This window comes from Amblyraja radiata, chromosome 6 (assembly GCF_010909765.2).
Source record: "Amblyraja radiata isolate CabotCenter1 chromosome 6, sAmbRad1.1.pri, whole genome shotgun sequence".
NCBI classification, from domain to species: Eukaryota; Metazoa; Chordata; class Chondrichthyes; order Rajiformes; family Rajidae; genus Amblyraja; species Amblyraja radiata.
Genome location: NC_045961.1, coordinates 53540187 through 53656394, shown reverse-complemented (window position 1 = coordinate 53656394; position 116208 = coordinate 53540187). Strand labels below are relative to the sequence as shown.

Here is a 116208-nt window from a genome sequence, read left to right as displayed (position 1 = left end):
GGAGTGGATGAGAAAGTGGGATAACATACAGTAGACCTGCATCTCTATTTCTACTGGGATTTCCTGTACATTTTGCCCTGTGGATATGATATAAATTTGACATTGAGTGTAAGATGGTGTTAAGTACATGATCCTCTGAGCAATAATTTACCATTGATCAATTTTATTTATCATATTAGAATCTAACACACTTCTCCAGATGCACTGTAGAAAGCATACTGTCGGGTTGCATCACAGCTTGGTTTGGGAACAGTTCTGCACGAGACCACAATAATTTTTTTTAAATTTTAATTTATTAGAAGTAGTGTACATTACAGTGATATAAGCCAAAAATAACATAATGCATTCCCTGTACCACGTCATATTTTAAACTTTAAAAAGAAGAAAAGTAAAGAGAGTTAGATAGAATAGTGAGTGCGTGAAAGAGTGATCGAGAGAGACCCTTAGAAACGTAAAACTCGAAAAAGGTAAGGAGAAAGCCAAAGAAAAAGAAAGGGAGAAAAAAAGAACTGAAGATATATAAAAGTGAAAAAAAGAAAAAAAAAAGATAGAGATAAAAGGGATGTACCTACTTCTTATTTTTACTCCCCCCTCACCAGGTCCTGAAACCATTTATTTTCAAAGACCACAAGAAATTGAAGAGAGTTGTGGATGTACCCAGTCCATCACAAATACAGACTCCCCACCATCGACTCCATCTATACTTCACGCTGCCTCGGGAAAGCAGCCAATATAATCAAATACTTGTCCCACCCCGGTCATTCATTATTCTCCCCGCTCCCATACAGTAGAAGGTACAGAAGTGCGCACCACCAGACTCAGGAACAACTTCTTCCCCTCTGTTATCAGGCTTCTGAACGGTCCTTCCCTAAGCTAGGGTACTGTTCGATTCACCTGTCTATGGAACTGATGCGCTAGTCAAGTCAAGAGAGTTTATTGTCATGTGTCCCAGATAGGACAATTAAATTCTTGCTTACTGCAGCACAACAGAATATTGTAGGCATAAATACAGAACAGATCAGTGTGTCCATCTACCATAGACCATATATACACATAAATAAACAGATAAAGTGCAATAGTCTGTTATAGTTCAGAGTTTGTTTGAAGTTGTGTTTAATAGTCTGATGGCTGTGGGTGAGAAGCTGTTCCTGAACCTGGATGTTGCAGATTTCAGGGTCCTGTACCTTCTACCTGATGGCAGAGGAGAGATGAGTGTGTGGCCAGGATGGTGTGGGTCCTTAATGATGCTGGCAGCCTTTTTGAGGCAGCGACTGCGATAGATCCCCTCGATGGTAGGGAGGTCAGAGCTGATGATGGACTGGGCAGTGCTTACAACCTTTTCTGCTCCTGGACACTCGGTTTGTCGAACCAAGCCACGATGCAACCGGTCAGCATGCTCTCTACTGTGCACCTGTAGAAGTTCGAGAGAGTCCTCCTTGACAAACCGACTCTCCGTAATATTCTCACGAAGTAGAGGCACTGATGTGCTTTCTTTATAATTGCATCAGTGTGCTGGGACCAGGAGAGATCTTCGGAAATATGCGTGCCCAGGAATTCGGAGTTCTTGACCCTTTCCACCGTCGACCCGTTGATATAAACGGGATTGCGGTTCCTATCCTACTCCTTCCAAAGTCCACAATCAGTTCCTTGGTTTTGCTGGTGTTGAGAGCCAGGTTATTGTGCTGGCACCATTTGGTCAATTGGTCGATCTCACTTCTATACTCTGACTCGTCACCATCAGTGATACGTCCTACAACAGTGGTGTCGTCAGCGAACTTGATGATGGAGTTCGTACTATGTCCGGCTACACAGTCATGAGTATAGAGTGAGTAAAGCAGGGGGCTGAGCACGCAGCCTTGAGGTGCTCCTGTGCTGATTGTTATCGAGGATGACACATTTCTACCAATACGGACAGAATGTGGTCTGTGAATGAGGAAGTCGAGGATTCAATTGCAGAGGGATGCGCAGAGACCCAGTTCTGCGAGTTTGGTAACCAGCTTGGAGGAGATGATGGTATTAAATGCCGAGCTGTAGTCAATGAATAACAGCCTGACATATGAGTTTTTGTTGTCCAAGTGGTCCAGAGCAGAGTGGAGAGCCAGTTAGATCGCATCCACCGTTGATCTGTTGTGGCGGTAAGCGAACTGCAGTGGGTCCAGGTTCTTGGCGAGGTATGAGTTGATTTATGCCATGATCAACCTCTCAAAGCACTTCATCACCATTGACATTAGAGCCACTGGTCGATAGTTATTGAGGCACGTCACCTTGCTCTTCTTGGGCACCGGTATTATTGATGCCCTTTTAAAGCAGGTAGGAACCTCAGACCTCAGAAGTGAGAGGTTGAAAATATCCGAAACGACTCCAGCCAGTTGGTCCGCACAGGTTTTTAGAACACGACCGGGTATACCATCAGGTCCACGCGCTTTCCGAGGGTTCACCCCTCTGAAGGATCTTCTGACGTCGGCCTCTGTGACTGTGACCGAAATACCATCACGGCAAGTGGGGGCTCGGGAAGGCACATCAGTGTTCTCCCTATTACAACGTGCGTAAAACGCATTGAGCTCGTCAGGGAGTGATGCTTCGCTGACATTTGAACTGCCTCCTGATTTCGTCTTGTAGGAGGTGATGGCATTCAAGCCCTGCCACAGTTGCCGAACATCCGTCTCATCCTCCAGCTTACAACAGGTCCCTTTTGGCCTTTTTGATGGCCTTATCAAGGTCGTATCAAGGTCGTATCTTATAGACCTCTGCATCGCCAGACCTGAATGCCTGGGATCTGGTCTTCAGAAGAATGCGGATCAGATAGTTCATCCAAGGCTTCTGGTAAGGAAACACTCGGAAGGTTTTTGTTGGGATGCAGTCCCCCACACATTTCTTTGTGAAGTCTGTAACGACTGTAGCATATTCATTCAGGTCTGTTGCTGAGTCCCCGAACATTGCCCAGTCGACAGACTCCAAACAGTCCTGGAGTTGTTCCTCTGCCCCCACCCTGACCAGCTCTGTACAGTCCTCAATACTGAAAACTATATTCTGCACTCTGTATCTTCCCCTTTGCTCTACTTGTTTTACTTGAGTTTGGTTTGATTATATTTATGTAGAGTATTATCTAATCTGTTTGTGCAGCACACAAAACAAAGCTTTTTACTGTACTTCGTTACACATGGCAATAATAAACCTGAACCTGAACATTAATATTTTCTTGTGTATCGGGGCTTTTGGATGGAAGAAATGTAAGAGAATGTCAGTACAATTTAAACTATTTAAAATACCCAGGCAAAGCAGACCAATTCCAAAAGACGTGGTCTACGTTTTTGGAACTATTACAAGCATGAGGTGCAATAGTAATTTTTAAAACAAATAAATAAATAAATAAATAAATGGTACCAGGATCTGGCAACAAAAACAACAACAAAAACAGACTTGGTTGGGAGTTCCCTTTCTGCGGAGTTTAATGTTATAATAGAGCGATTGTTTCTCCTTTCTTTTTCCTTCTTTTCTAGGGTCTACTTTCTTTCTTTCTTTACTTCCTTCTCTAACTTCTTTTCTAAGGGGCTTTCTTTTCTCAACACTCTCTTGCACCTTCACGACTCTTGCGCACTTTCCTTACTTTCTTTACTTCTATCTTTTTCTTAAAGCTTAAAAAATGAAGCGGTACAAAAAAATGTATTAAGACATATGTGTTGTGTATTATTGTAACTTACCGTACTTCTAATAAAAAAAATATTTAAAATAAATAAATAAATAAATAAAATACCCAGCTAATTCCCTCACTCTCCATAATCCTGTTGTTAATCAAAAATGTCACTCTAGCTATTGTACGCGTTTGGCTTGATTGTAATTTATATATGGGATATCCGTATTAGCCGGGACATCCCGTTTTTTGGGCTAAATTGGTTTGTCCCGTATTTGACTGCAACTACTCGGGTCGAGGGGACTGTCGGGTCGGAGCGCCGTGTCCGGCCCCGCCTCACCCGTCCCGACGTAGTGCAGCCCGTGGAGTGCAGCACCTCGCCCATGATCCCGTCAGTCGGCAGCCCAGTCAGCTGTCCGGCCTTCGGACCGTCGCTTACCGCCGACATCACCAGCCCTCCTTCTCATGGCAGATCATCGGTTCATGAGTTGGATGGGGTGCCGGACTTTGCGCGCCACGTCGCGCCTGCCTAAACTCCTCAGCTGGCCCACCGGCTGGGCTTTGTGTGCGGTCCAGCACCCGGGCCAACTCATCATCATGGGATGCTGAGTTGGATGATCAGCCACGATCATATTGAATGGCGGTGCAGGCTCAAAGGGCCGAATGGCCTACTCCTGCACCTATTTTCTATGTTTTTATGTTTCTATCATTCACCCACGGCCGAGCCGGTACGAATTGCCGTCGGGAAATTGTCCCGTATTTTGACCTTTTGTCTCTTATTTGGGAGTGAGAAAGTTGGCAACCCTAGATATATCTGATCCGTTTGGATAGCATGCAGAACTAAGATTTTCACTGTACCTTGGCATAGATCATAATGATAAACCCAAGCCTACGAAATAAAGCCCCAAAAAATCGTACAATTAATGTTTTAATCACAAAGGCACAGATAGATTCTGATTAAACACAGCAGGTCGGATTCATTGTTCAAAAGGGAACTGCAGATGCTGGAATATCGAAGGTACACAAAATTGCTGGGGAAACTCAGCGGGTGCAGCAGCATCTATGGAGCGAAGGAAATAGGCGACGTTTCGGGCCGAAACCCTTCTTCAGACAGGTCTATCATTCACCCAGCCACGGCCGGATTCATTGACGGATGCCGCAGACAGTGCCCCCTGCTGGACTACGGAATGAGGAGCAGGGCAGCAGAAGCCTTTGTGAGCGTTTGAATGTAAAACAGGAAGTTAATCCCAAAGAGGTAGTTTGTTGCGTAGTTGACAATTCCAGCAGTTGACATGATGAAGAGAAAGCCTATTAGACGTTTGCCAAAGAAAAACCCATGGAGGCTGTCAAAATAAGTGAAATGTACAAGAATTAAAAATGTATTTTCAAAAGACAAAATATTGAAAATATGTTTGCATAAATCACAACCTACAAATGAAAGTGCAGGGCCATTTAGGGTGGCACGGCAATGCAGTGGTAGAGTTGCTGCCTCACAGCTCCAGAGACCCGGGTTCGATCCTGACTATGGGTAATGTCTGTATGGAGATTGGACGTTCTCCCCGTGACCGCGTGGGTTTTCTCTGGGTGTTGCCGTTTCCTCCCACACTTGAAAGACTTCCAGGTTTGCAGATTAATTATCCAGTAAAAATTGTCAATTGCCCCTAGTGTGCAGGATAGTGCTAGTGAATGGGGTGATCGCTGGTCGGCGTGGACTCGGTGGGCCAAAGCACCTCCTTCCATATAACCATATAACCATATAACAATTACAGCACAGAAACAGGCCATCTCTACCCTTCTAGTCCGTGCCGAACACGTATTCTCCCCTAGTCCCATCTACCTGCGCTCAGACCATAACCCTCCATTCCTTTCCCGTCCATATAACTATCCAATTTATTTTTAAATGATAAAAACGAACCTGCCTCCACCACCTTCACTGGAAGCTCAGTCCACACAGCCACCACTCTCTGAGTAAAGAAGTTCCCCCTCATGTTACCCCTAAACTTCTGTCCCTTAATTCTCAAGTCATGTCCCCTTGTTTGAATCTTCCCTACTCTCAGTGGGAAAAGCTTATCCACGTCAACTCTGTCTATCCCTCTCATCATTTTAAAGACCTCTATCAAGTACCCCCTTAACCTTCTGCGCTCCAAAGAATAAAGCCCTAACTTGTTCAACCTTTCTCTGTAACTTAGTTGCTGAAACCCAGGCAACATTCTAGTAAATCTCCTCTGTACTCTCTCTATTTTGTTGACATCCTTCCTATAATTAGGCAACCAAAATTGTACACCATACTCCAGAATTGGCCTCACCAATGCCTTGTACAATTTTAACATTACATCCCAACTTCTAAACTCAATGCTCTGATTTATAAAGGCCAGCACACCAAAAGCTTTCTTTACCACCCTATCTACATGAGATTCCACTTTCAGGGAACTGTGCACAGTTATTCCCAGATCCCTCTGTTCACCTGCATTCTTCAATTCCCTACCATTTACCATGTACGTCCTATTTTGATTTGTCCTGCCAAGATGTAGCACCTCACACTTATCAGCATTAAACTCCATCTGCCATCTTTCAGCCCACTCTTCCAACTGGCATAAATCTCTCTGTAGACTTTGAAAATCTACTTCATTATCCACAACCCCACCTATCTTAGTATCATCTGCATACTTACTAATCCAATTTACCACACCATCATCCAGATCATTGATGTACATGACAAACAACAGTGGACCCAACACAGATCCCTGTGGCACCCCACTAATCACTGGCCTCCAACCTGACAAACAACCATCCACCATTACTGTCTGGCATCTCCCATTCAGCCACTGTTGAATCCATCTTGCTACTCCACCATTAATACCCAACAATTGAACCTTCTTAACCAACCTTCCGTGAGGAACCTTGTCAAAGGCCTTACTGAAGTCCATATATACAACATCCACTGCTTTACCCTCATCAATTCCCCGAGTAACCTCTTCAAAAAATTCAAGAAGATTAGTCAAACATGACCTTCCAGGCACAAATCCATGTTGACTGTTCCTAATCAGACCCTGTTTATCCAGATGCTTATATATATTATCTCTAAGTATCCTTTCCATTAATTTGCCCACCACTGACGTCAAACTAACAGGTCTATAATTGCTAGGTTTACTCTTAGACCCCTTTTTAAACAATGGAACAACATGCGCAGTACGCCAATCCTCCTTCCACTCTGTATCTCTAAACTAAACTAAATTTGTATTAAGGATCTTAATACCTCATTGTACCCAAAGATTCCTCAATGGGACCCGAGGCTCCAACTCCATAGCTCCTTGAAAGTGTCAACACAAGTAGATAGAGTGGAAAAGTGGGCGTATAATATGCTTGCCTTCATTGGTCGGGGAATTAAGAGTCAGGTAATGAAGACGCTATTTTTTACCCAAAAATAAGGCATGAAAATGTATCTGCGTCTTGGAGATTCTATTTGCTCATTATTCTATGTTCGCTCTTCTGGGGAGATGCTAACTGCATTCCGCTGTCTCTGTACTGTACACTTCACAATGGCAATAAAATTTGAATCTGAATTTGAATCTGAGACCGAAGGTTAGGTTGTTAGCCAAGAAAGATAGACTTGGCTATCCCTCAGTACAGCAACATCAAGATCAATGTTGCTGTACTGAGGGAAAGCCAAGTCTATCCGTCATTGCTGGCAGCTGATGGGAAGCGGCTGTAAAGTGGGAACCGGCTGTAAAAGGACAGCGTCGCTGGGGGGGGGGGTGAGTTCCATTCACAGCGTGTGGGGAGTCTGGCCCGGGGAGGGAAGTAGCTTAGGTGGCTGCAAGCGGCCGCCGGGACCGGATAGTGGAACCGGCTGCCACCTCAGTGCCTTCTGCTGACCGGCCCGCCCGCCAGCCATGATGTCCTTTGGCACAAGCGCAACCGGTGGAGGTGGTGGTTGGTGGGTAGCTACTGGGCGGAAGGCTGACTGCTCCGTCCCAGGCTCGCTCTCTCTCTCTCTCTCTCTCTCTCTCTCTCTCTCTCTCCCTCTCTCTCTCTCTCTTTCTCTCTGTTTCTCTACTAGTCCCGGGGCAAGTGACCTGGGCGCTACAGCCAGACCCGGGGCAGGCGAACTGGGAACTGCAGCTAGCCCCGGGGACGCGAGGGATCTGGGAACTGAAGCCAGTCCTGGGGCATGCAGGTGATGTTGCCGGCCGCTGGACTAAACCAAACCCTTGATCCTGTCCCGCCATCCTTTTTTCAAAATTTAGCAACTTAAATCGGGGGTGCGTCTTCGACGCAGGTGCGTCTTCATTGCCGGGAAATACGGTAGTCATAATGCAGCTTCATAGAACTTTGGTTAGGCCGCATTTGGAGTAATGCGGCAGGACTGATCACACCAATAAAGGAAGGATGTGGAAGCTTTGAAGAAGGTGCAGGAGTGGTTTACCAGAAAGCTGCCAGGTTTAGTGGGTATTAGTTGTAAGGAGAGCTTGGACAAACTTGGATTGCTTCCTCTGGAGCATCAGAGGCTGAAGGGAGACCTGATAGAAATATATAAAATTATGAGAGGCATAGATAGGGTAGACAGTCAGAACAAATTTTCCCTGGGTAAAAATGTTAAATCCCAGAGGGCATAGCTCTAAGGTGAGAGGAGCTGTTTAAAGGAAATGTGCAGGGCAAGCTTTTTACACTGGGGTGGGGTCCTGGAACGCACTGCCAGGGGTGGTGGTGGAGGAAGATAGAATAGTGGTGTTTAAGAGGCTTTTAGATAGGCACATGGATAGGCAGGGAATGGAGGGATATGGATCACGTGCAGGACGATGAGATTAGTTTAACTTGGCCAGGCCAACCCTGCAACGTCGCCAGGACAACAGGCCTTCATGGTCAGGCCACAAATCTTGCACTGACAACATCTGGGATTTGAAAATGGTGCCAAAAGCTGGTGACTTTGTATACTGTCCCAGTGTACTACCGCTATACACTTGTACTGCATCTGAGATGCTTATCTAAGATGTATCTAGGTACTTGTGTATAGTAACACTTGTACTGTGAAATGTCACCTAGTCATGTTCTCTTGAGATGCTGCCTGACCCACTGAGTTACTCCAGCACTTTGTGTCTATCTGCAGTTCACCTGTTTCTTTGAAATGTGTGTTGGTTCGAATAATATGAGGCCTTGACCATCACCTGGTGATCAAGCAGTGAAGAGGTACAGCAGGCAATGAAGAAAGCCAATGGCCTTCATTGTGAGAGGATTTGAGTTTAGGAGCAAGGAAGTCCGACTGCAGTTTGACAGGGTCCTGGTGAGACTGCACCTGGAGTATTGTGTGCAATTTTGGTCCTAATTTGAGGAAGGACATTATTGATATTGAGGGAGTGCAGCGTAGGTTCACCAAGTTAGCTTCCGGGAATACTAGACTGACGCATGATGAAAGAATAGGTCATTGTGTTAATTGGAATTTAGAAGGATGAGAGGATATCTTGTAGAAACATATACAATTCCTAGAGGATTGGACAGGGTAGATACAGGAAAAATGTTCCCAATGTTGGGGGAGACCAGAACCAGGGGGTCACAGTTTAAGAATAAGGAGTAGGTCATTTAGGACTGAGATGAGGAAAAACCTTTTCACCCAGAGAGTTGTGAATCTGTGGAATTCCTTGCCACAGAAGGCAGTGGAAGCCAATTCACTGGATGTTTTCAATAGAGATTTAGATAGAAATCTTAAAGGGAATCAAGGGATACGGGGAAGAACGAGGTACTGATTTTGGACGATCAGCCATGATCATATTGAATGGCGGTGCTGGCTCAAAGGGCCAAATGGCCTACTCCTGCACCTATTTTTTATGTTTCTATGTTTCTAAGAAATTAATAGGGATGTGTTTGTAATACAGATTTTTTTCCCCAAAAAGCAGAAGTACTGAAGAGATGCTGTCATGACAACGGATTTCCATAGAATTCACTGTTGGGATCATGCACAATAACCTCCCTCAATTGAACAGGAACCGAAAGAATCTTTGTGGTGTCTTTCTAAAGGCAACTTTAACATAAGATTCAACCTCTCCTGTCCACTCCAAATATGAGTAGATAAAATAAGATCACACACTTCTTTTGTAGAAACAAGCAACTGCAGACGCTGGTTTACAAGACTCAAAGTGCTGGAGTAACTCAGCAGATCAGGCAGCATCTCTGGAGAACATGGATAGGTGATGTTTTGGGTCGGGACCCGTGTTCAGACTGATGAGAGACTAAATTGATAAACTCTCAGTCCGAAGGAAGGTCTCGACCCAAAACGTCACTTATTCCTTTTCTCCAGAGATGCTGCATGACTCGCTGAGTTATCCCAGCACTTTATGACTTATTTTACCAGCTTTGTCCAGATTCACTGACTTGAATTTGTGGGATAATTGTGAAATATAATCATAACAGTGATCGGAACGTGATAACAAAGATGTCAAAATCTAGCTGCAAAACAGAGACACTGAAATCAACAGATTGTACAAGAAATGCAGATTGTACTGAAGCCAATTAACCTACAAAACTGGATGTCTTTGGAGTGCGTGGAAAACCAATGTGGTCACAGGGAGAAATCATGTACAAAATCCATTGATACAAAATCAGGATCGAACCCTGAACGCCGGCATTGTAAGGCAGCGATTGGCTCCACCACTGTGCCACCTTGCTGCCACTAGCGTTCATTTGTGAAACAAAGAGACAATTACCTTTGACTGCTTTCTCCCAGATATCCAACAAAGTACTTGTGCCGCACTATCAAGTACAACATTCCAGCAAAGGCAGCAGGAGCTGGCAGGATAAAAACCACAATAATGTTGATCATAGCAAGGTACAAGCCGTACAATTATGAGCAAAATATTATCGTGCCTACACCAAGTATTTAATTCCACAAAATATGAGGATTTTAACTGGCTAGTCCTCAAGATTTTCCTCAACCACTGTTAGTATAACTAGTCCTAGGGTCATAGAGTCAGGGCCGGCCTTAAGCCGATTGGACCGATAGCTCCCAATTGGGCCCCGTGCCTAAGGGGGACCCCGCACTAATGTTCCGTATTTCGTACGGAAACACAAATTTGCTTTGATAAATAAAGATTTTTTTTAAAACATTCGCCATCCGGATTTTTTTTTTAAACGAACATGGATAACAACCACTGCACGGCCATCAGACGCAAACGATTTGTTAACTACTACTGTTAGCACTTGTTAACAGCCAGTAAATAACAAATAGTCATACAATGTATCATCAATACATCGATCCACATTCCTCAATAAATGTAATTGTGTTTTGAACAAGTATTAATGACGCCGCATTCCTTTGAATAAAATTCACGCTGCGTCATTAATACTTGTTCAAAACACAATTACATTTACTGAGGCATGTAGATCGATGCATTGATGACACATTGAGAATTTCTTAAAACTCACCATCATGATTGAGGGCTCCGGACCGCGAGAAGGTGCTTCTTCTTGGTGTGCAGGTTAGTCATTTATCTTTTTGTTTCACCCCCTGTCCATCCACATTCATCTCCCTCTCCCCCACCTTCCTCCCACGGTGCCTGCTGCTTTGGTGGCAGGCAGACCATCACGTTTACATTGCCAGTTCACCACTGATTTATTTTCAAGTGGTCAGTGCAAAGTCTGCCTTCTTAAAAACTGGTATTGTTGCCAAAAGTGACTTGCTTCGTGAAAATGGGGCATTTGTAAAATTAAACCCCAGTGTCCTCTAAGCTACGTGTTACTGTATTGTTCAATATTCTTGCTAATTGTCGTATTAGCATTTCAATGCTGCGTGTGCTTCAGCATGGGTCATCCATCGGTTAGATCGCAGCGGAACATAGTATTAAATCGCAAGCGACTGCAGATGCTGCAGATCTTGAGCAAAAAAAAAAAACTGCTGGAGGAATATTGAGTCCACACCATCTAGTGAAGCCACCTAACAAAGGGTTGCTCTTTGGAGGCGAATAGTCACTTCCTGACTAACTGCTGACTCTTTTTAACTTGGCGCAAAGTGCAATGGGTACCTGTTTTTTATTGCACAAATGCATGAGTGAAGAATGTATAATTGTCATGTACACCAACAACAGAAGAATGAAATTCTTATTTGCAGCAGCATAACAGGTGTGTAAACACAATACTCATAGATTGTATGAGAACGTGTGAGAAACGACTAAATTCAAAAACTTAACCCTAATACTAGTGCAAAAAAAGCTCAGGGTGCCCCATCAAATCTTATCAATCGCTTGCTACTCGCATGACTGTGTCCAACTGCTGTCTGGTTCGTTGATCATATTGCTAGATATGAACTGTTTTGGGAGAGAAAAATGCTCACGGCAGACCAAACGTGTTAAACAGAAATTGGTCAGATACTGAGCTTTACACAGTGAGAAATCATGTGAAATAATCACTAAATTTTATTTTAAATAAATGTACCTGCATGTTATACTGTTTAGTTTGGAGATACAGCCAGATAGTCCACTGAGTCCGCACCGACCAGCGATTTTTGTTTTCCTATTTGTCAATTTTTTTGTGCCTGATTATTTGGTGGCCAATCAATCGCTGTCTCTATCCAATCACCAACCAGCTTGCCTTAAAATTCCTGTCCAATCAACAAATAGGTCTCCTCCCGTCCAATCAGCCGCTGTCTCCATGGGCATTGTGTCCAATCACCTAATGCCGTTTAATGGTAATCAGCTGCTACGGTAAAGGTTGGAAGCCAGTGGAGGTACTGACAGTCAAACGGGAGCAGGAGAGATTCAGATAGTGTATAATCCATAGCACCTTAGTGTACAATTTCATAATATATACTAAATAACTAGGCTGACAGACCTTGGCTGGGAACCTTGGGCTCACCAAAGTTGTTCCTAATTGTCCCCGCACCCCCTAAGGCCGGCCCTGCATAGAGCCATGCAGTTCCACGGTGTGGGAAAAGGCCCTTCAGCCCAACTTGCCCACACCAAACTACATGTCCCATCTACACCAGTACCACTTGCCTGCTTTTGGCCCATATCCCTCTAAACCTCTTCCTATCCATCTACCGTCTAATTCTTAAATGTTGAGATAGTCCCTGCCTCAACTACCTCCTCCAGCAGCTCGTTCCATTCACGCACCACCCATTGTGTGAAAAAGTTACCCCTCCTATTCCTATTAAATCTTTCCCCCTTCACCTTAAACTATGCACCCTGGTTCTCGATTCCCCCCCAATTCACACTACTTCTATTTAATCCCAATTTCTCATCCACTCCCTCCACACTAGGGGCAATTTGCAGAGGGCCAATTAACCTGCAAACCCACAGGTTTTTGTGATGTGTGAGGAAACCGGAGCACCCAGAGAAAACCCACGTGGTCACAGAGAGAACGTGCAAATTCCACAGTCAGTACCCAAGGTCAAGAATACATTCCAATAATTAGTGATTTGTATCTAGTGGGCAATAATTGATTATGTTACTTTAACTCGATACAAGTTTAACTTTAACTTGATATAAACTGGCAACCAAACTCAAATTTCCCCCGTAAAACATGCAGGGTCATGAGTGAATATTAATACAGAAGAAATAATATGCAAATATCCAAGGCTTTTCAATGCAAAAATTACAAGTGGATTCTAAAGAGTTAAATTTTATATGTTATACTTTACCTTGACTACAGAAAAGTCCAGCGGTCCACAGTAGAGCCAGGAACGTAGGGTAAACTTCAATGCAGTTGTGGCTAAAATCAAAAAAGAAAATGAAATCAAAGGACAGATGAATTTATTCCCAATTCCCAGTGAAATAGTCATAGAGTCATACAGAATGGAAAAGGCCCTCCGGCCCAACTTGCCCACGCCGATAAACATGCCCCATTTCCACTAGTCCAAGGGTTCCCAACCTGGGGTAAATTTACCCCCAAGGGGTAAATTTGTTGATTCTGGATTTGTACATATTTTTTCTCATTGACTGACTGTGTTTGGTTCTGGTATATCATCTGTTCATCATTAGTTGTTCATAAATAAGTTAAATAACATTATCACGTGCTATTAAAGTTGCCAGGGGTAAACGGGACAAAAAAGGTTGGGAACCCCTGCACTAGTCCGACCAGCCTGCATTTGGCCCCTATCTCTCTAAACCTATCCTATCCATGTACCTATCCAAATGTTTTTCAAATGTTGCGATAGTACCTGCCTCAACCACCTCCTATGGCAGTTCGTTCCATACAGTCATCATGCATTGTGTGAAAAGGTTACCCCTCAGGGTCCTAATAAATCTTTCCCCCTTCACCTTAAAAGGAAGGCGGATTCTCGCATTCAATGTAAAACCAAGGCCAAAGAAACCATGGCTTGAAGGATCAGATCACCGGCGCTCCTCAAAAGTGTGGGAATAAGAGAGACATAGATGGGTAGACAGGCAGAACCTTTGTCCCTTGAGTTACACCAATACTTTGTGTCTCTCTTAGGCAGAACCTTTTTCCCAGGGTGGAAATGTCAAAGACTCGAGGGCCTAGCTTAGTGAGAGGGGCAAATTTTAAAGGAGATGAATGGGGCAAGTTTTTTTCACACAGAGTGTGATGAGTGTCTGGAATGTGCTGAAGGTGGTGGTGGTAGTGGAGGCAAATATGATAGTGGCATTTAAGAGGCTTTTAGATGAGCACATGGATATGCGAGGTATGGTGGAATATGGATCATGTGCAGGCAGAGGAGATCAGTTTAATTTGACATCATGTTTGGCACAGAATTTGTGGGCTGAATGGCCTATTCCTGTGCTGTACTGTCCTATGTGCTGCATTCCTCATCATATCACCCGCATGATCTATTTTTGAGCAAACCCACACCTTGCGTATGCAATCACCGCGTAATTTAACCTTTAAAAAACGGTAACTTTTCCAAGGGCCAATACCAATATGACTCGCCTGTCCTTATTAACAGAGAGTACTTGAGTCAAAATCACAAGATAACTGCAAAAGCGCTGGAGGAATTCAGCGGGTCAGGCAGCATCTGGGGAGCGAATGTACAGGCAACGTTTCGAGTCAAGTTTGATTCAAATAGTTCACATGTTTATGACCTTAAAAGAAATTATTAAATATTTCAGATTATGTTTTTTACTTTTGCTACAACAAGAAGTAAACTGAATTCTGCAACTTAGTTGTCCAGTGTTTACAAGAAGGCGTGTAGCCTGTTAAAAAGAGGCTTTTTAAAATTTTGAAATTTTCACCAAATTATTTAAAATAAAATTGATACCAAATGCAGAATTGATTATTTTTGGAACAATGGAAGGCAGCCCTGAACTAACTGCGTTTCAAAAGAGCCTATTTAATTACGGTTTCATAACGGGAAAAAAACCTATGCTTAAATTCTGGAAAAACACCCCAATACCAACTATAAATATGTGGATTTCAAATATGTTCGAAACATTACACCTGGAAGATATGAGACTCCTTCTAGCAGGCAAATCAGACCAATTCCAAAAGATTTGGTCTGCATTTATCGACTTACTACAAGTATAAAGTGCAACAGAACTCTGAAAAGAAACGGTTTCAGGACCTGGTGAGGGGGGAGGAAAAATACGAAGTTGGTATATCCCTTTCAGCTCTGTTTTCTACTTTTAACATAGCTTCTGTTTCTTTTTCTCTTTTTTCTTTTCTATGGCTTACTTCTTAACTTTTGTTTCTAACTTCGTGCCTATGGGTCTTTTTTCTGATCACTTTTTCACACACTCACTATCCTATCTCACTCTCCTTTTTTTCTTTTTAAAGCTTAAAAAATGAAGTGGTACAAGAAATGTAATATATTATCTTTGGCTTATATTATTGTAATGTACACTTCTTCTAATAAATAAAATAAAAAAATAAAAAAATAAAAAGAGGCTTTTATATGAACACTTGGATATGCAGGGAATGGTGGGATATGGATCATGTGCAGGCTGAGGAGATCATTTTAACTTGGCATCTTATTTGACACGCATTTTGTGGGCTGAAGGTCCAAGTGCTGGAGTAACTCAGCAGGTCAGGTAGCATCTCTGGAGAACATGTGTGGGAAGGAACTGCAGTTGCACCAAAGATAAACACTAAGTGCTGGAGTAACACAGCGGGTCAGGCAGCATCTCTGGAGAACGTGGATAGGTAACATTTCGAGTCAGGCTCCTTCTTCAGGCTGACTCAATGAGTTACTCCAGCACTTTGGTTTTTTTTTTTATAAACAGGCATCTGCAGTGCCTGGTTTCTATGTGCAACCTGATGTAATCCTCCATGTTGCTCAAGAGGAAATCCCTTTTCGTAAATTTCCAGGCCATGTTCTGCTTCTGGGCAGCTTAATTCTCACATAGGCTTCCGAAAACTATGATGTCAACCACTTGTGTAAAAATTTAGAACATGAAAAAAACCGCAGCGGTATGAATATTGACTTCTCTAACTTCGTAACCCTTGCTTTCCCTCTCTCTCCATCCCTCCCACTTCCCAGTTTTCCGACCAGTCTGATTGTCCCCCTGATTGCATTTTATCTCTGTTTGCTTAGTTGTCACCTTCTGCTAGCTAACAATGATCTATTCTATTTCCTTGATGCACATCTCTTTTGATGTATTTTTTTCACACCTTACACTTCTTTATCTCTGTGTCTCCCTCTCCCCTGACTCTCAGTCTGAAGAAGGGTCTCGACCCGAAACGTCAACCGTTCCTTCTATCCAGAGATGCTACCTGTCCCGCTGAGTTACTCCAGCATTTTGTGTCTATCTTTGGTGTAAATCAGCATCTGCAGTTCCTTCCTACACATTTCTCTGCAATTCTTGGAGGCACAAAGTGCTGGAATAACTCAGCGGATCAGGCAGCATCTCTGGAGAAATGGAATAGGCGATGTTTTGGATCGAGACCCTTCTTCAGACTGAGAGTCAGGGGAAAGGGAAACTAGAGGTATGAAAATGTACAAAGGACAAAGGAATAAAGGGTATGAAAAGAACCAGCAATGATGAACAAGGAAAGGTGGAGCCCACAATGGTCCATTGTTGGCTGTGGATAAGGTAATAACGAGTGGATACAAACAGTGAAACTACAGTGAAACTAGTTAGACGACTCGGGTGGTGGAGGAAGAGAGAGGGAATGCAAGGGTTACTTGAAGTTGGAGAAATTAATATTCATACCGCTGAATAAGCTGTAAGATGCCCAAGCAAAATATGAGGTGTCCCGCTGAGTTACTCCAGCATTTAGTGTCTACCTTCGGTTTAAACCAGCATCTGCAGTTCCTTCCTACATGTTAAATTGCATTTGTTCTGTTTCGCGTGCTCTTGAGAATATTTAACTCATTTTCATCAACCTAGCCAGTTCCTTTTTAATTAAAGAGTTCCTCTTGTTTGTCACGATATTATGCTGTTGATTTTAAGCACGTACAATAAATGTCAGCGAACTCGCCTTCTTCACACACGCACTGCAGGAAAAGGTGGATTCCGTTATAGATACTTACTTGGCCACACTGACCCGCCCGAAAGCTGTGTTCGCTGGGCGTTGATTAACAGATTCGTTCTGCACCGTGTAGGCAAAGAATACTGAAACAGAGGAATGCAAAGGTTTCTCACCGAAGCACAGGCGACCACCGTAACATCGGTCTCGGTCAGTCCACAAGACATCTTTGCTTACCGTTCTGCAGGGCGCTGAGGACGGTCACGGCGCCCAGAAAGACCACTTTGTCCATAACATCCATATCCATGCTGATGGCTCTACCTGTATGCTGCCTGTATCCCTCCCCAAACACCAACCTTGTTAGGATGGACCTGCTCAGGGGCAGTAACTATCTCTCAACTTCCGCGTCTTTTCGTCGCTGCTTGCAGGCGGAAGAACGCAGATCCGTTGTACTCGGGGGAAGGGTGATGGTTGGTGGTTTGGCTAATCATAGAGCACGGAAACAGCCCCTTCGGCCCAACTCGTCCATGCCCACCAAGATGCCACACCCAAACCTACCTGCGTATCATCCACATCCTTCTAAACCTTTCCCAACCAAGCTCACCTGTCCAGATATATTTTAAATGCTGTTATAGTACCTGCCTCAACTACCTTCTCTGGCAGCTTGTTCCATATACCCATCACCCTCTGAGTCTAAAGTTGCCCCTCAGGTTCCTATTAAATCTTGCCCCTCTCACCTTAAGCCTATGTCCTCTGGTTTTTGATTTCCTTTCCCTGGGTAAAGTGAATATAGAGTCCTAGAATTGGAATACAGCATGGAAAAAGGCCCTTCAACCAAACTTGCCCATGCTGACCAAGATGCCCCATCTACACTAGTCCCACCTGCCCACGTTTGGCCCATATCCCTCCAAACCTCTCCTATCCATGTAACTGTCAAAATGTTTTTTTAAATGTGATTGATCCTGATTGCATTCTGAGGCAGAGAATTCCACAGATTCACAACTCTCTGGGTGAAAAAGCTTTTCCTCATCTCTGTTCTAAATGTCCTACCCCTTATTCTTAAACTGTGGCCCCTGGTTCTGCACTCCCCCAACACCGGGAACATGTTTCCTGCCTCTAGAGTGTCCAATCCCTTATATGTCTCATCCTTCTAAATTCCAGTGTGTACAAGCCCAGTCGCTCCATTCTTTCAACATATGATAGTCCAGCATTCCTGGGAATTAACCTTGTGAACCTACACTGCATTCCCTCAATAGCAAGAATGTCCTTCCTCAAATTTGGAGACCAAAACTACACACAATACTCCAGGTGTGGTCTCAATAGGGCCCTGTACAACTGCAGAAGAACCTCTTTGCTCCTGTACTCAACTCTTTTTATTCCATCATCATCATCGGCGGTCACTCGAAACGAGTATGACTGTCCTCTCCTCTCCATAGGGTCATCCACTTGTGGGTCTGCAGATGTCTGTAGAGGCCGATCCGCGATCCACACACCTTGGTGCAACGTGGGCAGTGGAGACTGGCGGTGATTGGTAGTCATCGAACCCCCTTCTCTCTCTCCTTACGGTGCTGTCGCTTTGTCTCTGTGACACGGCGTAGTTCCATTACGGGACTCGATTTCCTCCAGGAGCGCCTGTCCAGTGCAATTTGCTCCCAGTTGCTTGATGTGATGTGGAATTTCTTCAGACTGTTCTTGATGTTGTCCTTAAAGCGTTTCTTTGGCCTGCTGGGGGCTCGCCGACCTTCCTTCAGTTGAGAGTACAGAATCTGTTTAGGGAGACATGTGTTGGACATGCGGATGACATGGACAGTCCATCGAAGTTGGTGCTGCATTATAGTGGTGGTGATGCTGGTCATGTTGGCTTCCTCCAAAACGTTGATAGAAACATAGAAACATAGAAATTAGGTGCAGGAGTAGGCCATTCGGCCCTTTGAGCCTGCACCGCCATTCAATATGATCATGGCTGATCATCCAACTCAGTATCCCGTACCTGCCTTCTCTCCATACCCTCTGATCCCCTTAGCCACAAGGGCCACATCTAACTCCCTCTTAAATATAGCCAATGAACTGGACTCGACTACCCTCTGTGGCAGTGAGTTCCAGAGATTCACCACTCTCTGTGTGAAAAAAGTTCTTCTCATCTCGGTTTTAAAGGATTTCCCCCTTATCCTTAAGCTGTGACCCCTTGTCCTGGACTTCCCCAACATCGGGAGCAATCTTCCTGCATCTAGCCTGTCCAACCCCTTAAGAATTTTGTAAGTTTCTATAAGATCCCCTCTCAATCTCCTAAATTCTAGAGAGTATAAACCAAGTCTATCCAGTCTTTCTTCATAAGACAGTCCTGACATCCCAGGAATCAGTCTGGTGAACCTTCTCTGCACTCCCTCTATGGCAATAATGTCCTTCCTCAGATTTGGAGACCAAAACTGTACGCAATACTCCAGGTGTGGTCTCACCAAGACCCTGTACAACTGCAGTAGAACCTCCCTGCTCCTATACTCAAATCCTTTTGCTATGAAAGCTAACATACCATTCGCTTTCTTCACTGCCTGCTGCACCTGCATGCCCACTTTCAATGGCTGGTGTACCATGACACCCAGGTCTCGCTGCATCTCCCCTTTTCCTAGTCGGCCACCATTTAGATAATAGTCTGCTTTCCTGTTTTTGCCACCAAAATGGATAACCTCACATTTATCCACATTATACTGCATCTGCCAAACATTTGCCCACTCACCCAGCCTATCCAAGTCACCTTGCAGTCTCCTAGCATCCTCCTCACAGCTAACACTGCCCCCCAGCTTAGTGTCATCCGCAAACTTGGAGATATTGCCTTCAATTCCCTCATCCAGATCATTAATATATATTGTAAATAGCTGGGGTCCCAGCACTGAGCCTTGCGGTACCCCACTAGTCACTGCCTGCCATTGTGAAAAGGACCCGTTTACTCCTACTCTTTGCTTCCTGTTTGCCAGCCAGTTCTCTATCCACATCAATACTGAACCCCCAATGCCGTGTGCTTTAAGTTTGTAAACTAATCTCTTATGTGGGACCTTGTCGAAAGCCTTCTGGAAGTCCAGATACACCACATCCACTGGTTCTCCCCTATCTACGCTACTAGTTACATCCTCAAAAAATTCTATAAGATTCGTCAGACATGATTTACCTTTTGTAAATCCATGCTGACTTTGTCCAATGATTTCACCACTTTCCAAATGTGCTGCTGTCCCATCTTTAATAACTGACTCTAGCAGTTTCCCCACTACCGATGTTAGACTAACTGGTCTGTAATTCCCCGTTTTCTCTCTCCCTCCCTTCTTAAAAAGTGGGGTTACGTTTGCTACCCGCCAATCCTCAGGAACTACTCCAGAATCTAAAGAGTTTTGAAAGATTATTACTAATGCATCCACTATTTCTGGAGCTACTTCCTTAAGTACTCTGGGATGCAGTCTATCTGGCCCTGGGGATTTATCGGCCTTTAATCCATTTAATTTACCCAACACCACTTCCCGGCTAACCTGGATTTCACTCAATTCCTCCAACTCCTTTGACCCGCGGACCCCTGCTATTGTTGGGGAGTTTGTCCTCCCAGCTGATCCTCAGCATCTTTCGTAAGGATCTTTGATGGTATTGTTCCAGGGCTCCCAGGTGCCTGCTGTAGGTGGTCCATGAGTCGGCTCCATGCAATAGGGTGGAGAGGACAATGGCTCTGTAGACCAGCAGTTTTGTTTGGGCCTTTAGGTCTCTGTCTTCAAAGACTCTTTTCCTGAGTCTGGCATAGGCTCCGCGGGCACAACTCAGACGATGGTTGACCTCAGAGTCAATGTCAGCTTTTGAGGAAAGAATGCTGCCAAGGTAGGGGAAGTGGTCAACGTTTTCGAGAGTGGTGTCGTCCACTTTTATAGTGGGCTGGGTAGATGGTTGGTTGGGAGGAGGTTTATGTAGGACCTGGGTCTTTTGATATATAAGGGTAGGCCCATGGCTCTGTATGCCTTGGCAAAGGCATTCAGGATGCCCTGGACGTCTTCTGCAGCATGTGCTGCAATGGCCCAGTCGTCTGCGTACTGAAGCTTCATGATGGCGGTGTTACTGACTTTGCTCTTGGCCTTCAACCTATTAAGGTTGAAGAGCCCACCGTCAGTTCTGTAGAGGATTGGGATCCCCTGTGGCAGCTCTTCACCAATGAGGTGAAGTATGGCAGCAATGAAGATGACAAACAGGGTGGGTGCGATGATGCATCCCTGTTTGACCCCCGTTTCCACAGTGAAGGGCTCGGATTCTGAGCCGCAGTCGCTGAGCACTGTGACCGACATGCCATCATGTAGAAGCCTCAATATTCTGATGTACCTGTCATGACAACCTTGATAGTATGCTCCAAAGAGCCTGGCGGTCTACCGAGTCAAAAGCCTTTGTCAGGTCTATGAAGGCCATGTACAAAGGCTGCTTTTGTTCGGCATCTTTCCTGGAGTTGGAATGCTGTGAATATCATGTCTGCTGTACCTCTGGATAGGCGGAAGCCACACTGTGATTCTGGAAGTACCTCCACAGAACTCCTCTCGTTATGAAGGCCAACATGCCATTAGCTTTCTTCACTGCCTGCTGTAACTGCATGCTTATTTTCAGTGACTGATGTACAAGGACACCCAGATCTCATTGTACTTCCCCTTTTCCTAACCTGACAACATTCAGATAATAATCTGCCTTCCTGTTCTTGCCACCAAAGTGGATAACCTCACATTTATCCATATTAAACTGCATCTGCCATGCATCTGCCCACTCACCCAACCTGTCCAAGTCACCCTGCATCCTCATAGCATTCTCCTCACAGTTCACACTGCCACTCAATTTTGTGTCATCTGCAAATTTTCTAATGTTACTTTTAAACCCTTCATCTAAATCATTAATGTATATTGTAAATAGCTGCGGTCCTAGCACCGAGCCTTGCCGTACCCCACTAGTCACTGCCTGCCATTCTGAAAGGAACCCTTTAATCCCTGCTCTTTGTTTCCTGTCTGCCAACCAATTTTCTATCCATGTCAGTACCCTACCCCCAATACCATGTGCCTAATTATCCCACTAATCTCCTGTGTAAGACCTTATCAAAGGCTTTCTGAAAGGCCAGGTACATTACATCCATTGGCTGTCCCTTGTCCATTTTCCTAGTTCCATCCTCAAAAAATTCCAGAAGATTAGTTAAGCATGATTCAAATCAATGCTGACTCAGACCGATCCTGTTACTGCTATCCAAATGTGCCTCTATTTAATCTTTTATAATTTACTCCAGCATTTTCCCCACCACCGATGACAGGCTAACTGGTCTATAATTCCCTGTTTTCTCTCTCCCTCCTTTCTTAAAAAGTGGGATAACATTAGCTTCCCTCCAATCCACAGGAACTGATCCTGAACCTATAGAACATTGGAAAATGATCACCAATGTGTCCACGATTTCTAGAGCCATTTCCTTAAGTACCCTGGTATGCAGCCCATCAGACCCTGTGGATTTATCAGCCTTCAGTCCCATTAGTCTACCCAACACAATTTCCTGCCTAATGTGAATTTCCTTCAGTTCCTCCGGCACCCTAGGTCCACTGGCCACTAGTATATCTGGGAGTTTGTTTGTGTCCCTCTTAGTGAAGACAGATTCAAAGTACCTGTTCAACTCATCTGCCATTTTGTCCGTCCCAACCCGAAACAAAGCATAAGGTTGGGGCCTCCAGAGATTCTGCCTAACCCGCTGATTTACTCCAGCAGTTTGTGTCTTTCTTTGTAAACCAGCACTTGCAGTTCCTTGTTTCTACATTTGACTGCTCCACTGTGAAATCTCCTCAAGGTATGCTGACTTTAAAGAAGTTCTCCTCCTCTCTCAATCTGAAGAAGGGTGCAGACCAGTAACGTCACCTTTCCATGTTCTCCATAGATCCTGCCTGACCCGCTGAGTTACTCCAGCATTTTTGTGGCTTTTTTATTGTTAATGAGCTTCTAAATTAAGCCACCACTCTCTCCCCAGACTGGAGGGGTTTTTTTTAATTGCAGTGATCACTTATTTACATTTAGAAGAACATTCAACCTTTAAATAAGACAAATTCTCTTCAGCTTCATCAGTGACTACATCTTTCATCAGGTTGTAAGTTCATAAGTTCATAAGTTCATAAGCAGAATTAAGCTTTTTGACCCATTGTCTACTCCGCCATTCAATTATGACTGATCTATCTTTCTTTCTCAACCCCATTCTCCTGGCCTCTCCCCATAACCCCTGACACCCTTACTAATCAAGAATCTGTCAATCTCCGCCTTAAAACATCAATTGACGGCCTCCACAGCTATCCGTGGCAATGAATTCACAGAATCACCACCATCTGATGAAATAATTCCCCCTCATCTCCTTTCTAAAGCTTCTGTTGCGTGCTAACCAGTCAGCGGAAAGACTATACATGGTTGCAATTGAGCCGTCCACAGTGTACAGATACGGGATAAAGAGAATAACATTTACTGCAAGATAGTCCAGTAAAGTCCGATTAAAGATAGTCCAAGGATCCTTCAATGAGGCAGAAAGTAGCTCAGGACTGCTCTTTAGACGTTGGTAGGATGGTTCAGTCAGTTGATAACAGCTGGGAAGAAACCATCTCTGAATCTGGAGGTGTGTGTCTTCACACTTCTGGATCTCTTCGTCAGGGGAGGTTCTGATCAATTCAAGTGCTGTTCAAGATTTTAAAATCTAACTTACTCACAAAAAATTCTAACGTATCAAAAATGGTTATTGAAAGTTACAGCAGGATGGACAAGTGGTCTGAGGAATGGTTAATGGTGTTTAATGCTGATAAGTGTGAGGTGTCGCGTTTTGGAAAGTAGACCAGGGCAGGACCTTCACAGTGAACGGCAGGGCTCGGGGGAGTGTTGTACGGCAGAGGGATATAGGTGTTAAGGTACATAGTTCCTTGAAAATGGCATCACAGATAGATAGAGTGGTCAAGAAGGCTCTCAGTACATTGGCCTTCATCAGCTAGGCAGTGACGGGTTTAGATGAAGAGAGGCCCTAGGATATTCCACTTGTGAGGCCCCTCCCAATCCCCTATCCCCATGACTAGAGGAAAATGGAAGAGTGTTTTAAATAATTTGAGTAAAGCCAAGAATGATAACGGGTGTTTAAAATTCCGCAATTCCTTCTCTAAAGGACATAAAATGTTATTATTATTTGTCTGTATAATATTTGGGAAATATTTCTTAAAGAATTGTTCCTTATTGACAATTATATTGCAAAATCTGAATCAAATCTGAATCAAATCTGCTTCCAAAAACTGTTTACAAAACGAGTATGCTTTTTCCTATTGTTAACAAATATGCTACAAATAAGCTTAGTTTTATTATGAACCTGATAGTGGCAGCCACAGCACTACACAGTGGGTTTCTAGCAACGACTATCAGCTCTACCCCTAGCATTGCTCCTTGCCAACTTCCTAGTTCAAATATCTTTGCACTTTCCTACTTACCCCTGAGTTTTGACTTTTGAAGCCTGCAAGTATTCAGAGATATTTCCTGCACCCGCCATCGCTGCTTACTGGAGCACATGTGAAAGTTTGCCGGACCCCGGTGCCACCAGATTGACACCGATGTGCAACCGAGCGTGGCCAATGAGATAAGGGGCTGGAAAGCTGCGCTTTTAAAAAATGTATTTATTGCCAGTGCTAGTGTCGAGTTATCGGCTTAAAACAGTATTATTCTGAAACGGAGGGCAAGGAAAATTACTGAAGGGTTGTTCAGAGACTGCAGTGCGTTGTGACAGCATATGTACGAAAGGCCTATGACAGTGTCAAAAATATTATACACCTTGGCCGGAGGCCCCCTAGATTTTGAGGCCCTAGGCCAAGCCTATAGGTACAGTGGCTTGCAAAAGTATTCATACCCCTTGAACTTTTCCACATTTTGTCACGTTACAACCACAAACGTAAATGTATTTTATTGGGATTTTATGTGATAGACCAACACAAAGTGGTGCATAATTGTAAAGTGGAAGGAAAATGATACATGGTTTTCAAATTATTTTACAAATAAAAAAAATAAAAGTGTGGCGTGCAAAAGTATTCAGCCCCCTTTGTCACTCTGATACCCCTAAAATCCAGTGCAACCAATTGCCTTCAGAAGTCACCTAATTAGTAAATAGAGTCCACTTGTGTGTAATCTAATCTCAGTATAAATACAGCTGTTCTGTGAAGGCCTCAGAGGTTTGTTAGAGAACATTAGTGAACAAACAGCATCATGAAGCCCAAGGAACACACCAGACAGGTCAGGGATAAAGTTGTGGAGAAGTTTAAAGCAGGGTTAGGTTATAAAAAAATATCCCAAGCTTTGAACATCTCACGGAGCACTGTTCAATCCGTCATCCGAAAATGGAAAGAGTATGGCACAACTGCAAACCTACCAAGACATGGCCGTCCGCCTAAACTGACAGGCCGGGCAAGGAGAGCATTAATCAGAGAAGCAGCCAAGAGGCCCATGGTAACTCTGGAGGAGCTGCAGAGATCCACAGCTCAGGTGGGAGAATCTGTCCACAGGACAACTATTAGTCGTGCACTCCACAAATCGGGCCTTTACGGAAGAGTGGCAAGAAGAAAGCCATTGTCGAAAAAAAGCCATAAGAAGTCCCGTTTGCAGTTTGCCACAAGCCATGTGGGGGACACAGCAAACATGTGGAGGAAGGTGCTCTGGTCAGATGAGACCAAAATTGAAGTTTTTGGCCTAAATGCAAAACGCTATGTGTGGCGGAAAACTAACACTGCACATCACCCTGAACACACCATCCCCACTGTGAAACATGGTGGTGGCACCATCATGCTGTGGGGATGCTTTTCTTCAGCAGGGACAGGGAAGCTGGTCAGAGTTGATGGGAAGATGGATGGAGCCAAATACAGGGCATTCTTGGAAGAAAACCTGTTAGAATCTGCAAAAGACTTGAGACTGGGGCGGAGGTTCACCTTCCAGCAGGACAACGACCCTAAACATACAGCCAGAGCTACAATGGAATGGTTTAGATCAAAGCACATTCATGTGTTAGAATGGCCCAGTCAAAGTCCAGACCTAAATCCAATTGAGAATCTCTGGCAAGACTTGAAAATTGCTGTTCACAGATGCTCTCCATCCAATCTGACTGAGCTTGAGCTATTTTGCAAAGAAGAATGGGCTAAAATTTCAGTCTCTAGATGTGCAAAGCTGGCAGGGACATACCCCAAAAGACTTGCAGCTGTAATTGCAGCGAAAGGTGGTTCTACAAAGTATTGACTCAGGGGGGCTGAATACTTTTGCATGCCACACTTTTCAGTTTTTTATTTGTAAAAAGATTTGAAAACAATGTTTCATTTTCCTTCCACTTCACAATTATGCACCACTTTGTGTTGGTCTATCACATAAAATCCCAATAAAATACATTTACGTTTGTGGTTGTAACCTGACAAAATGTGGAAAAGTTCAAGGGGTATGAAAACTTTTGCAAGCCACTGTAAATCCGGCTCTGCAGCTAAGGTATTGAATATAGATGTTGGGACATTATGTTAGAGTTGCACAACATGTTGATGAGGCCACATTTGGATTATTATATTCTGTTTTGGTCACTCTGCCAAAGGAAGGATGTCGTTAAGTTTGCGAGTGTAATGAAATTTTACAAGGATGGTGCCTTATGCTGTGAGGCAGCAGCTTTATCAATCTCCCATATGGTCTAGTGGTTAGGATTCCTGGTTTTCACCCAGGTGGCCCGGTTTTGACTCCCGGTATGGGAATTGAACATTTGTAGGACTTTATTCTCTGGAGTGCAGAGGGCTGAGGGGTGGTTTTGTAGATTAGATTAGATTAGATTAGATAGCCTTTATTGTCATTCAGACCGAAGTCTGAACGAAATTGAAGCAGTCATACATACAATACAATACAATAAAAAACAACAATAAACACATATTAACATCCACCACAGTGAGTCCACCCAACATCTCCTCACTGTGATGGAGGCAAAAGTCTTAGGTCTCCAGTCTCTTCCCTCCTCTTCTCCTTCTGCGCTGAGGCGATCCCCCCACCCGGGCGATGTTACAACAGTCCCGCAGCTCAAACACCGCGGCCCGGGGTGGTAGGAGCTGCTGCTCACCAGTCCTGCTGATGCAGCCGCTGGCCCGCGGCCGAACCCCGGACTCAGGCCACCGCCGCCAGAACACCGTCCCAGCCACCGGAGCACCGTTCCAGCCCCGAGCCGGATCGCCCTCACGTGAGTGCCGTTACCGTCTCAGCCTCGGGCTGGGCCGCCCCGCAGATGTGCATAAAATCATGAGAGGAATTGATAGGGTAATGTGCAGAGTCTTTTACCCAGGGTAGGGGAATCAAGAATCCTCCCACTTCCCAAAAGGTTTGTAGGATGATTGGCCTCTATAAATTACCCCTAGTGTGTGGGGAGTGGATGAGAAAGTGGGATAACACAGAGCTAGTATGAACAGGTCGACGTGGACTCGATGGGCCGAACAGCCTGTTTCAAAGCTGTAGCTCTGTACGAAACTAAATGTCTAGTTTCTACCACATGGGAAATGCATACAGGTCAGTTACAAAGTTTCTATCAAGTAATAGAAGTGGAAGATGAAAAGATATCTTATCTCAACCATAGATTAGTCTGAATTTCAAAGCAAACGGAAATGCTTTCTTTGCATGAAGAAATTGATTATGTTTAGATATCACTCTCACACTGTTTGCACTGAAATATGTGCAGAATTGTAATCATGACTGAAATGCCTTTCCTTGTACAATTGGCACATTGGCCTACATCAGTCAGAGTATGGAGTATAGAAGTTGGGAGGTCATGTTGCAGTTGTATAAGACGTTGGTGAGACCACATTTAGATTATTGTGTTCAGTTCTGGGCACCGTTATAGAAAAGATATCGTCAAACTTGAAAGGGTTCAGAGAAGATTTACAAGGGTGTTGGCAGGACTAGAGGGTGTGAGCTACAGGGAGAGGTTGAGTAGGCTGGGTCTATTCCTTGAAGCGCAGGAGGATGAGGGGTGATCTTATAGAGGTGTACAAAATCATGATAGGAATAGATTGGGTAGCTGCACAGAGTCTCTTGCAGTTACCCGATCTATTCAAGGTGAAGGGGACAAGATTTAATAGGAATCTGAGGGGTAGCTTTTTCATATAAAGGGTGGTGGGTGTATGGAACAAACTGCCAGATTAGGTAGTTGAGGCTGGGACTATCCCAACATATAAGAAACAGTTAGACAGGTACATGGATAGGATAGGTTTGGTGGGATATGGACCAAGTGCAGGCAGGTGGGACTAGGGTAGCTGGGATATGTTGACCAGTGTGGGCAAGTTGAGCCAAATGGCCTGTTTTCACATTGTATCACTCTAATACTTTGTGCAATGACTCATTGCGAGGGAGTGAGACTAGGGCAGATAGGGACAATCGTCAGGGCCTGAACCGTGCATCTTAAGCCTGTTTTATGCTGCATATCTCAAGGCTCAAGAGAGTCAAGAGTGTTTTACTGTCATGTGTCCCAGATAGCAGAATTAAATTCTTACTTGCTGCAGCACAACAGAATATGTAAACATAGTACACTGTAAACTCGTGCCTACTATGTTCTGGTGTGCTAAAGCAAACCAAGAATTTCATTGTCCTATCAGGGACACATGACAATAAAACTCTCTTGAACTCTTGAAACAATATGATAAACGAGGAATGCAGAGCCATGTACATATATATTCAGTATATACACACACACATATATATATATCTATATGTACACACACACAGTTACAGTTTTCAGGCTCCTGTACCTTCTTCCCGATGGCAGGGGTGAGATGAGCGTGTGGCCAGGATGGTGTGGGTCTCTGATGATGCTGGCTGCCTTTGTAAGGCAGCGACTCCAATAAATCCCTTTGATGGTGGGGAGGTCAGAGCCGGTGATGGACTTGGCAATGTTCACAACTTTTTGCAGTCTTTTCCACTCCTGGGCATTCATGTTGACGAACCAGGCCATGATGCAACCAGTTGTCAGGGTGTCAGCTTGCCCGATGGCAAGTGGGCCCCTGATGAAGTGGGCCCCCTTTGTCTCCTGGCAACCAATATTTTTAGACCCAGTCCGCCACTGGATGCAACCACTCAATATCCTCACTACCAGTTCTTCCCCAATTATAGCATGGAATAATCTCCACCCAACTATAGTTACCCAACCAGATGCAACTAAATTTAAAGTAGCTTTTTCGTCCCAATAACCCTTTCTGGCTTAAGCCCTCCCTTCACCACCTCCAGTTTAAATTCCATTTGGAATATTTTGGAGGACCAAGAAACCAAGAAGAAGAACAAGAAGAACAAGAAGAAGAACCAGGCACCTGTAGAGGTTCAAGAGTATCCTCTCTGACATACCAAATCTCCGTAATCTTCTCAACAAGTAGAGGCGTTGATGTGCTTTATTTATAATCGCATCAGTGTGCTGGGTCCAGGAAAGGTCTTCAGAAATATGCACGCCCAGGAATTTGAAGTTTTTGACTCTCTCCACCATCGTCCCGTTGATATAAACAGGATTGTGGGTCCTCATCTTTCCTCTTCCAAAGTTCATTGGTTTTATTGATATTGAGAGCCAGGTTGTTGTGGACGGCTGACAGGGAGGAAGGTGAGGACAAGGGGAACTCTATCCTTGTTACAAGTAGGGGGATGGGGAGTAAGAGCACAGCTGCGGGATATAGAGGAGACCCTGGTGAGGACCTCACCTATAATAGAAGGGAACCCCCGTTCCCTAAAGAATGAGGACGAAATGTCGCCTATTCCTTCTCTCCATAGATTCTGCCTCACCCGCTGAGTTTCTCCAGTATTTTTATCTACCTTAGATTTTTCCAGCATCTGTAATTCTTTCTTAAACACTGAATCTGGAGGAATGTGTTTTCACACTTCTGTACCTCTTGCCTGTTGGCAGAGGGGTGAAGAGGGTGAAACTGGTCTTTCGTTATGGTCCAGTTGCTTAACGAGTGCACATGTTCATATTTTGTAAAGAGGAGACTAATACCCAACTTAATGTACAACAGTCAGTTCTGGCAACAGTGAGATTGTAAAGCTTACGTGGGGTCTGAGTCATAGAGTGTCTTCAAGTTCGCCGATGACACCACTGTTGTTGGACGAATTACAGATGGTCTGCACCCAGGATCTGGTGTTCCAGACTAGGATATTGGAGATGTCCTCATTCTTTGGGGAACGGAGGTTCCCCTCTTCTATTTTTTTATAACTCTACTCAATAACCAAAAATCTGTAGCCTCCTTTTGCTCTGGTATTTTATTTAATTCATATGTTTAATCAATAATGTTTTATTATTAATGTTTAATGTTTTATGTGTCATTCCTGTCACTGTATGTCATTTTGTCACTTTCGGGGGGAGCACCAAGGCAAATTCCTTGTATGTGAATACTTGGCCAATAAACTTATTCATTCATTCATTCATTCATTCATTCATTCATTCTATTATAGATGAGGCCCTCACCAGGGTCTCCTCTATATCCCGCAGCTCCGCTCTCACTCCCCACCCCCCTACTTGTAATAAGGGCAGAGTTCCCTTTGTCCTCACCTTCCACCCCATCAGTTGTCGCTTACAACATATAAGTTGTAAGTCTTATGCCAGTCGCCCCGGGACAGTCGCTCCCTTCAGTTTCCCAGGGGGTCGGGACGGGACTGGAGTTGGGTGGGAAAGGTGGGGGGGGGGGGGGGGATGGGGGGGTTAGGTGAGCAGGAGAGTGGGGTTGTTTGCAGTTGCAGAGGGAGGGGGCAAGGGTGGTACGGTTCCCAGTCTCAGCTCCTGCCCAGGGGGGTGGCCGGAGACGTCAGGACCAACGGGACACCAACCCCCAGGCCCACCAGGCCCACTGCAAGCACGCAGAACCCAGAGACCCACAGCCAACAGCAACTCCAGCCCAGCCCCGCTCCAACTCCAGAGGAACCCGCTCCCCGATGGGCCGCTACGGCGACAAGGGGCAGTTCGCCCACAGCCGGAGCTGCGCCCCCTCATCCGCCACCCCAAGAACAAGACGTACCTTGCACACCATCAGCTTCTGCCCCTACTCTTAACCACAAGAGTAAAATTGACTCGTGGAAAATTTTAAACATGTTTGATTTTTTGCAAGAGCTGCCAAGTTTTACGAGTACCTGCCGTTAGCGCCACGAGTCTCTAAGTTGCGTCCACGAATTCCGTACGTTAATCGTACGTTATTACCACGAGTTTTAACTCGGGGTACCTCCCGTGTCAACTCGCAACGTGAGACTCAGCTATTAATAATAATAATAATAATAATAATAAATACTTTATTGATCCCCTCAGGGAAATTAGTTGATTGTTGTGTAGAATCAGTGACTTCACCACTTCGTTCTGTCATTTCACCAATTTCCCCATATAGTTACACCCCATATGATTGCATGAACTTCAATCCAGGGGTCAGGCAGCATCTAGTTCCTCTTGCAACCACCCTCTCCGTGACTTTATTTTTTTTTTAAAGCACTATTGTTCCTTGGCCATAATTTGCTTATAAAAAATCCACGCTGGCTTTTCTGCTAATTCTGTCCCTGATTACTGTTTCTGCAACTACCCCCTGCAGTTACTCAGTTTTCTCCAGAAAGCCTTCTCTTTCCCCTCCTGTTAAAATGCTCCACCCCGACACGGTGTGCCTCTAGAGTCAGATTAGAAAATGCAATCGCTCCACTTTATTAGAAGATAAAATGGATGAAATTTACAGCAACCAAACGCAAAATGTTGGTACATGCACTTCCTCATTTGATTAAGGCATTTCGTGAAACGGATTGTAACATCTCCCATATGGTCTAGCGGTTAGGATTCCTGGTTTTCACCCAGGCGGCCCGGGTTCGACTCCCGGTATGGGAAGTGACTTTTTATTAAGCTTGCTGCTTAAATAAGTTTTCTCTGTTCTTATTGACTTACTTTCTGATTCAGACTAAATTGTGCCACTTCACTGTTGTTCCTGACAATTACGATCACTATCGATGTTTAGGGTTTATTTAACTTCATTGGATTTGTCATGTTTTTGTGAAGAAACAATATCAGCACAAAATCCCTCTGCAAAATCAAAAATTAAGAGTTTTTTGGAGCTTTGTTTTGTTTTTGCACTTTATTGCTTCATTTATTTATTTAACTTTTTTGTTTGTTTGCTATATTATCTATTGAGCCAACATCTCTGTTGTGCTGCTGCAAGACAAAATAATAAAACACTTACTCTTGACTCTCTTAATTGTCAGCACAAGGAACTATGTTGGTTTACAAAAAAAAAACACAATGTTACTAGGGTAACTTAATGGGGTGAAATTAATCCTTAGGAGGGCAGAAAGGAAGTTGATTAAGTGTGGCTGAAGCCATTAGAAGCAAAGATCTTAGAGCAGAGCAGATCTCTGCTCTAAGATCTTTGATTAGAAGTGTCCAACATTAGTAGTGTTAGGTAAGCATAAAAGAATGCTGGTATCTTTGGCCGAAAGGGCTGTTTCCATGCTGTATGATTCTATGACTCTAATTGGCTTGTCTGGCTTCTATGGTTCTTGAGAAAATACCAAGGCATTCATTATATGGAACATAGAACAGTGCAGCAAAGGAAAAGTCCCTTCGCCCCACAATGTCTGTGCCAAACATGATGCCAAGTTAAACTAATCTCCGTGTCTGTGCCGAAGCTGATGCCGAGTTAAACTAATCTCTGCTTGCACACGATCCATATCCCTCCATTCCTTGCATATCCATGTGCTCACCAAAGACGCCACCATTGTATCTGCCTGCACGTTTCAGGCACCCACCTCTCTGTGTAACAAATACTTGCTCTGGATTACTGACTAAAGACAGAGGCAAATGCTTCAGGTTGTTGATCTCACCTTGGATCCTAATCTGTGTGCACAAACAAAGTTAGCTGTAAAAAATCGTCAAATTATACAAAAAAGACCATAATTACAATTTATGAATGCGTTTCGAGAACCATTTAACATCAATCTCCCATATGGTCTAGCGGTTAGGATTCCTGGTTTTCACCCAGGCGGCCCGGGTTCGACTCCCGGTATGGGAATTGACTGTTTTTACCAAAAAAATCTCCGTCTGTTGAAAATGTATTTGCTTTTATTCTTTTGTTTGCAATTGCAACACGGCGGCATTCTTATGTTATTTGATTGAAATTGAAATGATTCAGCAGCAGCTTGCACATTAGACCAGGAGGGAGCTCTGTAGTGAGTCGCACAGATCCAGTGCAGTCATGTTGTTGTAGTGAGATTAACATTAGTTATATATTATGTCGTAATATATTTATATTATATAAGTATACCATACACACATATATCCACGCATATATAAATTGATATATAAGAATTGTCTCAGTTTGTTCAAAAAAACTTTAATCCCTTGTTTATTTAATGATATATAATTCATATATAGCATATAATTAATATATAATTCTGTCATTATATAATGTATTGTGATATTATAATATATAAATAATGATGGATAATGTATATAATATAATATTGTATGTTACACATGTACGGTATATGGGTTATATACGACGTATATATATTTATGTGCACGATATATATATACACATGTATTGTATGTGCTTTATATATATCGCAGGTGTAAATTTGTATTATATGTTACAAATATATCGTACATATATAGATGTAGGGTATATATATATTTACAGTACGTGCTTTATATGTTACATGTATATCGTATATATAAATATGTGTAAATACATATTTAGATGCACGATATATGTTATATATAGCACGCGTAAATGTATACGATGCTATATTATATATACGCACGTATGATGTGGTATTTGATTATGTATTCATTTATTAGCTATATTCTAATATGTTATAATAATATTTGACCATCACAGCACGGTCGGGCTGAATGTAGGAGAAGGCAGTGTGTCCGGTGCATTTATACTCGTTGTGTTGGGTTACAATGTAATGACAAGGCTACAGTTAATGCATCTCATGAACATGTGCTGGTGCATCCGGAGGGCATCGTTTGTTAAAGATGGTGGTTTGTGACTTAACCTTACAGCGCTCTCACCAGGTTGTACATTGAATTTCCGCCTAGGCACAAGGAACCTCTATAATCTTTGCAAGGAACTGTTGATGCTGGTTACAAAACCAGACAGGGGTAACTCAGCAGGGCAGGCCAGGCAGCATATCTTGAGAACCTTCTTCAGACTGAATATTCTCCCCCCCACAGATAGTTCCAATTAAATGTCTTAGTCAGTCCTGTCTCTGCATTACGTATTTGCCTTGGTCTCTGTGGCGCAATCGGTTAGCGCGTTCGGCTGTTAACCGAAAGGTTGGTGGTTCGAGCCCACCCAGGGACGCATAGGGTTTATCTTTTATCTTTTATCTTTTATCGACATTCGTTTTGGTGATTCCGAGGATGCTAGAAAGGAACTTGTTTAAAAATCTTGGAGTAAACTCTGATACATTTCAAGTAGAAAATCCCACTGGTGAGTTGATCATGGGGAACAAGGATATGGCGGACCAATTGAATAACTACTTTGGTTCCGTCTTCACTAAGGAAGACATAAATAATCTGCCGGAAATAGCAGGGGACCGCGGGTCAAAGGAGTTGGAGGAATTGAGTGAAATCCAGGTTAGCCGGGAAGTGGTGTTGGGTAAATTAAATGGATTAAAGGCCGATAAATCCCCAGGGCCAGATAGGCTGCATCCCAGAGTACTTAAGGAAGTAGCTCCAGAAATAGTGGATGCATTAGTAATAATCTTTCAAAACTCTTTAGATTCTGGAGTAGTTCCTGAGGATTGGCGGGTAGCAAACGTAACCCCACTTTTTAAGAAGGGAGGGAGAGAGAAAACTGGGAATTACAGACCAGTTAGTCTAACATCGGTAGTGGAGAAACTGCTAGAGTCAGTTATTAAGTTGGGATAGCAGCACATTTGGAAAGTGGTGAAATCATTGGACAAAGTCAGCATGGATTTACAAAAGGTAAATCATGCCTGACGAATCTTATAGAATTCTTCGAGGATGTAACTAGTAGCGTGGATAGGGGAGAACCAGTGGATGTGGTGTATCTGGACTTCCAGAAGGCTTTCGACAAGGTCCCACATAAGAGATTAGTTTACAAACTTAAAGCACACGGCATTGGGGGTTCAGTATTGATGTGGATAGAGAACTGGCTGGCAAACAGGAAGCAAAGAGTAGGAGTAAACGGGTCCTTTTCACAATGGCAGGCAGTGACTAGTGGGGTACCGCAGGGCTCAGTGCTGGGACCCCAGCTATTTACAATATATATTAATGATCTGGATGAGGGAATTGAAGGCAATATCTCCAAGTTTGCGGATGACACTAAGCTGGGGGGCAGTGTTAGCTGTGAGGAGGATGCTAGGAGACTGCAAGGTGACTTGGATAGGCTGGGTGAGTGGGCAAATGTTTGGCAGATGCAGTATAATGTGGATAAATGTGAGGTTCTCCATTTTGGTGGCAAAAACAGGAAAGCAGACTATTATCTAAATGGTGGCCGACTAGGAAAAGGGGAGATGCAGCGAGACCTGGGTGTCATGGTACACCAGTCATTGAAAGTGGGCATGCAGGTGCAGCAGGCAGTGAAGAAAGCGAATGGTATGTTAGCTTTCATAGCAAAAGGATTTGAGTATAGGAGCAGGGAGGTTCTACTGCAGTTGTACAGGGTCTTGGTGAGACCACACCTGGAGTATTGCGTACAGTTTTGGTCTCCAAATCTGAGGAAGGACATTATTGCCATAGAGGGAGTGCAGAGAAGGTTCACCAGACTGATTCCTGGGATGTCAGGACTGTCTTATGAAGAAAGACTGGATAGACTTGGTTTATACTCTCTAGAATTTAGGAGATTGAGAGGGGATCTTATAGAAACTTACAAAATTCTTAAGGGGTTGGACAGGCTAGATGCAGGAAGATTGCTCCCGATGTTGGGGAAGTCCAGGACAAGGGGTCACAGCTTAAGGATAAGGGGGAAATCCTTTAAAACCGAGATGAGAAGAACTTTTTTCACACAGAGAGTGGTGAATCTCTGGAACTCCCTGCCACAGAGGGTAGTCGAGGCCAGTTCATTGGCTATATTTAAGAGGGAGTTAGATGTGGCCCTTGTGGCTAAGGGGATCAGAGGGTATGGAGAGAAGGCAGGTACGGGATACTGAGTTGGATGATCAGCCATGATCATATTGAATGGCGGTGCAGGCTCGAAGGGCCGAATGGCCTACTCCTGCACCTAATTTCTATGTTTCTATATATAATCACACTAAAAATCAGTATCAATCATATTAGGAGTAGATGGGAGAGTATTTGTACAGCATTGTTTCCGTAGTGTAGTGGTTATCACGTTCGCCTAACACGCGAAAGGTCCCCGGTTCGAAACCGGGCGGAAACAGATTTTTAACATTTAACAATTTCAAAAGATGATCTCTTCATTTAAAAATTATATATTTTTTTGGAGCATTTATTTTTTTATAACTGTACACTGATTTTATAACTGATTTTTTTATAACTGTACAAACGCCAGAAAAAACTTTCTCATCTTATTCAAATACATCCCAAGGTAGCTTAACAAAACTGAAAGTTATCATTAGGTACCATTCTCTGGTAATACAATTTCTCCCCCAACACCAATCATTCTGGTCTTTTCCCCTCCTTCGTATACTCACCTCCCATCACCAATTCTCTAATTTCCCTTTTATATCCCCTCCCACCCATATCCATCCTTCTGGCTTTTCGTTTCTCTGCTCTTTTTGCCTTATTTGACACCCATTTGTTTCTTTTTCACCTCTAACCTTTGTCGCGAGCCAATTAATCACCCATTCATTGCCTCAAAGTGTTCTTCCAACACTTTGTGTTTTGCTCAAAATTCCAGCATCTGCAGGGCCTCGTATCACCCAAGAGCCAATCCCCCCCCCCCCCGGGGTCGAATGAAGAAGGGCTTCAACCCGAAACATTGCCTATTTCCTTCGCTACATAGATGCTGCCTCACCCGCTGAGTTTCTCCAGCATTTTTGTCTACCTTCGATTTTCCCGCATCTGCAGTTCCTTCTTAAACATTCCACCAATTACTTGTCAGGTTTATTCCTACCTCCACCTCTTTTCCAGTTTTCCCTCCGCAAAGCACCAGTCTGAAGGATACCGACCCAAAACATTATCTGACCATTCCTCCACAGATGCTGCCTGACCCGCTAAGTTCCTCCTGCACTTTGTCGCAAGTGCAAGATTCCTACATCTGCATTTGCATAATTATTCCCCAGTCTGGATTGCTGGAAACAAAGTTTTAGAAATAAAGGCAGCTACATGCTGCTGAAGAAATATGTTTTCAGACCTAGGAAACAAAAATTGAATATGCAATTTAAATTCTGTATTAGATATTAGACTGCAGATGCAGGAAATCTGGAATAAAATCAGAGAACATTGGAAATGCTCAGCAGGTCAGTCTGTTGCGGTGGAAAGAGGATCTGAATCTCATTTGCTCTCCCTAACTCGCTTATCTTTCACTGACCTTATTCTTTGTTATCAACCTAGATCTTGCTAATATTTATGAGCTGATTTGCATAAAATATTTCAATATGAATGTAGATGCATGATTGATAAATTTGCAAATTACATGAAAATTGGTAGTGATGTTTACACCGAGGAGGCTATTGCGGGCTATTTTTGATCAATTGGCCAATCAAGTAGAGCAACAGTAAATGTAATTTAATCCTGATAGGTACAAGCACTTTGATAAGACTAATAAATTTAGGACATAAACAGTGAAGGGTGGGGCCCTAGGGTGTGTTGATGCACAGGGATCCCTAATGGCAGTAGCACAAGAAGATAATGTGGGGAACAAGGTACATGAGATACATAGAAACAAGCAACTGTAGACACAGGTTTACGGGGGGATAAAAGTGCTGGAGTAACTCAGCAGGTCAGGTAGTGTCTTAGGAAAGCACGAATAGGTGACTTTTCGGGCCAGGACTGCAGAAGGGCCCAAATCGAAAACGTCACATATTCATGTTCTCCAGAGATGCTTCTTGAACCATTGAGTTACTATAGCACTTATGTCTATTTTTTTGTTTTTTTTGTTAGAAGTACAATAATGTGGTACCACAGTACCTAATACGTTGACATATTACATTTCATATACACCTTCTTATTTTTAATTTAATAATAAAACAGGAATAAGGAAGAAAAGAATAGAAAAGGAGAGCTTGACAGTGTGGTGCGTGAAATAGATAGCCCGAAATAAGAAAGAAGAAGTAGAAAAAGAAAGAGAAAGACGAAATAGAAAAAAAAAAGAAAAAAAAGGAAAAAGGTGATTAAAAGCGATATACCTATTCAATGTTCCTGGGCACCCATCACCTGATTCTGAAACCTTTTATTTCTATGTTTGTGTTGCACCATATGCTTGTAAGAAGTCGATAAAAGGAGACCAAATCAATAAGAATTGGTCTACTTTACCTGCTAGGAGTCGCATTTCTTCAAGATATGCCGTTTCCGACATATTTGAAATCCACATTTTGAGCGTTGGTGTTGGCGCATTTTTCCAAAATTTCAATATGAGTTTTTTTGCCGTTATTAAACCATAATTAAGTATAGATTTTTGAAGCGTATTTAGCTTATTCCCATCTTCCATTGATTCAAAGATAATCATTTCTGTATTAGGTTCCAGTCTTCTATTAAATAGTTTTGTAAAAATATCATTCCAGAATTTATGAAGTTTTATACAGGAGACAAAAGAGTGTGTAATAGTGGCATTCTCAGATAAGCATTTATCACAGAAGGGAGAGATATTTGAATCAATTTTATTCAGTCTAGTTTTCGAGTAGTATAATCTACGTAAAATTTTAAATTGAATTAAATTGTGTTTTGCATTAATTGAACATTTATGTATGTATATCAGGTATTTTTCCCATGTTTCTTACTCAGTCACTGCTGGACTTTTCCTTTTCTTCATTTTTAATTTCAATTTTTGTGTAGCTTGTTGGGTGCTATGACTGTTGGCAGACCAATTTCCCTCCAGGGATTAATAAAGTTTATCGTATTGTATGCGTACAGTTCAAGTCATCACATATAGGATAGGGGAGTTTAAAATTAGAGGGAGTACGTTTTAAGGTGAGACTGGAGGATTTAATGGGGATCTCAGGAGAAAGATTTTTCCATAGGCAGTGGAGGGTATGTGGAACTAATTGCCAGAAGAGGTGGTGGAGGCATGCACAATTAAAACATTATTATAAAACATTTGGACTGGTATAGAGGGACTAGGGCAGCATAATCAAGGACGAGTCTCACCCCTGTCACCTTCTTCTCCTTTCTCCATCAGGCAAGAGGTACAGAAGTGTGAAAATGCACACCTCCAGATTTAGGGACAGTTTCTTCCCAGCTGTTATCAGGCAACTGAATGGTCCTATCGATAACCAGAGAGTGGTCCTGACCTACTATCTACCTCATTGGAGACCCTGGACTTTATCTTGCACTGAACGTTATTCCTTTTATGCTGTTATCTGTACACTGTCAATGGCTTGATTGTAATCATGTATAGCCTTTCCGTTGACTGGATAACACACAAACAAAAAAAGCTTTTCACTGTACCTCAGAATACGTGACGATAATAAACTGAACTAAATGTGAGCAAAAGGAATTAGTTTAGAGAGGCAACTTAGTCAGTATGGACAAGTTAATCTGACAGGCCTGTTTCCATCCTGTCTAACTCTACAAATGCAAAATCATTGCGTGCGATGCATGTAGGTTTGCAGAAAGACGGAGGTTGAATCTTCTTAAATTGGTTTCCAAAAGATTAATCTCAGATCCCAGTAGTGACACTTGCATGCGGAATTAATGAGTTTTTTAGCTAGATGAAGGTGCAGTATTCAAACTTTTGGTTTTTTAGACTATAACTTATGTTGATAAGTGCCAATGTTCATGATTTTATATACAGGTCTTTAATATTCAATATCCTGGAGCATAAAGGTTAGCAAGTCAGCTCCATATGAAGAGATTAATTGTGTTATCTTTGGTTCCTTCCCCATCATTTCTTCGATACTGCTCCACATTGAGTTTTCTAACTTTATGAAGTGCAAGGCTTCCAAGAAACTTTATTGACAGGCCAATTATCAGATTAATGTTTGATTAGATATATTTTAGTATAAGTTAAATCAATTGGAGAGAGGAGTTTTTCATTTGGTAGTATGCCCAGTTTAATTTGGGCATCGTATTTTTAACAAGAAAGTTAGCAAAATTGGTAAGTTTTATTACCAAATAAATATATCAAAAGCAATTTTGATGGAGGTAACTATTTTGAATAAGAGCAGGAAAACAAAAGGTTCTTCACCAAGAACTTATTATTAGAAATATTTCTTGAATATACTATTTTCAACACCCTTATTTTTGAACTCTAATGCAACATTTCAGATATATAAAATATTGCTAAAATAAATCAATCTGACAAGTTAATCAGCTCCATTGCTATTGAGAATATATATTCAGTCCACAGAATTTCAGTACGCTCAGAAATTATATCATTAATAAAACGCAATAAATGATGGGGGGTTGTGAACATGAATTGCTCATATTATACAGCATCTGTGCTGAGAAGATACAGGTTGCGATCTTGGTCAGAACTTGAAGAATGACCGTGCTAAAGAAAGTAACCATTTTTTCCCCTCAAATGTGCCAAACACTTTCTCACATGGCCCATATACCTCTAAAATGTTCCTAAGTACCTGTCCAAATGTTTTTTTTAATGTTGTTTATAGTACCTGCCACAACTATCTCCTCTGGCAGCTTGTTCTTGGTTCTTGGTCCTCCAAAATATTCCAAATGGAATTTAAACTGGAGGTGGTGGAGGGAGGACTTAAGCCAGAAAGGGTTATTGGGAAGAAAGAGCTACTTTAAATTTAGTTGCATCTGGTTGGGTAACTATAGTAGGGTGGAGATTATTCCATGCTTTAATTGTGCGGGGGAAGAACGAATTGCTGTACACATCTGTCTTTGTAGCTGAGATCACAAATTGGATCGAATGCCCTCGTCTGCTCCTAATTGGTTTGGGTTTGGTGTAGGTCTTGTAATCTATGTCGAGCTGACCATTTAACATTTTGCAAAAACAGGTCAAACGGTGAGCTTCACGTCTGTCTTGGAGAAGGTTCCACCCCAGAGAATTCAGAAGTTTGGTGACACTCGCTTCTCTCTCATAGGTGTTAGTAACAAATCGAGTTGCCTGTCTTTGGACACGTTCGATGGAAGAAATGTTTTTATTTGTGTATGGGTCCCATGCTGCAACTGCGTAGTCCAAATGAGGTCTATACACCCACCACCCTCTGTGTGAAAGAATTGCCCCTCAGGTTCCTATTAAATCTTTCCCCGCTCATCTTAAACCTATGTCCTTTGGTTCGTTAATCCCCACTCTGGGTAAAAAAGCTCTGTGTATTCCCTCAAGATCTTTTAGACCTCTACAAAATCATTGCTTACCCTCCTGCACTCCAAGGAATAAAGTCCTAGCCTGCCTTACCTCTCACCATAGCTCAGACCTTCAAGTCCTGGCAACATCCTCGTAAATCTTCTCCACTGTTTTCAGCCTGTGTGAAAAAGTTGCCCCTCAGGTTCTTATTAAATCTTACCCAGCTCACCTTAAACCCATGTCCTTTGGTTCCTCATTCCCCACTCTGGGTAAAAAAAGCTCTGTGCATCTATCCAATATATTCCCCTTATGTTATTTTAGACCTCTACAAGATCATCGCTTACCCTCCTGCGCTCCAAGGAATAAAGTCATAGTCTGCCATTCCTCTCACTATAGCTCAGGCCTTTGAGTCCTGGCAACATCCTCATAAATCTTCTCTGCAGTTTTCAGCTTAACGCCATCTTTCCTATCGTCGGGTGACCAAAACTGAACAAAATACTCCAAATTACAATTTTGGTAACAAATATTGTCAATAAATTTATTTACAGCTCAGGAGAAATTGCACTTAAATATTCAAAAAATAAAACTATTCATGTAAATAACAGTAAACATTGTCAAAACAACGTCTGCTAGTCTTTTCTTAATTAGCAATTAAACGTGAATGGCCACACATATATTGCATTTCGAAGCATCATTAGCAGACCCTCAGTACAGTGAAATCAGAACAAAATAAAGTGTCTGAGAAAGCAAGTTTACACATTTATACACAGATTCTGAAATTTCCAAAGGTTGAAACAAATCTTTGCCAAGCACAGATCAGCTGCACATTACTCATTGTGTTACAAGTTCATGGGAAGAAAAACATTTTAAATTCAAACCAACAATACTGTCATGTAAACAATGATTATTTTCTCCACTGTTTTGATGAGCTTCCACTTCCTAGCAGTTTTCAAAAAGGTTTTCATCAAAGTTGGGCAATTCGTGATCTCCTGATAAAGAGTTAAGAGTTGAAATGGATAATAAATCTACTAGCATGTCATCCTTAATAGGACTCTCAAACGATGACGTGTGAATGTTGGTCATGCTGGTAAACTCATTTTTGTAAGCTTGTTGTGGCATAGTTGAAACTGAAATAGGTGATGTGAGATTATTGTTTGCTGTCCTTGAACCTATGTTGTAGTTAGTACTCAGTTTACCATTCGCTATTCCACCTGTTGGTGGTTCACCATATCGCAAGTCATCAGGTTTCATGCAGTTAAATGTAGTGGCTGTGGTCGGAGTGAAGAGTTCTGCAAGTAGTTCCTCGTGGCTTGGGCTACTGTTCAGTGATGCATTAGAGCTGGTACAAACAGAGTCTCTGTCTTCAACTCCAGCCTGACCACAAAGATCATTCAAAAATTCATACATCAGGTCTCCGTTATTAGTTGCAAGGTTAAATGATTGTCCAGCGCTCAGATATTCACCACATTGATTAGTCTTCATTAGCTGGTCAAGAGAAGCCAATTGATTTTTTTTGGTTTGAAGTTTTTTCAGTAACTTCAGACGGAGCTTTTGAGCTTTGGAATCGATGTTATTCAGTTCCGTTTTCTCAACTGGGACTAAACTCTGATGGTTCACGTTATAAGTCCCTGTCTCGCACATCGGGGAATTATTAAATTTTGATGAATTAGAAAGATATGTTTTATTTAAAGTATGGGCACCCATAGATATTTTCTTGCAGTTGTCCTTCACATTACTGAATCGTTGAAGATTGTTATTCTGCACACAGGTAAGGTTTGGAGTATTTAAATCTGGAGATTCAGACGGATTTTTGATGGCCTTTTGTACAGATTTTGGGGTATTTTTGCTTCTAAACCCGTCAAAATGCCCCTTCGCAGAAGACTTTGAATTTGTCACACCTGGCAAACCATTCTGAGTATTCCCAACTTCTTTCTTACTTGTTGTTCCAGGTTCATTGGTGGCCAGAATTGAAAGATGACGGTTCAACAGATTCTTTCCCCAGCCAACAGTGAAGTTCCGTTTAGCTACTGCAGTCTTGGGAATGCCAGTCGTTGATTTATTTGTAGCAGGCGTTTTTGCAGTTGGAGATAACGAGATCTTATTGCAATGCCCCTTCTGTATTTTGATGTCAGACTTTGTCGGGATCTCCAAAATTCCAGATGGGATTACCATTCCTTCTTGATATTGAATTGTTAGGTTTTTTACAGTTGAATTTCTTTGTAATATTGCTGAAGGAATATCAGCTAGGCCAGTGTCTTGGAGTTGCAATGATTGGGATGGACTAAATGGCATTTCAGACTGCAAAATCTGTTTTTGACCCGTATCAGAATTTGCAATAGTTTGATCAATTTGACATTCTTCACTGGAATAATGTACTTCACCAGGAGGGTAGACAGAGACATTACAGTCAATAGCCATAAGCGGTGCATTTTGTAACTGCTGTTGATCTGGTATGAACTGAAAGGTGTCCAATGGGTTCCCTTCATCATCCAGTTTAATCTCAACAAGATTCAGTGTTATATTCGCATCATCTCCCAGATGCTGCAAATCTGTCAAGAAATTACTGTTTGAAGTTCCTTTTATATCGTTTTCCTTTACACAATCCACATTTGGTGTGGTGGTCTCTTTCAGTGCACTGATTATTTGTTTATCTGGTGCACTAAACAGAGCAGTATTAGTTAAAGGTATTTCACTGGGGCGTTGCACATCAGAGGAGGTAGCCTCACTCCTTAAGGATGGAGCATTAAGCCCAGTTACAAATGAAGAGTCACCATGTGGAATGATATCCCTGCAAGTTGCTTTCTCAAAGTCGCTCCTTTCCCAGATGATAATATGGACTTCATGGGCAGGCACTTCTAATGTTGAACGTCTAACACAACTGAAACCTTGCAAATCATCGCACTGAAGCCATGAACCTATAAGCAGATAGAAATGAAACAAATTTTATTTCAAAAATGATTCCACTTGTTTACACCGAGAAATTAATTAACATGACCAAAAAAATGTTAATACCACCTTTAGAAAATACAGACAACATGGGGCAGCACAGTGGCAGTGCAGTCTGTACGGAGTTTGGAAGTTCTCCATGTGATCGCATGGATTCTCGCCAGGTGCTTGGTTTTCCTCCCACACTCCAAAGACTTACGGGTTTGTAGGTTAATTGGCTTCAGTAAAAATTGTAAATTGCCCCTAGTGTGTTGGATAGTGCTAGTGTACGGGGTGATGGCCGGTCGGAGTGGACTCGGTGGGCTGAAGGGCCTACTTTCGCACTGTATCTCTAAAATCTAACTTGACCCAACACCTTGAGAAAAGTTCAATTGCATTATGTCATGGGTAATATGAATGTAAATACATTTTTCACACTAACAGCAAATTGCAATATTCATGATTGTATAACTAAAAAGCTACCAAATATTACATTTGTGATTTTAGGAATGGGAACAGAGTATAAGAACAAAGTACCAACTATAAATGTTATATGTTCTGCATTGATTTGTGCACACTATTGAGAAAATAAAAATCAAAGGAGGTTGCACCATTAGGCTATTGAGTGCTTATCACCTGTTTCACAACAAATCCAGGTAGTCCCACTTCCCTGCCCTGTGTCATGAAAATGGCACTGAAAATTCTTCCCACCCCACCCCATTTTTATCAATTTTTAAAATTGAATCATACAGTACGGAATTCCAACTAATCCATGCCGACCAAGATGTCCCATCTAAGGTAATCCCATTTGCCGGTACCCGGATGGGATGCCGAAGGACAAGAAGCCAAAGCCAAGATGCCGAACGGACATCACGTCGAAAATCCGAGATGCCGAATGGACACGACGTCGAAAGGATACAAAGCTAAACAGACACGAAGCCGATAGGAAATGATGTCGAACGGACATGAAGTCGAAAATTTGTGACGCCTAACGGACATGAAGCCAAAATGATAAATAGGTATGAAACACTTTTAAAAAATCTATATTTGCTGCAAGAATTGTTGTATCTTGTTACATTTTAAAATAGTTAAATTGTTGTACCTTGTACATCTCCGGGGACGGGATTGCTCCGACAACTTGTCAGTCAGCGACAAAGGTCAGCGATTGGTCCAGACCCCCGTGTCCATCACATCACTGCCTCTGTGGCAATCGCATCAGCTTGGAGTCACTGCCACCATTTTACAAACGTAAGCTCAAGATCCCCCCCCCTCTCCCGTCTCCCCCCAGCCAGTGATGTGATGGAAGTGGGGTTCTGACAAGGTGTCGGACCAATCCTGTCCCTGGAGACGTCATATCCGTTCGGCTCACATGTTGCAGTACCAATCTTTTCTGTTCGTTCTTCAAAACAAAACATAAGATTCTCCCCATGGGATACCGCTGTCTGGATCCTTATGTGAATTGAACTGCAGATGCTGGTTTATACCAAAGATTGACACAAAAGACTGGAGCAACTCAGCGGGTCAGCATGCTGTCTGGCCTGCTGAGTTACTGTAGCTTTTTATGTTCATCCCTGTTTGGACTTCTACATTCAAGTGATAGATATAATCATGATTGATTGATGGAAACGAGCCCTTCGGCCCACCGTATCCGCGACCCCCCTTCGATTCACACTAGTTCTGTATTATCCCACTTTCACAAACACTCCCTAAACACTAGGGGCAATTTGAAGAGGCCAATTAACTTACAAACCCTTTGGGGTTGGGAGGAAACCGGAAGAAACCCATGCAGTCACAGGGAGAACATGCAAACTCAACCTAGACAGTATCCAAGGTCAGATCTCATTCATAAAGTTAATAAAACTAATCAAAGCGCCAATCAGCCAGCCAGGAGAGGGGGGGGGGGGGGGGAGGGAAGGGGAGGGGGAGGAGGTGGGTGCTCCGGTTTCCTCCCACACTCCAAAGACGTGTCGATGTTTAGGTCTATTGGTGCGGACTCGGTCGTCCGGAGGGCCTGTCTCCACACTGTATCTCAAGACTAAAGAAAGCTTACTGTCAACATGGATAACCTTTCACCTCAAATTTCCCCTTATTTTACCAAATACACGATAGCATTGAAGAGAAAGTTAAAAACCACCATAGTGTGACTTACTGTTACATTTCCCCATGACAGCTAAGTTTAAAATAATTTCAATATTGAGAGATATTAACTGATTAGTCCAATAGGTAGTAGCGAAGGAAAGTTTTAATGCTGGTGAACATTTGAGCATCTTTTTTACATGGAATATCTAAATTGTACTTAGAAGACCTGCTGTAGGAGGTAGCTGAGGCAGATACTTTCACAGTATAGTCAGGTACATGGATTGGAAAGGTTTAGAGGAGTATGGGTCAAACACGGTAAGGTGAGACTAACGTAGATGGGCATCTTAGTCGGCATGGGCACCTTGGGCTGAAGGGCCTGTTTCTGTGTTGTATGACCGCAAGAAATTGCAGAGAATTGTGGACGTAGCCCATTCCATCACGCAAACCAAGCTTCCTTCCATATACTCCATTTACACTTCACGCTGCCTTGGCAAGACCCCCAGCATAAGCAAGGACCAGACTCATAAGGAATAGGAGTAGAATTAGGCCATTTGGCCCATCAAGTCTACTCCACCATTCAATCATGGTTGATCTATCTCTCCCTTCCAACCCCATTATCCTGCCTTCCCCCATAACCTCCGACTAATCACGCCGGACACTCCCTCTTTTCCTCTCTCCCATCAGGCAAGACGTACAGAAGTGTGAAAACACGCGTCCAGATTCAGGGAGTTTCTTCCCAGCTGTTATCAGGCAACTGAACCATCCTATCAACAACTAGAGAGTGGTCCTGATCTACCTCACACTTCACTGGAGACACTTGGTCTATCTTAAATCGAACTTTATCTTGCACTAAATGTTATTGCAATAACTTTACCCTGTATTTGGACATCGTGGAGTACTTGATTGTAATAATGTGCAGTCTATCCGCGGACCGGATAGCATACAACAAAAAAGCTTTTCACTGTACCTTGGTACACATGACAAAAAACTAAACCAAGCTAAATGCTCAAAACAGTGATTCTACCACATATCTGTGGGTATCAGATGAGTACTGCCCTGTTCTGGGAAAGGGGATTGGAGGTTCCATGACTCAGGCAGCGGTGAGTAACTATTCAAATAATTGCCACTGCATCTACAATTTGATGAACCGTTTTATGTTTTTTTTTTGTACATTGCCAATAAATGCATACATAAATGTCAGATGTATAAATGCATTCATACTTTTCAGGAAAACACTATTCAAAACATTGACGTCAAGCCAAAAAACGCAACTCATACCATCAGAATTCCGAATCCACGTGACAAAATGCTTCATATTTGGTAAATACTGAATAATAGAGCAGATTCTGTACAAGCTTCCTTCAAAGTCAAATCCATAAACATCCAAGTCTATATGTGGTGGACCTTCCACAAAATGTAGCATGTATATCGAGGAGATCCTAAGAGAAATCAAAAGTTATAAAAAAGTTCCATAAATGTAATTGTAACATGTTTATATTTATAAACAAGATACCTACCGTTCTATGTGCATTTTCCGCCTTTGATCTTTATCTTGACATTTATTGCAGGGCGATTTATGAACAGCATTCAGCGGATGCCAATCTGAATCTATTTTTGTAAATGTAGTCAAGGTTTTTGTACACCTATAAACAAAAAAGTACCATAAGCAACGCGTATAAACATTTCTATATAAAAAAGCCTGATCTACATCCTAGGTCCAAGATTATTAGGTGAGTGCATATTGTTATTTTTAAAGACATTCTTTTGTGAAATAAATTAGCCTCCATTTGGCATCCTCATTATTTGGTCTTAACGATAAGAAAACAAAATACCGCAAAACACAAAGAGCTGGATTAACTCAGCAGGTCAGGCAGCTTCTCTGGAGAACAAGGATTGGTGATGTTTTAGAAACATAGAAACATGGTGCAGGAGTAGGCCATTCGGCCCTTCGAGCCTGCACCGCCATACAATATGATCATGGCTGATCATCCAACTCAGTATCCCGTACCTGCCTTCTCTCCATACCCTCTGATCCCCTTAGCCACAAGGGCCACATCTAACTCCCTCTTAAATATAGCCAATGAACTGGCCTCGACTACCCTCTGTGGCAGAGAGTTCCAGAGATTCACCACTTTCTGTGTGAAAAAAGTTCTTCTCATCTCGGTTTTAAAGGATTTCCCCCTTATCCTTAAGCTGTGACCCCTTGTCCTGGACTTCCCCAACATCGGGAGCAATCTTCCTGCATCTAGCCTGTCCAACCCCTTAAGAATTTTATACGTTTCTATAAGATCCCCTCTCAATCTCCTAAATTCTAGAGAGTATAAACAAAGTCTATCCAGTCTTTCTTCATAAGACAGTCCTGACATCCCAGGAATCAGTCTGGTGAACCTTCTCTGCACTACCTCTATGGCAATAATGTCCTTCCTCAGATTTGGAGACCAAAACTGTACGCAATACTCCAGGTGTGGTCTCACCAAGACCCTGTACAACTGCAGTAGAACCTCCCTGCTCCTATACTCAAATCCTTTTGCTATGAAAGCTAACATACCATTCGCTTTCTTCACTGCCTGCTGCACCTGCATGCCTACTTTCAATGACTGGTGTACCATGACACCCAGGTCTCGCTGCATCTCCCCTTTTCCTAGTCGGCCACCATTTAGATAATAGTCTGCTTTCCTGTTTTTGCCACCAAAATGGATAACCTCACATTTATCCACATTATACTGCATCTGCCAAACATTTGCCCACTCACCCAGCCTATCCAAGTCACCTTGCAGTCTCCTAGCATCCTCCTCACAGCTAACACTGCCCCCCAGCTTAGTGTCATCCGCAAACTTGGAGATATTGCCTTCAATTCCCTCATCCAAATCATTAATATATATTGTAAATAGCTGGGGTCCCAGCACTGAGCCTTGCGGTACCCCACTAGTCACTGCCTGCCATTGTGAAAAGGACCCGTTTACTCCTACTCTTTGCTTCCTGTTTGCCAGCCAGTTCTCTATCCACATCAATACTGAACCCCCAATGCCATGTGCTTTAAGTTTGTATACTAATCTCTTATGTGGGACCTTGTCGAAAGCCTTCTGGAAGTCCAGATACACCACATCCACTGGTTCTCCCCTATCCACGCTACTAGTTACATCCTCGAAAAATTCTATAAGATTCGTCAGACATGATTTACCTTTTGTAAATCCATGCTGACTTTGTCCAATGATTTCACCACTTTCCAAATGTGCTGCTATCCCATCTTTAATAACTGACTCTAGCAGTTTCCCCACTACCGATGTTAGACTAACTGGTCTGTAATTCCCCATTTTCTCTCTCCCTCCCTTCTTAAAAAGTGGGGTTACGTTTGCTACCCGCCAATCCTCAGGAACTACTCCAGAATCTAAAGAGTTTTGAAAGATTATTACTAATGCATCCACTATTTCTGGAGCTACTTCCTTAAGTACTCTGGGATGCAGCCTATCTGGCCCTGGGGATTTATCGGCCTTTAATCCATTCAATTTACCCAACACCACTTCCCGGCTAACCTGGATTTCACTCAATTCCTCCAACTCCTTTGACCCGCGGTCCCCTGCTATTTCCGGCAGATTATTTATGTCTTCCTTAGTGAAGACGGAACCAAAATAGTTATTCAATTGGTCCGCCATATCCTTGTTCCCCATGAACAACTCACCTGTTTCTGACTGCAAGGGACCTACATTTGTTTTAACTAATCTCTTTCTTTTCACATATCTATAAAAACTTTTGCAGTCAGTTTTTATGTTCCCTGCCAGTTTTCTTTCATCTATTTCCTAATTAAGCCCTTTGTCCTCCTCTGCTGGTCTCTGAATTTCTCCCAGTCCTCCGGTATGCTGCTTTTTCTGGCTAATTTGTACGCATCATCCTTCGCTTTGATACTATCCCTGATTTCCCTTGTTATCCACGGATGTACTACCTTCTCTGATTTATTCTTTTGCCAAACTGGGATGAACAAATTTTGTAGTTCATCCATGCAGTCTTTAAATGTCCCTTTTAGAATTAATTGCCAGTCAATCTTGGTCAATTCACGTCTCATACCCTCAAAGTTACCTTTCTTTAAGTTCAGAACCATTGTTTCTGAATTAACAATGTCACTCTCCATCCTAATGAAGAACTCAACCATATTATGGTCACTCTTGCCAAAGGGGGCACGTACAACAAGACTGCCAACTAACCCTTCCTCATTACTCAATACCCAGTCTAAAATAGCCTGCTCTCTCGTTGGTTCCTCTACATGTTGATTTAGATAACTATCCCGCATACATTCCAAGAAATCCTCTTCCTCAGCACCCCTGCCAATTTGATTCACCCAATCTATATGTAGATTGAAGTCACCCATTATAACGGTTTTGCCTTTGTCGCACGCATTTCTAATTTCCTGTTTGATACCATCTCCAACTTCACTACTACTGTTAGGTGGCCTGTACACAACACCCACCAGCGTTTTCTGCCCCTTAGTGTTTCGCAGCTCTACCCATACCGATTCCACATCCTCCAAACTAATGTCCTTCCTTTCCATTGCGTTAATCTCCTCTCTAATCAGCAATGCTACCCCACCTCCTTTTCCTTTCTCTCTATCCCTCCTGAATATTGAATATCCCTGGATGTTCAGCTCCCAGCCTTGGTCACCCTGGAGCCATGTCTCCGTGATCCCAACTATATCATAGTCATTAATAGCTATCTGCACATTCAACTCATCCACCTTATTACGAATGCTCATTGCATTGAGACACAAAGCCTTCAGGCTTGTTTTTACAACACTCTTACCCCTTATACAATTATGTTGAAAAGTGGCCCTTTTTGATTTTTGCCCTGGTTTTGTCTGCCTGCCACTTTTACTTTTCACCTTGCTACCTATTGCTTCTACCCTCATTTTACACCCCTCTGTCTCTACGCTCACACATTTAAGAAACCCTTTCCCTTTAACTCCATCCTCCACTATCCCATTCGACACCCCACCCCCCTTATTCAGGTTAAAACCACCCGTGTAGCAGTGGCAAACCTGCCTGCCAGAATGCTGGTCCCACACCTGTTAAGATGCAATCCGTCCCTTTTGTACAGTTCCCCCTTACCCCAAAACAGATCCCAGTGATCTAAGAATCTAAATCCCTGCCCCGTGCACCAGTTCCTCAGCCACACGTTCAGGTCCCGTATCTCCCTGTTCCTGCTCTCGCCAGCACGAGGAACTGGAAGCAAACCGGAGATAACAACCCTGGAGGTCCTGCTTTTCAGCATTTTTCCGAGCTCTCTAAAGTCACGCCGCAGAATATTCATCCCCTTCTTTCCGACATCGTTTGTGCCGACATGCAGTTTGTGCCGACTTCCGGATGTTCACCTTCGCCCTTGAGGATTTTCTGCACTCTGTCCGTGACATCCTGGATCCTGGCACCAGGAAGGCAGCACACCATCCTTGCATCCCGTCTGTTGCCGCAGAAACCCCTGTCCGTACCTCTCACAATGGAGTCTCCCACTACAATGGCGTTGCCTGCCTTAGGCCTTTTTGGTTTTGGCTCAACAGCCCTATTCGCATCACAAGCCAGTCCGCCGCCCAGTGTAAACACCTCTTCTGTCCCGACAGCTTCTAAGTGGGTGAAACTGTTCACAAGTGGTACAACACCCGGGGACGTTGGCATTCCATGCTTCCCTCCCGTTCTCACAGTCTCCCACCTTCTCTCTTCCAGTACCTTAGGTGTAACAATCTTACTGTAGGACTTGTCGAGGAACGACTCCGTTTCTTGGACGAACCGGAGGTCATCCACTTGCTTCTCCAGTTCCCCAACACGGCCCTTCAGGAGCTCTACCTGGATGCACTTCTCGCATTTGTAGCAGCCAGAGGCACCAGCGGTGTCCTTGACCTCCCACATACTGCAAGCATCGCACTGAATCAGCTTGCCTGACATCTCCTTCTTTCGTCTCTACCTCTCAAGCATATTGCGTGGTCTCCTCTCCTCAGCCTCCTCGCCAAAGACTCACACTTTTCTCACAGGGCACTTCCCTCACAAGGCCGCTCACTCACTGCCGCTCGCTAAGAGCCTTCTTGCTTAAATTGACTGATAAATTGCCTGATTTACCAATTTACAAACCAAATTCCTCAGTTTTCAACTGTTTTCCCGGCACTGACTCACTTCTCTCCTCCCACTTGGGCTAGAGCCAATCAGTCGTATCTCTTGCTAATCTCCTGCTGCTGTTGCTCCCAAACCTACAGCAGTTTTGGGTCGAGTCCCTTTTTCTGACTCGACCCAAAACTTCGCCAATCCATGTTCACTGCCTGACTTGTTGAGTTACTCCTGCACTTTGCTTCCTTTTGTGTATTAATCAGCATTTGCGGTTCCTCATTTCCTTTTCTCCAGAGATGCTGTCTGAGCAGCTGAGTTACTCCAGCATCTTTGGTGTAAACCAGCATCTGCAGTTCCTATCTATTCAATAAATTTGATTGGTTTGGCATTTCTTAAAGCAATTGAACAGTCATGGCATCATATAGCAGGGAAACAGGCCCTTCGGCCCAATTTGCCCTTGCCGACCAAGATGCCCTCCGAGTACTTTTGTTTTTTTTTGGATGTGATCAAAATTAATCAAAAAAATACAATAAACGATGACGCTCAAAATGGTTAATTCCTGGACTGATGGCAAATTTGAATTCTTTAAACAGGTTAAGGAACAATTGATGCAGAATATAACGATAGTCAATATATCACAATCCATAAATGGGAACTGAAAAGAGCTACTTTCCACAACATGGCAGAATAAGATATGGTGCGCAACGAGCCAATGTGAATGAAGCCCGATATTTGGCACCATCTTCCTCCATGTTTTTCTGAAGATGTTCAGACAACTGGCCTGGTTTAGCCAAGATTCAATCAAATACAGAAAGTTTAGAGGTATTTTTACTGCATAAATAACTGATGAAGAGGCCAAGACACTGGGTGTTTTTAAATGCAGAGGTTGATAGGTTCTTGATTAGTAAGAGCATCAATGGTTACGGCAGGGAGAAAGCAGGAAAATGGAGTTGAGGGGGAAAAATAGATCAGCCATGATTGATTGGCGGAGTAGTCTCAATGGGTCGAATGGCCTAATTCTGCTATATTTTATTGTCATGGCATATAATCAGAGGGTTAGGGCTCAAATGGATTGATACAGCACCACATTTCAATTGAAATAGGTCTCATTATTCTTGGACTCAGTTTTACTCATGTAATTACTTGCTTTGTAATCTTATTGAAATCCACCTTTTATACAAAGTGGGTATTCATTTTGAATCCACAATATGAAATATTCTATACTCATCTGAATTTCCAATATCCAGGAATAAATCTCTGAGAATAAAATCAGTGGAAGAATAACATTTTACAGGAATGTGCAGGATGAAATCACTGGTTATCCGTATTGGAACATGGCACAAATTAACATACACCAACAGCACACGTTAAATTTTAGTTTAAAAAGTACACTTGCCTCTCGTCATATTTGTAGCCACACTTCATACATTCAAAACTCCAAATATATGATTGTATAAAAAACGTCTCAATACAGGCATCCTGCTTAAGTAGAAGTGGGAAAGCAAAGACTGGGCTGTCAGATTTTCCTGAAAAAGACATGAAAACATTAGGTCTATTTTTTTCATATACTACATTTGATGAAGTAGTTGTATGTCAGGAACAGCAGCTTTAATGATAGCCAGAAAAATTTCATATGGGAGAGCACCAGAAACAGGAGGAGAGGCAAATAATGCCGTATAATGCAGAATAATGTGGTTCACTATAGTTTAATTAAGTTTAGTTTATTATTTTTGTTGTGTGTACTGAGGTACTGTTAAAGTGTTTTTCTTGCATGCTATTCAGTCAATGAAAAGACTATACATGATTACAATCAAACCGACCAGTGTTTAAAGGAGTGGAGCGATTGTAATGAATGATTGTACATTGGCTTCTGGGACCAGCACACAAAGTCACCTGGCTTCGGCACCATCACAGAGTACACAAACATAATAATAATAATAATAATAAATTTTATTGTCATTGCACATAAGTGCAACGAGATTTGGGTATGCAGCTTCCATCCGATGTCATAACTTAAATAACTAATAAAATTTAGATTTAGATACCCCGAGAACATGGTTTGTAAAAGAACATTAAAACAGTAAAACAGTCAAAACAGACTAAAGTGCAGATGTGTCTGAATGAAGTCCAAAACAAGACACCCAAGGCCACAACAACTGCATAATCTAATTAGTCTGCACCATTATACTAACTAAATTGGCATAATAAGTTGATTATTAAAAGATGAGATAGCAAATTTTCAATTAAAGACACAGGATGGCTCCTTAGCAATTTCCTCACCAAAGGGTTAACAGTTGGATCCAAAAAATATTTGTACGGTAATGGAATTTTAAACTAAATATAAACAGCTGATCAAATCTGTTTGATCCTGGGCTCCTTACATTAAAGTCATGGGTGGTGCTTTTACAATCAATACCCAGGAATGGTAAACAGTGACTACTTCATGCTGGATACAACTGGCGTGAATGTCAAGATATGGCAAGGGCTATAATTAGATAGGAGTGTTATAAATGTGACAAAGCTCAATGATCTGCACTAGAAAAGTAATTTGGGTGAAGGAAAAAAACTACTCAAATTTTCCAATACTCCAATTAACGGTGGCGCCATCAGCGATGGCAGCCTCGCCAACAGTCTGTCTGCCTTTTCGTTTTTTTGTTATTTTGAGTGTGTTTTAAAAGTATTACTTTATTGCTTTATTTATATAGCACATTTTAAGTCAACTTGCATTGACACCAAAGTGCTTTACATAAATTAAATAATAAGTTTACATACAAACCATAGAAAAAGGTTAAAAATAAATAAAGAAAATGGACACAACACATTATAGAGTTCAACACAAACATCCCCCCACAACAGAATCAAAAATTTCCACTGTGCGGAAAGGCAACAGAAAGTTAAGTCCTCTTCCTCTGAAACACCCGAGGTCGGGGCCCATTTGTGGCCTTGCAGCTAGTCCGATGATTTTCAGGGCCCTCTTGCCGTGAAGTTGGAACACTGGCGTCGGGTGAAACAATTCCTCAATTTTTAAAAGTTTTAAAAGTATATGTTAATGTTCTCTGGTTTGTTTTATGTGGGGGTGGGGGAGGGGGTCAGGGGAAACTTTCTTAATTCTCTTACCTTGCCAGAGATGCGATTGTTTTCTGGATCGCATCTCTGGTCGCTCTGCGCTCAAACATCACGGAGCTGGCGGCCTTCTCGAGACTGACTTTGAGCCCCACCGCGGGGCCATGGACTTACCATCGGAGCTTGCGATCCCCTGCCAGGGATCCACGCTCCAACCGCGGCCTGCAAATTTCACCATCGAAGAGCTCGCAGTCTCGGGTAGAGACTGATGTCGGGAAGCTCCAAAGTCGCAGAAGGTTCAACCAGCCCCGAACTGGGGTTCAATCGCCCGGCACGGGGGAGCAGAGATAACTGGTTGCCCCGACACGGAGGGCCCGACCGCCGGCTACGGGGACCAAGATCGTCCCGTCAATGGAAGGTTCGTTGCCCCGACCGCAGGAGAACAAAGAAGGAAAAAGACTGAACTTTTTTTGCCTTCCATCAGAGAGGAATGTGGGGGAGTCGCTGTGGTGGATGTTCATGTTAAAAATGTATTTGGGATTCTTGATGCTCTTTATTGGTATAACTGAATGGCAAATCAAATTCCTCATATGTTGCAAAACATGCTTGGCTAATAAAGTACTATTATGATTATCATGATTTTTTAAATATCCCCTTTCCAAGGATTGCTAAAATAAAGAACAAGCAACCAATACTATGAAATGTATCTATTTTGTGACCGCATAATCTCATTGCAGGACTGACTGGGTATTCTAACCTACAGTGCCCTCCGTAATTTATTTATTTATTTATATGCCTCTGTACTTCACAGTTTGAGATTTGTAATAGAAAAAAACGCATGTGGTTAAAGTGCACATTGTCAGATTTTATTTAAGTCCACTTTTATACATTTTGGTTTCACCATGTAGAAATTACAGCTGTGTTTATACATGGCCCCTCCCATTTCAGGGCACCATGATGTTTGAGACACATGGCTTCACAGGTTTGTAATTGCTCAGGTGTTTCAATTGCCTCCTTCATGCAGGTACAAGAGAGCTCTCAGCACCTTGTCTTTCCTCCAGTCTTTCCATCACCTTTGAAAACTTTTATCACTGTTTATCAACATGATTGTGTCAATTGTGAAAGTTGTGCCAATGAAAGTCAAAGAAGCCATTATGAGACTGAGAAACAAGAATAAAACTGTTAGAGACATCAACCTAACCTTAGGCTTACCAAAATCAACTGTTTGGAACATCATTAATAAGAAAGAGAGCACTGGTGAGCTTACTAATCGCAAAGGGACTGGCAGGCCACGGAAGACCTCCACAGCTGGTGACAGAAGAATTCTCTCTATAATAAAGAAAAATCCCCAAACACCTATCCGACAAATCAGAAACACTCTTCAGGAGTCAGGTGTGGATTTGTCAATGACCACTGTGCGCAGAAGACTTCATGAACAGAAATACAGAGGCTACACTGCAAGATGCAAACCACTGGTTAGCCGTAAAAATAGGATGGCCAGGTTACAGTTTGCCAAGAAGTACTTAAAAGAGCAACCACTATTCTGGAAAAGGGTCTTGTGGACAGATGAGACAAAGATTAACATATCAGAGTGAAGGCAAGAGCAAAGTATGGAGGAGAGAAGGAACTGCCCAAGATCCAAAGCATACCAGCTCATCTGTGAAACGCGATGGTGGGGGTGTTATGGCCTGGGCATGTATGGCTGCTGAAGGTACTGGCTCACTTATCTTCATTGATGATACAACTGCTGATGGTAGTAGCATAATGAATTCTGAAGTGTATAGACACATCCTGTCTGCTCAAGTTGAAACAAATGCCTCAAAACTCATTGGCCGGCGGCTTATTCTACAGCAAGACAATGATCCCATACTGCTAAAGCAACAAATGAGTTTTTCAAAGCAAAAAAATTGTAAATTTTCGAGTGGCCAAGTCAATCACCCGATCTGAACCCAATTGAGCATGTCTTTTATATGCTGAAGAGAAAACTGAAGGAGACTAGCCCCCAAAACAAGCATAAGCTGAAGATGGCTGCAATACAGGCCTGGCAGAGCATCACCAGAGAAGACACCCAACAACTGGTGATGTCCATGAATCGCAGACTTCAAGCAGTCATTGCATGCAAAGGATATGCAACAAAATACTAAACATGACTACTTTCATTTACATGACATTGCTGTGTCCCAAACATTATGGTGCCCTGAAATGGGGGGGGGGGGACTATGTATAAACATTGCTATAATTTCTACATGGTGAAACCAAAATGTATAAAAATGGCATTTATTAAAATCTGACAATGAGCACTTTAACCACATGTGATTTTTTTCTATTACAAATTGCAAATTGTGGAGAACAGAGGCAAATAAATGAATGATGGGTCTTTGTCTCAAACATTATGGAGGGCACTGTAGGTCAAATCAGTAATAGAAGTACTGATAGCATCAGTATTATTACAACTAAGAAATGGGGATAGGGTAAATGCATAGTCTTTCTCCCAGAGTAGGGGAATCAAGTACCAGAGGAAAGAGGGGAATGATTTAATAGGAAACTAAGGGGAACCTTTTTCACAAAGAGAGTGGTGGCTATATGAAACGAGCTGCCAGAGGAAGTAGTTCAGGCTAATACAACATTTAAAACACATTTGGAAAGGTACATGGACAGGAAAGGTTTAGAGCAAGGGGGTAAATTTCACCTACCCAGGGAGTAAATTTGTTGATTCTGGATTTGTACATTTTTTCTCATTGATTGTGTTTGGTTCTGGTATCTGTTCATCATTAGTTGTTCATGAATAAGTTAAATTACATTGTTACGTGCTATTAAAGTTGCCTGGGGTAAACGGGATGAAAAAGGTTGGGAACCCCTGGTTTAAAGGAATGTTGTCCAAACATGGACAGGTGAGACTAGTGAGGCAGCTTGTTTGGCATAGGCAAGTTGGGCCGTAGGGCCTGCTGTCGTACTGCACGACTCTGACTCATTTCCAATATTCTTCATTAGATAAATAGCCCTAATGGTGAAATTATCAATAGGGACATCCGTTAAAAAAAGGGAGAACCACTCCCCAACATTAAAAAGAGAAAAATACTAAACAGGAAAAAAGCAGAAATGGGAGCCAATCTTAGACCTGCTAAGTTTCAGGAAGAAAGCTGCTGCATCAGTTTAAGCACTTTCATTTGGTTTTACGTAAAATAATAGTATGAATGTTACTGTAAATAATTTCAGTGCAGCACCATCTGTGAGCCATCATAGGTCAGAAAATTATTTTTTATATAAAAATATTAGAGAGAACATTATAGGAATCAAAATTAGTTAATTACCTAATTCGCATCTCAGCTTTGGTTGAAGCAAATTGAAGACTCTCTCCCGGATATTGTTCAGCATTAATTCTATCTGAGCGAGCAACTGAGGAGGAATCTTCCATAAACCATCACCTGCAAAAATTATTTAAATACATTTAAGATAAAGTACTTCAAAACAATTGATCCACCTAAAATTAATTACATTTTTGTTTCTAAGTTATTAAATTGGACTCAAAACAAGCAAATTTTCAAAGAGAAATATCTAAAATTATAACCATATAATGTAGACTGTCTTTTCCCCGTCCCCCAATCATAGTAGATATGGTGATACAACAAATTGCAGATGCTGGTTTACCAAAATAATAGAGAAGTGCTGGAGTAACAGCGGGTCAAGCAGTATCTCTGGAGAACATGGGCAGGTGACGTTTCAGGTTGGGACTCTTCCTCAGACTGATTCATGAACATGGCAATAATGAATGTGCTGCTTTATAGTAGGGATGCTAAAAATAAAATTGTTCATTTGCAACTGAAACTCTCATCCATGCCTTCCTTGATTTAACATTTATTATTTCAATACATTTCTCGCCAGTCATCCACCCTTTATATTAAAAAAATATCAACACTCTACTCATACAAACAAATGCTCATCCATCAAGTCTGTATTCAATTATTTTAAAAAGTCCACTTGCACCTCAATTTTTGATTGTCTCCAATTCAATTTCCAAGACAATGAGATAATATATTCTTAAAAACTTTCACTGAACTAGCATTTGATCATGTGTACTAGTCTGTGAACATTTTTATTTTGTAAGGACAAAGTGTGGGTACAGTGGCACAGCCCAAGAATTGCAACCTCACAGCGCCAGGTTCAATCCTGACTATAGGTGGTGTCTGTACGGAGTTTGTACGTTCTCTCTGTGACCACATGGGGTTTATTTGGGTGCTCTGGTTTCCTCCCACATTCCAAAGACGTACAGGTTTTGTAGGTGATTTAAATTGCCCCTAGTGTGTAGAACGCGAAACTGGGATAACATAGAACTAGTGCATGGGTGATCGTTGGTCGGCGCGGACACGTCGGTGGGCTGAAGGGCTTGCATCCACACTGTATCTCTAAACTTAAACTAAAGACAAATGAGAAGTGAAAGGTGGCGATACACAGTGTCCTCCATAATGTTTGGGACAAATACCCCTCATTTATTTATTTGCCTCTGTACTCCACAATTTGAGATTTGTTATTGAAAAAAAAAATCACGTGGTTAAAGTGCACATTGTCAGATTTTATTATAGGCCATTTTTATACATTTTGGTTTCACCATGTAGGAATTACAGCTGTGTTTATACATAGTCCCCCCCATTTCAGGGCACCATAATGTTTGGGACACATGGCATAACAGGTGTTTGTAATTACTCAGGTGTGTTTAAATGCCTCCTTAATGCAGGTATAAGAGAGCTCTCAGCACCTGGTCTTTCCTCCAGTCTTTCCATCATCTTTGGACACTTTTATTGCTGTTTATCAACATGAGGACCAAAGTTGTGCCAATGAAAGTCAAAGAAGCCATTATGATACTGAGAAACAAGAATAAAACTGTTAGAGACATCAGCCAAACCTTAGGCTTACCAAAGTGAACTGTTTAGAACATCATTAAGAAGAGAGCACTGGTGAGCTTACGAATCGCAAAGGGATTGGCAGGCCAAGGAAGACCTTCACAGCAGATAGCAGAAGAATTTTAAAGTAAAATCCCCAAACACCTGTCCGACAGATCAGAAGCACTCTTCAGGAGTCAGGTGTGGATTTGTCAATGACCACTGTGCATAGAAGACTTCATGAACAGAAATACAGAGGCTACACTGCAAGATGCAAACCACTGGTTAGCCGCAAAAATAGAATGGCCAGGTTAGTTTGCCAAGAAGTACTAAAAGAGCAGCCACAGTTCAGGAAAAAGGTCGTGGACAGATGAGATGAAGATTAACATATCAGAGTGACGGCAAGAACAAAGTATGGAGGAGAGAAGGAACTGCCCAAAATCCAAAGCATATCACCTCATCTGTGAAACAGTGGTGGGGGTGTTATGGCCTGTGCATGTATGGCTGCTGAAGGTACTGGCCCATTTATCTTCATTGATGATAGAGCTGCTGATGGTAGTAGCATAATGAATTCTGTAGGTATAGACACATCCTATCTGCTCAAGTTCAAACAAATGCCTCAAAACTCATTGGTCGGCAGTTCATTCTACAGCAAGACAATGATCCCAAACATATTGCTAAAGCAATAAAGGAGTTTTTCAACGCTAAAAAATGGTAAATTCTTTCTTTCTTTCTGATCTGTTATTATTCATCTCTAACCCTGAGAAATCTATTCCGGCAATAATAGCTCGACTTATTCAATGTAGTAGTTTTTATGGTTATAAAACTAAATCTTATGGTTATAAAACTAAATCTTCTCCACGTGGCCACAGGGAGGAGGTACAAACTCTGTACAGACAACACCTGAAGTCAGGATTGAACCTTACAGCTCTGGTGCTAAGGCAGCCACTCTACCGTTATGCCACTGTGCCACCTATTGGTTTAAATCAAACAAATTACTAATAAAAAAAAGCAGTAATTATTGGAGACTTTCATCTTTATGTGGATTGGGTTAATCAAGTTGGAATGGGAACTGACAATACTGAACTGGTTGAGTGCATTTGCAATAATTTCCTGAACCAAGACATTATGGAACTGAGCAGGGAACAGTCTATCCTGGATCTAGTAATGGGTAATTAGACACATTTTGTAAATGACCTTGGGGTGCCAGGGGAGATGGCAGTCTGTTCGTTTTTTCATCATTTTGTTATTTTTAGCGTTTGTTAAAAGTTTGTTTTGATGTACTTCGGTTTATTTTATGTAGGGGGAGGGGGGAGGGGACCGGGGGAAACTTTTTTTTAAGTTCCTACCTTCCCGGAGATGTGATCAATTTTTCGGATTACATTCTCTGAGCTCCGCAGCCTTCCATCGATGGAGCTGGAAGCCCCCTCGGACTGTCGTGAGCACCACCACGGGGCGCGGACTTAACATCGGAGCGAATCCCTTGCCTGGGATTGCTCCCACACCGCGGTCTGCGGATTTACCATCAAGGGTTTGCAGTCTCGGGAGAGCCTAGTCGGGAGCTCCAACGCTGCGGAAGGCTCGACCAGCCCCGACACGAGGTTCGATCGCCCAGCGCGGGGGAGCTGACATCCCCCCCCCCGATGCGAGAGCGGATCGTCTCGACGTGGAGGGCCGGAACGCCACCGGCTATGGGAGTCAAGACCATCCGGTCAACGGATGGCTCGAGGCCCCCGAACGAGGAAGAACAAAGGGAAGGACTTGGACTTTATTTCGCCTTCCATCACAGTGCGGAATGTGTAGGAGTCACTGTGGTGGATGTTCATGTTAAAATGTGTTTTTGAGTGTTCTGTTGCTTTTAATTGTATGACTGACGAGGCCAGTGAAATTCCTCGTATGTTGCAAAACATACTTGGCGAATAAAGTCTGATTCTGATTCAAGATCCCCTGAGATGTACTAATCACAGTATGATAAACAATTTCCACGATTTGAGAGGGAGAAACAATTGTGTTTAACTTCAATAAATTATGATAAAATTAGGTTAGGGTTAGCTGATAGACAGGAAAGATAATATGGAAGTAGGGACAGATATTTGTAATTTAAGGTAAAAATGTATCCTAATAAGGAGGAAAGTTTCTACGTGTTGGATAGCGTTTGACAGCACTGGACCTGTACTCGCTGGAGTTTAGGATGAGGGGGACCTCATTGAAACATCGAATAGTGAAAGGCCTCGAGCGAGATGATGTGGTGAAGATGTTGCCACTAGTATGAGAGTCTAGGACCAGATGCCATAGCCTCAGAATAAAAGGACGTGCCTTTAGAAAGAAGACGAGGAGGAATCTCTTTGGTCAGAGGGTGGTGATTATGTGGAATTAATTGGCACAGCAGGCTATGGAGGCCAAAGCAATGGATATTATTAAGGTGGAGATTGATATTCTTGATTAGTACGGGTTTCAGGGCTTACAGGGAGAAGGCAGGGAAATGGGGTGGAGGGAAAGATAGATCAGTCATGATTGAATGGTGGAGTAGACTTGATGTGTCAAAAGGCCAGATTCTGCTCCTATAACTTATGTTCTGTCATAAGTATCGAGTAAGCATCCAATCTTAGCTGTTGTATCTGCAAAGGGATACAAAGCTATTGAAGAGGAGACAGAGATCTACTAGAATAGTTTCCAAGAATGAGGGTCTGATGTTATAAGGGAAGCTTAGAGAAGCCGAGAATGTTTTCCTTGGATTTAGAAGGTTGAAAGACATATGACGGAGGTGTTCAAAATAATGAGCAGTCTATGTAGAATAGAGAAACTGTTCTCTTTGGATGAAGATTTGAGACTTCATCATCGCGGAGTCCTGGGATCCCTTTGCCGAGGGCCGCCAGTGTGAATCTCCGCCCAGCGCGGCCTGTGGACTTCGGGAGCCGCGGACTCCGGTAGGAAGTGGCCGATTCAGAGCTCCAAGCCGCTGAGGTTGTTCTCACGTTCCGACGTCGGAGTTCCACCATCCCGGCGAGCGGGCCTGAACATCGGGCCGCCCGTAGTGGCGACGGCGGAGTGCTTGGGAGGCCCCGACCACGGGTGAACATCAAAGAACATCAGAGGAAGATGACTGAACCTTGGTGCCTTCCCTCACAGTGGGAAACTTTGAATCTGCTGTGTGGGGATGTTTTATGTTGGAGTCTATCGTGTGTTGTGTTATTTTTTTATTCGTATGGCTGTATGGTGACCATACATTTCACTGTCCCATTTGGTACGTGACAAATAAATGTATCTTGTATCTTGAATCAATAGATACAGTTCCAAGCCCATCAAATCTTTGTCAGGATCAATCTTCGTTTTGGTCACAGAAATGTCCAAATTATGTACCAACTTTCCGATTCAAATGTTTCAACTTAGTCACCCCTTTTGCTGAATTCTTAATGCGTTATCAAAGTATTTCCTTTGATAGATCTACCATGCTATGGTGCTTGAAGCTTTCACTTACTGTTGAGAATACAAATGTATTCAAAAGTTTATTTCAACTTCCCCCAAAAAAGGATTGTTTGCAGGAATTAGGTTTTGTGTACTGAAGCACAACATGGATGACCAATTACCTCCATTTATACATACACAATACGCAACTTTTCTACCCTTGAGTTTCACAATTTGCAACTCTATCCTTTTGGGCTCAAATCTGTCTCTTCATCTCTGACCTTTGTCCAACAATCTGGCTATCAAATAACCCCCTCGCCTGTGTTCACCTACTGGTGGCCATGCTCTGTCCTGCCCCTCCTGTCTCTCAGCTTTCTTTCCCACCCTCTATAATCAAGGTGAAGTGTACCGATCAGAAATGTCACCAATCCATTTCCCCCAGAGATGCTGCCTGACACGCTGTGTTATTCAAGCATTTTGTGTCTATCTTTGGTATAAACCTGCATCTGCAGTTCCTTGATATTACATAGAAGACCGATGATCACTTCCTACCTGTTCCACGACATTGGCTGCTAGACAGTAGTGCACATGCCTGGTCATACTCAGTGCATAGATTCTTAATTGGAGATTCCACTTCTGTTCCTAGATTGGTTATGACATTTCGAAGTACTTTCGAATGGACCAGAGCTGTTAAGATGCAGTCTAGCCAGCAGAGTGCAGCTGTGTTCTTCCACTGAAGAATTAATTGTTCGATAGACAATTCCTCTTTAGGAACTTCCAATTCAGAATGTTCAGATTCAGTCGATGGCTCCTTTCTTTTGCCACATAGTTGTCCAGGAGCCACATGAATTGGCTCATTTGTGACACCTGTTCCATGCACTTCAGCAGAATTAACTGTCTGATGATTGCTTCCATTATTTGAATAAGGAATAAAGTTGTCTATTTTATTCAATCTGCTGGCTGTAAACTTAAAAGCACTTTCCCTGGATAGACTACTGAAACTATCCCAAGTGTCTTTGTTACTACAATTCAAAGTTTTTTGTCGTTTCACATTCTGTTTGGACGATTGAATCAGCACGCTTGATTTATATATGCTCTCCCCACTATAAAGTGATGATTGAAGGCTTGGCAAGGTGGATGAAGTTAGGATCTCATTCAATGGTTTACATCCCAAAGGAAAGAAACACTATAAAGAAAATAACACACTTTCACTTAAAAATCAGAAACATTAGTGAATCTACAAATGTCAGAACTACCCCCGCGAAATTTGTAACAATCAAATGTCAGATTAGTCTGCTGGTATAGATGGAAAATAATGACATGTATTTTTACAATTCTAGATTAATAGAGTAATTATAGAAATATCCAGTAGATGCAATTAATTACCAGCACTGCAATACTGAAAAATTTGACTTTAAAAAGATGGCCGATTTGTAATATTGTAAAAAGGATTCTATTAGCTTGATGACATGCAAAATATTCTAGCTCAAATCTCTTCCCCAAAAATATTAAACAATTCACTAAGTAGACAAGGAACTGCAGAAAGTTTATGAAAAAGGACACAAAGTGCTGGAGTAACTAAACATGTCAGGCAGTAGTTCTGGAGAGCATGGATAGACGACATTTCACGTCGAGACCATTCCTCAGACTTCCAGAGTCCGAACAAAGGTCCCAACCCAAAAGGTTGCCTATCCATGTTCTCCAGAAATGCTGCCTTGACCCGCTGAATTACTCCAGCACTTTGTGTCTTTCTGTAAAAGAAATTCGATAATATTCAGTACCTGTGGATTTGTACAAAGAAGAATGGATTCTTCAAAGCTGATACCATATCTGCGTAGGACCATCCGTTTCCCTTTTGCTGCACAAACTGGACAATATTCATGTGGATCTAGTGAAGTACTTTGAAAAAACTGCACATAGAAACAAAAAGTGGTATCAAGAAAAACTTTACAATAAAGAATTTTATTGGGGAAAAAAGAAAAATCAGAGAGTGAAATGTTTAATGCCATCCATCATTTCAAGACTGAATAGAAACCTAAACCCATTTAATATAGTGGTTTCATTCATTCAAATGGAAAAGATTACATATACCAAGTTTATTTTCATATTCTGGTTCTCACTTGAAAGCAAGTCATGGATGTCCTCAAGTGTATATTGTAATTATCACTCAGAGGAATACCATTTTACCATGTTTTCACCTCAGTAAAATCTTTCGCCATAACACTTTGTGCAAGATTTCCGTGTCACCATTGGTGAGCTTAGATTGTTCCACAATTCTTGATCTTTTCCAGAAATAATAATAGATCAAAAATAATTTAGAAGTGTAATAAAATTTAGAACTTTGTGCAGTTGAGAGAGGAATAAACAGTTTTACTGACTTTTCCCAAATACCCCACCGTGTGGATGGAAGACACATTTATATCAGTGCCTGGACCACTCAGTGGCAAACAAGTCTTGGTCTTCTGTCTATCCATCATGCTGGGCCATAGGCTAACCTTTACCATCTCACCGGTGATCTGAAGCACATATCAGGAACTTCTCAGATAAAGCTGTTAAAATAAAAGTTGAAGATATCATTAGCGGATATCCAAAACCTTAACATAGATTCCTAGATAGGCGATAGGCGATAAACTTAAGCTACAATACACAGGCACAAATTTAAAATAATCATTTGGTGTGTCATATTTTAAAGAATAGTTCCACATGAATTGAAACCTAGCTATCAACATCTCACCGGAGTTTTAACTTGAAAATGATCGGATTGCCATTGTAAGAATATTGGTAACTAAGTTTTAGTTTAATAATAAAATCGATCCAACTAAAATATTTTTTGCTTATAGAATATATTGCATAAAATTCACTAAATTTGCATGAAGACCTGTGCACAAACTCATAACTAAATAAACACATGCTTACCAAATTTCAAAATCACACTAATACTTGCTATGGCAATTGTTTGGTGATTATTACTTTTCATAAGTAAGGTTGACAAAAACACCCAAATTGATACACAAAATTCAGCAAGTAACTTTCCAAAATATTGTATGAATCTTTCCAATGCACAAGAGCAAGTTTAAAAATAACATTAAAAAAACTGAAAAGACAAGCTAGTTAACTGAAGCTTGTTTAATCGAACAAGGTTGGGCACAATGATCTTGATTACATCAAGGGTTTTCGGAACAGAAATGCGAGACAAAAAAATGTAAAATTCTTATACATATTGGAAACTTATCTAAATATCACATGGGTAAAAAAAGCATAGGAAAAGCTCAGTCTTTCCTGCAAACATTTGATTTCATTTAAACCATGTTATATGAGGTTACAACAATAACTACAAAAGAGGCTGCATCCTGCAGAGCTATTAACTAATTGTTATGCGAGATTTCTTCATGAAAATACTGATATGGTCACTAGCTGTAAAGAGCAATGCGCACAGAGGACAATCAACATTCTGTGAATCTGATACATCAGAATTTGAGTTAGAACTGATGTTAAGAAAATCTTAATTTCTCCCATCTACCCTGTCAAACTATACAAGAGTTTTGCATCTATCAATGAGATTAGCTCTTATTCTTCTGAACCTGAAGGTATAGGCACGGTTTGCTTAATCTCACCTCAGGACAATATGCTAACATCCTAGAGATGCTCTTGCATTGGGTAGGTCACTGACTAGAGGTCAAGTCTAAAATCAGTACCAAAAGATCTAGGGGCTGGAAGTAGAACACTGACATGATCTGGACTGTCCTTCGAAAAAGCCATTAGAAGTTAATGGAATGAAAATAAAATAAAATGAATTTAAAAAAGCAAATTAGGACAGCTATTTTAGGATAGTCAACTTAAAAGGGGACTGGGACAAGTGGCAGGACATAGGGACAGAGAGAACACAGAGTGCTGGAGTAACATGGCAGGTCAGCTAGCATCTGCAGTCTCCATAAAAACAGGAATCTGGGTTGTGGGGGAATAGGAATTGTAAATGCTTTGGAGTGAGACCCTGCATCAGGATTTTGACCCGAAACATGGACAATTTCTCTCCCTCCCTACTCCCTATGCTGCTTGACCTGCCATATTCCTCCAATAGATTATATTTTTTGCTCCAGATCCCAGTATCTACAGTCTCTTCTGTCAACATTTAATTGCTGTTCTTTTAGCCAGTTAGACAATGCCAAACTAAACAAATTATCTTTTGGTCATTTAATAAAGCACAATCCTTTTATTTTTAAACAAAATTAAATATCATAATCCATGCCTTAATTTTCAGCATTCTTAAGAAAATGTTACGTTCTGGTTCATAGAAATCTGAATAAGTTCTATTTTCTGATTTTTGATTAACTTGGAAGTGTTATACCAAAATAATTAAACAATTGCAATTAACATTATCAAAACTGAGTTTTGAAAATCACTCACCTTAACAAATGCAAAAATCTGTCATCTGTATCCTAATTTCATTCGTCTTCAGTCAGTAATAAATAGTGCTGCCAGTTTGACCAAATATCAAGTAACAACTAATCAACTCAGCTTTATAAAATTAATTTGATGCACGTTGAGAAAACAAAAAGGTTTATACGATTATAGAAATGACCAGACAATATGATTTAAAAAAACCTCATGATTTGCCATTTCACAAACTCCATCTTTTGAAAATTTGCTCCATGATTTACCATGTTTACCATAAATGACCTTGAAAACTACGCACCCAGTAATTTTTGCAGAAATTCGCCTAGTTGTCCTTATTTGCAATTTGTTGCTGATTGACCAAGAGGACAAAGCTGCTGAACCATTTCAAAGTGTTGCCACACTGGAAGCTTTTCCCAAGTAGCCAGAGATGGTGCAAACACCAAAGACGTGCTTTATCTTGCACTATATTTTATTCCCTTTATCCCGTATCTGTACACTATGGATCGCTCAATTGTAATTGATTGGATTGGATCCGCTGATTGGATAGCACGCATCAAAAAGCCAAAAACATGTGACAATAATAATAAACAAAACTTTTTTTTTAACCTATGGGAATCTTGCACCTTAAGTACAGATCTAATCAATAACTGAATAACTGAAGAACTTTAAAATAAAAGATAGATTTCAAAGTTTCACAAGTTTTATTTAATTCATATACCACAATGTTGACCTCTTCCTATTTATGAACAAAAACAGGTGAAATTGAACACAGAACACAACGTGCTGGAGGAACTCAGTGGGTCAGGCAGCATCTGGTGAAGGTATAGACATGTGACATTTCAGGTCAGGACATTTCTTAAGTCGGGAGCGAGCGGGCTGAATAAGGGGGAATGCTCAATAAAAGAGGGTAGATAGGTAGGACAAAGCCTCCAAGAGTTAGGTGGATACAAGCAAGAAAAGGAGTGAAATGTAAAGCTGGGAGGGAGAGATGTGGGTTGCAGGGGACGAGGGTAAAAAAGGAAGAAATGGCAGACTTGGAAATGGGAACGAGCCGGGTGACATGGAGAGATATTGTGGGAGAAGTGGGAGCATATTGGCCGGGGGGGGGGGGGGACCACGTGAAAAAAAGATGACATGCGGAAGCATTACTTGAAGTTGGAGAATTCAATGTTCATACTGTTGGGATGCAAGGCCCCCAGTAGAACATGAGTGGAACAAACTTGCATGTGGCCTTACTCTGGCAATGGAGTAGGCCCAGGACAAAAAGATTGGTATGGGAACAGGAATGGGAAGTTAAACTGGTTAGAAACTGGGAGATCGAGCAGGCCTTGGTGGACAGGGCACAGGTGTTTGGCGAAACAGTCACCTGGTCGAAGGTTGGCCTCGTCAATGTAAAGGAAGCCACACATTGGGAATACTGAATGCAGTAGGTCAGGTTTGGGAGGTGCACATGAATCTCTGTCTGACATGGAAGAGTTGTGGGGGGCCCTGGATGGAGGAGTCGGATGTGGTGTAGGAACAGGTATGACATCTCCCACAATTGCAGGGGAAAGTGCCTGGGGAAGGGATGGATTGAATGGAAAGGGATAAGGGATGCAGAGGGAACAGTCTCTACGGAATGGGAAGATGTGACTGAGTGGTAATGGGATCACGTTGAAGGTGGTGAAATTAACAAAGCTGGCAATGAAAATATTTTAAGTGACATTTCCAAACTCTTTGTAAGTCCATATGCAATACTAAAACCCAGAGCACACGGTTTCAAGAAAGATCCCATGATTGGAAAAAAAAAAGACCCAATTAAATTTAACACCATTATCTTTTAAATTTAACATCACACCTTGGATCACCACTTTTTATATAATGTAAACATGAAATACAAAGTGGCCCACTTCAGTAGTAGTTTGGTTTTATTATTTTGACATGGACAAACAGGAAAAAGATTTTAAAAACTATTGCAAAATATTCAAATTCAGAGGGGCAATCTTAGAATGTCAAAATGTCAACAACAAAAAACAGGCTTTTTTGCATGTTTTGCAATAATGCAAAAACCTGCACAAAATATCAGAGCACTAAAGAATGTTTTGGATTAGAACATTGTCGAGGAATAAATTATGTGGACTGGCGATTGAATATAATTTGAAGTTTGACAACTTCAAATTATTGACTAATTCCTGGGATGACGGGACTGTCATATGCTGAGAGAATGGGGCAGCTGGGCTTGTACACTCTGGAGTTTGGAAGGATGAGAGGGACTCTCAATGAAACATATAAGATTGTTAAGGGTTTGGACACGCGAGAGACAGGAAACATGTTCCCGATGTTGGGGGAGTCCAGAACCAGGGACCACAGTTTAAGAATAAGGAGTAAGCCATTTAGAACGGAGACGAGGAAACACTTTTTCTCACAGAGAGTGGTGAGTCTGTGGAATTCTCTGCCGGTGGAGGCAGGTTCTCTGGAGCTGAGAGAGAGAGAGCTAGATAGGGCTCTTAAAAATAACAGAGTCAGAGAATATGGGGAGAAGGCAGGAACGGGATACTGATTGGGGATGATCAGCCATGATCACATTGAATGGCGATGCTCAAAGGGCCGAATAGCCTACTCCTGCACCTATTGTCTATTAACTTACCTATTGTGCAAGATTATTAAAGCACCAGGAAAAAATCCAGTAAAAGAATGGCATATAAACAGAGATAATCCCTAAATGAATTAATGCCAGATATTTTTCACCCAATATCTAAGAATACTTCACTTTCAGCCACAGCACCAAGTTTACCCACAGTAGGTAGGGTGAAAATTAAAAACACAGGCATCTCAAAGGGTTCCTGAGACATTGAAGCACCTTTGCTGTGCTGGCACTGATGCATTAAAAGAACGATAGTCTTTAGTCTCAAAATGTCTCAGTCTAGGTTCAATAATGCAAAAACACAGAAATACAGAGAAAGAAGTACTAGCATCTGCTCCAGCACCCTAGTCTGTATGAGTGAATGAAGCACAAATTTCAGAATTTATGGAGAATCCATGATTCAAGAGTCTCAGATTTCTATTTTGAATTAGTGGCCTACCTTACGAGAAGTTGGGCAGAGACTTGAAGCGCCTTTACTGATGTATTAAGAAAACAGTTGTCGGTCTCCAAATCTTTATCTAGGTTCATTAATGCAAAATAGTACACATTAAGTACAGAGAAAGGAGCATCAGCCCCCACCCAACACTCTGGCTTTGTATGTGAATGAATGGCAATTTCAAATTCATGGAAAAATCGATGAATCAAGAAAGGGGGGGAGGGGGTAAGGGGGACTGGCGAGCTGGAGAGTTGTGGAGATGGAGAGTTGGTGGAAACCTGGTAAGTGGAGGCTGAATGGATGGGGGTGGGGGGGGTCACTGAGCTGTATAGGGAGTTGATGGGAACGGGGGAAGGTATGGGGAAATGGGAGGGGGGTTGAGGTAGAGAGCTGGGAGGAGTTGATGGGAGCGGGGGCGGGGTGAGTTGATGGGAGCTGGGGGGAGTTGATGAGAGTGAACCCACATTACCCTTCTCCCGCACATTACACCCTCCCTCCCTCACGTTAACCCATTACTACTCTCCCTTCCTCACCCCGTTACCGCTTTACCTCCCGATACCCCGCTCCCTCCCGTTAACCATCTATCTCCTCGTTATCCCTCTGCCCCCCATTACCCCTCTCCATTACCTATCTCTCCTCATTATCCTTTCTCCCATTACCCCCCTCTCCCCTACCATCTCTCCACGTTACTCAATTCAATTTCAATTTAAAAACTTTATTGGCATGATAAAAAAACATTGTTATACTGCCAAAGTATAAAACATGACATACATATTTAAAATGCATAAGTATAAATACAAGTATACACAAGTATACTCCCTCTCTCTCCCCATTACCCCCTCTCCCCTGCCCTACCTGTCGCCTCTCTCCCTGTCACCCCCCCCTCCCCATTACCCCCTTCTCTCCATTACCCCCAATCTCCCCATTACCCCCAATCTCCCTGTTACTCCCTCTCTCCCCCAGTTACCCCCTTCTCTCCATTACCCCCACTCTCCCTCTCACTCCCCCTCTCTCCCTGTTACTCCCCCTCTCTCCCTGTTACCCCCACTCTCCCTCTCACTCCCCCTCTCTCCCTGTTACCCCTTTCTCTCCATTACCCCCACTCTCCCTGTTACTCCCCCTCTCTCCCTGTTACTCTCCCTCTCTCCCTGTTACTCTCCCTCTCTCCCCCAGTTACCCCTCACGCCGGCTCCTCGCGGCCTCTCCGTCGCTCCGTCAATTCCCCGACTTCCGGTAGCGGCATTCCACATCCGGTGCCGGCACAGCGCGGCTGCCCCATAATGTCCGTCAGTAACCGCCGCCCCCCCCTCCCCCCAGCCGTCGCCGCCATCGACTAATCGGCATGAAAATAACAAGGGAATGGGGAATGAAGAAAGCTCCGGACACCGTCCTCCCTCCCTCCCTACTCGAGCTGGTGTGGAAAAGCCTCCAACTGGCGGAGGATCAGAAACTCATCGCCACCTGAGGCAACATGGAGCGCGGATCGACACAAAGTGCTGGAGTAACTCAGCGGGACCGGCAACATCTCTGGAGAGAAGCAATGGGTCACGTTTTGGGTTGGAGACCCTTCTTCGTGTTGCCTGTCCCGTTGAGTTACTCCAGCATTTTGTGTCTACGGTTTAAACCAGCATCTGCAGTTCCTTCCTAAACATGCAGAGCACCCAGTCCCCGCCACAAATGCTGCCTGATCTGCTAACTTCCACCAACACTTTGTGTTTTGCTGCATATTCCAGCAACATTTGCAGCAAAGATCCTATAGCGGACTATAAGATCTTTGATTTGCAGCTTCGTCATTGGGAGATAATTAATGGAATAGAGTGGACACGTGTAGTCTCCCCCTCCATCCTGTTTTCCGAGTTTGATAATCCAGAATACCCTTTTCGAAAGTTTTAAGGGAGTAACATTTCAAATGAGTGACCCAGAGGCTGAAGAAGAGGCCTTTTTATGATCTTGGATTTTTACACTGGAAATCACTCCAATTGTTAAGTAAGATTGAAGCAGCAAATTCAAATTAAAAAATCTCCCCAGTCATACATGGAAAATAGAAGAGTCCTGCGGCCTACAATTTCTGTGCCAAACATGATGTCAAGATCAACTCTTATATGCCTGCACGTAACTTATATTAGCAATGTTACAAAATTTTGAGATTTTAAAAATCAAGTCTGTAATTTATCCCATCAGATAAAGCATAAAAAGAAGTTTAATTTGACACCTAATTCACTTTCATATCTTCAGTATTAAAAACGTTATGGCCATTTTCATACTCGGAAATTAGCATCTTGTTCCCTATTGCTTTTCCATTGACTTAACTCAATAGCTATGATCGAGGACAGTCAAAAGCCCACAACTTTCTTAAAAATTAAGAGAACTGAAAGAAATTTTCAGTTATTATAGATTGAAGCATTCTGAAACAAATATGAAACAATCTTACTTAGATGACTTGAAATTAAAGCATATAATTAGTTAGTTACCTAATTGTAGCTAATTACAAAATTCAATTACTAGAGCTAAACATCTATCCATTTCTTAAGAATAGATGAACATTTTTAAATAGCCTAAGTGTCCAAATAACATTCACACAAGAATTCACAATATAACATGATTTATAAATCTCATTGTCATGAATTTATAGGCCAAATGGAAGGAATTTAATGTTTAATACCTGTAAATTAATGGCCATTTAAATCATCTTGCGAGTGGGTTTTTCTGGAACGCGATCATTTGGAACGTTGTGGTTGCGGTGAATTTAAACCCCATATTGGCAGGAAAAATACTGCTGGTTCGTATGGGAAAAAATCACCGTTTCGCAACGTAAAATGTGAATTAAAGGCATCTTAAGGAGCACTTTTATACATAAAATAAACGGCTTTCCTTTACCTCTCCCGTACGTGAAATCCGTCCCCGTTGTCGGCGTTGATGGCTTTAGAAGCAGATTTTAAAATTACTCCAGCGCTGAACTTGTCGGGCGATTAAAAAAAAAAAACACAGAACGGCCGTCGGAACAATTCTTCAGCAAAAGCTTGCACTCCAACAAAATATAATCCAGGACAAGGTAGGAGAATACCTTTTTTTAACCCCGCCCCCCACCCCCCTCAAAGGCGCCAAAATCGCGCACACGGCCTGTGGCAGAACTGCAGCGCCGCTGAAGGTAAGTATTGTAACATACCTACATATCCCTTCATTTCATGCATATCCATGTGCATATCCAGAAGTCTCCTAAATGTCACTATCATATCTGCCTCCATCACCACCCCTGGCAGCACATTCACTCACTCACCACTCTGAAGAAAAACTTGCCCTGCACATCTCCTTTAAACTTTGCCCCTCTCACCTTATGCTATGCTTGCTTTGCTATTTCCATACTGGGAAAATGGTTCTGACCTTCTACCCTATCTATGCCTCTGATAATTTTATGTACTCAATGCCTTCCCTCAATCTCTGGCATTTCAGAGAAAACAATCAAAGTCCATCTACCTCTTCCTGCATCTAGTACCCCCTAATACAAGCATCCGACTGGTAAAAGGCAGCATCTCTGGATAGTAGGAATGGGTGACATTTTGGATCAAGACCCTTCTTCAGACTGAGTCAGAGGAGAGGGGGTCTCCCTGTACCGCAATGGACAAGCAACGGGAGATGGTGCCTGTCCCGCTGGGTTACTCCAGCATTTTATGCCTATCTTCAGTGTAAACCAGCATCTACAGTTCCTTCCTACACGTCAATCTGGTATATTTTTCAAAAGCCCCCTCATTCTTCCTGTAATGCCGGAACTGCACGTAATACTCCAACTGCGGCTTAACCAAAGAAATTATACTGCATCATGACTTATTTACACTCAATAAATAGCCTGATCTATGAAAGCAAGTATAACATATGCTTTCATGAACCATTCTAAATCTCCTAATGTGCAACTTTCAGGGACTTATGGACATGGACTCCAAGATCCCTCTGTGCATTAATGCTATTAAGGGTCTTGCCCAATATTTTCCCCTCACATTTGACCTCTCAAGAGTGCAATACCTCACACTTGCCCAAATTAAACTCCATCTGCCATTTCTCCACCCATTTCTGTAGCAGATCCACTTGAAAAGAGCTTCATTGGTTTTGAGGCACTTTGACATGTCCTTGAGTGACAAAGGTCGCTATTAAAAAGCAAGATATAATTTCCTTAAATGTGCTCTTAAATTTAACAGAGGCTTACAAGGATAGATTTCCTGCAAGATAAGATATGTGGAACCGAATATGGATGAGTTTGTCCTGCCATACAAAAACCATTAATGGTTAACTTCCTGGCTTTTGAATCAAGGACCACAGTCGTACGTTAAGCAGCATAATGCGCAAGAAAGACTCTAAAGCCTCCAGCCTTATTGTTCCCCGGCCCTGCACCACACAATTTTATCTTCTCCCCAAATCCACAAACAACTGTCCTGGCAGACCTATTGTTTCTGCTTGTTCATGCCCCACCAAATTAATTTCCACATACCTTGACACCATCCTATCCACCCTGGTCCAATCCCTCCTACCTATGTCCAAGACAACTCACACACTCTTCGTCTCCTCAATGACTTCCGTTTTCCAGGTCCCCACTCCCTCATCTTTACTATGGATGTCCAGTCACTCTACAACTCCATCCCCCACCAGGAGGGTCTTAAAGCCCTTTGTTTCTTCCTCGACCGTAGAACCAGCCAATTTCCGTCTACCAATACTCTCCTCCGCCTAGCTGAGCTGGTCCTTACCCTCAACAACTTCTCCTATGACTCCTCCCACTTCCTCCAAATCTGAGGCGTAGCTATGGGCACCCGCATGGGCCCTAGCTATGCCTGCCTCTTTGTAGGGTACATCGAACAATCCCTGCTCCAGGCGTACACTGGCCCTATCCCCGAACTCTACCTATGCTACATTGACAACTGCATTGGTGCTACCTCCTGCACACCTGCAGAACTCAACTTCATCAACTTCACGACTAATTTCCATCCTGCACTCAAATTCACTTGGACCATCTCAGACATCTCCCTCCCATTTCTAGATCTCACCGTCTCCATCACAGGAAACAAACTATTGACCAAAATCTACTGCAAACCTACTGACTCACATAGCCATCTTGACTACACTTCTTCCCACCCTACTTCCTGTAAAGACTATCCCCTACTCCCAATTCCTCCGTCTACGCCGCATCTGCGCCTAGGATGAGGTGTTCCATAGCAGGGCATCGGATTCTTTAGGGGGCTCCCCTCTTCCCATCGGCATTCTTTAGGGGGATCCCCTCTTCCCATCTGCATTCTTTTGGGGGTTACCCTCTTCCATTATAGATGAGGCTCTCACTAGGGTCTTCTCGATATCCCACAGCTCCGCTCTTACTCCCTCTCCCCCCATTCGTAACAAGGACAGAGTCCCCTTGTTCTCACCTTCTACCTTCCATCCGCTCAGTCCGTCTTAACCTAGCTGATCTCTCGGTGGCTCAGCATTTCAATCCCCCTCCCATTCCCAATTTGACCTTTGTGATGGGCCTCCTCCATTGTCAGAGTGAGCCCCAGCGCAAATTGGAGGAACAGCACCTCATATTTCGCTTGGGTAGTTTACACCCCAGCGGTATGAACAATGACCTCTAACTTCAGATAGCCCTTGTTTTCTCTCACCCATCCCCTTCCTAGTTCTCCTACTAGTCTTACTGTCTCCGCCTACATTATATCTTTATCCCACCCCCTCACCTGACATCAGACTGAAGAAGGGTCTCGATCCGAAACGTTGCCCATTCCTTCTCTACAGAGATGCTGCCTCACCTGCTGAGTTACTCCAGCATTTTGTGTCTGTAAGCAGCATAATGCTCCTGGTGCAGAGCTTCATGTGTTGGAAAGCCAAGGTGCAAATGTTGCATGAATTCCCAAACTGCATCTTTGTTGGGCAGGGAAAGCAGTATAGTGTCTATCTTGGGAGCATTTATTGTAATGTGGAAAAAGTTCACCAATTTCACGATATTGTCAAAAATCGAAAACTGCATTTATCTGGAAGTATAGTCATAGAGCTACACAGCACAGAAACCTCTTCGGCCTTTTTCAAGTCTCTTTTTATGTGAAAAACAAAAAAGGGCCCTCAAGCTATTATTGTATTGGGAATGAAGATCGATGTGTTTGAAAGATCCATAGTGAAAATTGGACCTGGACATTCAATTGCAGCTACAAATTTCATTGATGTAAATGGGAAGGGACTGAGCATGTGGCGATAGAATGCATTTTCAGTTTTTAGTTCAGTTTAGTTTTGCTTTTGGTTTGCTTCTAAATGCTTTGATTATTGGATGAGTAAAAAAAATATTGTGAATGTTTAAAAAGGACTATGAAAGAAGTACTTTGTTTCTCCTTTGAACCATAAAATTATCTACTGCCCTTATCACATTATTTGGAAGGTTTTTCTGTAATCACCAAAAGTAAAACATGGATCACTAAAAAGGCTATTTTCCTCATGAAGTCCGACGTGTTCTACATAATCTTTCCTCAAAGCAACTGGGCAATAAATCACATTTATCTAGTTCTTTATGTTTAAGAAGGAACTGCCGATGCTGGAAAATCGAAGGTACACAAAAATGCTGGAGAAACTCAGCGGGTGCAGCAGCATCTATGGAGCGAAGGAAATAGGCAACGTTTCGGGCCGAAACCCTTTTTCAGACTGACGTTCTTTAGTTCCATTATTCATTGATTGATAGTTGGCTTTCAACGATGTTGTTCCTTCATGGAAACTTTCATGAAAAGTTATATTCTCCTACTCTTTGGCACTGTTAAAATATGAATTGAGATAGCATCTTTGGAATGTGCCTCCAGGCTGGTTTGTACATCAAAATATTGGTTGTAACATTACTTTCAATGTTTCTCACTTCCCTCTTAGCTTCCAGAGACCTGGATTGGAATCAGGAACCAGTGGATTAGAGGATTATCCTTGTCCTGTAAAACCCTCCTTGTACATGGTAGGCATGACCTCCTCCCTCAGTATGAACGAACCAGGTAGTGCCATAAGTGCATTGTATTGACCATCAGCATTTTCTGTATGAGACCACAAACTATCTAATTATTAAGGGCTTGGTTTGGCAACACATGCCCTGGAATGAAGGAGATCACAACTCTTTAAATCTAATACTATCTTGAACATATTTTGTATTCCATGATTGAGTCACTTTTCCTTTAGTGCTTTGGTGCCATTTCAGTATTTATAGCTGTTGCAGTCCATGTATTTGTTCCATACAATATTAGCCTTAAATGTTCCAAATTCCGAACAGAACTCTTTCCAAACCACTGAAATCAACTGTCTCCATTTGCAGACTTTTAATAGTTCATATTCCGCCTTCTCTTCTTGATGAATACGCTTCATTCATCATTTACCACATCACTACAAAGACTAATGTCATCTGTAGAACAGGAGTTAATTATGTTCTTGTTTTTGTTTATTTTATTAGAAGTTAATACAATACAAAACAATACAGTGGCACCTAATTTTAGGTGCCAACTATGTCATACCATAATCCATTCCATGTACAACCTCTGGTTTTATGTTATGAGAAGGAAGTAAGCAAGACAAGAAAAAGAAAACAATAGAAAGGGGAAAGAGTGGAAAAATAGATGGTAGAAAGTAGAAAAATGTGAAGTGTGTATATAAAAAATAAAAATAAAAAAATAAAATAAAAAAGAAAAGGTGGAAAGTAGAAATAGAAGAAAAGGCCCCTTAAAAGAGAATTTTTCAAATCTATATTCGGAGATGTAGATCTATCCACGTCATGAACTGAAATCAGCAATCCTTATGGTACCGCCGCATCACATGATTCCAAAAAGTCGATGAAAGGAGACCAACTCCTTAAGAATTGGTCATATTTATCTATTAGTCGGAGTCTCATTTCTTCAAGGCGTGCTATGTCCATCATATTCCTAATCCACATTTTAACAGTTGGTATGGCTGTATTTTTCTAAAATTTAAGTATCAATTTCTTTCCAATTATTAACCCATAATTAAAAAAAACATTTTGGTCTTTATTTAAATTGGTATCTTCTCCTATTATTCCAAATATAATCCATTCCATTTTGGGTTCTATTCTTGACTTGAAGAGCTTTGTAAATATATCAAATATATCACTCCAAAATGTATTCAACTTTGTACATCCTACAAATGAATGTGTTATATTAGCGTTTTGAAACAAACATTTATCGCATCTGGGAGAGACGTTTAGGATAACATTTATTCAACCTCGTTTTTGAATAATATAGTCTATGTAATAATTTGAATTGAATTAAATTATGTCTTGTATTAATAGAACAGTTATGTGTATTCATCAAATACTTTTCCCATCTATCCTTCGAGATCTTTATCATTAGCTCATGTTCCCAATCTTCCCTTAGTGCTTCTGTTGAGGGTGATTCTCTATATAATATATTATTATAAAAGTATGATATTAATTTTTGTGAATCAGCCTTAATATTCATTGCTTCTTCTAAAGGGTCTAAAAATATAGTTTGAAATCTATGTGTATATTTCTTCATAAAGTCACATACCTGTATATATTTAAAATATTGATTATCCTTCAATTTAAATTTAAATTTTAATTGTTGAAATCATAACAGTTTACCCAATTCATACATATCCCCTACTTTCCTAATCCCCAGTCTATCCCATTGTTGATATGTGTTGTCGATGAGAGAAGGTTTGAATGCGGGGTTGTTCTTTTGATGTATATCTTTAATTTCTTTTCATTGGATGGTAAAACCACATTTGCTTTCCTTGGACTGTACTATTCTATTACATTATCTGGCACAATGATGGATTGAAAAGATGCTGATGTATCCTCTTGCAGACGTCTGGTTTAATCTATAAAGTTTCTGAAACACCATCCAGGAATATTTCTGAAACACTATTCAGGACAATTGTCTTGGATCAGTATAGAAATACAGCACAGAAATGGGCCTTTCGGCCAACTGAATCCACGCCGACAATTGATCACCGGACCACACTAGTTCTATGTTATCCCACTTTCTCATCCACTCCAGGAACAATTTACAGAGGTCAATTAACCAACAAACCTCGCCGGGAACCCCTGCTGTACTGTTCTATGTACTACTGATATTATAATTGCAAAAAAAGAGATGTGCAGGTCATGCTTTTTCACAGTGGGTGGTGAGTGCCTGGAATACGCTGTCAAGGATGGTGGTTGAAGCCGATATGTTAGTGGCATTTGAAAGACTTTTGGATGGGCATAGGGATATGCAGAGAATGGAGGGATATGGGTTATGTGCAGTAGATAAGCAATAGCCTTGCCATCATATTCGGCAGACATTGTGGGTCGAAGGGCCTGTTCCTATGCTGTACCATTCTATGTTCTATGAGTCAGTGTGGTTGCTGTATTTTTTCAGAGACAGGTTGAGAACCTCCTTGAATTGTTTCCTCTATACTCAGAAATGGGAAGGGCAGAGACCACATTACAGTTTTCATTACTAGGTCATCAGTGGAGAAAGTTAGCAGCTTCAAATTCCTAGGCACTAACATGTTGAATGACCTGTCCGGGGCCCAGCACGTAGATGTAACATGAAGAAGGTGTGCCAATGGCTCTACTTTCTTAGAAGTTTAAAGAGATTTGTCATCTCACCAAATACCCGTAACGAACTTCTAGATCCATTGTTGCAAGTATCCAGGCTAGTTGCATCATGGCCTGGTACAGCAATTCTAACGTACAGAAACACAATAGGTTGCAGAGAGTGATGGATTCTGCCTGTACATCACGACCACATCCCTCCCCACCATCGAAGGCATCTACATAAGGTGCTGCCGAAAGAAGACGGCACTTTTCATCGATCGCAACCATCCAGATGTGCCCTCTTCCTTCCTCTACGATTGCGTAGGACGTATAGAAGACTGAAGTTCCACACCACTGGGTTCAGGAATAGCTACTTTTCTTATAACCATCAAGTTGTTGAATAACTTGCACAACCCTAATCCTATCTCAGCCACTGAACACTACAGAAGGGCCCCGACCCAAAACTTTTCATTTTCTCCAGAGATGCTGCCTAACCCGCTGAGTTACTTTTATTTTGTGTCTATAGTCACAATTCAGACAATCTTCTGCATTGCTATAAACTTGTTTTCTAATTGGGATTTGCACTCATATCTTTTTTCTTTTGCAGTCTTTTTATTTCCCTGCCTTGTAGAATTTATGTATAATGTGGCACCACCCGGTGGTTAGGCAGTCTGTGCGAACCCTCGGCAGTCGGGGGCAGGGTCACATGACTGGGTTTGGCGGGAAGGAGTCGTCACGGGGTTTAGGGGTGTGCCATGGTATATATATTGAACCCCGGGTTAACCTTCCCCCATTCGCGTGTCGTGCTGTTCTCTTTGCTTTGTCAATAAAGATCTCATTGTTTCACCATGCATGGCTTGCTTATTTGCCCTCCATATTGGTGACCCCGACGATCAAAAACAGTCATTTTGGATTTAAACTATGGACGCAGCCAACGATCAACCTCAACAGCCCGAGGTCGCTGTCAATCCAGCCCAGCAGAATGCTGTCTCCCTGAAGCTGCCCGTGTTCTGGACACCGCAGCCCCAAGTGTGGTTCCAGCAGGCCGAGGCCCAGTTACACATCCGACGCATCACAGCTGATGACACCCGGTACTATTATGTGGTCGGCACGTTAGTTCAGGAGACGGCAGGTCGCCTGGTCCATTACCTATGCGCGCTGTCTGATGAGGACAAATACGAGGGCCTCAAAGAGCTACTCCTGCGTACCTTTGTGCTCAGCCGCAGGGACCGTGCAGCATGGCTCATGCACATGGGCAGCCTCGGCGATCGCAAGCCGTCGGTGCTCATGGGTGAGATGCTTATCCTTATGGACGGTCATCAGCCCTGCCTTCTCCAAGCAGCCCAGGTGGTGGCTCGATCGATTGGGTGTCAGCAGTGCCCTGCAGGGCCCGGAGACCAGGCCCTGCGTCCACCGGGAATTCGGCTGCGCCGCCTGCCCCGGGCGATGTTGGTAAGGGGAAGTGATGTCATTACCATCAGCACTGGGGTCTCGCGGCCCATCAGCGCCGCCCGCCCTGCTCGTATCCGGGAAATGCCAGGGCAGGCCGCCAGTAGTCGCCACGGCAGTCGGCCTGAAATACCGCCTCTACGCTTGGGACTGACATTCGGGCGACGGTTCCTCATTGGTACGGAGGTTAGCGTTTTGCCCCCATCGGGGGTAAACACTCGTTCCGGCAAGCGGGGACCTTCTCTCACTGCAGTTAATGGCAGTTCCATACGGACGTATGGGGTTCGTATGGTCCCGCTCATCTTTGGCCCCTGCCATTTTACCTGAACTTTTATGGTTGCCAACGTCTCCCAGCCGTTGCTGGGTGCAGATTTCCTCCGGGCCCAATTCTTGTTGGTGGATGTGCGGGGGCAAGGCCTCGTTCATGCTGCGACCTTGGAGCCGATCTCCTTACGCCCCGCTACATCCGCTATGCCACGCAGTGACCCGGTGTCTTCCGTGGACGATATTTATGCACAGATACTGGCAGACTTTCCTGACAGTCTGACCGCACAATTTCATTTGACCAGCCCCAAGCACAGAGTGGTAAATCACATCCTCACCTCAGGCCCACCGCTCCACGCATGGGTGCGCCGGCTTCCTCCCAACAAGCTCCATATCGCCACGGTGGTTCCGCCAGATGGAGGCCTTAGGGATTGTACAGCGTTCTAACAATCTGTGGGCATCTCCTCTACACATGGTTCCCAAGGTGTCCGGAGGTTGGCGGCCTTGTGGGGATTATCAACGCCGCAATGACGCCAAAACTGCAGACCGGTACCCTATCCCGCACATTCAGGACTTTTCCGCCCATCTAGCAGGTGCCCGTTTTTTCTCCAAGGTTGACCTGGTGCGGGGCTATCATCAGATCCCTGTACGCCCGGAAGACATGATGGCTATTATCACTTCCTTTCTGTTCATTTTTTTGGGCGATATTCTCATTGCCAGTCGCACTCGCCAGGAGTATTGTGTGCACCTCCCCCTGCTGTGGCAGCGGCTCAGTGAGCACAGCCTGGCCATCAACCTGGACTAATGTCAGTTCGGCTTCAGTTCTATCGACTTCTTGGGCAATCGCGTTACCCAGCATGGTGCGATCCCGCTCCCGGACAAGATGGCGGCCATCCGCCAATTTCTGCGGCTCCAGGAGTTCGTGGATATGGTGACTTTTAATCATTGGTTTGTACCCGCGGCGGCTCGGATCATGCGGCCATTGTTTCAGTTCTTGGCCGGCAAGCAACGAGACATTTCGTGGGACGCCGAAGCTGTGGCCACTTTCGATGGTGCCAAGGAGGCGCTGGCACGGGCGACAATGCTGGTCCATCTGCGAACTACCGCCCCGACCGCCTTGACGTTGAATGCCTCTGACTCTGCTGTGGGTGGCGTGCTGGAGTAGTTAATTGATGGGTGCTGGCAGCCTCTGGCCTTTTTCAGCTGGCAGCTTAAGCAGGGAAGTATTGTGCTTTTGAACGGGAACTCCAGGCGTTATATCTGACGGTGGTACATTTTTGTTATTTCCTGGAAGGTCGGGGTTTTACCGCCTTTACTGATCATAAGCCTCTCACCTTTGCGTTTGCGAAGGTGTCGGATCCCTGGTCTGCTCGGCAGCATCGTCAGTTGGCGTACATCTCGGAGTTTATGCATCTGCCACATCGAGGGTAAAAGCAACCGGGTCGCTGACGCGTTGTCAGACTGATTCCTGGGATGTCAGGACTTTCATATGAAGAAAGACTGGATAGACTCGGCTTGTACTCGCTAGAATTTAGAAGATTGGGGGGGGCTCTTATAGAAACGTACAAAATTCTTAAGGGTTTGGATAGACTAGATGCAGGAAGATTGTTCCCGATGTTGGGGAAGTCCAGAACAAGGGGGTCACAATTTAAGGATAAGGGGGAAGTCTTTTAGGACCGAGATGAGAAAAACATTTTTCACACAGAGAGTGTTGAATCTGTGGAATTCTCTGCCACAGAAGGTAGTTGAGGCCAGTTCATTGGCTATATTTAAGTTAGATGTGGCCCATGTGGCTAAAGGGATCAGGTGGTATGGAGAGGAGGCAGGTACAGGATACTGAGTTGGATGATCAGCCATGATCATATTGAATGGCGGTGCAGGCTCGAAGGCCCGAATGGCCTACTCCTGCACCTATTTTCTATGTTTCTATGTTGTCTCGGCCCGCCATCGGTGCTGTCCTGGATGTCGCTCCGGGGATTGATTATTCCGCCTTGGCGGCTGTTCAGCTGGAGGATGCCGAGATTCCAGCCTACCGCACTGCCATCTCCGGCCTGGAGTTGGAGGACATGGCGTTTGGTCCGGCTGTTACTACGGTCCTGTGCGGTGTATCCACTGGTCAGCCACGGTCGATCGTCCCGGCCGCCTGGCGCCATCGGGTGTTCGATGTTATCCAAGGGTTGGCGCACCTTTCCATCCGGGCGACAATTGAGTTGGTGGTGGCCCGGTTCATGTGGCATATCTTGCGCAAGCAGGTCGCTCACTGGGCCTGGGCATGTATTCTGTGTCAGACGTCCAAGGTCCAGCGTTACGTCTGTGCGCCTATTCAGGACTTTGCTGTGCCTCACTGGCGGTTTGACCACATACATGTGGATATCGTGGGTCCGCTGCCCCCGTCCCGGGGTGTCACACATCTCCTTACGGTAGTGGCTCGTTTCAAATGATGGCTGGAAGCTGTTCCGCTGGCTGATACCTCTGCTGTGACGTGTGCCCATGCCCTTACTGCCCATTGGATTGCCCGTTTCGGGGTACCAGTGAACATCTCTTCAGACTGGGGGTATCAGTTCACCTCTGAGTTGTGGTCGCTATGGCCCGCCTGTAGGGGGTTCATCTCCACCATACCACGGCCTATCATGCCCAATCCAACAGTTTGGTGGAGCGGTTTTACTGCCATCTGAAAGCCGCTCTCAAGGCGCGGCTCATCGGGCCGGAGTGGATGGATGAGTTACTGTGGGTTTTACTGGGGATTCGCACTGCCCCGAAGGAGGACTTGGCTTCCTCCTCTGTGAAATTGGTTTATGGTGCTCCGTTTACGGTTCATGGAGATTTTGTTCCCGATGTTATCCCGCCTTCTGGCACGTGGGTTACAGGAGCCGCCCTCGTCTGTGTTGGTCCATTTGCGGGAGAAGATGGGCACGTTCTCCAGGACTGTTCCTTTGTGTTCCTGCGCCGTGACGCGCATCGCGCGCCGCTGGAGCGGCCGTACGAGGGGCCCTTCCGGGTGCTGCAGCGTGGCCTTACAACTTTTGTTTTGGACATGGGGGGTTGGCGTTAGTCTGTGTCAGTGGCTCGTTTGAAGCTGGCCCATGTCGATCTTAGTCAATCTGTGCTGGTGGCCCAGCCTCGTCGTCGGGGGCGTCCGCGGTTCCGGCCGCTGCCCCTTCGCCTTCCCCAGTTATGTCCCTTGTGGGGGGTGGGGGAGGATGTGTGCACGAGGTCCGGCCGCCTCGATCGTCTGCCCTTTCGTTTTCGTGCCTCTGGTTCGGGGGGGGGGGTCTTGTGGCGCCACGCGGTGGTTATGCCACTTTCTGTGCGAACCCTCGGGAGTTTGGAGCAGGGTCACGTGACTGGGTTTGGCGGGAAGGAGTCATCACGAGATTTACGGGTGTGGCCTGGTATATATAATGAACCCCGGGTTGACCTTCCCCCAATCACATGTGTGCTGTGCTCTTTGCTTTGTCAATAAAGATCTCTTTGTTTCACCACGCCCGCCATAATAACTTATTTTTTGCATGTTGTCTGAGATATGTGCCTGTGGTGCTCCTGCAAGCAAGATTTTCATTGTACCTATAGCACACCGTACTTGTGCATATGACAATAAACTCGACACAAAGTGCTGGAGTAACTCAGCGTGTCAGGCAATATCTTTGGAGAACATGGATAGGCAACATTTCAGATCGGGATCATGCAGACTGATTGTAGGCTTTTAGACAGACAATGGCTGATTAGGGATAGTCAGCATGATTTTGTACGTGGGAGATCATGTCTCACAAGTCTGATTGAGTTTTTTGAAGATGTGACCAAAAATGTTGTACATATGGATTTCAGTAAAGGATTCAACAAGGTTCCTCATGGTAGGCTGCTCTGGAAGGTTAGATCACATGGGATAGAAGGAGAGTTAGCCGAATGCATAGGAAATTGGCTCGGTGCCTTTTGTTTTGTTATATCTATTTTTTGTCCAATTCTGCATTCTGTCACATACAACACTTAACCTCGACTAAAAGGAGTGCAATTTAGAATCCCAGACCACCGGGAATAAGCCAACTGTGGAGGAGTGGGTGATAAGTGAAGTTAAGGCAGCAGAGTGTTACTCCAGCGCTTTGTTTCTTTTTGGGGGGTTATATCTATTTTTGTGTCATATTCTGCATTATGTCACATACAACTCGATTAAAATGAGTGCTGTTTAGAATCTCAGACCACCAGGACCAAGCCAAATGCGGAGGAATGGGTGAGAAATTAGGCTAAGGCAGCAGAGTGCAGCTCCCATGTGTAGCCAGGCTGTACACAGAGACTCTGTGAGTGTGCTCTCTGTGCCTACGTCTCTCTTTCTCTCTGCCTGTAGATTTTTTTTATATTTTGTATTTGCGCGCTGTTTCGCCCTCAGCTGTCATTTTCCCCGTCGGCTTCCAATGAGAGAGAGTTTGCAGTCAGAACAATGGCTGGGTGTTGACCAACTGACGAGGCGGACGGCGCGGCGGCGCCCAATGGTAGCGGCTTGTGGTGATAGTGCGCAGGCAAGGCAGGCAGCGAGAGAGCGCTGTCCCAGCCATTACAGCGAGAGACGGAGTGAGGCCGGCTGTTAGCGTGCGGACCAACTCAAACACAGCGAGCTGCATCGTTACCTCAGACTTCCCCTTCAAAAAAAAACAAAAACCCTGCGAATTCTAACCGGGCATGTCTTTTACTTTCTTCTTTTTCTTTTAGTTTTACCTCGGAGAAAGGGAGCAAAGTTTGACGGATAGAAGAGCAGCCTCAGCGCTGTTGTTAACATGGCTGACGACGGCTGAAAGCCATTATTAAATAGCAGCGCCGTCGAGTTGGCTTCAACTTTTCCCGAGCACGGCAGGCGGGCGGCGGGAGGGCGGGCGGCGGCTTTCGAAGGCGGGGTGAGGTAGTCGGGACTCAGGGCCGTGCGAGGGTGAGGGTTTGGCGGCGGTGCGGTGTTGGGAAGCGGGGGTAAAGCGGGCGGCAAGGCGGGGTGTCCCCCCCCCTCTCTCCCCTTCAGGCCGCTATCAAGATGGAGCCATGTCGAGGCGGCCATTCGCCGCGCTCTCTCCACATACTCCACTATAGACACCACACACCGTGTAAACTATAGGCACAAACCCCATTGCACTCCTACCGCAAAAAAAGCGAGCGATAGAGGCGGAAAACAACGGCGCAACCCTCTCCAGACGGTGCCCGGTGACATTTGAAGGGGACTTTCTCTCATGAAGAAGCAGTTTCTTCAACATGGGAGAAGAAATATTGTCGTTGTTGTTTGACCTCATTTTGTTTTCTTATCCTCTGTTGTTCTCAGCCATTGCGTCCACTCGAACCCAATTGAACGAAGAAGCCCATGGAAACATTTAAACTTTTAAATACCATTTTAGAATAATTTTTTTTTCTTGGAGCGATTGATTAGGAATTTTTTTTGTTAAATGGACGTTATTATTTTATTCTTTCTCCAAATTGTGGCGGGAAGTGTTCAGAGCGGAATTTTCTCCCCATTCCAATGGAAACTTTTGCAGTTTTAACTACGGGAAGAGTTAGGCGGGTTTGTTAAATCGCAGGAACATTTTTTTTCTTTTATAAAAAAATTTAAGCTTTTTTCCCCCCCACCACCGCATTAGTTTTAAAATGGCGCGAAGGATGGAATTAACATTTAAGACATTTTTTGTGTGAAAATTACATGTCTAAGAGTAATTTAATTTTCCTGTTTAATTTCGGCACCGTTTACCCCCCCCGCCACCCCCCCCACTTCCCACCACCGAGGCTAAAATACAAGGGCGCGGTTATTTTCACACCATTTTTGTAAATCTGGTGGCAATTTGCAATCTTTTTGCGTTTTTTATTTATTTTTTGTACATTTAAAGTATTTTGAGAACTGGAAGGTTGTCCCGATATATAGCGATAAGCCAACGACAGAGGCACAGGTAGTTTAAACCTCTGCCCTTTTCAAATAACATGATGTGAACGCCGATGGAATAACAGCAATACATTTCTAATCTCCACAAACTTGTTTTTAAACCATTTAACGTACATCGCACGTACTTCATGGAAATTTCGTTCAGTGTCTCGTTGTACCTCTATTTCATGCACCACTTGAGTAAACGGAACGTTATGAATTGTAAAGGATGTAATTAACTGTCTGCAATTTTTTTAATCCCTTTTTCAGGAGAAAAAAAAAGCCAAAATGGTAAGGGGGGGTGGTGATCCTAAAAAACCTCGAGGCAAAATGTCCTCGTATGCCTTCTTTGTTCAAACCTGTCGCGAGGAGCACAGGAAGAAGCATCCCGATGCGTCTGTCAACTTTTCTGAATTTTCAAAGAAGTGTGCAGAAAGGTGGAAGGTGGGGAGTTTGTTCTTCTGTGGCTCGTTGCCGATTTTAATTGCCTTATATTTTAAATTTGTACTTCTGCCCCATAGAATATATGCATTAAGATTCAAGCTAAAATAAAATGGTTGAAAAGCAGACGACAAGGTAATGGTAGATCTATCAGATATGCCAGCATGTTTTCTCACCCACCCACCTGCAGTATAAGGATGGAGTTCAAGAATGAATTATAAGAATGAAACATTTTCATCTGTAAATACAAATAGAATTTTCACTTTCCTGAATTTTTTGGTCAATGATTTTAAATTTTTTTTTTTAAGTTTCTTTAAAAAAGTTTGACATTTTAAAATGTAAATGATCTGAATTAGCCTTTAACAAACCCAGTACTTCGGCTAGGACATTGTTAATATTATCCAACAATACAAATATCGCCAATTATGCATCCACTGCACGGTGAAAAGTCATCTTTTTTCTAGTCTTTGTTTTATATTACAGATCAGCCTTGTGATTGTTCTCATCTGGAATGTCTCTATCTCAGATTTTTCTTTTGAGTTTGGCATGAAATCAAACTGTCTATTTGGAATGTTGGATTATAGTTTAGCATGTTGATTATTGAATCATTTGAAGATATTGCTTTTTAAAAAAAACAAAAAAACTTTCACAACCTGAGTAAAAACAAAATTGGTTGCAATTTTGGTCACCCGCTGTAGAATGGATGTAGTCAGGCTGGAAAGAGCAGATAAATTTTTCGAGCATGTTACTGGACTCGTGGGCCTGAGCAATAGGGAGAGGTTCGGCAGGTTAGGACTTTATTCATTGGAGCACAGAAGGATTAGGGGTGATCCTATAGAAGTGTATAACACCATGAGGGAAATGGGGTGAATGCAGTCTCTTGCCCGGGGTAGAGGAATCAAGAGCCAGAGGATGTAGGTATATGGTAAGAGGGGCAAGATTTAATAGAACTTGAGGGTCAACTTTTTCACTCGAGGTGGTGGGTGTAGGAACAAAGTACCAGAGGACATGGTTGATGCAGGTACTATAGCAACATTTAAAAGGCACTTGAACAGGTACACGGAGAGGAAAGGTTTAAAGGGATATGGGCCAAATGCAAATGGGCAGGCATGGGTGAGTTGGGCTGAAGGGTCTGTTTCCGTACTGTATGGCTCCATGTCTCCTAATCTATTCACACAGCAATTCTGCAGTTACTAATTTTGAAACAATATCTTTGGTTCCACGTTTAATGTCCTATTCTACATTAACATCATTGTATTCCCACCTTGCCGATTCCCTCTGCATCCTTTGACTCTGGGGAATCCAGAATTGGAGTTGAAATATTCATTACAAAATCGGGATGTATAGTGTAAAGCCAAAACTGCTCATTATTCAGTGGTTATCCTGAATTGCAAAGACATAGAAAACAGAATAATAGGTGCACAAAGGCCATTCGGCCCTTCGCGCCAGCACCACCATGCAATATGATCATTTAAAATCTGTACCCCATTCCTGCTTTTTCCCCATATCCCTTCATTCCTTTAGCCCTGACAGCTAAATCTGACTCTTGAAAACATCCAGTGAATTGGCCTCCACTGCCTTCTGTGGCAGAGAATTCCACAGATTCACAACTCTGCGTGAAAAGGTGTTTCCTCATCCCAGTCCTAAAAGTCCTACCCCTTATTCTTAAACTGAGACCCCTGGTGCTGGACTCTCCTAACATCGGGAACATTTTTCCTGCATCTAGCCTGTCCAATCCTTTAAGAATTTAATATATTTCTATGAGATATCCTCTCATCCTTCTAAATTCCAGTGAATATAAGCCCAGTCGACCCATTCTTTCATCATATGTCAGTTCTGCCATCTCGGGAATTAACCTGGTGAACCTACGCTGCACTCCCTCAATAGCAATAATGTTCTTCCTCAAATTAGGAGACCAGAATTGTGCACAATACGCCAAGTGCGGTCTCACCATGGCCCTGTACAACTGCAGCAGGACCTCCTTGCTCCTAAACTCATATCCTCTTGCAATGAAGGCCAACATGCCATTGGCTTTCTTCACTGCCTGTTGTACCTGCATGCTTACATAGAAACATAGAAAACAGGTGCAGGAGTAGGCTATTCGGCCCTTCGAGCCTGCACCGCCATTCGATATGATCATGGCTGATCATCCAACTCAGTATCCCATCCCTGCCTTCTCTCCATACCCCACAAAGCCTTACCTTACCACACAAAGCCTTTAAGGTCTTCTCCGAAGTCTACTCTTTTCCGTTAAGCAGCTGTTGCCTGAAGACTATTTCATCATTGGCATTGAGAAGATCTGGTTGATTAATCAATTCTACTTTTTCTCTTCCTTCACGTAACCCAATGGAACAGTTTCTAAGAGGTTTTATTATGCAGTTCCCTGTGTCTCAAGAAATAGAAGAATGCCTTGGTTTAGATTCTAGCATTTGGGTTATGGTTAGAGAAAGGAAGTTGTAATGGCTTGCGTATGAAATGGAGCATTTCAGAATTGACACCGAAGCTGGAGATATGAGCACACAGAACGTGGGTGAACAAGTAGCAGTTGGAATTTAGTACCAAGGAGTATGAGGGGTGTATTTTTTGCAGAAGGGATGGGGAAAGGCAATAGATTAAATAGTGGTTCGTAAATGTACAGGAAGAAAGAAATTTGTTTGGTGATGGGAGAGGTGTGTATCTAGGTATCAGGACACATTGAGAAAGTTGTGATCTTGGGCTTCATAAATGGAAGTATTGAGAACAAGGTAGGAATGCTGATTCTTTGTAAACTTCTGGATATTGGTTCTGGTCACTGCACAATGGGAAGGATTTGCATCCCATTGAGGGTTTACAGAGATCTTGTGGTTCCAGATTTGAGGGATTTTGGTTATGTGATTTGTGTGGAGAGGCTGGAGTTTTTCTCCTTGGAGCAAAAGAGATTAGGAGGAATTTGATCATGATGTACAAGAATATGACAAATTTAGATAAGGTAAACAATAGGCTGTTCTCATTATCTGCATGATAATGATTATCTGCACAAAAAACAGAAGATGCAGAGGTGTTGAGCAATATGCAAAGTATACAATGGTCATGACTTGAACTATAAGGGTGGTTTAAATGAAAGTATAATGATTTCACAAGGAAATTGGATAAGCATGGGAAAATAATGTTCAACCCTATAGATATAGCAGGGGAATGGGACTGACTCGCCGATTTCAATAAAAGTGGCAATAAAAATTAATTGCTCATCATGCTCGCCCTGTTTGTGGTTGGCTTTGTCTAGGTCCACCATCTTATCTAGTCGCAGCCAGCGAATTACCTGCAATAGCTTCTTTACTGAGTTTACACCTTACCTTTGGTGTTCTCTTTCCCTCTTTGCTTAACCCCCCCCCCCCCCCAATTTCCGTGCTTCAAATAACATCTGCCATTGCAGTGGCCGCTCTGCCTGATTACTTGCTTGCATGTTTGGTCATGTGTAAATTCACAGAATTGTGGACAGCCCAGATCATCACGCAAACCAACCTCCCTATTATTGACTCCATCTGCACTTCACGCTGCCTCGACAAGGCCACCAGCATGATTAAGGACCAGTCTCACCCCGCCATACACTCTTCTCCCCTCCCCCATCAGGCAAGAGCTAAAGAAGTGAAAATGCATACCTCAACAGGCCACTGAACCATCCCAACACAACTAAAGAGTAGTCCTGACCTCCCATCTACCTCATTAAGACCCTCTGATTATCTTTAATTGGACTTTATCTTGCACTAAACATTATTCTCTTTCTCGTGTATATACCGTGGACGGCTCAATTGCTCACTGATTAGCACGCAACAATTTTTTTGCTGTACCTCAGTAAACATGACAAACTAAACCAAAATGTCCTTTGTCATCACAAGATTCTACTGTTCCAGTGCCCATCTGATTGGCACCTCACTTTTGCCTTCAAATCTCTTTGTCTAGGTCAAACTTAGGCGATGTATAAACTAGGACCAAATTTATACATCACATCTCATTGACCAGTATTTGCCTCTTTTAAGCGAACCCTCAATTTCTGTAAGAACTTCCTGTCCCAGGGTATCTATATTTTCCCAAATATTAATGGGTCCTTTTCAGGATGGCAGGCAGTGATTAGTAGGGTGCCGCAAGGCTCAGTGCTAGGACCCCAGTTATTTACAATATTAACGATTTAGACGAGATAATTAAATGTGACATCTCCAAGTTTGCGGATGACAAAGCTGGGTGGCAGAGTGAGCTGCGAGGAGGATATTATGAGGCTGCAGGGTGACTTGGATAGGTTTGGCGAGATGGCAGATGCAGTATAATATGGATAAATGTGAAGTTATCCACTTTGGTGGCAAGAACAGGAAGGCAGATTATTATCTGAATGATGTCAGATTAGGAAAAGGGGTGGTTCAACGAGACCTGGATGGCCTTGTACATCAGTCACTGAAAGTAAGCATGCAAGTAAAGCAGGCAGTAGAAAAAGCTAATGGCATGTTGGCCTTCATTGCGAGAGGATTTGAGTTTAGGAGGTCCTACTGCAGTTGCACATGGCCCTGTTGAGACCGCACCTGGAGTTTTGTGTGCAATTTTGGTCTGCTAAATTGAGGAAGGACATTACTGCTATTGAGGGAGTGCAGCGTAGGTTCACCGGGTTAATTCCCGGGATGGCAGGACTGACATGAAAGAATGGGTCAACTAGTCTTGTATTTACTGGAATTTGGAAAGATTAGAGGGGATCTTATAGAAGCATAAAATTCTTAAAGAATTAGACTGGCTAGATGCAAGAAAAATTTTCCTAATGTTGGGGGAGTCCAGAACCAGGGCTCACAGTTTAAGAATAAGTAGTAGGCCATTTAGGACTGAGATGAGGAAAAACATTTTCACCCAGAGAGTTGTGAATCTGGAATTCTCTGCCACAGGAGGCAGTGGAGGCCAATTCAAGAGTCAAGAGTGTTTTATTGTCATATGTCCCGGACGGGACAATGAAATTCTTACTTGCTGCAGCACAACAGAATATGTGAATATGTAAACATTGTATATAATGGGGGGGGGGGGGAGAAATAAAAAGTTCACTGGATGTTTTCAAGAGAGAGTTAGATTTAGCACTAGGGCTAATGGAATCAAGGGATAAGGGAAAAAAGGTACTGATTTTGGATGATCAGCCATGATCATATTGAATGGCAGTGCTGGCTCGAAGGGACAATTGGCGTACTCCACCTATTTTCTATGTTTCTAATATCACTTAAACATTCCTGAGTGTTATTGACCTATTGTCAGGGCAGTAAGCACCAAATATCCCCCCATAACACCTTTCACTCTTCCCTTTGCTAAGGATCTTCATGCTATAGTTTTGGTTTGTTTTCTATAGTCGATGACAGCTAAAGAGAAAACAAAGTTTGAAGATAAGGCAAAAGAAGACAAAGTTCGATGGGAGAAAGAAATGAAGAATTATGTGCCACCAACCGGTGCCAAGAAAATGAAGAGAAAGAAGGACCCTAACGCACCAAAGAGACCTCCGTAAGTTTGCATCAAGACGCAATAAAAACTAAAATTAAACACATACACAACTACACTCAAAAGGTAAATTTGAGTGCGTTATTCTGAAAATACCTGCAAGGAAATGTAGCTTTGGTATTAAAGGAGCAAGTGCATTATTTTGAAAATGGGTAAATCAAACACTCGTAAAAACGTGAGGTGCATTTATTCTGCTCCAATTCAAATGGCAATGGAAGAATGGTTTAAAAACCACATAGACGCAAAATGCAGCATCTCTGGAGAGGAGGAATGGGTTACATTTCGGATCAGATGTCCTGAACCATATATTTCAGTTGAGAGATACTGCTGAGAAATGGGTCTGTCATCCCACAGTCCGCCTCGACCAGTGATTCCTGCACATTAACACTACCCTACATACAACATGGACAATTTACACTTATACCTGCAAACCTGTACGTCTTTGGAGGAAAGATTTAGGTTGATCTTGTGGATGCTGCTATCCAAACAGTCTTTTTACAGGTAAACGGTATGGGTGAGGGTTTGTAATGTGTACGATGTTGCTTCCAAATAATTAATTAACTGCCATTAATTTCAGATCTGCTTTCTTTGTCTTCTGCGCTGACTGGCGTCCAAAAATTAAAGAGGATAGTCCTGGCTTATCAATTGGGGAGACGGCCAAGAAGCTGGGAGAGCTTTGGAATGCAACAGCCGCAAGTGATAAGATTCCATTTGAAAAGCGGGCTGGCAAACTGAAGGAGAGATATGAACAGGTATTGTTTGACCAAAAGCTACAAGCTTTAGTGACTAGTTTATTGTCACATGTGCTGAGGTACAGTGAAAAGCTTTTGTTGTGCACTAACCAGTCAGTGGTAAGTCTGGACATGATTACAATGAAGCCATCCACAGTGTACAGATACATGATGAAAGGGAATAATGTTTAGCGCAAGGTAAGTCCAATTAAAAATAGTCCAAGGGCCTCAACTTGGGTAGATAGTAACTTAGGACCATTCTCTAGTTGGTGATAGGATGGTTCAGTTGCCTGATTACAGCTGAGAAGAAACCCCCTAAATCTGGAGGTGTATGTTTTCACACTTTACCTCTTGCCTGATGGGAGAGGGTGAAGAGAGAGTGACCAAGGTGAGAATCGTCCTTGATTATCAATGAGGAGTATCCTCGTAAATGGAGGATGCCGTGATCCCAGTTGAGGTCTACCATGCAGATGATTGTTTTGTACTAATACTGAATTAGTGAGCATTTTGAGGTTGAAAAACATCCATCTTTCATCTCATGTAAACTTGAAGATTAAGAAAACTTAAATTTTACCAGTTACATTGTGGTGGTTGAAGGTTATTTGGATCCCTTAGATATGAGACTTTTAATTCAGCAAAACAGTATGGAAACAGGTCCTTCGGACCACCGAGTCCACACTGGCCATAGAAACACAGAAAAATAGGTGCAGGAATAGGCCATTTGAGCCAGCACAGCCATTAAATATGATCATGGCTGGTCATCTAAAATCAGTACCCCGTTCCATTGATCACCCTTTTGTTCTATCCTACACACTCGGGGCAATTTACAGAAGCCAATTAACCTACAAACCTGTGTGTCTTCGGAATATGGGAGAAAATTGGAGCATCCAGATGAACACCCATGCGGTCCCTGGGAGAACGTAAAACTCTGCAAAGTCAGCACGCATGGTCAGGATAGAACCCATATGTCTGACGTTGTGAGGCAACAGTTCTACCGCTGCGCCACCGTGCTGCCCCAAGTTTTGAGATTCTAAGTATTGTTCTCTGACGAATGTGTTGACCTAAACAGATGTTCCATAAGTTAGGATACTCTGATTCGCTTCTTCCCCATCAAGGACATTGGACTGAAACTGGTGTGCTACAATGCTGAGAACTAGTTTTCGCACTCTTATCTTCCCCATTGCTGTGCCAATTGTACTTGAGTTTGAACTGATTGTATTTATGTTTGGTATATCTGATCTGATTGGATAACATGCAAAACTAAGCTTTTCACTGTACCTTGGTACACATGACAGTAATAAACCTAAACTATGGTTCACTTAACCCGACTCAAGCACGAACAAACTGCTACATCATTTATCATTTGCATTATCTTGTAGGATCTTGCCTCGTATCGTGCTAAATCAAAGCCTGAAGCCACTAAAAAGCCCATGCCTACCAAAATGGAAAAGAAAAAGAAAGTGGTAGATGAGGATGATGACGATGATGACGATGATGAAGATGACGAGGAAGAGGATGAAGATGATGAAGAGGATGATTGAATTAATCCTACTTCCAGCAACACTTAGCGATAGAGCATTTGCCCCTGCCCTGTACACACTGCTTTTTAAAAATATATAAGGCTATGTATATGAGAATTTGATTTTAAACTGTACAGTTTATTTTTGTTTTGTATAGTTAACACACTACGAAAGTGTCTTTGGGTGGCCCATTGTCTCTGTTCTTAGTGACGTTTTGTTTCACATTTACCTTGGCTGGTACAGTGAGGGGATATAAGTTGGCTTGGTGAGCAATTTCATGTTGGTACACTGCACCAACTGGGTTTGGGGAGGGGGTGTTAATTTGCTATTGAGTTGTTGTAACATTCTTGGTGCATCCAACATTGTGCTAGAAATTGCCACTCTGTAATTGCCTGAAATTGCGGCTTTTTTGTTGACCTTTTGAAATGCTTATAAAATTTTTTATTAATGCTCTCATTATGTTTTTATTTTGTTATTCTCTCAACACCTCATCCTAATAATTGGTCTTGTGGTTTAGTTTATTGTCATGTGTACCGGGGTACAGTCAAAAGCTTTAGTGTGCTAACCATTGAGCGGAAAGACTATACATGATTACGACTGAGCCATTCACAGTGTACAGATACTGTACATGACAAAGGGAATAACGTTTAGTGTAAGGTAAAGTCCGATCAAAGATATTCTTATGGTCCCCAATGAGGTAGATAATAGCTTAGGGCTAGTTATTGGTAGGATAGTTCGGTTTGCCTGATAACATCTGCCTATATTGGTATCGCTGCCTGATTTATAGCTAGTTCAGGACTGAATTAAGTGGATGTTTCACTTGCCATTTTTGATTTGCTGCTTAATAGAATAAAACAAACTCAAACATTTCTTTAAATGCTTTTTGGGCAAGTCGCAGATCAGGTACAGAACGCCCTTTAGCTCACAATGTCTGTGCTGAACATGATGCCAAGCCAAACTCTTATCTGCCTGCACAAAGTCCATATCCCTTTATTCTTCACATGCCCATGTGCCTATCTAAGTCTCTTAAATGCAACTTATCTGCCCCAACAGTGTTCTAGGCACTCGCCACCCTGTGTAAATTTAAAAAAAAGCATGCCTTACAGTAAAACCTTGCCCTCTAGTATTTGATATTTCCATCCTGAGAAATAGATTCTGACTGCCTTATCTTTGCCTCTCATTTTATATACTTCTATCAGGTCTCCCCACAACGTCTGCCGTTCCAGAAAAAACAATCCAAGTCTGCCCAATCTCCCTGTAGCTAATACGGGCACATCTAGTTCTTTAACAAAATGACTTATCTTTATCCATATTTACTACTGAAACAACCTTTTCTGTTCATATGCAACTGGCCATCATGACAACTACATTTTGATTGGCAAGTGAAAGTACCAAGTTCTTGTCTGCAGTGTGCATAAAGTAAAGCTTAGGTCTTGAAAGAACTTTTGTAAACAATGCTTGACCAAGTATAGATATTTTTTTAAACCTCTCCCAATTCTCTATTGGTCATGTGGGAAACCAATGGTCCTTAGCAAACACTTTAAATAACTTGAAACCTTTTTTATGTCCGATGACAAAGTAGGTGTTTCAGGTGACTTGATAGTCAAGAACATGACAACTCCAAGAACTTGCGTTTGTTTAGAAGGCCAATTCTCGTGTTGATGTGAATGGAATGGATAACTGGTGAAACTTGAAAAACTGCCAAAGGTTTAGTTTAAAAATACTAATTCCCATGGATTTCCTCAATGATTTTATAATATTGATTCTTTTTCATTGTCTTCAAATTATTGAGAAATATATGGGCCTTTAAATATATATGATGGGTTTGGTTTAATGTGCTGTTTTTTGAAAGTTAAAGCTGATAATTCAAACCATGACTTGGCTAACTATTAATCTTCCTTAAGTGTGTAGGAAGGAACTGCAGATGCTTGTTTTTACAAAAGATAGATGCAAAATACTGGAGTAACTCGGGGTGAGACAGGATCTCGAGAAAAGGAGTAGGTGAGGTTTTTGGTGGGAACTAAGCTTTGCTTCTGAAGAAGGGTTCTGACCTGAAATCTCACCTAAGCTTTCTCAATTGATTTTTTTTCTTCTTTGACTCCAGGCTTTTATGGTCACTCAAGAATCCTAGCAGAATCATAAAAATTAGAGATGCAAGTATCCTCACTGCTGACTGGCTGATTCTATACACCCCTCAGCTTATTAAATAACTTAACATTGTAGTGGAGTATTGACGATAATTGAAAATGAGTACAAAATAGGTTATCACTTCTGAAGACTGGAGAGTTGAGTCAGCCATTGGCGACGACGGATATGAGGAGTGGGCTGGTAGGAAAGGGACCAACAGTTGCCTCCAGCACCAAGGTCAGTTGCAGGAGGCGCCCCCACGACACAGGTGGTCTGGTGGAGGAGAGGGACGTTGATTCGCGGGCCAAGACTGTTGAGGGCGGCGGTGGAGACTGCAGCAGCCTGGGACTTACCTGTATAAGGTGCCGCTCCAGTACATAGAGCAGAGGGATCTAGGAGTGTAGGTGCATAGTTTCATGAAGGTCTAGTCGCAGGTAGGTACATTGGCCTTCTATACTCAATACTCTAACTGAAGAGGTTTGGAGGTCATGTAATTGTATAAGACATTGGTTAGACTGCATTTAGACTATTGCGTTCAGATCTGTGCACCATGTTATAAGAAATATATCAAGCTGGAAAGGGTACAGAAGATTTACGGGGATGTTGTCAGGACTAGAGGTTCTGAGCTGTAGGGAGAGGTTGAGTAAGGGGCTGGGACTCTATTCCCTGGATGGGCTGCGGCTGTGGACTGGGAACGCAGCCGGAGGCCTTTATCGAGGCGCCGTGGTCTCGATGCCTCCCGGGTCGCCGCGTAAAAGCCCGGTTTGGGACCCGGCCGGGGCCTCGTGGGTAGAAGCCTGGGCTGGGCGAAGCGACTGACGGAGCCCAGGTTGGCACCACGGAGGTGTGAAGTGGGGCGTCAACAGGGGTGAGGCCTGGGTGGCGGCAGCGGTGAAGACTCGTGACGATGGGGCCTCGACGATGGTGAAGCCTCACGGCGGCGGCGATGCCTCGTGGGTCAACCCATGGTCGATGACAGCGTTGAGGACTGCCGTGAGGGGGGGGAAGGGAAAAACAGTGGGGGGACCACCCTGAGGGGAGAGGGGAAGAACAATGGACAATGGGGAAGGGGGGACAAATGACAATGGGGACCCGGCGTGGGAGAACTGTGGTGTGGAGAGAGGGGGGGGGGGGGGGACAAAAGGGGGAGCCAGCATGCTTTGTAACTCAGCACCATAGGTGGCTGCTATTTGTATACATTGTGTATGCAGGCAAAGAATCTCACTGCTTAGTCACATGTGACAATAAAGTATTCCTAACTCCTGGAGAGTGGGAGAATGAGGAGTGGCCTTATAGAGGTGTATAAAATCATGCGAGGTATAGATCTGGTAGATGCAGTGTCTCTTGCCCAGAGTAGGCGAATCGAGGACCAGAGGACATGGGTTTAAGATGAAGGGGAAAAGATTGAATAGGAATCTGAGGAGTAACTTTTTCATACAAAGGGTGGTGAGTGCATGGAACGCTGCATGGAGGAAGTTGAGGCAGGGACTATCCCAATGTTTAAGAAACAGTTAGACAGGTACATGGATAGGACCGGTTTGGAGGGATATGGACCAAATGCAGGCAGGTGGGACTAGTGTAGCTAGGACAAGTTGGGCTGAAGGGCCTGTTTCCACACTCAATATGATTGATGGCGTGAACCAGACTTTGGAATTTTGTTAATGGTGTCAAAATATGGCGACTTGTGCATGTGTGATTTACGCAAAAAGAATTACACGTGATGGTAAAGCACTGTTGAAGTTTGCAAATCTTTAATTCATGAAATATGATGGTTGATGGATGTCATAGTAGAAATATTTGCTCTAGCTACAATCTTTCAATCTCAATTAAGTCAGAAGACTGAAAATATTACACCCCATTCAAAAAGAAAGTTATACATGTTTGCTCTAAGCAATTGACTTGCTGCCAATGTTGGGAAAAACCTAAAGAAGTTAGAGGGATATGGGCTAGGCATGAGCAAATGGCGCTTAGATGGGGCGTCTTCATTGGCATGGACAGGTTGGGCCAAATGTTCTGTTTCCATACAGAATGACTGTCAATGTGTTTCATATTTAGTAGTTCAATGGTACTTTCCTGTCACATGTACCTAGGTACAATTAAATTCCTTTTTTGCATACAGTTCGGTAAAAAATCTTACTATACATAGGCATAATCAAGAGATAATGGAAGCAGGTATTTGTAAGTGAGAAATTGAATAAGGATAAGAAATAAAGAAACAAGGAACTGCAGATGCTGGTTTACAAAAGAAAAAAAGTGCTGGAGTAACACTGCAGGCAGACATAATCTCTGGAGATAAAGAATGGGTGACGTTTTGGGTCTGGACCCTTTTTCAGACCCTGCTTAAATACCCTGATGAAGTCCTGAACAGCACATGGATGCATTCAGTTGCACAATACAAAGATACCATCAATTTCCATCCAAAGATGTGATGAGGAAAGTGGGAGGAATTCCTCTTCTCGTCCAAACTGTTGTTTGGCTTTCAAGATAAGCTTTAAATAAGGTCCAAATAAGTTCTGAACTACAAAGATAGGTGCATTGATTTGTCTTTTTGCACTATTATTGTTTGACTTTATGTATGTATGTGTGCAATATAATGAACAAGAAAAACATTATATACATATAGCAAGTAAGATGCAAGTAAGAATTTTATTGTTCTGTCAGAGACATATGAAAATATAATACTTTTGACTCTTGACTCTCTTGAGATGGAACTAACGAAAAACAAGAAAAAAGCTGCTGAATATCAGAAATAAGACCAGAAAAAAACTCAGCAGGTCAGACAGCAATTGTAGAGCAAGGTAATATTTCAGATCTGAAACCCTTTGTTAAACATGAAACAGAGAAAACAGATGAGTTTTTGGTATTATAATCATTCTCATCAGCTTATCCTGTTTGTCCTTGCTTTTCAAAAATTATCCATCTTGTGACTAACTAGTTTGACAAGATATATCATATGAAAGCCTGTGGATAAATTGATTATATTTTCAATCTAAATATATGAAGTACTGTTAACATATTAAATTTTAATAATTTTCATTAAGTAAGTATGCTGAATAGAAACATTTAAGATTACTATGAAGGTACAAATCCAAGCACAGATATGGATAATTGTAACTACAATGGCAAGGACTGACAGAAAATTCAAGCTGATTCTTAAAGTTAGATTTCTAATGGAAACAGCACTTTTTGATTCGTGAGTTTTGTTCAATTCTTCAAAAAGAGATGTCTTTAGGTGACACAGCCAATACTGATAAAATAATCTTTGAGCACAGAAAGCTCACGATTATGGTTAGACAGTATCTCGCAGTGTTTAATTACAACACAAACAAATAACATTAATAAGCATCACAAAGAAATAACTGATACTGAGCTATTAAGGAGAAGATAGGATAGATTGTGCAGGAGATGCATTTCAAGGAGTATCTGAAAAAAAGATAATTCAAAATCAATTGAATATAGAAGTTCAGAGGTCATGCTACAGTTGTACAGGACATTGGTGAGGTCACGTTTAAAGGATTGTATTCAGTTTTGGTTACCATGTTACAGGAAAGATGTTGTCAATCTGGAAAGAGTGCAGAGAAGATTTACGAGGATATTGCCAGGGACTCGAGGGTCTGAGTTATAGGAAGAGGTTGAGCAGACTAGGACTTTATTCCTTAGAGCGCAGGAGGATGAGGGAGTGATCTTATGGAGGTGTACAAAATCATGAGAGGAATAGATCAGGTAAAAGTACAGTCTCTTGCCCTGAGTAGGGCCAATCGAGAACCAGAAGACATAGATTTAAGGTGAGGGGGGAAAGATTTAATCGGAACCCGAGGGGTAATTTTTTTAATACAAAGGGTAGTGGGTGTATGGAACAAGCTGCCAGAGGAGGTAGTTGAGGCAGGTACTATCACAACGTAAAGAGACATTTGGACAGGTACATGAATAGGATAGGTTTTAGAGGGTTATGGGGCAAACATGGGGGTGTGGAACGAGTGTAGATGGAGCATGTTAAACATAGAAACATAGAAAATAGGTGCAGGAGTAGGCCATTTGGCCCTTCGAGCCTGCACCGCCATTCAATATGATCATGGCTGATCATCCAACTCAGTATCCTGTACCTGCCTTCTCTCATACCCCCTGATCCCTTTAGCCGCAAGGGCCACATCTAACTCCCTCTTAAATATAGCCAATGAACAGGCCTCAACTACCTTCTGTGGCAGAGAATTCCACAGATTCACCACTCTCTGTGTGAAAAATGTTTTTCTCATCTTGGTCCTAAAAGAATTCCCCCTTATCCTTAAACTGTGACACCTTGTTCTGGACTTCCCCAACATCGGGAACAATCTTCCTGCAGCTAGCCTGTCCAACCCCTTAAGAATTTTGGAAGTTTCAATAAGATTCCCCCTCAATCTTCTAAATTCTAGCGAGTACAAGACAAGTCAATCCAGTCTTTCTTCATATGAAAGTCCTGACATCCCAGGAATCAGTCTGGTGAACCTTCTCTGTACTCCCTCTGGCAAGAATGTCTTTCCTCAGATTAGGAGACCAAAACTGTACGCAATACTCCAGGTGTGGTCTCACCAAGACCCTGTACAACTGCAGTAGAACCTCCTTGCTCCAATACTCAAATCCTTTTGCTATGAATGCTAACATACCATTCGCTTTCTTCACTGCCTGCTGCACCTGCATTCCTACTTTCAATGACTGGTGTACCATGACACCCAGGTCTCGTTGCATCTCCCCTTTTCCTAATCGGCCACCATTCAGATAATAGTCTACTTTCCTGTTTTTGCCACCAAAGTGGATAATCTCACATTTATCCACATTATACTGCATATGCCATGCATTTGCCCACTCACCCAACCTATCCAAGTCACCTTGCATCCTCCTCACAGCTAACACTGCCCCCCAGCTTCGTGTCATCCGCTAACCTGGAGATGTTGCATTCAATTCCCTCGTCCAAATCATTAATATATATTGTAAATAGCTGGGGTTCCGGCACTGAGCCTTGCGGTACCCCACTAGTCACTGCCTGCCATTCTGAAAAGGACTCTTTTACTCCTACTCTTTGCTTCCTGTCTGCCAGCCAGTTCTCTATCCACATCAATACTGAACCCCCAATACCGCGTGCTTTAAGTTTGCATACTAATCTCTTATGTGGGACCTTGTCGAAAGCCTTCTGAAAGGCCAGATATAACACATCCACTGGTTCTCCCTTATCCACTCTACTAGTTACATCCTCAAAAAATTCTATAAGATTCGTCAGACATGATTTACCTTTCATAAATCCATGCTGACTTTGTCCAATGATTTTACCACTTTCCAAATGTGCTGCTATCCCATCTTTAATAACTGACTAGCATTTTCCCCACTAAAGATGTTAGATTAACTGGTCTGTAATTCCCCGTTTTCTCTTTCCCTTCCTTTTTTAAAAAGTAGGGTTACATTAGCTGCCCTCCAATCCTCAGGAACTACTCCAGAATCTAAAGAGTTTTGAAAAATTATCACTAATGCATCCACTATTTCTGGGGCTACTTCCTTAAGTACTCTGGGATGCAGCCTATCTGGCCCTGGGGATTTATCGGCCTTTAATCCATTCAATTTACCTAACACCGCTTCCCGACTAACCTGGATTTCACTCAGTTCCTCCATCTCATTTGACTCCCGGTCCCCTGTTATTTCCGGCAGATTATTTATGTCTTCCTTAGTGAAGACAGAACCAAAGTAGTTATTCAATTGCTCTGCCATGTCCTTGTTCCCCATGATCAATTCACCTGTTTCTGACTGCAAAGGACCTACATTTGTTTTAACTAATCTTTTTATCTTCACATATCTATAAAAACTTTTGCAATCAGTTTTTATGTTCCCTGACAGTTTTCTTTCATAATCTATTTTCCCTTTCCTAATTAAGCCCTTTGTCCTCCTGCTGGACTCTGATTTTCTCCCAGTCCAAACTGGGATGATCAATTGTTGTAGTTCATCCATGCAGTCTTTAAATGCCTTCCATTGCATATCCACCGTCAACCCTTGAAGAATCAATTGCCAGTCTATCTTGGCCAATTCACATCTCATACCCTCAAAGTTACCTTTCTTTAAGTTCAGGACCCTTGTTTCTGAATTAACAATGTCACTCTCCATCCTAATGAAGAACTCAACCATATTATGGTCACTCTTGCCCAAGGGGCCACGCACAACAAGACTGCTAACTAACCATTTCTCATTACTCAATACCCAGTCTTGAATAGCCTGCTCTCTCGTTGGTTCCTCTACATATTGGTTTAGAAAACTATCCCGCATACATTCCAAGAAATCCTCTTCCTCAGCACCCCTGCCAATTTGATTCACCCAATCTATATGTAGATTGAAGTCACCCATTATAACTGTTTTACCTTTGTTGCACGTATTTCTAATTTCCTGTTTGATGCCATCTCCAACTCCACTACTACTGTTAGGTGGCCTGTACACAACTACCACTAGCGTTTTCTGCCCTTTAGTGTTTTGCAGCTCTACCCATATCAATTCCACATCCTCCAAGCTAATATCCTTCCTTTCTATTGCGTTAATCTCCTCTCTAACCAACAACGCTACCCCACCTCCTTTTCCTTTCTGTCTATCCCTCCTGAATATTGAATATCCCTGGATGTTCAGCTCCCAGCCTGGTCACCCTGGAGCCATGTCTCTGTGATCCCAACTATATCATATTAATTAATAACAATCTGCACATTCAACTCATCCACCTTATTATGAATGCTCCTTGCATTGAGACACAAAGCCTTCAGGCTTGTTTTTACAACACTCTTACCCCTTATACAATTGTTGAAAAGTGGCCCTTTTTGATTTTTGCCCTGGATTTGTCTGCCTGCCACTTTTACTTTTCACCTTGCTACCTATTGCTTCTACCCTCATTTTACACCCCTCTGTCTCTCTGCTCATGCTCCCATCCCCCTGCCACATTAGTTTAAATCCTCCCAGACAGCACTAGCAAACACACCCCAAGGACATTGGTTCCATTCCAGTCCAGGTGCAGACCGTCCTGTTTGTATTGGTCCCACCTCACCCAAAACTGGTTCCAATGCCCTAGAAATCCAGAGATTATTACCTTTGAGGTCCTACTTTTATGTTTATCTCCTAGCTCCCTAAATTCACCTTGTAGGACCTCATTCCGTTTTTTACCTGTATCGTTGGTGCCAATGTGCACCACGACAACTGGCTGTTCACCCTCCCCCTCCAGAATGTTCTGCAGCTGCTCAGTGACATCCCTGACCCTTGCGCCAGGGAGGCAACATACCATCCTGGAGTCTCGTTTGCGACCGCAGAAACGCCTATCTATTCCCCTTACAATTGAATCCCCTATTACTATAGCCCTTCCACTCTTTTTCCTCCCCTCCTGTGCCGCAGAGCCACCCACGGTGCCATGAACTTGGCTGCTGCTGCCTTCCCCTGATGAGCCATCTCCCCCAACAGTATCCAAAATGGTATATCTGTTTAGGAGGGAGATGACCGCAGGGGACTCCTGCACTACCTGCCTACTGCTACGCTGGCTAGTGGCCTCCCTTTCTGTCCGCTTAACTTTTACCTGCAGTATGGCCAACTCACTGTACGTGCTATTCGCGACTTTCTCAGCATCGTGGATGCTCCAGTATGGATCCAACCGCAGCTCCAATCGTTCAATGCGGTCTGCCAGGAGCTGCAGCTGGACACACTTCCTGCACATGTAGTCACCAGGGACACCGACCATATCTCTGATCTCCCACATGTTGCAGGTTGAGCAAACCATGGGGCCGATCTCAACTGACATGGCTTACCCCCAAATTAAATCAACTCACTCACACTATAAAAATCTTAATCCTTTAAATTATACCTTTACTAAAAAGCACTGTACCCTTAACTCACTGAACCCTTAACTCACTGAACCCTTAACCAGAAAGCAGAAATGCAACCTGGGGTTGCTCCCAATCAGCTGTTTCCTCTAGTCCGCTTCCACCAATCAGCGGCTTCCTCCAGACCACTTCCTTTGAAGATGGAGGTGCTCCAACCGCTCCTGGGCCTCTGTGAAACAAAGCCCCGCGCTCTTTTTAAACTCACTGCTCCTCCCGTTCCAACGGCTCCTGGGCCTCGTTGGTCAGCGAGGGCAAGTTGGGCCGAAGGGCCTGTTTCCATGCTGTATGACTACGGCAGAGATGATTACAGGTAGAATTTACTATCTGATTGCATCAAGGACTTTGGGCTTTTTGCAATAATATTGGTGTTTCTCATGTATTTGTGGACAGATACCATAAGACAATAGGAGCAGAATTAAGCCATTTGGCCCATGGAATCTGCACTGCCATTCATCCATAGCTTGTCTATCTTTCCCTCTTAACCCCATTCTCCTGCCTTCTCCCCGTAACCTTTGATGCCCTTACTAATCTAGAACCTATTAATCTCCACAGATTTCACCACCATCTGACTAAAGAAATTTCTCCTCATCTCCATTCTAAAGGTACGTCCTTTTATTCTGAGGTTGTGCCCTCTGGTCCTAGACTCTCCCACCACTGGAATCATCTCCACATTCACTATCCAGGCCCCACGGTACTCATTGATACATTTCGAGCTCTCAAAGATAGCGGAGTCGGGATATGGTGAGAAGGCAGGAACGGGGTACTGAATGTGGATGATCAGCCACGATATCATCAGGTGGTGCCGCGAGCTGTCAGTCATTTCGACTTTTTTTGGTTTTTTGTATGTCTAAATGTATGTGTTAATGTTTCTCGGTATGTTTTTATGTGGGTGTTGGTGGATGGGAAATAAGGGGAAACCGTTTCCAGTCACTTACCTCGACAGAGATGCGACTTATCTCCTAGTCGCATTTTCGCCTCCCCCGCGGCCTAACAAATTGGATTGGTGCGGCCTTTCCCGGAGACGTACCAGAGCTTCAGCAGCGGCATAGACTTCCAATGCGGAGCCAGAAGAAAGGCTCCGACCTGCTGACTTTAACATCGTGGTCTGCGGAGCTTCTAGCCATGGGCGTGGTGTGGACTTATCATCTCGGAGTCAGAGATCCCTTGCCGGGGATCACCAGAGAAGAGCTCCTACCGCTGGCCTGCCTGCGGACTATAACATCAAGAAGCCGTGGTCTCCGGTAAGAAAGTGGCCGATTCGGGCACTCCAAGCCACGGAGTGTGTTCCATCCATCGCGACATCGGAGCTTCGATCATCCTGACGAGAGGGCTTGTACATCGGGCCGTCCGTAGCGGCGACTGCGGAGGGTCAAGGCCCCAAACACGGGTGAACAAAGGAGGAAGATTGGCTGAACTTTATTGCCTTCCATCACCGTGAGCAGGCACGGAAATCGATATCAAAATATGGAGGGGACCGGGGGACAGGGGGAGACACAATTTCTTGGCGGCTGCGCACGCACGCACGCGCGGCTTCGGAGGCTCAATCCAGCGCTAAATGCAGCTCAACTCTGCCTGTCTCGCCGGGTTAACCTACAGCCCTGCCTGGACTGACAGGACAGGCAGGGCTGCTTCTCCGCGTTGGCTGTAAACCTGGGCCATATTTCCCGCAAGTCCAGGCAAGGCTGTAGGTTGACCTGGTGGGACAGGCTGAATTGAGCTGGGTTTTGCGCTGCTTCTCTGCGCTGGCTGTGGGCCTGGGTGTACCGCTCCCGTCAGACTCCCGACATCTCTGGCCACCCGTGGGGGGGCACTCGGGTGGGGACGGGACAGTGCCGGTGAGCCGGGATCGATCCTGACTGCGGATGAGGCACAGGTCTGTGCCGAGAGTGTTTTGGCACGTCTCCCTCCAATCACCGCGCTCTATCCTCAGTCCCAGTCCCCCTACTTCCGCCTCTGGCCGACACCTCCCTCCTCCAATGATCGCACTGAATCATCATGTCCCGCCCCCATTGCCTGTTGACTGACGTCTCTCTCGTCCAATCGGCGCCCTCGATCAGCAGTCCCACCCCCACTGTCTCGCGGAAAGCGGAGATTTCACCGGGTTTTAAAATCCGGATTACAAAAACTTGGGGGGGAATCGTCCCCCACCTCTCAAAACATGGGGGACGTGTCCATCCTGGCCCTCCCGGGATTTCCGCCCCTGACCGTGAGGAATGTTGATTCCATTGTGATGGATGTTTATGTTAAACTCTATCGTGTATTGTGGTCGTTTAATTGTATGGCTGCATGGTAACTCAAATATCACTGTACCTTAATTGGTGCATGTGGCAATAAATGTGAACTTGATCACAATGAATGGCGGTGCTGGCTCAAAGGGCCAAATGGTCTACTCCTGCACCTATTGCCTATTATTTCAGAAGAAATTATATGGGAACATTGGAAAAATCAAAGAGAAATTAAACCAATAATTGTGTCTGTCTCTCGTGGAAATAGTGAACAACCAGTCTACAGTGATCCAGGAGCTGAAATAAATGAGCCTTGCCGCAGAAATAGGTCTTGGCAAAATTAATTGGTTTGAAAGCAAATAAGCCCCAGATCTACAGTAATTACCTGAATCGTAAGGTTTTGTAAATGGTGGCTGTGGTGATGTTGAATACTCGGATTGTCAGCTGCCAATATTCCGTGGAGACGAGAGAGGCTGGAATCTTGAGCATAAAACAAAGTGCTGGAGGAGCTCAGCAGGTTAGGCAGCATCTGGAGAAGGGTCCTGATCCCAAATGTCGTCTGTTATTTCACTTCGCAGATGCTGCCTGACCTGCTGAGTTCTTCCAGCACTTTGTGTTTTCCATAGGTTCTAGATTGGTTTCTGCAGATTATCAGGTTGCATAGATAACGCCACCATTTAAAAAAATAGAGGGAGATAGAAACATGAAATCAGAAACCAGTTAGTCCAACATTAGTGTACAGGGCAATGTGAAAATCAAATAATTTAAAAAAAAAAACAGGATGTTTAAACAATAATTAAACACGGTGGCACAGCTGGTAGAGCTGCTGCCTCAGTGCCAGAGACCCAAGTTTGATCCTGACCTCAAGTTCTGTCTGTGTGGAGTTTGCACATTCTCCCTGTGACCGCATGGGTTTCCTCTGGGTGCTCTGGTTTCCTCCCATATCCTAAAGACGCACAGGGTTGTAGATTAATTGGCCCTCTGTAAATTGGAGTTAGTTTGTTGTGAGATAACTAGTTCGTTTGCTCGTGTGTCAGACGATCTAGCTCGCTGTTGGCTTCTGTCGTCGTTCAACAAACTTAAAGCACACGGTATTGGGGGTTCAGTATTGATGTGGATAGAGAACTGGCTGGCAAACAGGAAGCAAAGAGTAGGAGTAAACGGGTCCTTTTCACAATGGCAGGCAGTGACTAGTGGGGTACCGCAAGGCTCAGTGCTGGGACCCCAGCTATTTACAATTTATATTAATGATCTGGATGAGGGAATTGAAGGCAACATCTCCAAGTTTGCGGATGACACTAAGCTGGGGGGCAGTGTTAGCTGTGAGGAGGATGCTAGGAGACTGCAAGGTGACTTGGATAGGCTGGGTGAGTGGGCAAATGTTTGGCAGATGCAGTATAATGTGGATAAATGTGAGGTTATCCACTTTGGTGGCAAAAACAGGAAAGCAGACTATTATCTAAATGGTGGCCGATTAGGAAAAGGGGAGATGCAGCGAGACCTGGGTGTCATGGTACACCAGTCATTGAAAGTAGGCATGCAGGTGCAGCAGGCAGTGAAGAAAGCGAATGGTATGTAAGCTTTCATAGCAAAAGGATTTGAGTATAGGAGCAGGGAGGTTCTACTGCAGTTGTACAGGGTCTTGGTGATACCACACCTGGAGTATTGCGTACAGTTTTGGTCTCCAACTCTGAGGAAGGACATTATAGCCATAGAGTGAGTGCAGAGAAGGTTCACCAGACTGATTCCTGGGATGTCAGGACTTTCATATGAAGAAAGACTGGATAGACTTGGCTTATTCTCGCTTGAATTTAGGAGATTGAGAGGGGATCTTATAGAAACGTACAAAATTCTTATGGGGTTGGACAGGCTAGATGCAGGAAGATTGTTCCCGATGTTGGGGAAGTCCAGGACAAGGGGTCACAGCTTAAGGATAAGGGGGAAATCCTTTAGGACCGAGATGAGAAGAAACTTTTTCACACAGAGAGTGGTGAATCTCTGGAACTCTCTGCCACAGAGGGTAGTTGAGGCCAGTTCATTGGCTATATTTAAGAGGGAGTTAGATGTGGCCCTTGTGGCTAAAGGGATCAGGGGGTATGGAGAGAAGGCAGGTACGGGATACTGAGTTGGATGATCAGCCATGATCATATTGAATGGCGGTGCAGGCTCGAAGGGCCGAATGGCCTACTCCTGCACCTATTTTCTATGTATCTAACAAGTTGACAGACCGACGCGCCACATGTGCATCGCCCCGTCGCTTCCAGGGATCGCCACGAGGAGGCTTCTGTCATGATCCCCAGATAACTAGTGTAAGCAGGTTTCCTTCTCTCCAGAGTTGCTGCCTGCCCCGCTGAGTTAATCCAGCATTTTGTGTCCACCTTCGATTTAAACCAGTCTCTGCAGTTCTTTCTTAAACAGGTGATTGATGGTCCACGTGGACTCGATGGGCCGAAGGGGCTGTTTCCATGATGTGCCTCTAAACTAAACTAGATCTTTCAACAGGATACTGAGTTGGATGATCAGCCATGATCATATTGAATGGCAGTGCAGGCTCGAAGGGCCGAATGGCCTACTCCTGCACCTATTTTCTATGTTTCTAACACTGGTGTGAACGGGTGATTGATGGTTGGTGCGAACTCGATGGGCTGAAGGGCCTGTTTCCATTTGTATTTCTAAATTAAACTAAAGCTAGGCAGATATGGCGTGGATTTATGAACGTGAAATCAGGTTTGATAAGTCAGATTTTTTTGAGGTTGTAACCATGTTCAGTTTAGTTTATTGTCACATGTACCGAGGTACAGTGAAAAGCTTTTGTTGCATGCTACCAGTCAGTGGAAAGACAATACATGATTACATAGAGCCATTCCCATATAACCAACCCATATAAATAATAATAATAACTTTATATGTATAGCATATAAATGTATAGCATATATGTATATCATACAATGGAATGCAACCCAACATGCTTTCCACAAAAACACAGGTCTAAACAAAAATACAATTTAAAACAGGAAGGACATAGACTTAATAAGTATAGATTTATATAAAATTCAAAAATAAATAATCATGACAATAGGACAAAAAACAAAAACACTGAGGTCAAATACAGAGTCTTATATGAGCACACAAGCTGCTGAAGGCTATGCTGAGATAAATACAAGTGAATAAAAGTATTTTTTACAATGTCATCAGAAGAAGTAAAGTTAAAAGCTGGATTGAAAAGATATGTTTTTCGTTGCCGTTTAAAAAAATGTCAACTGAGTGGGCGTCTCTCATAGCCCTTGGCACGGTATTCCACAGCTTGGGGGCGTAATTGAAAAAGGCTGCTTCACCAATAAGGAGGAATCAAAGAATACAAACATAAGACACAAAGGTAAGAGCAGACAATTTGGACACCGTGTGTTTGCTCCACTACTCACTCAGTAAGACCAGGTCTTGTATTTTATATAAATTAAACTTTCTTGCATCCTTTGACTCTTTTAAATGTTAAAAAATGTTTTTTTTTAAATCTACTCTTCTCAGACTTGAATATACTGAGTTTCAATGGGGCCACCTCTCATTCTTCTATAGACCCAGTCGGTCTAACGTTTCCTCAGGGGAAAATTCCAACCCCACTCCCTTCCTCAGCTCTTCATTCCCTCCCCGCAGTCCTGGAATCCATTTGGTGAAGCATTATTGTGCTCCCTCTATCACGAGTATATCCCTCCTTATTTCAGGAAATAAGAACTGTGTGCAATATTCCAGCTATGGTCTCACAGGGAGTCCTTCATAATTACATTAGGATGTCTTTACTCTGTATTCATATTACCCTGAAGCCTCTTTGAATCCTCCACACAGCCCACACTGCCACCTAGCTTCGTACTGTTAGTACACTTGAATATATTACATTTGATTCCTGCATCCAAATCATTGCACACAGAGTGCTGGAGTAGATTAGATTAGATTAGATTTACTTTATTAATCCCCTTATTCAGGGGAAATTCAGATGTCCTTGCAGCACACTAATAAAAATACAACATAGCATTCAAGAAGTTCAACGCCAAAACACAAAAACATCCCTGAGTAACTCAGCGGGTCAGACAGCATCTCAGGAGAACATAGAAAGGTGACGTTTCGGGTCTTCAGACTCTGAAAAGAGGTCCTGATCCACGTTTTCCAAAGATGCTGCTTGCCTGAAATTTGTCTTTTGTAAATTCATTGCTATTTCTCAAGCCTTTCTGTTGACGAGCATTGAGAATTCCGAAATAGATGACTAACTACAGTTTGAAGAAGAGTCCTGACCTGAAAAGTCGCCTATCCATGTTCTCCAGAGATGCTTCCTGACCCGCTGAGTTATTCCAGGGCTTTTTGTCTCTTTTTATAAATCAGCATCTACAAAATGGATTGGTGGTGATTTTCTGCCACTCAGGATACACTCCGAGTTTGCAAAGCTGAGTGAACAGGATGTCCGGCAAAGTGACGGGAAAGGGTTATTGTGGAAATTAGCAGCAGGCAATAGGAGGCACAGTGGTGTTTAGTTTTGTTTATTGTTACGAGTACCGAGGTGCAGTGAAAAGCTTTTGTTGCGTGCTAACCAGTCAGCGGAAAACCAATACATAATTACAATTGAGCCATTCACAGTGTACGGATCCATGATAAGGGAATTTGGTTTATTGCAAGATAAAGCCCGTAAAGTGAGGTAGACAGTAGTTCAGGACATGCTCTTTAGTTGTGGTAGCAAGGTTCAGTTGCCTGGTAACTGCCGAGAAGAAAATGTCCCTGAATCTGGAAGTGTGTGTTTTTGTATTTCTATACCATTTGCTCGGTGGGAGGTGGGAGAAGAGGGAATGGTCAGGGTGCCACTTGTCCTTGATTGTGCTGCTGGCCTTGCCATGGCAGTGTGATGTATAAATGGAGTCTATGGAAGGGAGGTTGGCTTGTGTGATGTTCTGGGCTACGTCCGTCGTCCACAGTTCTTTCCAATTTCCCGCAGTCTTGGATGGAACTGTTTCTAAACCAGGCTGTGAAGCATCACGAAAAAATGCTTTCTACAGCGCATCCTAAGCCTTCTAAGGAAGTAGAGGCGTTGGTGTGCTTTCTTGGCCGTTGCTTCAATATGGGTAGTCCAGGAGAAGTTGTTGGTGATATTTACTCCAAGTAATTTGACCATCTCTACTCCGGCGACGTCAATGTAAACTGGGGTATGTGTACTAGACTTTGCTTCCTGAAGATGATCACTATCTCCTTTGTCTTGCTGATATTGAGTGAAAAGTTGTTGTCTCGACACTAGTGCACGAGGTTCTCAATCCCCTCCCTGTACTCCGTCTCATCATTATTTGATATCCGGCCCACAATGGTGGTGTCGTCTGTGAATTTGTAAATTGAATTAGATTAGTACATGGCTGCACAATTGAGGAGTAAAGAAGGGGGCTGAGAACGCATCCTTGCGGAGTATCAAGTGCAGCAGGTAGAGCTGCTGCCTCACAGCTCTAGAGACCCAGGTTTGATCCTGACCTCCGGTGCTGTTTGTGCAGAGTTTGTACATTCTCCCTGTAATCCCGTGGATTTTCTCTGGTTTCCTCCCACATTCCAAGACGTGCATGTTTGGCTTCTGTGAATTCCTTCTAGAGTGGAGGATACAGAAATGGGATAACATAGAACTAGTGTATGGGTGATCGATTGTTGGTGGGCCAAAGGGACTGTTCTCATGCTCTAAACTAAACTACCTCTAAACTAAATACAGAAGAGTACAGCACAGGTGTTGATCTGCTCTACCGAATACTAACACACACATGCTACACACTATTCGGATATATAATTCAGTCTGGGTTTTACCCTACAGTCACCATACATTACTAACGCTTCCAGACACTAGCAGTTAGCCAGGGTGTAGTCACAGTGGTGACAACTTGTAGTGTGACTTTATTATATGCTAATAAACTTGTTGGATTGTTACTTGGAGTATTTGTTAATCGCTCTACAACAGGAACAGACATAGAAACATAGAAAATAGGGCAGGATTCGGCCGTTCGAGCCAGCATCGCCATTCAATATGATCATGGCTGATCATCCACACTCAGTACCCTGTTCCTGCTTTCTCCCCATATCCCTTGATTCTGTTAGCCGGAGAAACTATATCTAACTCTCTCTTGAAAACATCCAGTGAATTGGCTTCCACTGCCTTCTGTGGCAGAGAATTCCACAGATTCACAAGTCTCTGGATGAAAAGTGTTTTCCTCATCTCAGTCCTAAATGGCCTACTACATACCCTTAAACTGTGACCCCTGATTCTGGACTCTCCCAACATTGGGGGAAAAATATTCCTGCAACTAGCCTGTCTAATCGTTTAAGAATTTTATATGTTTCTATAAGATTCCCTTTCATCCTAAATTCCAGTGAATATAAGCCCAGTTGATCCATTCTTTCATCATATGTCAGTCCCGCCATTGCTGGAATGAACCAGGTGAACTTGCGCTGCACTCCCTCAATAACAAGAATGTCCTTCCTCAAATTAGGAGACCAGAACTGCACACAATACTCCTGGTGTGGTCTCACCAGGGCCCTGTACAACTGCAGTAGGACCTCCTTGCTCCTATACTCAAATCCTCTCGCTATGAAGGCCAACATGCCATTTGCTATCTTCACTGCCTGCTGTAACTGCATGCTTACTTCCAGTGACTGATGTACAAGGACACAGAAGGTAGACAAAAATGCTGGAGAAACTCAGCGGGTGAGGCAGCATCTATGGAGTGAAAGAATAGGTGATGTTTCGGGTCGAGACCCTTCTTTAGACTGGTGGGGGGGGGTGGGGATGGGGGCAGGAAGAAAAAAGGAAGAGGCGGAGACAGTAGGCTGTGGGAGAGCTGGGGAGGGGAAGGAGGGAGAAAACAAGGACTCCCGGAAATTGGAGAAGTCAATGTTCATACCGCTGGGGTGTAAACTACCCGAGCGAAATATGAGGTGCTGCTCCTCCAATTTGCGGTGGGACTAACTCTGGCCATGGAGGAGGCCCAGGACAGAAAGGCCGGGTTCGGAATGGGAGGGGGTGTTGAAGTGCTGAGCCACCGGGAGATCAGATTGGTTACGGCGAACTGAGCGGAGGTGTTGGGAGAAGCGACTGCCAAGCCTGCACTTGGTCTCAGCTATGTAGAGCAGCTGACACCTAGATGATGCAATAGATGAGGTTGGAGGAGGTGCAGGTGAACCTCTGCCTCACCTGGAAAGACTGCTTGGGTCCTTGGATGGGGTAGACGGGGAAGGTAAAGCGACAAATGTAGCATTTCTTGCGGTTGCAAGGGAAAGTACCAGAGGAGGGGGTGGTTTGAGTGGGAAGGGATGAATTGACCAGGGAGTTACAGAGGGAGCGGTCTCTGTGGAAAGCCGAAAGGGGAGGAGATGGGAAGATGTGGCCAGTGGTGGATCCCATTGGAGGT

General features: G+C 43.1%; 3 protein-coding genes and 4 non-coding genes across 8 annotated transcripts; 5 read left to right on the top strand and 2 right to left on the bottom strand.

Annotated features, from left to right (window-relative positions):
• Positions 1 to 4546: 4546 nt before the first annotated feature.
• Positions 4547 to 17420, bottom strand: LOC116974430 (arachidonate 5-lipoxygenase activating protein). The gene is made up of 6 exons (XM_033022856.1): positions 17216 to 17420; positions 17043 to 17124; positions 13257 to 13327; positions 10330 to 10411; positions 4781 to 4974; positions 4547 to 4614 (listed from the first exon to the last, which is right to left on the bottom strand). The coding sequence occupies exons 1-5, from the start codon at positions 17283 to 17285 to the stop codon at positions 4812 to 4814; spliced, it is 468 nt and encodes a 155-aa protein (XP_032878747.1). The 5' UTR covers positions 17286 to 17420; the 3' UTR covers positions 4547 to 4614; positions 4781 to 4811.
• A 14364-nt stretch (positions 17421 to 31784) lies between these two features.
• trnae-uuc lies at positions 31785 to 31856 on the top strand. The gene has a single exon. It is a non-coding gene; the product is annotated as a tRNA-Glu (tRNA).
• Positions 31857 to 32961: 1105 nt separating this feature from the next.
• Positions 32962 to 33033, top strand: trnae-uuc. The gene has a single exon. It is a non-coding gene; the product is annotated as a tRNA-Glu (tRNA).
• A 1225-nt stretch (positions 33034 to 34258) lies between these two features.
• Positions 34259 to 34332, top strand: trnan-guu. Its single transcript has one exon. It is a non-coding gene; the product is annotated as a tRNA-Asn (tRNA).
• Positions 34333 to 36302: 1970 nt separating this feature from the next.
• trnav-aac lies at positions 36303 to 36375 on the top strand. The gene has a single exon. It is a non-coding gene; the product is annotated as a tRNA-Val (tRNA).
• Positions 36376 to 41884: 5509 nt separating this feature from the next.
• uspl1 (ubiquitin specific peptidase like 1) lies at positions 41885 to 72515 on the bottom strand. 2 transcript variants are annotated; one of them, XM_033022854.1, is made up of 10 exons: positions 72428 to 72515; positions 71254 to 71332; positions 66175 to 66345; positions 65578 to 65706; positions 64349 to 64982; positions 58826 to 58939; positions 53848 to 53977; positions 47889 to 48014; positions 47650 to 47810; positions 41885 to 44282 (listed from the first exon to the last, which is right to left on the bottom strand). In XM_033022854.1, the coding sequence occupies exons 3-10, from the start codon at positions 66298 to 66300 to the stop codon at positions 42307 to 42309; spliced, it is 3396 nt and encodes a 1131-aa protein (XP_032878745.1). In that variant the 5' UTR covers positions 66301 to 66345; positions 71254 to 71332; positions 72428 to 72515; the 3' UTR covers positions 41885 to 42306. The 2 variants fall into 2 exon arrangements, with proteins under 2 accessions (XP_032878745.1, XP_032878746.1); XM_033022855.1 differs by lacking the exon at positions 66175 to 66345.
• A 14506-nt stretch (positions 72516 to 87021) lies between these two features.
• On the top strand, positions 87022 to 97032 carry hmgb1 (high mobility group box 1). The gene is made up of 5 exons (XM_033022853.1): positions 87022 to 87173; positions 88661 to 88832; positions 94180 to 94328; positions 94903 to 95077; positions 96436 to 97032. Exons 2-5 carry the CDS (start codon positions 88677 to 88679, stop codon positions 96595 to 96597), a joined length of 642 nt encoding a protein of 213 aa, XP_032878744.1. The 5' UTR covers positions 87022 to 87173; positions 88661 to 88676; the 3' UTR covers positions 96598 to 97032.
• Positions 97033 to 116208: the final 19176 nt, after the last annotated feature.

What these genes read in the sequence shown, in the direction of transcription:
- LOC116974430 (XM_033022856.1), bottom strand. Translation starts at nt 17,285, where the DNA reads ATGGATATGGATGTTATGGACAAAGTGGTCTTTCTGGGCGCCGTGACC. An exon ending in CCTCAGCGCCCTGCAGAACG is followed by an intron (nt 17,125 to 17,215) that starts GTAAGCAAAGAT and finishes CCTCTGTTTCAG; the next exon opens with TATTCTTTGCCTACACGGTG. An exon ending in TGGACTTTTCTGTAGTCAAG is followed by an intron (nt 10,412 to 13,256) that starts GTAAAGTATAAC and finishes TTATCCTGCCAG; the next exon opens with CTCCTGCTGCCTTTGCTGGA.
- hmgb1 (XM_033022853.1), top strand. Translation starts at nt 88,677, where the DNA reads ATGGTAAGGGGGGGTGGTGATCCTAAAAAACCTCGAGGCAAAATGTCC. An exon ending in AGTGTGCAGAAAGGTGGAAG is followed by an intron (nt 88,833 to 94,179) that starts GTGGGGAGTTTG and finishes TGTTTTCTATAG; the next exon opens with TCGATGACAGCTAAAGAGAA. An exon ending in TGAAGGAGAGATATGAACAG is followed by an intron (nt 95,078 to 96,435) that starts GTATTGTTTGAC and finishes ATTATCTTGTAG; the next exon opens with GATCTTGCCTCGTATCGTGC.
- uspl1 (XM_033022854.1), bottom strand. Translation starts at nt 66,300, where the DNA reads ATGGTAAAGGTTAGCCTATGGCCCAGCATGATGGATAGACAGAAGACC. An exon ending in GGCTACAAATATGACGAGAG is followed by an intron (nt 48,015 to 53,847) that starts GCAAGTGTACTT and finishes TTTTGTTTATAG; the next exon opens with GTGTACAAAAACCTTGACTA. An exon ending in GTGGATTCGGAATTCTGATG is followed by an intron (nt 44,283 to 47,649) that starts GTATGAGTTGCG and finishes ATCTGCTTATAG; the next exon opens with GTTCATGGCTTCAGTGCGAT.